The sequence below is a fragment of the Vulpes lagopus genome, chromosome 11 (assembly GCF_018345385.1).
Source record: "Vulpes lagopus strain Blue_001 chromosome 11, ASM1834538v1, whole genome shotgun sequence".
Lineage (NCBI taxonomy): Eukaryota > Metazoa > Chordata > Mammalia > Carnivora > Canidae > Vulpes > Vulpes lagopus.
This window is the reverse complement of record NC_054834.1, coordinates 104,413,886-104,546,296: the sequence shown is the minus strand read 5'-3', so window position 1 is coordinate 104,546,296 and position 132,411 is coordinate 104,413,886. Positions and strand designations below refer to the sequence as shown.

At 37.9% G+C, this 132,411-nt stretch overlaps 1 protein-coding gene and 2 long non-coding RNA genes across 5 annotated transcripts; 1 reads left to right on the top strand and 2 right to left on the bottom strand.

Moving 5' to 3' along the window:
* Positions 1-11,074: 11,074 nt before the first annotated feature.
* Positions 11,075-49,415, bottom strand: ITPRID2 (ITPR interacting domain containing 2). 3 transcript variants are annotated; one of them, XM_041773966.1, is made up of 18 exons: positions 49,041-49,415; positions 48,809-48,854; positions 45,826-45,875; positions 44,937-44,993; positions 42,614-42,653; positions 42,435-42,533; positions 41,046-41,254; positions 39,467-40,158; positions 32,363-32,435; positions 27,493-27,581; positions 24,931-26,103; positions 22,285-22,362; positions 22,075-22,202; positions 21,525-21,675; positions 20,447-20,500; positions 19,264-19,728; positions 12,842-12,959; positions 11,075-12,220 (listed from the first exon to the last, which is right to left on the bottom strand). In XM_041773966.1, exons 1-17 carry the CDS (start codon positions 49,249-49,251, stop codon positions 12,855-12,857), a joined length of 3,720 nt encoding a protein of 1,239 aa, XP_041629900.1. In that variant the 5' UTR covers positions 49,252-49,415; the 3' UTR covers positions 11,075-12,220; positions 12,842-12,854. The 3 variants fall into 3 exon arrangements, with proteins under 3 accessions (XP_041629900.1, XP_041629899.1, XP_041629901.1); XM_041773965.1 differs by having other exon boundaries at positions 20,435-20,500; positions 49,041-49,414; XM_041773967.1 differs by lacking the exon at positions 20,447-20,500.
* Positions 49,416-52,124: 2,709 nt separating this feature from the next.
* Positions 52,125-57,138, top strand: LOC121501666. Its single transcript, XR_005990658.1, has 3 exons — positions 52,125-53,480; positions 54,191-54,282; positions 55,091-57,138. It is a non-coding gene; the product is annotated as an uncharacterized LOC121501666 (long non-coding RNA).
* Positions 54,984-102,198, bottom strand: LOC121501667. The gene is made up of 3 exons (XR_005990659.1): positions 102,093-102,198; positions 57,145-57,241; positions 54,984-55,106 (listed from the first exon to the last, which is right to left on the bottom strand). It is a non-coding gene; the product is annotated as an uncharacterized LOC121501667 (long non-coding RNA).
* Positions 102,199-132,411: the final 30,213 nt, after the last annotated feature.

Below are 132,411 nucleotides of genomic sequence, written 5' to 3'. Positions count from 1 at the left end.
TGAATTAAAAAGGCCTGCTCCCTGCCTCTATGACTTTGGGGATCAAAAGCCCTCTTTATATCGCCTTCAGCGGAAGGTGGTATAATTCTTTTAAAATCCTCGTGGGTTTCTTAAGTATTAATTTATAACCTATTTCATTAGACAAAAGCCAAATTCACAAAGCTCCTTGAGATAAAGTTGTATAGTTAGGCCTCTTTTGAGACTCCTGTGGGAGAACACCATTGAGAGTCATAGAAGCCCTGGGATTTAACTGAAATGATGCAGGCCAGGCAGGCATCAAGATCCTGAAAGGACCTTTCCTCTCTTTGAAAACTTCTGTGAGTAACTGTCTTAAATCCTTCTGAGATATTAACAAAGATCCTGCAGACCTATACTGGCATTGATCTTGTCCAGAAGCCATTTTGTCTTACATTTGTTTTTAAAGAATCTGGATATGAGAAACAATTTTATTTCAAATCCAGCAAGTTCTGGCTCTTTTATATTTATTTTATTTTATTTTTTTTGTTTTTTTTTTGTTTTTTTTTTCTTTTATATTTAATAGTTTATTCTTTAGCTTGCCTCTTGCATTTTGACATAGGTAATGGAAAAAAAAATCAGGTGGCATTTTGAATATTTTTACCTGGGACTCTCCTTAGCCTAGATCTTTGACTTTATTAAAGGTACATTTCCTCTTAGCCACATTATCATGAATGACGATGTTGGCAAACCCTCTGTGATCACCTAACAAGGGTTCCCATTCCTTCAGCTTCCAATAATATTTTTCTCTGTTTCCTTTAAAGTTTTGCTGTCCGTCTCTTCAAAGCCTTTTAGGCTTCCATTAACACTCTACTTGAGACCCTTTGGATTTCACTAACAGTCTCCTTGACTGCATTTCAAAACATTTTTTATGTCCTAGCCTTGAAAGTCACAGGTCATTACTTCTACCATACTTTGTTTAGAGCAGTCTTAAAGATTCAGCCAGTTGCAAAGGGAAGGGATACAGACTCCAGCTCTTGATGGAAGTAGCAAAATTTTAGAAGAGTATATGGAGGACAGGATAATATTATTGGACCCATCTTTAGAAAATATGATCTGCTGCATTAAGTAAAGAATGATTGCATAATGAATTAATATGGGGGGAGGTTATCACTGATACTAGAATTATGGAGAAGAATTAAACATTTTATAACATAGCTCTTGTTTCTGTGAAAGTAAACAATATCTGTTGAGATGGATTATAGATCTAACCCAGCTTGGGAATCATTTTATGTTCATCTAAAATACACATATACCAATAAAATATAATTATTTAAAAAATCAAACAATTTGTATATTTCAATCAAAATAACTTAGTTTAATGGTGACGATAAAAAATGGTCAATATTTTCCACTCAGCTAAGTTACATTTAAGAAGTATGTATTGAACAACTACATGCTAAGCACTGTTCTAGGTGTACTATGGTAAATAAGGCATGTTCCTGTCTTACTATAGTCTGAAAATCACACACTAAATAGTTACACCATAGTAATATAAATGAAAAAACATTAAAAGTATGTACTATACCACCATGAAAATTAATGAAGTTGGATCTCTACCTCACATATATAAAAATTAAAACTCAAAATCCATAAAGATCTAAATGTAAGAGCTTAAAGTATAAAACTCCTGAAACACAACCATAAATCTCCATGACCTTGGGTTAGGTAATGACTTTTTTATTATTTTTTTTTAATTTTTATTTTTTATTTTTTATTTTTTTTTAGGTAATGACTTTATTCAAGTTTAAAACTTGTGCCTCAAGAACATCATCCAGAAAGTGAAAAGACAGGACATAGACTAGGAGGAAAGTTCTCCAAATCATATATATATATATATATTATATATCTGATAAAGGACTCATCTACAATATGAAAAGAACTCTTACAACTCAATAATAAAAAGAAAAATGACTCAGTTTTTAAAATGGCCAAAGAATCTGAATAGACATTTCTCCAAGGAAAATAAGTGGTTAATAAGCACCTGAAAAGATGCTCAACATCATTCAGAAAAATGCTCATAAATCGGGTGGTGAAATCAGTTAAGCATCTGCTTTTGGCTCAAGTTATGATCCTGTGGTCCTGGGATCAAGCCCCATATTGTGCTCCCTACTCAGTGGGGAGCCTGCTTCTCCCTCTCCCTCTGTGGCTCCCCCTGCTTGTGCTCTTTCATTCTCTCTCAAATAAATAAAAATCTTTAAGAAATTAATTAAAGAGAAATGCTCATCAAATCCTCAATGAGATACTACCACCCATCCATTAGGATGGCTAGAATAATGATAATAACAACAATAAAAGACGGTGGAGGATGTGGAGAAATTGGAACCCTCGTACCCTGCTAATAAGGATGTGAAATGGTTCATATAATAACTCTATTTAACTCTACGTTTAGCCAGCTACTTTGGAAAACAGCCTAGCAGCCCCTCAAAAGGTTAAACATACAGTTACCATACACCCCAGACGATCCACTTCTACCCAAGATAAATAAAACTATATGTCCATACAAAAACTTGCACATGAAAGTACTTAGCAGTATTGCTCATAATAGACAAAAAGTGCAGGCAGCCCAACATCCTTCAAATGATGAATGAATAAACAAAACTTGGTGCATTCATACAGGGGAGTATTAGTCAACAGTAAAAAGGAATGAAGTACTGACACCTGCTATAAGATGGATGAACTTAATAACTACATAACCAGGGACTTCTTGTAACTATTGTGAAGTTCTTTTATAGCTATTTTTGTAGGTCAGCCTCATGGTTAATTGGAAATCTCCTAGCCTTTGAGAAATAATTACGGCATTTTGTCCCAACGACCGTAAGAATAGGTAGGTGGGAAAGAAGCTGCTGCTGCATATGCTCTGTTCTTCTAGTAGTGTCCCAGCGTCTTTTGGAGATATCTAAATGTTCCTTGTTTAAAAAAGAAACCAGGAAGTTGGCAGTAGCCATAACTTCTCCAAAGCGCCTCTTCTTTTTCTTGCCTGTAATGAGAGATCAAGGTCATGAAATACCGTTGTGCACACTTCCTGATCTTCGGCCTCTAAGATACACAAGTCATGGTGAAGCAACTGTTCCTCCCTTAGCAATCCTTGGGACCCAGAGCTCTAAATCCTGCCCTCTAGAGAGAAGATGCTGACTCTTCCACCATAGCGACCCTAAAAATTGTTGAAATTGTTTGCAGTTTCTACCGGTTGATTATTTATTAAACTTTAAATTGTGTGTCCTTCAGAATTATATCAACCTGAAAGTCTCTGTCATGTATCCGTTAGAATTATGATATTCTGAAGAGTAGAACCTCTCAAAAGTAAATCATCATAATGCACTCTGGGTGTAGTGCATCTTATTTGGGATATTTCTACATTGATAATAAATTGGCTTGATTTGTTAGTTTTTCTCAGCTTTTTAAAACCCATACCCCACCCATTCAGAAGATTTTAAAAGGTTTTGTTTTCTGTAGCTTGTATTTCAAAGGAGTATTTCTCCAAATACTAAATTATAAAACAATAAAAACGTGTCCATGCATATGTGCATAAATACACACACATACAACATCTATTCTGTAGTTGCTCCTGCCCAGCGGAGAGTTGCTATGCTTAGAGGGTTTTTAAGAGCTTAACTCAGTTGTTCACTGATTCATTTTGAAAAATGAGAAACGGAAAAGAAGCAGGAGGATTATGCTGAGAATGTTGTTGTCAAGGGCGTTGACATAAAAAACAATAAATGGCTACAAATAGACAAAACTGAGGATTCCAATTCTCTGAAGCCCCAAATCCTTTAAATAAATGATACAGGGTCAAGCATCTCGCCATTGGCAATTATCCTAATTGATCATTTATTGTGGTGCCAACTAAGTGTATTGAACATAACAGAAAAGATAAATTTGTGGCAAATGTATCTAACATCGAGCTTTTCCTGAGTTAAAGGAAAAACTTAGGCATGACAGATCACACAATTTTGATAGTGGTTTATTTAACATAAAGTTGGAATAACTTCAGCTGTATTTTCACTAAGCATACGGTGTATCATCTTGATCTTTTAATACACTGCTATATTTTTTGCTTTCTCTTCTATTATTGTTACTACCTCTTGCTAGTAGTTACTATTTATTGAGCTCTTACCATATGCTAGGCAGTATGCTAAATGTCCTAATGTTATTATACCTTATTAATCTCCTCTAATGAACCAAAGAGGTAGATGCCAATGTTATTTTCAGGAGACTGAGGCTAATATAAATAAATGGCAGAGCTAAGCCTGGAACTGAGGCCTGTCTGCCTCGAGATTGGGCCTCTTCATGGTCACTTATGTTCTTCTACTCCCTTCAGTTATGTATCTTTTTAGCAATATTTTCTTGAAAAATAAACATAAATGGCTTTTGATGTTTAGCAAACTCAGTACAGAGTCAGACATGTAGACCAGATCACCTGAAGATCTAACTTGCTTTATACAACCTGGGGTCTCAAACTCAGTGTTCAGACTAGAATGATATTGAAAGGGACATTCATTGGCAAAATGTGATAATTAATCCAGCTCTATTGGAAGCTGTAATGCACAGATGTGAAGAAGAAAACAATGTTCTCAGAGCAGAAAAGGGGAGTCCAAGAAATCTCTTAGTAAGGAAATAATTTCTAGGTCTTGAAGGGAAAGAGGTGAAAAAGAAAAAAAAAAGCAGAAAGGAAATGCTGAAATTGAGAAATACTATAAAAGAAATCTGCATTGCTCAATATGTGTCTGTGGTTAGGATTTTTCCCTCATAGAAGTATTTCCTCACCAAATGACTTAAATCCATGGCTCTTACTAATTCCTCCAACTGGCTCCTCCTCTGTTGCCTTTATTTTTGACATTATTTGGAGAGTATAAAGAAAATTGCTTTGTTGCTGGCTTTGCTGTAATTCAGCTAATTCATAAACCAAGAGATAGTGTAAATAAACTGTTACCAGTTTTGCCAACCTTCCTTACTGACTTTGATGAAGTCAGGCATCCTGTCACTAAGATTCCTTAAAAAAAAAAAAAAAAAAAAGATAATTTGTCTAGGGGCAGACAAAAATCCAAAGCCTTTGGAGAGTTAAACCTATTTTGAAAAAGTCCCCAGAATCATGAGCAATAATTACACGGATGGTCTTTAACTCACATAATTTCTGGTAATGGATGAAGTTTCCTTCACTGCTGTTGTGCCTTTTTGCAAATAATTTGTCAACTGCGTATCTAGAGCCTAAAAAAATAAAACATTTCAAAAGAGATGAACTGTTTCATCCGTTGCTCTTTCCCATTATGGGCATTACAGGCAGAATGGACCAAGTAAAGACTCTTATAGGAAATTATTATCTACTCTAAAAAATGGGCTAGGATCACACCTGACTGATCTGTGGTATTATTTATGTTTGGCTTTTGGCTGCTTATTACAGCAATGAAAGATAACGATAATAAAAAATTGCACCACAATAAAAATTCTCCTTTGTGAATCTTGAGAAACTTGATTCAAATGCTAGCAAAATTAGCAAATAGTAAAAAAACAAACAAAAACAAAAACAAAAACAAAACCATATAAAAATCAACCTTGTCACTCGTGCCTTGTCCTCAACAGTTATTCACTAGATGGGTGTTAAATCAATTTAATTGTGATGAGATTTCAGAATCAAAATATAATAACAATAAGAATGTTCAACATTTGTCATTAAATGTGTGTCTGTGTCCAGGAGTAAAAGGGACCCGGTTTGAGCCTACACACACTAATTTGTGTTCGTGCTAAAGATTCAGCCATGGTCCATTTGGTGTTTTGACAGCAAGAGAGCTTGCCAGCACCAGAGGAGAACAGGCCATGGAAGGAGAGCAAAGTGTCTCTCTTAAGCACTTTTCACCCATGGACGAGTCCCTTGGAGCTGGTAGCGAAGCATGAAGATGCCCTCGCTCGAAGATGCCCTCGCAGGGGACTTGTGGGGGAGGCTGGGCTACAAGTGCTGCTGGGCTGCCAGTGGAGTAAGCAATGGTCTGGCGAGAGAGGCTCTCACCCCAGATCTGTAAGGCATGATATCACCACCACTTTGGCCAGTCGAGGGCCCCAGGAGAAGATCAAGAGAGCGCTGTGGACCCCAATAAAGAGAAGAGATCTCTTAGAACTGATAGATAAGGACTATTGTGAAGATGTATAATAACTCTTGAGGACTTTCCAAGTAAACACTCTTCTAGGATATTCTTCAGCAGTCCTGAGGAGGGGACGGAAGAAGATAAAAGAAAAAAAAGTCTGTCATCATTAATGTAATCTCATTTGTCCTTATAGACTGAGGAGGCCTGGGTAATAATATGATATATGATATGATATGATTGATATGATATAATAATTGCTTTGCAATACCTTAAGGGATTTTTTTTTAACCTCAGGACTGGAGAAATAATAGAAGGAATTACTCGAGATGCACCAAACAAAACCATGAATCGTCTGTGGATGAATATACTAAACAATTCGAAATGTAAGTAACATACTACAATGGGTTTGACACAGGTGTAAATGTTTTTATTCACTACTCCCTTCCCCAAAAGATTGGTAAACTTCTCCACATACCACTGACTGGAACAAATTCCATACTGTAGAGCTGATCTCCTCTTTCTACAGCATCTCCAGAGCCAGTTCATTCCTTTTTGCACCTTTTTGGGTCTCATCCTGGTTCTTGAGTGGTTCCTGACTTCAGAAGGCCTCAGACTGTCTGCGTCTTCTCAACGTCCAGTCAACACAGCATAAAGACTTCTCACCTGCTGTCATTAACGCAAGACAGCGCTTTGCTTGCTCAATTCTTGTTGCCAACAGGTCTGTCCAGACAACTCTACATTTCCACGTGGCCTTAGGTTGTTCCCCTCACAGTTTCTTCCTTTACGTGCAGTACTTGCCTTTGTTCTCAGTTTTGAATTTTGGGCTGTCATTAAAAGTTTCCTGAAGGGAGCCTCTAAGGTGACATCTCCCTAGAGACAAAAAGTTCTTTTTCTGCTTAACAAATTTCTCTGCTTAACAAAGCATCTGGCATATAGGCAGTAAGACCTATTAATCTAAATCCTTGCTACTGAAGTTCAGTTCACGGACTAGCAGCATCAGTCTTACCTGAGAGCTTCCAGAAACACAAAAATTTGGACCCCGGAAATAGGACCAAGGTCTACTTAGGCAGAACCTTCACATCTACAAGATCGGCAATGATTTGATTTCTATGCATATTGAAGCTTGCAAAGCATTGCTCTAAGTGGTATTCCACAAACGAAAATTTTTGTCCCAAAGAACAAAACTTCTTTTGTATTGTTTTGAACACAATAATGTTCACCTTTCACAAAGTAGGAGCATCAGAGGTCTTTTTTCCAGTCCTCGTTCTAGTACTTGAAAGAACATGATGACGATGAAAAATCCAGCCTGAATCTATAAATTCATGTTTTCTCTTCTATATGAAGCTGAATTTGCCAAACCTCATGTACCAGTCACCCTATTTCTACCCATCATGACCACCATTGCCACCGCTGCCACCACCACCACCACCACCACCACCACCGACCAAGCCCTGTGCTGTGTATTTACATTTGTCTAACAACTCTGTAAAAGAGGTACTGGTTATCACCATCCTAATTCTACATGGTAGAGATATGGAGTCAGCTTGGGCCTTAACCACTAGAAATGTGTATATTTTTGTCAAGTCAGTGATGATTTGAATCTCGTTATTATTTATTACTAAGCCCTCTTGCTTAAAACATGTTGTTACCCTTTCTAGTAATCTAGTTTCTTGTTTTCTGAGGAAGTACCTGCAGAAATATGATGTCTAGCCACTTTTATTTAACAGAAACACTCCTTATGACCAGCTGTAAGCTTATTACACTGGAAAAATAGGTGTTTTATTAATACGTGCATGTGTCTAGAACACAGAGAACATTTACATTCCTATATTATATGAAGCTAAATATATGACATGTGACACTATTTCTAAAGGCAGAAAACTATAAAGAGGTTTCCTTTGTAAGGTGTGTTACACTGATAAATTGCTTGCTTAGGAAAACTGTAAGATTTATGCACATTAGTATTAAGAACAGAAAATAATTTAGCATAAAACATTAACTTCTGACTGCTTGAAAACATTCTCATTGTTGTCGTAGTACCTACCATTCAGGTGTCCAAATTGAGTACACGTGTCCATTCGGTACTATTTTTATTGATTCCATAAAAGCATATTTATGACAGCCAGGATGATTCAAGGAACATTTTTATAGATCTAAATCAATATGGGCATCCAGACAACAGAATACTGTAGGTTTTCTAAAACCACAAGAACATACAAATATTTATAAAGTGCATGTTTTCTCTATATTTGTATGGTTCTTGTGTAGGTAGTGTAGCTAAAGTAACTTCCCAAGTTTCCTTTTTTCCTCCTTAGCTTACAGATAAACCAGTTATTTTTCCTTAAAATATTTTATCACTACTTCAAATATTTTTATTTCTAAACTAAAGCAACATTCTTTTCTCAGTTCCAGTTCTGTTATTCTGAACTCTGCTCTTCAAAATGCATTACCTTTCATATCATTCCCACTCACATTACCTACAGCATACTTAATATGCTTTTCTATCCATTTAAAGATCTCATTGGATTTTCAAAAAATGGACAAAAAAGAAAATCTAATTCCTAAATGTATTGATTCCTTCAAAGGTCTAATCAGTGTACTCTGTTGCTTGTCCTTAGAATGTGCTCTTATTCGTTCTTTATACATCAATCTTCATAAGCTGAGAACCTTGTAAAGCGTAGGTATCTAGTGAACTTTTTAAGGTTTTGAGAGAGCGCACCTGAGAGTGTAGGAGTTCGTGAAGGGGTAAAGGGAGAGGGAGTAGGAGCGGCAGACTCCTGAGTGAGGGGCTTGGCCCATGGCAGGGGCAGCCCAGGACCCCCGAGATCACGACCTGAGCCAAAGGCTGACGCTTAACCAACTGAGCCACCCAGGTGCCCCTCCAGCAAACTTTTATTAAATGAGGGAATGCTGTTGAGTAAGTAAGCTAGGTGACCATTATCCCCAAGATTTAGTCTCCTTTGGGGTACTGAAAGGGCTTGCGAGCAAATGGACACTGCTATTTGATGTGAATGTTTGAGTACAATCCTAATTTACTGCTAAGCACACTGACTTCCTGTATGTAAGCACAGTGAGAAAGAGCATCAGTTGTGCAAATGAGAACAAAGTGAACAAGGTAAAGGGCCAGATTTAACAGTCATAAACAGAAATAAAAACCATAGAGGAGAGGAGCTATTAATTAAATAGGACATCTTAAACCTTCTCCATTTAGAATGCAGCCAGGATAAGTGCTAATTAAATGATTTCAACATTTATAAAAGATCCTAATAATCTGTCATATATAACTTACAACTTAGATCCTCAGCTTTAATTACAAGATAGAATGTTTCCTCTTCCCACTTCTTGGAAGTTATCAATTAAGTTATCAATTCTTCCTTTCCAGGAGAGAGAAACAGAAAAAAAGAATTCATACTTTGGTTTTGTATTATTCTTCAACTAGCACCAAACTCCCATGTGGACAAGTGAGGAGCATGGGCAGTGCACCATCTCTTCAGGAATCCTCCAAAGACTTTTTTTTTTTTTTAAGATTTTATTTATTCATGAGAGACACAGAGACAGAGGCAGAGACAGAGGTAGAGGGAGAAGTAGGCTCCATGTGGGGAAGCCTGATGCGGGACTTGATCCCAGGACTCCAGGGTCATGCCCTGAGCTGAAGGCAGATGCTCAACTGCTGAGCCACCAAGGCGCCCCAAAGACTTTTCCTTTACATTATTTCACATGCACTTTACTGTATTCTTACTGTCCTCTAAAAAAGTTGAAGCGTATGGTAAACCTAAAACTTCTCTAAAAACTTTTTTTTTTTTTTTTTTTAGAAAGTTGAAGATGGCCAGCTGAGCAAATAGTCTTAACTGATGTAATGCATATTTTAAATGTTACTGAAATTCAACTGAATGTTTTTGGAGGAACAATATGTACTCAAGTGTGAGTAGCTGCCCAGTTTTGTCCATGGTATATCATTCATGGTGACTCCCAAATTCTAAATCACCATTTCAAGATTCTTTTTCTTCTATGCCTTCTTTCTTCAGGCTCTCAGTACATGTGCAAGCTACAGACAACTTGGGTTCTTAAAAACATTTCTTCATCACACACATAGTAATTCAAGCTCAACTTATACATTCTGAATAACCTTTACAAATATTCTTATTTGAACCCCATCCTTTCCACTTCCCATTTTTTAAGACTTTACACAAACCACATCTTCTTGGTAAAGACTTCTGTGACCACCCACGCTACACTCTCTCAAATTCTTATAATGCTTCATAGTTTTTGGTACCATAAACTCACCCATATATAAAAAAGATGCCTTGTTCTTCCATCTGGTTTGTAGACCTCTCATTCATTTCTACATAGCAGCAGCTGCCTCGGTGGCTTTTAAACACAAAGGTTTAAAATGGAGAGAAGGATGAAACTCTAATAGTAAAGTTCATTTTATTTCATTCACACACTATAGGAATAATTTGCCCATTGGCTCAGTCTGTTACTGCGACTGTTACGTCTCTAATTTTGATTCTCAAACTCTGGGTATCTTAATTGTCAGAAATGAACTTTAAGTGGCTATGAAGCTGAACAGTTCAAATCACTGATGCCTGTATTACTTTCAGTACTGGGTGCCTGGTTTATATATCTCATTACTGATACTAGAATCAACTAAATTGAATAATTTGTCCAGAGAATAAAATAACACTTTAATCTGTTCTTTGGAGCTTAACAGTACATTTTAAAGGGAAGTTTTATTTGGCTTCAGATGGTAATCATTAGGACCACAGAACTAGAGGAGACCAAGAGGCATCAGTAAGCTGTTTCTCCAGGGTGGTCTCGTCTTAAGTGTATTTTGCAAAGCACCATAGGAGCATCTTGAGGAAAAGAGAATATCGACCTATTAGGTTATATCCAATTCCTTTGGACCTTATTTGTTACTCATCAAATCGAATCCAAATTCTTCACGTTGTAGTTAGAGAAAAGAAACTATTAAAAAGATGTTAGGCAAAATAAATACTTTATTGTTTTATTTTTAGAAATCAGCCTTTGTGTGATAATTCAAACATTTATAAACCTTTTAGATGTTCCTTCAAAGAACATCTCAACCACTTTTGATTAAAATTTCACACAAAGAAATATAATAAGAGTTGAAAATCATAAATGCTAAAGGAATAATTCTAATAAATTTGGTTGTTACTTTACACATTTAATACATACAAACCAACAGGAAACCACCTTCCTTTTCTTCCCCCCTACAAACAAACAGTTCTCACTAGTTAAAACTGATTTAAAACCATTTATTATGAGAAGAACAAATCTAGATTACTTCCATTTTGAAAACCAAAACCAGCTTATTCATTTCTATCCATTCAAGTCAGAGGTCCCATTATTTTGGCAATACTCTACTATTCAGTCTAAAAGACAGAAGAAACATCTCCTTATAATATAAGAAGTCTGGACAACGCAAAAAGTATAGTGTTTAATGTAAGGCATGTTTCCAAAAGAAAAATACTATATAAGCTATAATAAAATTACATTTATCTTGGTAAAGTAACAATGCTTACAGTGTAAGAACATTAAGTAGTTGTAGGTAACCTCATACAATTCTATCCTACTGCTATTAGTAAACCTCCTCAAGAATTAAGAGCAATTTTTACAACAGAACAATTTTTCTTCTTGGAAGTGACACTAATTAACAGCAGTGGAGGGAAAATCATTGGTTGCTTCAAGCTCTCAAAAAATGAAATCAGTTATTGCACAGTAAATACCTCATAGAGGTCAGTGTTTTAAGAAGCTAGTCTGAAGAAATATGTTATTTATAAGTTGGTTAAGTCTGGAAGTTTTCAAGTTTTAAAATTAATTCTATGTAGGGAATGAATTGGAAAATATTGACATACAAATAAATATTAGGCTTTTCAAATGGCTACAGTTTTGGTAGTTTAGAAAAGAAATACAGTCAGCAAAGTGCCTAAGTTTCTATGTATGTTTTTAAAAAAGATATGCATAGAAGAAATAAACATTGTACACGGTATACAGTAGCCCAGCTCAGCAGCAAGTATCTTCTGAAGCACAAATAACACCTCCACCAGTGTATGTCATTGGTAACTCCAACACCGCATTAGCCAGTAAGATCCATACATACCAACCTTAAAAAAGAAAGAGAAATGAGCTTTAAACATCTTTCAAATATCAGTATTAAAATATTCTTTAAAAGGATGACAATATTTTCTAAATATATGTATATATATGCGTGTGTGTGTATATATGTATGTGTGTATATATATATATAAATAGCATCCTTCTTTATAAATTATGATATGATTAGATATGGGCCTATGGGATACTTTTCTTTAAAAGACAAAAAATTAAGAAAGATAAGAATTTATGATTAAGTCTCAAAATCTTGGTCCATAAATCACACATTTGAAATACCATTATAGCGAATGGTACCAAAATAATGCTCAAGTTTGAAAGTTCTGATTTCTTCAATTCCAGTATGTTATTTACTATAATGTAACTTCAGTAAAATAACACACTATCGATAGTCCCCTGGAGGTGAATATTATGCAATTTACTTGCTTGCACTTCCAATGTGGCTGAATGAGTATTTCACACTGCAGGACTACCTATAATATACATTTTAAAATTAAAAATTAGCCAGAGAAACAGTCCTGGGAACTAAGAAGGCAAAGCATTCAAAACTAAGTAGTTATTTAGCTAAGCAAAAAAATCAGAAAAATTTTTTTAAAAATTTCAGAAAAATTTACCTAGAAATCCCATTTAATGACTGTCTTGCTTAGAATTAGATGCTTTACTTGAAGATACTGCTGCCAAAAGTCCACTTACAATTTCCCGTCTGATTTCGCCAACAATAGACTCCTTAATCTAGAATAGAAAAAGAGAAAAATAAGAATTTAACAATATGACTATAATCTACTTTTTCTGTTTTTGGAAAAATACAAAGAGCATTTAATTCCTGTAATCAGCCAAGCCAGAGAGAAACCCTCATGTAAACCCTCTTGAAATACAGAGAGGTACTGAGGAATCCTGTCCGTCTGTCCTCAAACCCAGGTCGGTGTGTGGTCCGGCATTAACTCCGATAACTCCATTATAAAATAACATCACAATTCTTAAGTTGAGAACATTAAAAATGTTATTTTATGGACTAAAAACTTCATTTGCTTCATGACACAAAATAATGTAGGAGAACTGATTAAATGTTAGATTCACTTTAATGTTTTTATTAAGGTCTATTTTGGAATGGTAATCAACAGTACACTTTGTGTTCTCATTATTTAAGAAAACTCATGAATGGCAAACTAACGTATCAGTCTATTGCCTGTTTATAACAACTGAAGACCAAGTATGTGAAAGTTATATATCGTTTGAACCTAACTTGCACGCTTTAAGTGGAAAGAAGAAATAATTTAGTACAATTAATTTTAAACCATGAAAAACATCCTCTGAACAACCACAACCACAAAGAAATAAATTCTTCTTTAGTTGTATGGTAGAGGTTTGTTATCTCTCTGAAATTTTTTCTTCAGACAAGGATATACAATCTCATCTCATTGGTGGAAAAGGTCAATGGACATAAGGGCGATGATAATTCCATCCAGATTCTCTCTTCCAGATGCTCAGACATTACCCACGCCTGTCTGTGCCTTTCTCTCTGGAATGATACAGCATCACCTCCAAATAGCACTTTGTGAAGGCTTTAAATGTGGATTTCCTGGAATAAACTGATAATGTCTTCCCAAATTAGAACTTGAGACACTTTCAACTAGCTTTTAAAAATTCTACATTTCCACAGTTTCCTGTCAGCCTGATCTATTTCCTAAAATGTTCCTAAGTACATCCTGAACACATCTCAGTTGAAGTCTTTCCAAAAATGGCTCTGTATTAACCTGTCATGCAAAACTGGTACACAATACATAGATTTATACGGAAGTACTCATGGAAACAAATGCTCCTTAGCTACCAACCATCTGTATTGGAATATATTTAACTAAATATAAACCTCTCCTTTTACCTTCTACCAATATTGCTAAGCTTTAAACATCATGAGAAGTTACTGACTTTCATGGTACTTCGGACTTACTTTTAATTGAATATATGTTGGATACAAATATTATGAAAACCAGAATCTCTGAGCCACAATGTATTATAAGCACAAACACAACGTGTTGAATCAGAACCTCTGCAAATCTGTATTTACAGAAGACAATGAGTAGTACAATCTTCCCAGTGCTGTTATTCCATGCAATATGGCAATTTTATTAACTTTTGTCATCATCATCCAAAAAATAAAACAGAAGCCAGAAAGTATCCTCTACGAACCAAAAATGTGTGCCAGCCTTTTTTGAGGGTACAGATATTACTGGAATAAGGAGTTAAAGAAGCACGACCAAGGAGGATGCTATAATCTAGGCGGGTACAAAATGAATATTCCTTCATAAAACATTATGAGGGAAAAAATAATGTATTAATTCACTAAAACACAAGAACAGAAAATGAGAGGCCAGCATGGGCTACAAGAGGAAAAAGTACAAAGTTCTTGGAGAATGGCAGACTTTAAAGTAGTAGGTCAACGAAAACTCGGGGCAACTTGAGGTCACAGTGAGGACAGAAAACTGGAGCAAGAGCACCTTGGATGAGGGGGGAGAGCAGGAAGGTGTGCTGCTCACAGATGGTCCCCACCAGGGAGGAGAAGGGCCTGGGGCAGCAACGGGGGGTCAGACAGGGGGTGCTGTGCGGCGAGCTACCCAGGGAGAGAACTGGGTCTCATTCATCAACGTCTCCTGGCATAAAGCACGTGCTCCGTAGATGTCCGAATGAATGAGAGACAGAGAGGCCATACGGAGTGAAGGCGTGAGAGTGACAGAGACACCACATCTGACACGGAAAGTAGAAGAACAAAGAACGGTAGACAGACGAACACTGAAAACAACAAAATGCCTTTAGTAATGTATGGAAGGACTAAATGTATGGACAAACGAATTAGCTCCCAAGTCCTGCATGCTGCATAGGGAGGGGGCAAGGATGAGGAGCAAACTCCATTGGGATGGATGGGAAACTGCCCTTACGGCCACAATTTCCAAAAAGTGGTACAGGCCAAACACAGACTTGAGTGACATTAAGGAAAGGATGCTCACTCGACATAAGCAGACCGACTGCAGGCCCGGAGGCCGGGCCACAGGCATCTGCCAAAACACACGTACAATATGAAGCAGGTCAGGTGGACTGCAGTCAAGATACTAAAAGGCATGAACCAAGCCTAGGAGCTTCATTCAACAAAAAAGAAGACCTCCCTCAAGAGAAAAGCAGTCTACGTTTATTCTGAGGCTTAATTCTGTTGATTTGCTCCTATGGCACATGCTCATTTATTCTATTAAGTAATCGTTTAATTTTTTTTTTTTTTTTGAGTAATCCTAAACCGTTTCAGGCCACTGATTACATCTACCACAGACCACCTGGGCAAATTCTAGGAGTGTGATTTTCCCCCACCACAACACAGACGATCTGTACCTTTAATCTGACAAAAGCTTTGTTACTGAATGAATGAGTGTATTAAACATTTGTCTGAAAGGACTTTCAGAGTTCTCCTTCCAAAGAATTCTACTGTATTAACACATTATAATGAGAGCATACTTTTTCACTTCACATATGGTGAAATGATGAGAACAAAGACCCGACAGACATCATTGTTTTCACGCACCCATGAGCGCGGTAAGAAAACTTCCCTGAACGTGTGTCTGCCAAACACGCTTAATCTTCACCTGCAAAACTGCTCAACCCAAGCTTTGAAGAGTGGCTTTGTTAATGGTGTCAGGGGCACAGAATCGACTGGAAAGGCAGCGTCTAATTTAGTTTTCTTGGTAGCTGATATGTTAGCTTTAACAAAAACAGGAATTCAGTACCATATGTATTAAAAGATTATGGATTTGGAAGGAATGGCATCAAGACTAATCTGGAAAAAAAAAAAAAGACTAATCTGGATTTTACATATTCTGTAAACAAAGTTCAACAGAACACCGCTATCACTGAGCTAAGAGAGCATCAACACAAATTACTTTTTAAAATTATAAATGGCATCAGACTAACTTATCTAATAACATATGTTTTTTAAGTGCTTCAAACCGTTTATTTTCTTAAGTACATCAAAATTCCTCTTAACAACACCTTGTTTCACCTATACGTTTTGCTTGGTAAGTCCTCATCTGTAAACAGCAAAAGGGCAAATGTTAAGCCCAACCTCCTCGGTTAAGGAGTTTCTAATGAATGGGTTTAGTAACCAATTTTGAAAACTTCCTCAAACATTTGCCTTGCATATCAGTTTAAATGCCTTTGGAATTTTAAAATCTTTCCCATTTTATGGGAGGGAGGTTCCATATAAATGATCAAATACTTCCCTAGGATCAAAGAACATATACTATGTTCTATCAGCCAAAGAATCAATGTTCGGTCTAGGAATGCTTCATTCCTCGGAAATTACTCACAGCACTCACCAGGCCACCTACTAACAACTTTAGAAATGAGGTCTTAAGTGTGCATTCAGGGAATATTTATGCCAAACAAGCGAAATTAAGTTGACTTTTCAAGGAAAACTTTCAAATTAAAGCAAGCTAAAGGCAACAAAAAAATCCCATTTCTAGGGGAAGAAAAAAAGTACATTAAAACTTACTTCTTCAATAAATAAATATAATGTGGAGAAGAATAATTACTTAATTTCATGGAACAATTAATCTTTGATGTGAAACATATAAATAAGAATGGATTATAATCATTTGCATCTAACTGAGCAAGGTGGATTTACAGCACTTGCTAAACATTAGCTGTCTACACACAATCAACTTACAAAAATTACTTTTGTAGAACAAATCCATTTATAGAATTAAGACCTTTTAAACTTTAAGCTGGTAATTCATGTCATGAAAAATTGTAAGCAGGCGGTCTCTTCTACTACAATGCTGGTTTTGAAAATGTAAATTTGTCTCCATCTGATTGAAATATTAGGAGAACGACTTGAGTATAATATAAATTTCGTGTCTGTGTGCAGCTTCCTCCGTAAGAAACACTGGGTGAAGGCAGATAATTGCGTTCAGCAGAACCCAGGGACGCAGCACAATACACAGACGCTCACTATCTACCAGCCAGCTCCGATCACTGTGTCATGAGCCACACCTACCCACATCTGGTATTAAAACTGTCTGCTGGATTTCATCTCACTCTCTGCTACCTTGCAATACCTCACAAGCTGCAACCCTTCCCAAGCCCAGTTCCACAAGCAAATTTCAGGTATTTTTTTTCAAGGTCAAGTACCATATTTATTGCAGTATTTACGTATTTCTTAAGCATTTAACATGTATAAAGTTGTGCTACGATTTTTGCTAGGTTTCTGTCTTCTTTTCAATAGCTCACTGCTAAAGTTTGGGTTATGCTTCTCATCCTATTTTCTCCAAAGGTCTGTGGTTATTACTGCACCCATGTACACAGCACAAGTGTGTAGGAATGTGTATATATCATACCATAGTAAAACGGCTGTATTTATTTTTTTTATTTTATTTTTTTTTAAAGATTTTATTTATTTATTCATGATAGTCACACACAGAGAGAGAGAGAGAGGCAGAGACAGGCAGAGGGAGAAGCAGGCTCCATGCACCAAGAGCCCGATGTGGGATTCGATCCCGGGTCTCCAGGATCGCGCCCCGGGCCAAAGGCAGGCGCCAAACCGCTGCGCCACCCAGGGATCCCGGCTGTATTTATTTTTAATGTACTTTTCAAGCTACTATTATGCAGCTATGAATGATGGCACATAATTAATACACATAAACTAATCTCTGGACCCAGAGGATCAATGGTCCATTTGAGGGGAAGATTCTGGTCTGTTGCCACCATTCTTGACCTATAACCAAACTTGTTCTATGTTACTCACACATTAATTCCTAAAACACATTAGGTTCACACTGCTGAATTTACTGGAAATATGTAGATTTAAAACAGGGAGCCACTGACCCTAATTTCTCTGGCCCATTTTGACCTTTTCCATTTCTAAATTCTTGACTACATTAGACTACATGTTTCTCTCTGTAATTTTTTTATTGTTTCCTGAATTAGTCCTACTAATTACCTTCCTAGTCTTTAAGCTTCAGGATCTCACATCTGATATGTAGTTTTCCTTTATCCCTTACAGAGCAACATATTTATTAAGACTCTTGTTTTTCTTTTTAAAGATTATATTAATTTATTTTTATTTTTATTTTTTTAAAAGATTTTATTTATTTATTTTATTCTCTAAGGAGCAAAAAGAGAAGCAGACTTGCCGCTAGACAGGGAACCCAATGTGGGGCTTGATCCCAGGACCGCGGGATGATGACCTGAGCTGATGGCAGACACTTAACCAACTGAGCCACCCAGGCACCCTTCATTAAGACTTTTATGAAATGATTATTTTTTAAGATGTATAGGATATCCCCCCGCTTTTAATAATGGAAAGATCCTTTCTCATCATGGGTTTTAGTATCAGTGGGAAGAACTATGGGTAATTATGGTTCTTCCTAGAGTTACTCTTAAAAGAATAGATTGAAAAATATATATTCAACATGTGTAATTTTTATCCTGTGCACTCTATTACATTTTGCACCAGACACAGTGTGATTTGGGGAAAAAAGGAAAAAATTAAAAGCCATCAAATATTTTGATCTGGACTCTCACTTTCTAAATGATATATATATATATATATATATATACTACTCCTTCTTATTGCCTGATCCTAGCATCCAAAACAGCTGTTTTAAAATTTTCTCTATTAACTTTTGACCTTTGGCTACCAGTCTTCTTAATTTTTTGCAGTCCTTTTGGTAACCTTGAACTATGGTTTGCATAATGCTATCACTCAGAGTAAACCTTCTTTTCATTCTGTATTTGTATCTTTCAACAACTTCTGTATCTTCCATATATTATCATCCATTAAGCCAAATAGATATTCTTTATATTTATTATTTCATACTGGAGTATAAAATTTGCAGAGATGCCATTAAAAACATATCTTAATAGACGTGAGCGAGGTCAATGGGAAAGCTCTCTGAAAATTAGCGAATACAGTAAATCAAAGGAATACTTTATAAAGTTCAAATAAAACCTCCTCCAACATATACTGCCAAATAGATTAAGCATAGATTTTACTCACCTCCCGTATGACTTGCTGCAACTCATCTTGCTCCACATTTTTATGCATTTCCTCAGCAGCTGTCATTAATGGGACTTTTCCATTCCCTTCTTCCACTTCAGATTTGGGTCCTACAAATTCCGAGGCTTCTTCAGCTGCTCCAACTTCCTCAGAGCTTTCCACATCTGGAGGTGTCTGCACAGAGCCCGTTCTTGAAGGAGCAGTGGGTGTCAGGGCCACTGATGCTCGGAATACTTTCTTGCTTGGTACCAGATGAGTCTTAGGTTTGCCCACTAAATCACCAGAAGGTACTCCAGTTCTTCTATTAGCATGGGAGGGACCAGAACATACTGAAGAGGACTCTGATGTCGCTTGGGAGAAAACTGATTCTGAGCTTTCTCCAGGAGGAATTTCAAATCCCATTTCTCCAAGTCCCATGCCCAATTCGGACTTCAGATAGGACTGTTCCCGCATCAGTTCAGTGACCTGGAAATCAGAAAAACTGCAATTCTTCTCCCTTGAAATTATGACTGGTAGTAAAAAGATTAAAATTCTAGCAGTGATTACTGCCAAAAATCACTTAAAAATCTTTAGATTGTGAAGACATGATTCTAATTCATTCATTTAGGAACTACTGAGTTTTATTTGCAAAAATGTAGGAAAATGCAAATTCACGGTAAGAGAAGGCCATAAAATACATAACCAGACTATACAGTTGGATGAAATTTTACTTGTTACTGCATGGGTGTCCAAATTACTTGTTAAGGATTAGTAACTAGTGAAAAAAAATAGCCACTTATATGCTTTTGCACTCAAATTAACCAATTTCTTTAAAATATAATAAAAAATCAGACTTTCGTTCTAAAAGTAGTCATCTTACAGATCCAACTACCGAAAGGACCTGGAATCAGACTATGAAGGCACACTTCCTCTGGAGCATAAATTAAATACTTCTTATAACACATTACCTACTTTATACCATAAAGATAAATCACCATTGCAATTAACTGCTTTCTAGTGGCCTAAGATGGCAAAAGACTTTCAGAAGTGCCAAAGTCACTTTCAGTCAATTTAGCTCAGGTCAAATTCTACATTTAATAACCAAAACATTTCATCTACACCAGGAAAATTGTGTGTTTATGAAATGTCATATCATTCCCTTCCCCAGTGATTTGAAAGGAGAGAGGCTTACTGGTTCCATTACATTCAATGGAGAAGGGCATGACAAGTTATCAGCGCTCCTACTGCCACACATTCCCTGAAAAAATAAGAACAATATATATACATATGTATGTATGTATAAAATATTTCTTCAAAATGCAAGTGTTTCATAATAAATGAATTGGCTAATTATCACCCTGCAACATTCTTTTATGTCACAAAGGTTACTCTCTACTGTCATGGGATCCTATAAAATATGTTATTGTGCCTGAAGGTACATGGAAGATGTTCTCATTCTCTGCTGTACCAACACACATTTCTCAGAATAATGGATTGAAACCTTTTATGGAAAAAGACATTCATCAGTCTTATTCCCTACCACACACACACGTATGTGTAATACACATTCCTATTCTACTCATTCTACTCCATATGTGTACACACGTGCACAGATTTATTGTTAACAAAATCAAGGATAGAAAAGTTGACCGTTTCAACATGTCAAAACAATGTATTTTACAACTGCAAAGATAATAGCAAAAATAATCAACTGCTGAAGTTTACATTTCCTGCAAAGAAACAGAAGTTTGAAAAGTGATACAAAACAAAGAAAAAATATTTTATTCTCTTGGCTGTATACCTGTTGTCTGCCTTTAAAAAAGATCTCATTTGATTCCTTAAAAAACATTAAGACTGGCAAAGAGTCCAGAATAAGGAAAAAAAAATTATAAAGGAATAGTTATTTGGAGGCAAAAAAAGGAATAAAAGACTGAGCGAAATACAGATTTATGTTCTTGGCAGTTAGTTACAGGCAGTGATTAAAATGTAAGTTAGTCATATATTAACCCACTATCATTTTTCCTTTAAAACCCCTAAATTTTGTATTTCTCCTTATTCTTTATTAAAAAATGTGATTAACATTTTTCAGCATGTTTCTAACTAGACTAATGAATCTCAACTTGCACATTCAACTGATTTGTGGGAAAGTTTCCTGAAACATTCTGCTTGCCTCAATGCCATTACAGTAAGTGTTTTAAAATTAAGGCATTTGTCCTAAATTATGTGGAACATTGTAAATAAATCCTAAGCGAAAATTGCTGACAACCCCCAAGGTACCGTACCACAAGAGCTGAGGAGCGGAAGGGAGAAGGCATGCGCACGGCACGGAACTGCTCCTCCAGGGCCAGCAGGCGCTCCTCCAGCTGCAGTTCCAGGTCTTGAAGTTCCATTCGCACCGAATTTCTCAAACTCTGAAGCTGATCCACTTCATACCTATTGGTATGATGACAGGCGCAAGGTTGAAAAAAGCAGTTTGGAGATTCATAGTCACCACTCTCTCACAAGCCAGTGGAAGGCACTGAGATCGCAAGTTCTAAAAATTAGCACAACAGCGAAAACCATAGGTGTGACCAGCAGGACAAACAGTCTTTCTTCCTCTACCTTCTCTCCCAAATATTCCGAACTAAAAAACAGATTACAACCACTGGCTTCCTTAATACATTGAAAGCAGCTTAATTAGTAAAACACTAGGCCCTAATTTACAGTGGTTCACAAGATAAACAGTACACAGCAGTAGACATAAAATGAAGCTTTAAAAATAAAAAAAGTTGGCAAGGCTTTTTTTAGCATGAAGAATATTTTGAGTTACATTAAGACAAAATGAACTTTTACCTTTCCTCCTCGGTCATATGATGATAAACCATGGTTTGCTGACGCAGCATTGCCAACTCTAAATCCATCATTTGCGTTCTAAATAAATTCAGGCTCCGCCTCATTACCTGGAGCTCCTGAAAAGTATTCTAAAATACAGTATGACAAAATTATACTTCTAAATCATATAAATTACTCTGTAACACACAAAAGATCTAAATAAGCACTTACTTCATATAGAGGTAGAACAGATGATTTCTGGGTACTATATGGAGCAGCAGCAAGATCAGATCCTCTCGTCATAGGGTACTTCAAAAAAAGCGAAAGTATGATTACAAATCAATGTTAAAGCGGCTACGTCCAAATTATCTAAGGTGTTAAAAAAGGCGGAATTTAGGGCCTACGTAATTTTCTCTTTGAGGCAAAACAAAAACAAAAACAAAACGCTACCAAAAACACCCCACTTCGTTTTGTGAGCAGGAGCCGAGTCAGCCCCCACTGCCACCTCTAGTACTCCTAACGGTTTCGGGGGTAAGTCGGTCTATTTGGAACAAAGGAGGGAAAAAGAAATATGTATCATTCAAATCTATGTCTTGTACGACTTCCCTCCTGCCTCAAGAAAGTCGAAAAGAGAAACAAAACTAAAAAATGTAGAAGTGATAGCAAATTCTCAGATGACTGAGTTATCTGAGAATTACTGAGTTGCCGGAAATTACTGAGTTGCCGGAGAGAGTAGCAAGCCATCCTCACACTTACTTGTAGATAGTTAAGCACCTACCACATGTCACTACTTTAGTCAGTGAAGAAAAAAAGACAAAAGGAAGGCAAAAGGCTTTCCCAGCCTCCACGTGTTCTGATGGTGTTAAGGAAAAAAAAAAAGAGAGAGAGAGAGAAGTGAGAAAAAACTTAACAACGTTGGGGTGTGGAAGGGGAGCACTTGATGGAATCAAACAAAAACCTAGAGGAGGTGAGTAAAGGATCCCAGCTCTGGTGGGTGACACCTGAGCTGAGCCTCAGCAGTAAACAGCACTAGGTTGGGCAAAGAAAGGCCAGGGTGGGGCATTCCAGGTTAAAGACCAAGAAACAGGGGTATCTGTAAAACCAGATGCCGCGGAACGCACACCTGCTTAGGGGCCTGCACGCGGCGCGGCCCCTGGCACACACACAAGGAATGAGAGTGGGGGGACAGGCGGAGACCAGGCCAGAGGGAGTATCTGTCTCTCGGGGGCAGTGAGAAGACTAATTAGCTGTGTTACTGATGGGACATCCAGGAGGAGAAGGCCACATCCAGAGCAGAATGACAAGCTGGTCTAGAGAGAAAGGTGCACCATTAGGGCGTAGGCAACAGAGCTCCGGAAACCCCACGTTTCACGTAATTACGGTTGAAAGGCTGGATGTCCCGCTCACAGAGAAACCAAACTGCGATTTGTAAGGAGGAAGAAGAAATACCCACATCTGGTTAGGGCAAAAATCATCAGGGGACAACTGTCATGAGGATAAAATCTCTATTTAAAAGAAGGTATCCCTGGGGCGCCCAGCGCCCAGGTGGCTCAAGTGTCAGGCTCAGGTCACTATCCAGGGTCCCGCGATCGAGCCCCACCTTGGGCTCTGTGCTCACCACAGTCTGCCTGAGAGTCTTTCCGCCTCCCTCCCTGGCCCTCTCCTTCTCCCTCTCTGCCCCCTCCCACTCTCTTTCTCTCTCTCTGAAAAATAAATAAATAAATACAATCTTTAAAAGAAAATATACTTTACTACATAACTTAAGAAGCTGTGACTTTCGGGGACCCTGGGTGGCTCCGTCGGTTAAGCGTCTGACTCCTGAACTCAGCTCAGGTTGTGATCTTAGAGTCATGAGATCGAGCCCCGTGTCAGGCTGTGCTGCGCGTGGAGCCTGCCTAATATTCTCTCTCCTCCTCCCTCGGCCCTACTCCTCCCCTCCCTCTCTAAAAACAAAACAAAACAAAAAACAGTAATAAATTAAAAAAATATAGATCTCTCTCCCTCTCTTAAGAGAACTTGCAACTTTCATTTTTACTTTCCTAGTGGCTTCCTGTCTATTATATCATCGTAAGGATCTATTACACGCATTCTGAAGCCCGACTCCTAGCTGAATGCTGTGATCATCACCCTACACTACCATTCTTATTTCCTCAACTGCCTAAACACAAATAGCCTGGGGAGAGATTCAGAAAGGAAATGGAAAATGCAAACCTAAAGACAATTTATAGTTATTTTCAAACCCTTTTTTGGGAATTACTTCCAGCCCACGTAAGGTACCTGAGAGCAATTAATTTTAACCGTGACAAGACACATAGACTATTTTTAGGCAAATGCACACTTTACCTGATTTTTTTTTTTTTTCTCTCCTGGGGTAGTTCCAGTCTCTGAGCCCAGTGGAAGCAGACTCATCCTGTGCCAGGAGACCAGCACCAGGAGTCAGGAGATGGAGGGGAAAGCTTAGAGAGCTATGAGCAGAACCAGGAGAGCGCACGGCCCCACAGAAGCCGAGGGGGAGGGAGGCTTAGAGAGGAAAGAGGCGGTAAACACAGTCAAATGGCAGAGAAAAGGAGAGAAAGTACTGACAGGGAAGACTTGTTTAATAACAGGGACGACCTAAGAACAGACCGTGGAGAAGAGGCTAAAGAAGGGAGGCTACCCCATGAGCAGCCTCTCCTCTGGGAGGGAGGGAGGGAGGGAGATCCCAGCGGAGAGGTCAGCCGCACTCAGGACCCGCTACAGCCCCCCCTGGAGACGGGAGGGACGTGGGAGGAGGGCAGGGGCGCGTATGCTTAGACCCCTACGAAAACTGAGGTGGATCGTGCCTGATGGGCCCCGCCTCTGGGGGGGGGGAGTTAAGGGAGCATCTTCTTCCCGTACCTGTGAAAGATTCTGCAGCGAGTGTCTAATATCGTGCAGCACTCTTCGCAACTGCATTTCCACGGCAGAAGGGGGGCTCACGGGGCACGCCCGGTACGGGTAGGCAGCAGGTCTATGCGAGTGGGGGCACCCGAAAGGGGCGGCGAAGGCGCTGCAGGCGGCGCCGGAGACGCTGGGAACACTGTGAGTGCTCAGGGTCCGCATGTGCTCGCACAGGGGCCTCTCCGGCCACTCGGGGCGCACGGAGTGCAGGGAACAGGTGGACGGGGACGCGGGGGCCGGAGTCCTTCGGGGTCGGCGCTCCTCCAGGCGGGTCAGCTCGCTCGGACACGCTGCCTCCTTCCTCGCAGACGACGGGGAGATGAAGATAGTGGATTTAACTAAAGACTGGCCATCAGGCTCGGCCACCTCCTTTCCTAACTCCTGCTCCTCTTCAGGTGTGTACTTGTAGGTGAAGGAGGGGGGACTGCACCTGGTCTCCTTTCCTGGGGACAGCCGGACGTTGACAGAGGATACAACTCTTACTGGGCTCAGCAGAGTGGTCGGTAAAGACTGAGACCTCCTGAGAGGGTAGCCGGCTCTCGCAAACAAGTACCTCTGCTTCAACAGATCCTTGGATTTTACCAGGCTGCGCCCCACTCTTTGATGAGACAGACTGCAGACCTTCATCTGAGCTCGCTGCAAAGCTGTGTTCACTCTGTCTGCGGGCGAGGGGGGCCCGGTGGCATTTTCAGAGCCCTTCTCCCCGTGCCCAGCTTCAATCGAAGCCAGCGACTGCAGAATATGGTGTGTGGTATAGTGGGCGAATTCACACTCACTGCTTTTATCCACATCGCTTTCGGCACTGGCTTCCCGTGGCAGGTCCGCTGGCTGTGCCGGAGGCCAACCCTGTCCCGCTTCAGTGACTTCAGAAGTGCGGTCGCCTGCGCCACAGGTGGACTTGGCCGCAGGCTCGCGCTGCGGGGCATCCTGGCTGTCTGACCTCTTAGCAGCAGCCGGTGCCGCCTTCTCCCTGCCCTTCGGAGGAGGGCTAAGAGACTCCTCCTCGGATTCATTAAAATAAGGCTGATCCTGTGCTGTCGGTGTGACAAGCTCTTCACCAAAAGATGTGACGGTGGTCTCGCTGTCGCAGCTGTCAGCACTACTCCCCATGGCTTGCAAGGACTCAGGAACCTGGGAATGGGAAACAGGTGGGAAGACGGAGACTTCAAATACGAAGTTTCATCAGCAAAAATACCAAAGTGACGTGATGCTTGTATACTTCCGGGGAGTACAGGGCCTCAGTTAGGGCCCTCGTACCGCTCGAAACTGCCCCTGATCGGCAACCCCGTTCCCAGAGAGATTATTTCAGACCTTCACTATTTTCCTCAGTCCCCTTTTCAGCACCCATTTCCTTTCCTTCCAGCACAGGACACTGAATCGCTGAGAAGACGAGAAGACGGACAAACGTTTAACTTTCTCCTCCAGCACCTCTCCCCATAGGTTCAACATTCCCGTACCCCTCCCCACCATTCCTGTCTCTCTGTTCTGAGAGGAAACTCCTTTTTTCACAGCTGACCCTCCAATCTGTACGTCTGATCACATCCTCTCCAGGACTAGGTTTCTCTTCACAAATTCATCCCAGAGTTTCCTGCATCAATCCCACTGTCCTCTTAGAGCCCTCTCCCTCAGCCAGACAACTTCCCTGAGTCATTCCCATATGAGAAAAACACAGAGACCTATTACCCTTATTTGGAAAAGGAGTCAACACTCATATCTTCTCTTCCTTATCATCGATTTACTCTCCACTCCTGCTTCTGCCTCATTTACTTCCTCAGAAGGACTCACTCACTCGCTTTCCAAAAAGCTGAATTCTTATCTTTCCACGCTCATGTCCACAGATTTCCTTTTATAAAAGGCTCTCCACCTCCCAGTTCTGCCCACTGGATTATTTGTTCTGAGTCTCCTTCTCTTGTCTGTATACCCCTCAAGGACTAGATTCCTAAAGGCCGTTTTGGGTTTTTTTCTCTTACACTAACACTTTTCTTTAAAATTTGCTTATAAATATTTTAAACACTTTCAAGACATTTCTGTACCTGTGCATACAAGGGTTCCACGTACTACACACAGACTGTAAACTCCGTAAGGGTAAAGATGTGCCTGCTATTGGCTTACCTGACACACTCTAGCATAAAAGTCATATAATATTCAGCAAGCTATAAACACACTTATTGTTAGTTACTAAATAAATAAGACAATTATGGTAAAATATGCAAACAATGATAAGAAAAAAGAAGAAAAATACCAGAGAGAATAGCGATCAAAATAACCTGTGTTTACTGAAAGCTCAAAAATAAAGACAAGTCTCTTTGTTTTTAAAAGTCCAGTCAGAGAAAGATGTATAATTAGTGAAAACTAAAACTTGTAGTCAAACGCTTAGAGAGTATCCACATCCTGGCATTTTTATCCTGTCATTTGAGAAATAAAGATTAGAAAGATTCAGTCTTGAAATATATAGCTACTGAAAAATCACCTAAATATGAAGAAGTTAATCACAGTACCTACTACAATAAACATTTTTACCTGAAGATGATTAAGGGAGAGGCAATCTGTCGAATCTTCAGCAAAACCACTGCTATCAGAGTGCTGACTTGCAGTACGTAACAGGTGATCTACCGAAAGAAACGTAGTTAGGCAAAACTGCTAAATATGACTTCACTGAAAAGAAAATATTACAGGTACATGATTCCTAACGGATATTTGTGTTGATACCTTCTATTTTTTAAAAGATTTGTTTATTCATGAGAGACACACACACAGAGAGGCAGAGGCAGAGGGAGAAGCAGGCTACTTGCGGGGAGGCTGATGAGGGACTCGATCCCGGGACCCCCAGGATCATGGCCTGAGACAAGGCAGATGCTTAACCACTGAGCCACCCAGGCGGCCCCGTGACTGATTCCGTCTTAGAAAATATGCATCACTTATGCAAAATGTGGTTTCAAAGCACAGGAGGTTACTCAAATTCATCCTAAAATGGAATCAGATCCATCAGAAATTCTCTGCATTCAGTTGCTAATTAAGTTCCAGTGTTAATATATTTTGGTAAATCCAATTAACGTCTTATCTTTGAAAGACAATTGGCTGACATAAAGAATCACACTAATAAAAACAGAAATCCCAAGGTAAGCTACTTCCATTACCTAAATATGTAAAGATATTTAGCAGATAAAATTAGAAGTTTACATGCAGTGTATAAAAAGTTCTATTATTTTCCTACTAAGAAAGTAAGACTATAACAATAAATTAACCAATCTGCATGCCAGAGTACTTAAATGTTTCTGATATTTCAAATGATGCAAACATTTGTAAGTCATGAAACAACGATTTCCTAACAACTGCATGAAATGCAAACATAGTCAATCGGTACATAATACCGTTAATCTTATAAAAACCCTGTTCTGGTTTTTCGCCTGAAAACTCTAATTCCTGGTTAGTATAAACACTTTTTAAAGTAAAAAGGCCACCGAGGCACAAGAATGATCGCATGCCCATCCACACTCTAAGTACAGGAAGACTTTACAGTTCTTACATTTATCAGGGGAGAAGTTTCAGGAGATGGTCAGGTTCTGCAGAACTTCAAAAGCAGTTGGCTAAATAAAGTGTGTTTACCAAATCCACATTCAAGATCTGAATGACAGAACCTGATAATACGTTTGAATAAAATCCCAAATCAATTAAAATTAACTTGATTTTGAAAAAGATCCCACTGCAGCCTCGGGTTCTAAATGTAGAGCATCACAGAATGGCATAATTTCTTCTCATTAAAATTTAGAATAATTCTGTAACATTCTTTTGAAGTTAACAAAACTGCATAATGAGAAAAGAAATTGATCCACATCGTTGATAACTCTAGGTAAACTAGGACAATTGTGAAACTGAACTGGAGTAAGCTGTTAGCCAGGGGTACTAATTATGCATTTTATCAGCTGAGAAGATGATTAACATCTTACATCAGAGCAGTTATCACCATAATTATGTGTTTGCATGTCTTTTTTTTTTTTTTAGACTATCAGTCTCCTGAAAACAGGAACCTAATTTATTCTATTTTGTATCCCAGTACCTAGAACAATAAAAAATGTTTGCTGAATGAATCAATGATAACTTTCTTCTTAAAGCAACAATAAAATTAAACAGTCACTTAAAGGATTTAGAAGTGAAACTGCCTATGTGGTTGGGCAAAGGGCAACTGCTGGAGAGCCTGGGGGAGCCAGAGTGACCAGCTCCGCTCACGTCCTCTCTGCTGAGATCTGTTTTATCTGCGGTGGAGGCCAGTCTCTGCTGAGTTCACCTCCATACGTGGCCTTGAGCTCACACAGTCAGATCGCCGACTACTCAGGCTTCAGGGCAGGTGTGGGGCAGTGGAAAGAACAAGGGGGCCTGGGTTCAAGTTCCTACTTTATCACGATAATCAGTAACTTCTCTTCTCCACAAAACAGAATAATTCTTCTTTCTCACAGGGTTACTTCAGGAACTAAATAGGGTATAAGCAAAACTGTATTCTGTAAAGTGAAGTCACAACCATGTTCTTTAGTCAGGCATTTAGCAAAAAAAATAGTTCTCTGCAGAAAAAGCTGGGATTAAAAACAGTTAGACCTCTGACCTAGCTAAAGTGATATAACATTATTTCTAATTAAAAACGAGGAAGTCGGGGCGCCTTGGGGGCTCAGTCAGTTAAGTGTCTGCCTTTGGCTCAGGTCATGATTCCGGGATCCTGAGATGGAGCCCCAATTCGGCTTCCCTGTTCAGCCTGCTTCTCTCTCCCTCACCCCCTCCCCCTGCCTGTGCTCTCTTATCTCCCTCTCTCAAATAAATAAAATTTTAAAAAAATTTTTTAAGTAAAAAAAAAACAAAAAACAAAAAACCAGGAAGTTAGAGCAAAACATTAAAGTGAGAACAAAACAAAACCTAGAATTTGTATTTGTCCAATATCATGAAGAAACAGAACACCTGTATACGCTATGAGACTAAAGGAAATTTATACATCTTCTATAATAAGGAAAATGTTTGCTCTCAATATAGTTTACTGAATGAATGTTAGTAGACAAAAGCTGAGTCACTAAACCTCTCTAGGCTTCAGTATGTTTTTTAAGAGAGACAGAGAGAGCAGGGGTCAAGGGGTGGGGAGAGGAGCAGAGGGAGAGGGAGAGAGAATCTTAAGCAGACTCCACGCCTAGCACAGAGCCCGATATGAGGCTCAGTCTCACCATCCTGAGAGATCGTGACCTGAGCCAAAATCCAGAGATGGATGCTTTAACCAACTGAGCCACTCAGGTGCCCGCAGGCTTCAGTATTAAATTGTAGGACTGGATATGAGATTAAGATCACTGTAACTTCAAAAGTCCTATTACTAAAGTGCAAAGTATTTCTATAAATGTATTATATGCATTTTTTACTAAACCTGTAAAATGAATATCTTACCAGTGATTCCAATTCTGTAATTATAGTTAACTAAGATACTTTCATATCACATTATCAGAATTTGATAGGCTATGTTCAAAAATGATGAGAATACCCTCTCATGCACATACAAAACCATTTTACTGTTAATTTTTAAAAAGTGTTATTCATAAAAATGTTAACATTTTTACTTATGGGGCACCTGGGTGACTCAGTGATTGAGCGTCTGCCTTTGGTTCGGGGCAAGATCCCGGGATCCTGGATCAAGTTCCACATCAGGCTCCCTGCATGGAGCCTGCTTCTCCCTCTGCCTGTGTCTCTGCCTCTCTCTCTCTGGGTCTCTCATGAATAGATGGGTAAAATCTTTAAAAAAAAAAAATTTTTTTTTTATGCCACCAGAAATAAGAGACATCTATCTTATTGGTAAGAGGAAGAAACTCAGATGTAAATACAAACCACGTTTTGTCTTTTCTACCACAAGGAGCTTCCTCTTGAAAGACCTTAAGATTCTTATGCATTGTTTTAAATCCCCCGCCCCTTTTTTTACACAGGGTAAGATGCTTTTTCCAATGTATCCCATGTCAACCTATCTAAAGGAAAAATTTCTTAATGTCTGGGAACCCTGCCTGATAGCTCAGAAACACACGCAAATATTTATGGACTTAAAAAGGGGAAGAAAATTAAACAGGAAAGTTCTTTTTCTGTCTGACCAGAACTATAGTGACCTAGTGAAAGTGGAGTTGTTTCTTAGCACCACGATGCAATAAAAGAAAAATTATATGCAAATTGTCTCTTATGAAGTCATTTCAGAGATCAAAAGAGAACAAACATGCAATTTCCTATTCTAGGAACATACATATGAATCTTTGTTTAAAAAAAACCAGGGTGGTTCAGCATGTGTAAAGCTTTAAAAATAAACTGTCCTACCTTCAGTGGTCACTTTAACATCTTTATTTCCTCTCTCCTTTTCTCTAAATCTCAAAAGCTTTGGGATTTTAAACATCAGACATGCTTTTCTTGTTGCAAATTAAAAGTGAAAGAAATGGATTCGAAGGTTCTTTGGTCAATAATTAATAACTCAAGAAAAGAACAATTATCTAGAGCCACTCACCTTTGATCCACAGTTTGAATTTAACTTAACTAGCTTTAACCATTACTGAGAGATGGGTATCTTTGCTAGAGGCATATGCATGTATATACTTAGGAGCCATGTTTAATTAATGAAAAGCAAACGTGAATAAGACAAGTGTGTATTTTGAGGCCTCTGGGTGGCTCAGTTGGTTAAGCGCCTGACTCTTGATTTCAGCTCAGATCATGATCTCGGGGTCCTGAGATCGAGCCCTGCCTCAGGTTCTGCCCTAGGAGTGGAGCCTGCTGAATGTTCTCGTTCTCCCCCTCATCCCCTCCTCACCTCACTTGCACATGCACTCCCAATAACTAAATAAAATCTTTTTAAAAAAATTTTATTTATTTGAGAGAGAGACAGCAGAGTAGGGAGGCAGGGGTAGAGGAACAAGCAGACTCCCTGCAGGGCAGGAAGCCAAACGTGGGACTCAATCCCAGGTCCCTGAGATCAAGAGCTGAGCTCAAGGCAAATGCTCTACTGACTGAGCCACCCAGGTGCCCCCTAAATAAAATCTTAAAAAAAAAAACCCACAAGTATGTATCTCAATCATCACCATGTAAAAAGTTGGCCTCAATGTATGGCTCTATCACTTCCCATTTGGCTCTTATGCAGAGTTGAAAAGTAATTAAGAGTACAAAGAACTGCATTTCAGGATAAGCAAACTAAAATTACTTTATGAACACAAAAGTCTTCAAGAGGGTATAAAAAATTCTATAACCAAAACCAAATTCTATACTTTGGTTATATGCATACCTGTGTACTTAACCTTCTTTTACAGTTATAGGTGCTCAAATACTGATAGATAAACCCAAATCCATTAATGACACTTTGGTAAGGTGCTTGGGAACTAGTAGGTATTAGTCTACTCACCTCTTTTTGACTTGGTAAGACCTAGCTGGTACGCCGCTGGAACGTGAGGAGCTTCTCCCTCTGTACTTTGAACCTTAAAAAGTTTTAAGTAGTAAGAACTTGATAAATCTATGGCAAAGAAGAATACCGCTTCATAATTATTTATTAAACCAATCAACATAACTAAAAGGGTACTAAAGCTTTTTATTTAAAAAATGCAAAACATCTTATCTTGAAATCATGAGAGCATCCCACATCTTAATTTTATGACCTATTTTCCAGTTAAAGATAGGACTGCAAGTTTGTAGCAGGCAATGAAAAGTGACTAAGTGTCTAAACCACTTCATTAAAAAAAGGTTGGTATTAAACAAAAAATAAATCCCAAAGAATAAGTTTTGTAAATGTTAAAATTCAAAGTGTAAGGCCAATCTCCAGATAAATGCTGACTTTGCAACAGATCCTGACTGACACACAGTTAAGGTAACTACAAGTCTTGCATCTTTAAAAAATTGTGTATCATGCTCCCAATACAAAATGTTATAAAATCTCACAAATTTTGAGTGTCTCAAAAACCACGCTTGTATGAAGACTGCTTTGTTCTAATATAAGTGGTCTTTTAAGATATAACTTGCAAGTTGTAAACAGAAAATCATATTTCATCACAGAACTAAATGCTGAAAGATCTTTACCATAAATCCTCCCGTAAACTATATTCAGAGAAGTTATTGAACCCAAAAAATTCTTTTTTAACGATATTTCCCCCCACCTACACAACTGCATAACGTAGGAATTTTCAGATTCTTTATTTACCATACCCATCCCATTCCCCAAATACTCTAACATAACTAACTCTATATTGAGATTAAACACTTAAGGAGAGAGAGACATTAATTCCTAACACTACTAGGTCAGTAGTGATTAGTACTTAAAATAACAAACAGCATCCTAGTGAAGTAGGCAAACTAGCCAAACAGGGCTTTCAACCTTGAACAAATGAGAAAGCAATTAACAAAACAGGTTTTAGGTAGAACCCTGGTAGTTTTGAGGTAGGAATCCACCCAAGAATAAGAAATATTCTATAGGAATAAGAGTGGAATGACAAACAAGAAAAAAAAAATCTCAAAGGTTAAAGATACTATTATGAAATTTAAAAACTGCTTTGATTTGTGGGATCTTTGTTCTACACAGTTCCACAAATCCAAGGTTTATGAATCCTCTGAGAACCAAAACACACTGGTCATTTAAAATCATCACCTATAGGGCAGCCCGGGTGGCTCAGCGGTTTAGCACTGCCTTCGGCCCAGGGTGTGATCCTGGAGTCCCGGGTTCAGGATCGGGTCCCACATCAGGCTCCCTGCATGGAGCCTGCTTCTCCTCCTGCCTGTGTCTCTGCCTCTCTCTCTCTCTCTCTCTCTCCGTCTCTCTCATGAATAAATAAAATCTTTAAAAACAAAATCATCACCTATAAATTATTATATAAAATAGTTTCTAACCTCTGTTATTACTAAAAAATTATATATATACATATATTCTTCAAAGAAGCAGACATAAGTTCAACAGGAAAACCATTGTTATGTGTGCAAGGAAACAAAATGCATTTTCTTTTTATATTCAACAAAAGGTCTATTATTAGTCAGGCCTACCGTACTTCAAAGAGTTTTCTGTTAAAGTAAATATCAAACAGACCAAAGAAGTATAACACAAATCCAAATGCCTCTTTAATTATATTCTAGGAATCTCAGCTTAGGCAGGACATTATGATACACCAAACTATACTCTCTCATATTTTTAAATGTAGAATAATCATATATTCTATTCCTTAGATTTATAAAGTTAGACACAAAATAATATGACCTTAATGAATATGTATTTTTAATATATTATCTTTCAGTATGTAACTCTATGGCAAAACAAAACAAAAAACTACAAAAACTACAAACTCTGTAGTTAATTCAAAGAAAAGGGGGCCCTTTAAAAAAAAGCTGAGAGGATCATATTTTACTAATAAAACTACTAACATCAAGATTCTTCTTCCCACTTAGTAAAATCATTAACCACTTGTTGAACACAGAACATAAGCTGGTGATGACAGTTAAATTTCATAGCTTAGAATGTGTTATTGCTGCTCACAGTTGTGCAAAGGAAAGCAGTCAAATTCGAGATGGAGTACAGCACAGAAAGTTATGAAGCAAATAAAACTTGGGACTTCAAGTCCTCAGTGGTGTGCTTGTCATTTGCTACACATTGCCTTTCATTAAATTAACTACAGCTAAATATTGATAACTGAATGGAGTAATGGAAAATGAGTGTTCAGTATACAATTTTCTTTGATCTCTGGGTAAGTCTGAAACTTTTCATAACAAGAATTACAAAACCCCACCCTAAACCAAAATGATAAAATCACTTGGGTCTTAGTGCGTTGAGATTTAAAACTGTATGAAAATAGCTTTAGGGTAACCCTGTATTTATTTCATTAAAAAAAAAATGTTTTAACAAAATACTTATTAAAACTGTATCTTTTTGAATCAATGTCCTGCTACCACAGCAGGCACCTACTTTGGTGGTGTTTTTTTTTTTTAACATGTGCCGCATTTATCCTAAAATATATCTTCTGGGCCCAACACTATTGTGCTGTGTTCCATAGAGCAGCAATACATGAATGTTCTAACAACCCTTCCTTTAAGGTTTAAAGACATATGGACAGTTAAAAAAAAAAGAAAGAAAGAAAATCAAAAGTGGAGCTTCAGAAATTCTAATTTTTAATGAGACCTCAAAAAATTCAAATGAAAGCATTATTTTTCTCACAAAGTTGCATGGGGCTGTGTACCAGACGACTTGAGTTCTCGTCCAAAGTCTGACAGTATCAGCACGGCTGACCTTTACCAAGAGCTACGGTGTAGTCAAAAGTAGCAAGTTTGTGCAAAGACCTGAATTCAAGTCTTATTCATGCCACTTACTGGCCTAAATGGCTTCAGACAGTTATCAGATTTATCTATGACAATCATGTCAGTTTTTCAAACTGAAAAATAAATACTCAAACTCCTGCTTCACAAGTCCTTTGGATGATCAAATATTTTGCAACAGTAAAGTGGTAACAGTTTACAACAGATCTCTCCTTGCTACCATCTAGGGACTCCCTACATTGACATCCCCTTAGCACTCCCCCAAGAAAGGCAAGGGTACCAAAGGGAACATTACATCCCTCGACACATGACAGAGAACCACTGCTGTCAAGTAATAGCAAATGTTGGAGGAGGAAAAATGCTTCGTCCTCTGTAAAAGGAGGAAACTGGAGTAAGAATTCAAAGATCTGTTTCTGTGCTAGTTTATCGTTCTATATTTGTTGCAAATATTTATTTTAAAAAAATCAGGTTTTAGTTACAAGATTTGCTTTCTACTGTCAGATTAATACTTGTAACAAAAGTTAGTTTAAGCCTTTTAGATAAATGTCAAATAAAATTTAGTGGTTAACTGGACTTCAAACTAGCAGTCATGGGTGCACGCATGTATCATGTGTTCAGACCCTACTGCATTCTATTCTAAGACACAGGGCTTGTCTTCAAAACACAGTCAAATTTGAAAGGCCAAAGGAAGAATTTAACTATGTGTCAAGTGTCTGAATGATTTCAGATTATTTTAACTCAGGCAAATAAATAAAACAAAAACAAAATTCTGAAACTCAATGACTAAAAATAAGGAGAAATAGTAGTTAAATAAACAATCAGTGTAGACACAGATTTAGAAACACTAAGACTTCAGTAGCTTAAAAAATTATGTACACTTCCAGTAATGCCTCTATTTGAATATAAACTCCTTTGTAGAGTAAGCCACAGAGCAACCCCTTTACAGCAATAGACAGCTAAGAGGTCTCCTTCCTCTAACATTTAAGTATGAGGAATTTTTCCTTGACGCCTAAAAGATGAACAACTGCTTACTGAGTAGGATCATTTTGGTTTAACCGTATATCCTTCATACTACAAATCTACGGCTCTAGACTGTTACCATCATGTATTTAGCAAAAGCAAGCCATTCTGAGAAGAAGACGAGAAGTATCTAAGACGGTCATTAAGAATCAGAAAAACTCAAGAGTAGAGTTTTACAACTTTTAGACATACTGGAACATTTTAAATAGTCTATAAAACATTTTTTTATAAGGCACACTGACTTTTAGTTGAAAATACTCTCTGGCCTTTTATTCATTTTTCTTAATGTGAAGAATAGTCACTCTCACTCTCCAAGGCCTGAGTCAGTCTTGTCATCTATTAGACTCCCCTTATGTTTAACTATTTCCTCTCCTGGCTCCTGGTGAGGGTCAGAGCTTACCGTTGCCTCAGAGGGATTAGCCAGCTTCCTGCACAGAGTCAGGTCTGCAACATTTTCTCCTACCTAGCTTCCCCAAAGCAGCTGGCATTCAGTTCATCTGTCTGAGAACTGGTTTACTGGGAGAGAAAGGGAGTGTCCTCTAACTTACATTTATGTTCTCTTTTTACAGGAAGAAAGTTCCCATTAGGAATCAAACCTCAAGGGAAAGGAGTCTAAAAGAAAAACAGCAACAACCTACTTTGAATGGGATCTAAAAGTTTGCTTCAGTAAGATTGTTCTCTTCATTTGTCAATATAATTCAAGTCACACTTGGGAGAAGAGGAAATTAAAGAAACACATTATTTCCTTTCTTTATCCATTGTTCTACAAGCTCTCTTTAAAGTTCCCAAAAGGATAAAAAAACACAGTTCTTGAAGGTTTCTATCCATGTTTTAAATACATCTGAAGAATAAGATTCATTATCCTTAAAATTCCCCATATTTACAGTGCAGCTATTGTTGACCATATCCATATATTCTTTTTTTTGAAAACAAAAATGTTCTATTATCCTTCAACCACCAATGCATGTAATTTTGTACTTTAAGAAAAAAAGTTCACTTACATATGGCATTACTTTCTTCATTAATTGCTTTTGCCAGCAGAGGGAGCAAAAAAAAAAAAAAAACAAAAAACCCACACACATTAAATATCAAATGTTAACTTGCCACCAAAGCACATCTATCTAGTACTTTACAAATGTTTTAAAGGTCTTTTGTGCATGATAGCAATAATCTAAAAAATATATAGTTTAAGGGGCGCATGGGTGGCTCCATTGGTTAAGCGTCTGCCTTTGGCTCAGGTCATGATCCCAAGGCCCTGTGTCTGCTCCCTGCACTGTGGGGAGGCTGCTGCTCCCTCTCCCTCTGCCTGCTGCACCCCCTGCTTGTGCACGCTAGCGCGCACTCTCTCTCTCTCTGTTAAATAAATATAATCATATATATATAGTTTAAAATTTAGGAACTCTAGGAATTAAATAGCAACATACAAGAGTGCCTTCTCATTGGAGTCACCAGTATCAGATTGGCAAATATCTAACAGAATTTGTTTGAAATTTTCATACTCTGCTATTAAATTAAAACAAGGAAACCAACTGTCATATCTGAATGTCAAAGAAGAGGGGCTCTAATGAAAGGCAAGAATTTACACGTTGATTATTAATGGTAGGACAAGTTCAGACCAAAACAAAGTAAAAAAGGAATCAAATAGTAAAATAGGACAAATGAGGCTTTAATTTATGAAGTAGTCATCTTATGATATTAGGAATTAAATAAGAAAAATAGAAAGAATACACAAAGAAATAAGAGAAATAGAAGCTTAAAAATAATGTAAACTATTTCAAAGGCCTGTTCCTCTCCCTTTTAATTTCACTTTTTAGCTAGAATTAAAGTGCTAAAAGATAAATTCAAAGACCACAGAAAAAGGTAAATATATCAGCAATAGAAGTTTTGTAATAAATGAAACATCTTCAGTAATGTGAGAGATACATACTCCCCAGAAGGACATTTATGGACAGAATCAATTATCCCATTTTCCAATTCCCTAAAATAGTGGCCTGTGATTCTAAAATCCCTGGAAGTTATTACTATACTACTAACACTATTCTGTAATAATTTTTTTTAAAAAATTGCACATTATGCAACTTAGAGACACAACTCTTCAGCGGTATACGTGTGCCTCAGTTTCCTCATGCGTAAAAGAAGACCAGCACTGCCTGCCTCACAGACTTAAAGAGAAAAGTACTTCAAGGGCCTGGTACAGTGCCTGCCACAAGGTAGGTGCTTGACAAACTTCAGTTTCCTGTCTCAAACTATACAGTGCCAATCCTAGTATCAGCTCTGGCCATTCAAAAGTAGTTTTAGTTGACCTCATCGAAAAGAATCTCTTTATGTCGCCCAATTTGACATTTATGTAAATGCAGTAATATCTCTCTTAGAAGTAGAAATAAAAAGTAACCAAACGTTGGTTTTCTGGGCTTGCAGAAATCATATTTGGGGGTGTTTCAAACCTTCTTCCTTGAGGTTCCGTAGCCTCCCTTTCAGATACATAGTATCTTCAGGTTCCTTCCAGTCTCTTGTCAAACCCTATCCTTCCCAAAACCTTATTCATATTTAGCTTATCCTTTCCACTAAGATACTTTGAGAAAAGTTTGCACAAAAGCACATAGCATTTAGTGGCAAAAGAAAGAACTCAAATTGGGTGTCTGGGTAGCTCAGTTGGTTAAGGGTCTGCCTTTGGCTCAGGTCCTGACCCCAGGGTCCTGGTCCCCATCAGGCTTCCTGCTCAGCGGGGAGTCTGCTGCTCCCTCTGCCCCTCCCCCCATCTGTGCTCACTGGCTCTCACATGCTCTCTAATAACTAAAATCTTTAAAAAAGGAAGAAAGAAAGAAAGAACTCAAACTCCTGTTTGATTTCAGAGCCTATGTTTTTAACTATTATGCAACATTGATTTTAATTTAAATATACTCTTCTCAGGGCATTCTCAGGGCATCAAAATCTTAAACTGCGAAAGGAAGGGGTTAAAGTTCAAGTATCAGCAGTGAACAACAGAGGATCTAGAGAAGAACTAATTGTCACGTTACCCTGGCAATGCATAGTCCTGTGACCAATTCTCGGTTTGTGAAACACAGAACTAAAACTTGAAAAGTCAAAATTGGGATTTTCTTCTAGTATAAATCTACTAGCCCTCTTTCACTTTATAAATATTTTTTGGCATTTTTTTTCCTGAATCCTTATTTGAAACAGGTCTCAGTAATATTTTACCTACCTCTTCCATTTCGAAGGAGTCCTTCTGCTGTGCCATTATGTTTCTTATGGATGGGATCGTCAGCGGTGCACAAGGCTCTTTTTCAGGTGTGGACACATGGATAGTTTTCATCGCATTGCCGTTTTCTGGCTCACTGTGACTGGGAGTGTTAAAATCGTTACCTAAATCAGATTCTAGAATACCAGATTCCTCACCCAGTTTAATCTCATGATTTTGAGTTTCTTTACTTTGCTCACTTTCAGTTTTTTGGTTAACATCACTATTTGCTTCATCACAAAGTCCAGCACTCTCCATAACAGTTGCTGAACTCCCTGATACTTCTTCTTTAACTGTAGCCAACATAGAAGAGGAGTCTTTCTTCTTCACAATTTTTTGAGACTTTTGATCATTTTTACCGCCGCTTTCTTCCATTACCGAAACATTCGGAATCTTTCCTTTTTCAATTGCTGAGGAAGGAGAACTACCTTCTCCTCTCTCTGTTTTATCAACGCATAAATTTAGTTTTGATAGTGTTTTCATTAAACGGTTTGCAGTGTTACTTCGGGTTAAAGGCGGAGGTGAGTCTGTCTCCTTGTTGGAAGTCACTGAGGACATACTTCCGATTCTCTGGAGGGGAGTCCCAGAGACTTGAGAATATAAAGAAGAAAATGCGTTGGCCACAGTAGTAAGCACTTCAATTTGACGAAAACGGCCTACAGGAGGAAATTACATTAATTTTATATCGATCTAACTATATATGTATACACATTAAACAAATCACTATTTTTCAGAATTCCAGTAAACTGAACTTAGATCACAAAGATCACAAAACCAGAACCTTTTTCTTTATCCAACGTTTAAAAAAGTTCCCTGTATTTACCAGGGAGAGGGAGATAGATTTTTCATTCTAAGCACTAGAATTTAGGTTTTAAGAATTTATTTAAGAATTTGTTTTATGATATAAAACCAGAAAGAAGCACAAAGCAGGACAACACTGAATAAAACAGAAAGGACTAGCTATTGATCTACAGTTCTGATTCTATTTTTATGCCTTTGACTCCATTAAAACTCTTGCAGATGTTCTCCCAAGAAAATGCACTGAAGTCTCTATTTTATACCTAATTGTGGGGGGGGGGGGGGGTCAGGAGGGAGAAGAAGGGTTGTTGGATTTATAGATTCTTAAAGCTGTTCAAAGGACCACCTAAAGACCCCATTTTTGGAACTTCTGTTCAATAGAGAAAAATAAGATATAAATAAAAATTATCAAGTTAGCCATGCTATTATAAATTTACAGAAAAGCACCTAAAACTGACTGACTTAAATAGTAACAAGCCACCCCCCTACTTTCCTTTTTGAACATCAGCAATCTGGAGATAAACTTAAGATAAGTACAAGGTTCTGCATGTCGGTTATAGTAACACTAAAGTCAAGGATGAGGAGGGGAAAGTTAGCTTCTATAAATAAATAAAAATTCAGAATCAGTAAAATGGCTACTGTGTTAACCTCAATAATTAAGTTGCTAGTACTATTCCTAAAAATTAGTAAGGCTTCAAAAAAATAAGAACATCTCACTGTGGATGCGAATATTTAAAAACCTTACTTGTTAAAGCATAATTTGGGTTTTCTACTTCCATCCGTTGCATCTGAGCACTCAAAAATACTTTAATATCTATCCCTCTAGCAAATGATGATGAATTAAAAAATCTGGAGGGAATTTTAGAAGCAATATCTGGTTCATCTCGTCCAAATCCAAGATTATAAAGAATTTCTTCAGGATCTTCCTCATAAAGTTCCAACAATTCTGAAACACTACAAAAAAAAAAAAAAAAGAAAGAAAGAAAGAAAAAACATCAAGATATAAGTTTAGAGTCCACATCACATTATAAAAAAAGAGCTTCTGCTCTTTACATCACTATTTACTTCAGCATCTTTATACACTGTGTACTAAATGTGATATGTGACCCTTAAAGAGTCCATTCTTTCAATCTGATAATATTGGTAAAAAGAGCTAGTCCCTCAGCAGATACTCAGCAAGACTCCCTAAATGATTCCTCACCTTATTTTCTTTGTCATTTTAAAGGAGTCCCAGTAAAGCAGCTAAAACAGAGGACAGCTGAGGGAGAATAAGAAATAAATGGATTAGGAAAGAAATGAAAAGGGAAAACACACTAGGAAGTTGGTAGCACAGGGCATCCTGTAGAACGTGAGCTTTTCTGCTACCTTTGGCCGGCACTGAAGATGCTATACAGGTAACAAGGTGAACTCAGAAAGGGAGGGAGGAGCTTACATTCAAATTTTCTCTAACTACTTTCACTCAGGAAGTAGGAGGAGTAAGGTATGGAGAGAATGGGTTACTCAAAGATAAGTTCTTGCTGTGATTCTACTGGGAATTAAAGCTTTCTCATCTCTTCTTCCTCACACCAGGAATAATCCACCTTCAGTGATTCACTGAGGAAAATGCTAGAGATAAAACTTGAGCTGAAGAAAATTTCAATTTGCTTCACAGAAGATGCTCAGATTCCAATACAATAATTTGGATAACAATTTAAACTGTTCTACAGGCAGACATACTTGCCTATTTTAATATATATTTTGAATAACTTTAATATGTTGAAGATAAAGCTATGTTTAAATATCAAGCTTTATGTTGAAAAGTTTATTCTGATTTTTATGTCAGAGTAACTCAAGACCCTACAAAAAATGGAGAATTTTGGAAGAAGTCATTCCACTATGGAGTTCCTCTTTTAAGTCGATGAAAGGCCTCACTCAAAATACTCATTCTGACAGGAATTCCAGCAGCATTATAAACACATTCGCCACTTTTTATTTAGTCTTAATTAAAAAAAAAAAAAAAAAAAAAGGCAACGAAGGAAAGCTTTTGGATTCTTTTTGATTTCATATTATTAAGCCAAATCCAAGACTGAAAAAGTGGGAAGAGTAGGTCATCTATAACACAATGTAACAGTAGTATAATTTCAGAATAAGTTACCTTGAAACTGTCCCACTACTTTTCCCTGATCCAGTGGAATTCATACTTCTCCCTTTCTGATGAAACTGCAGTCTTCTCTCTTTAGCCAAGATATTATTGCTATAAACAAAATTATATAAAACCTTAGTTTCATAAATGTTCTCATTTTTGAAAAGAGAACAAACAGCACAGCTACATACCAGTTTTCAATTTGAGTATCCGTTTCATGGAGGTGGTTGGCTAAAAGAATAAATGCAGAGCAGATCTGTTAGGACAGTAAGAACAGTAATATATATAGTCATCAAAAAAACAGATTAGCTAAATATTACAGCTAAATGTCTAATATCCCAAATCGTTCTCTTGGTTCATTAAATCCGCATCATTAAAAGTAATATACAGATCAATAGGTGCAAACCAGTAGCTTCAGAAAGGTGGTTTTGTTTGTTAGCAGCGTAAAACTACTCCCTTTCCCTAATGTTTAAAAGACATGTAAATAACCAATTAATTTTCTTTAACAATTAGAAATAAATAGTAAGAAGATATACAGCACCTGTAGTAAATGTGGTCCTAATTAATAAGTTTAAAAGCTGTTACTAAAGAAGACCTTAAGAGCAAAAACATGATTTAACATTTTTTAAGTGTACACATAAATTTGTAGTATGGTTTTTTAAAGGCTGAAAATTCATCCCAGTTACAACCAATTTTTCATGCACCTACTTTGAAAATTTCTACTCATTTCAAAATAAGTTTTCTTAAAAAAATTGCTTTTTAACTTTATCCTAGAATCACAAGTTTTAAACAGGTAAATTTAGAGTGAGTTAAATTGACTCCATTTAACTTTTATAGACAAATACAAAGAATGAAAATAATTATAAATGTATTTACTTCAGTGTACCAAATTTATTTTTCCACTTCTGATCTGGAAAGTCATGGCAATTTGTTATGTTTCTTTGTAAATCCACTCAGAAAGGTGCCTAACACATAGCATTCAATAAACTATTTGCTGAATGGATGAAAAAAAGTCTTGAAATAATTTTTAGTAAGTAAAACAACATAGAATCTCCATTCTTCTGTGGAACTTCCTTTTAGGTTCTGGTTTCCAACAAATCCATTCAATATGGATGAACAGGCAAAACAGAAATGATTTTTAGAGCAGTAGAAAATATACTTAGGATATCATAATGATAGATACATGTCATTATACATTCCTGTAAACCACGAATGTACATGACCACGAGTGAGCTATAATGTAAACGTTGGGTAGTTATGATGCCTCATTACAGTTTCCTCAATTGTAACAAATGTACCACTCCGGTGGGGGACATTGATGATGGAAGAGGCCACGTAAGTACAGAGGCAGGAAATACAGGGAAAATCTCTATACCTTCCCCTCAATTTTCCTGCAAACCTAAACCTGCTCCAAAAAAGAAGTCTTAAAAAAAAATCCATATTGTGAAATTAAGGCAGATATCAAAAGTGCTATTTACAGTTACACTGAAATGCACTTTAGTAAGGAGTTGACAACATGCTCAACTGTACTGATTGGGAAGCAGTAAGTTTAACTTCTTTACAGAGCTTATTCCTTGAAAACACATTAACTGAAATAATAAAACCTAATATAATCACATATTCTAGAGTTAAAAGGTTAGGAGGTTCTAAATAAGGAACCTAGCATACAAACATTTAAAACAGCAAAAGATCAAGGATACTCCCTTCAACAGATAAATTCACCATTCATCAACTTATAATTTTAAATGATTTAACAAAATTCTTAATTCTTTTTGACAAAAAAGTATACAATAACCCAGCTACCATTCTTCCAATACCAGTAAAATAATAAAAATTCAATTCAATTCGATTCAATTCTATATTTACTGTAAATCCACTGGAAAAGATAATAACATCTATGAAAATTTAAACATGGCACAACACACTTTTAAAATAATGCAGTCTGGAATAGACATCAGCATAATGATTTCTAATTAAATTCTAATAACTCTTTGTGTGTGTGTGTGTGTGTGTGTGTGTGTGTGTGTGTGTGTGTGTATCCTTTAGTGTTCTAAAGATCTGGAAAAAGAGGAAGGGGGAAAGACAGGACACACTTGAATGAAAGAGAAAGACAAGCCGCAGCTGTAAATCTGACATAAGGCTACCTCACACTAAAAATAAGCTTCAATTTAGTCTTCTCATGTATAAATATTTAAGTTTCCTTCCTTCTGGCGGGCAAATCTTCCCTCAGTTCTATGACCATTGTTTGCCCCCAAACAGTTCCTTTAAGCAATTAAGTCCAAGGAAGAGACATGGACATTTCACAATGGTTTTCAGAGTCATTTCTACATGTATCCTACAAGCTCTGACTAGATTATTAACATATAAAACGTTCTGTAAAATGTGTCTGAGCCATTTTCAAGACCTTTAACTTTGGCTCTGAGGAATGAATACCTGAAAGCACTCAACTCCTTTTTTTTTTTTTTTTTAAATGTTAAACCTGTATGAAATTAGAGTTCTTCCAAACAGATATACCTTCAGCTCCCAATGACAAATCATCTTCAAAACTGCCTCCATTTCTCACAAGTACACCTGAAAGAAACATTAGAAGACTCATCCTGGTGTTCTGTTCTTTTGCACCTCTATATAAAACCATAGTTTTAACCTAAAGCAAATTGACTAAGCAAAAAATAAGACACAATAAAGTCTTTCAGACCTGAATGTACTCAGAAATTATTCCCATTATATAATTTCAAAAAAGTAAGTATAAGCTTTACTTTGTCACAAACAAACCATGATCCGCAGCCAGGTAAAGTTGTTAAAAGCCCCGATAAGGACTACTTTATACTTACTTTGTCTTTGAAGAGAGTCATTTAGCTCACATCTTATCCAGGAGTTTCATGGAAAGTCAGATCCCGGAGCAATCATTGCTTTTACCTCCCTTAATAGTCAGCAGCTCAAGCTAGATTTTTCTAATACTATAAATGCTTTTTATATGCCTTGCCACTACCTGCACATTCTTGTTGTACTTTGAACTTAGGATTCTGTTTTCCACAGGTGGTAAAATTTCAGGTGTGGCAATTTCAGTTAATGTAAGCAAAGAAATGCTATATTAAAGCTGATCCAGTTCACTTAGTATTTTCCTTATGTTTACATATATTTCTACGTTTAATTAATCTTCAAAATATCTAGCTGGACAATAAAAATAAGAGTTTCACATTGTGGAAAGGTTCAGTAATTTGCTTGCGCTATTCACTCACCGTTCTATGATTTATGACAAGGTTTCTTTCTTTTGGCTTTTCTCTCAGAATGGCGTATTTTATAAAATGAACATCACTTTTATGATTTATATATGTGATACTTTCACTCAGAGGACTTTAGGGCCCTCCTAAAGAACAAATTTAGAAAGGCGACTTTTGCTTACCCTTGAGTGTATTACTGCTTTGCTCATCCAGTGAGGCTCCCAAAGGGGTACTGAAACCACATAAACATATAAACCTTAGTATTAAAAAGCTGCTGGAGAGTTGTCACTGCACAACTTTACACTTAAAGGATCATAGCCAAGCAAGCTTCTAATCACAGTTTAACTCTCCTCCCCAAACACAAAAGGAATGCAAGTGTGTTACATAAGTAATATCCTACTAAGCAAACACCTATCTTCAAGTCAGTTCACCAGGAATGGTTTAATCACACGTCTGATCTGCCAGCAATTAAGAGCAAGAATTGTAATTACAAGTGATATGGATTAGCATTTTCTTTACAAAAACAGAAAAAGAGAATGTCAGCAGACATTAAGAAAATGTCTGCTTCCCTCAATCCCTTCCCTAGAAACAGGAAACAGAGTTAAAAGAAAACAAATCTTTACCTTAATAAAATTTGACAGTCAGAATCTAGTTAGAAATAAGACTCAAGAGTTTTTTTGTTAACCTACCACCAGCATTTTAAAGCATCACTCAGTGCCTCCCTTACCCCAACTACTATCTTTTTCGGTCTAAATGGAGAAGCTTGAGGGTTTTTTTTCTGTTTTTAAACTATGAAATACGTGTATCTTCATTTAACTCTGAAAACTAAAAAGTCGGCTTGAGAATCAACCTTAAGAACCAGCCATTGCTACAGTTTTTTCACATTCTTCCTGTTCAAACACAGATAACTTAGAAATCTTTTAACGTGAAAATGTTTTTCATTTCTTTCTCAAAAGTAAATGATAAGAAGAAACACTTGTTTTCTTTTGAAAGTTCTGTTTTGTGATTTGAACCATCCATCAGTAACAGTTTATACCTGTCACAAATTCACATCAGATATGGGATCGGATCATAAAAAAAGTCTCAGAAAAATATTACTGAAATGGCAACTGAATGTGAAAACTTTCTGCAAGTATACAAGCAGTGGCAGTTCTTAGAAAATTAGTGCTTTTGAAATGTAAAAGAATCACAACTACTATAAAGACAATATAAACTGTGAACTGAGTTTTTGCATATATTTTAATAAAACTGAAATTTATGCCTTCATAAAGTCCTTTTTCTTCCCGGATGGCTACTTTCTAAGGACAAAACACTGTATTACTCCTTCTGCCCATGTCTCTACTGATCTGTGCACTAAAAGAAAATGGCAAAGAGAATATGACTGCCATTCTCCTTCAGAAACCAGTTTCTCATTCTTCTAACTGCTGTCTTCCAAATTCTCTCAAAAACTATCCTTTCTTAGATGCTAATTCAAGCAACTTATTTCCACTTAGTCAAAAAAAAAAAAAAAAAAAGATCAAAATAAAGACCCCCTCCCCTTAAAGGAATGACAAATGGTATCTTTATTCAGGATATGGACAGCAGTCAGAAAAAAAAAAAAATGAGAATATATCAAGGGAAAAAGGCCAGCTTTAGAACATTGATAAATAATGTTACAAAGTAGGTAGGTGCCCAACTCTGAGAAGGATCCTAAACTGTTACAGGAAAAAAATAAAATAAAATAAACGACAGTTGCATATATCCTAGCAGTCAAATCTGCATTAATACAGCTAGCATTACAAGACTGTTTGCTCTAGCATTCCCAGGTACAAATGAATACCCCTTTTGTACAAAATAGGTGCAACTGTAAGGGACAAGAAGGAAACCTATGAGGGAAGGAGCAGCAGACTATGTAATCTGCCTACACAAGATTAGCAACAAAACTTTTGGAATTTTCAGAGATGGTATGTCTGATGAATAACATTTGCCTACTGCATTTATCTCTCAAGATCTACTCTCGATATGATCTCTTATATAATCTTCATTCCTATACATCCTAAAGTAAACACCATGTGGTTTTTCTCTGGCCGTTAAACACTATTTTTGGTGCATCTTTAGAGAGAAGATCTGTATACCTCATCATATTTCAAGAAATCTATGACACCCCCAATATAGGTTAAGGAGTTCTGTAGTGAAGAGTGCTTGGTAATTCATGAAAATTACTCAAAAATCCTGGTAATTCATCAATACAGGACATTAATGGAGTAGCGGCCAATATTTTATCTGTGTCTAAGGAAGAAAAATAAGCTGGCATATAGGAAAAATCACCCCCCCCCAACACACACACACAACACTTCCCTACCCCTGGTACTTTAACAAAAAGATTAAGAAAAGCCCAAAAGGAGATGGCAAATATGTGCAGAAGCAAGCACCTTAACTGATTAAAAAAAAAAAAAAAAGTAACATTCTTCATATGAGATTTTACAAGTAGGAAATAAATTGGGGGAAAAAATTAAAATATAAAACGAGCTCTTTTTTACTGCAGAATGATTTACTTGCGATATGATTCACATCCTCTCGTACTTCATCTAAGATTTGTACCAGTTGCCAGAGCATGCAATTAAACAGATTTACGCCGTCTGAATGCCTCCAAAGCCCCACTTCCCTTCGTGCATTCCAGTGCCATCTGACAAACGCATGTCCAAGGACTGGACTCCAAGAACAAAGTCAGCTGGCTTCATAGCTGTCCAAATAGAATTAAGGCACAAAAATAAAACTGAAGCCCCGGCAGTGGGTGTCCATTAAATCCATGTAGGACGCATTTGAAAGGGAAATCATTCCACGCCGGATATACAGATGTCAGAAATAAAACAGCCGCGTGAAATGTGAAAATCCTCTCGGATAGAAAGGAGGCAGGAGAATAGTAAGGACACGGCCTGGTGACCCCTAGGTCTCCGACCCCCTGATGCACCGGGGCTGAAGTCCTAACAACTGGGAAGTCGACACGGCCGCCAAACAATCAGCGGCCGCAGTACTTGCATTTCTAATCTTTTGGAGGAGGAAACCGTCGTCCGGTTCGCCTTCCGGCTGCGCGCTCGCAAAGGCCCTGGGGCCACCGGGCTGCGGCCGCACACCCCCGGGGACGGGGCGCGGGGCGCGGGGCGCGGGGCGCGGGCCGGGACTCACCGGCAGTCCTTGAGCCATATCGCGATCTTCTCGTTGGGCACGTTCCCTGCGGGGCAGAGCGGGGGACACCCGGTTACCGACGCGGGGGCTCCCCCGGGGGGTCCACCTGCCCGCCCCCCGCGAGGCTGCGAGCGCGTCCCCGGGGGGCTCCGGGCCCCGCAGGACCTTCCGGGGCGCCCCGCCGTGCCCGCCCCGCCCCGCCCCCGCCCCGCGCCCCGCGCCCCGCGCCCACCTCTCCCGGCGGCCGCCCGCAGCTGCGCGCCCGGGAGGTCCTCGTCGTCGTCCTCGTCCTCCTCCTGCGTCGTCGCCTCCGCCGACAGGTCCTCGGTCTCCGACGCCTGCCAGGAGCCGCGGCACTTGGCCCAGGCCTTCCTCCGCCGGCTCGCCACTTGCCACTCCAGCTCCTCCTCCGCCTCCGCCGACGCCGCCAGAGGCCGGTCCATGGCCGCGCCGCGCGCTCCGCCGCCCCAGCCCGAGCCTGCGAGACACGCGGCGGCCGCGGGGACCCCCGCCCCTGCTGTCAGCGCCCGGCCGGGCTGGGGGCCCCGGGGAGCGGCCGCGGGCGCGGGAGGGGGCGGCGGGGGCGGGGGCGGGGGCGGAGGCGCGGGCGGAGGCGGAGGCGGAGGGGGCGGGAGGGAGGGAGGGAGGGAGGAAGGGGAGGGAGGGGGCAGGCGGCCGGCGCTTCACATCAAGCCGGCGCGGCGCGGCGCGGGAGCGCGAGTGGCCCGAGCGGGCGCCGCGGAGGACGGGCGCCGGCCAGCCCCGGGCCCCGCCCCAGCCCCGCCCCCGGGTCCCGGCCCCGCCCCCGGGTCCCGGCCCCGCCCCCGGGTCCCGGCCCCGCCCCCGGGTCCCGGCCCCGCCCCCGGGTCCCGGCCCCGCCCCCGGCCCCGCCCCTGCCCGACGCGCCGCGGGCCCGGCCGGCCTCGGAGCGTCTACGCGCCCTTCCTTGGCCCCGCCCCAGCCCCGCCCCCGGGTCCCGGCCCCGCCCCCGGCCCCGCCCCTGCCCGACGCGCCGCGGGCCCGGCCGGCCTCGGAGCGTCTACGCGCCCTTCCTTGGCCCCGCCCCGGCCCCGCCCCCGGGGCCCGGCCCTGCCCCCAGCCCCGCCCCCGCCCGACGCGCCGCGGGCCTGGCCGGCCTCTGAGCGTCTACGCGCCCCTCCCTCCAGCCCCGCCTCCTTCCCCGGCCCCGCCCCCTCCAGACGCGCCCCGGGCCCGGCCGGCCTCTGCGAGCCTGCGCGCCCCTCCCTGGCCCCGCCCCCGGACCTGGCCCCGCCCCCGCCCGACGCGCCCCGGGCCCCGCCGGCCTCCGCGCGCCTGCGCACCCCTCCCCCGGCGGCGTGCCCCGCCCCCTTCCGGCCGGGGGCGCGCGGGGCGGGGCGGGGCGGGGCGAGGAGTGGGGCGCTGCGGGCCGCCGCCGCCGCCCGCGGAGGGGCCGACGTTTGCGGGCCTGTTCGTCTCCAGGCTTTGCTGCCCGACAAGTGCGCTCGCGGGAGAGCCGCGCCCGGCCACGCGCCTCGCTCGCCCGCGGCCAGCCCGGTGTGGCCGCGGTCCTGTTCCCCGGGTCCCAGGGGTCGAGGATGAAGATGCAGAGAGGCGCGTAGCTGGTATTTGCCAAAATGTCAGAACTGGGAAAGGCCGAACTTGGTGAAGCGCCGCTTTCTTCCTTAAGAAAGTCACGGGTCGTGGCTTTGCTGTGTGTGAGCAGGGACCGAGGGAGAAGGCTTCGTCCGGAAATCCCACATGGGACGCGGAGAGAGGAAGGAAAGGAGAGCAGGGGACGGCTAGGAAAATGCAGAAATACTTGGACTGTGGTGTCTGCAAGATGCGACGAGAAACAGATGGCGTCGGGGTTCAGAACTAATTTTAAAGAGGCGTCTGGGCATCGCGCCCTTCCCCCCCCCTTAAGGCTCATCTGGTTTAAAGACTATAAAACCCTGTAGAGAATCACACACCCGCTTCTGATGGTCTGCAAGGTAGTGCCGAGAATGCGCGCGGACCGCCCAGGGCCACCTGAGCTGGAGCAGTGGACAGACTCAGGGCTTGAAGGTTCACTCTAGCCTTTTTTTTTTTTTTTTTTTGAGTCTGAACAGACTTTTCAGCCCTGCGGAGCCCTGTAGCAAGACCCTGCTAAGGACTGACTGACCTTCAGAGTAGGTTAGAGCTTGACTTACCCTCAGACTAGGTTAGAGCCTGGACTTACTGACCCTCAGAGTAGGTTAGAGCCTGACTTACTGACCCTCAGAGTAGGTTAGAGCCTGACTTACTGACCCTTCAGAGTAGGTTAGAGCCTGACTTACTGACCCTTCAGATTAGGCTGGAGCTTGGACTTACTGACCCTTCAGAGTAGGTTAGAGCCTGACTTACTGACCCTTCTTCACAGTAGGTTAGAGCTTGGACTTTCTGACCCTTCTTCACAGTAGCCTGGAGCCTGACTTACTGACCCTTCAGAGTAGGTTAGAGCCTGACTTACTGACCCTTCAGAGGAGGCTGGAGCCTGGACTTACTGACCCTCAGAGTAGGTTAGAGCCTGACTTACTGACCCTCAGAGTAGGTTAGAGCCTGACTTACTGACCCTTCTTCACAGTAGGTTAGAGCCTGGACTTACTTGACCCTTCAGAGTAGGTTAGAGCCTGACTTACCCTCAGACTAGGTTAGAGCCTGGACTTACTGACCTTTCAGAGTAGGCTAGAGCCTGATTTACCCTCAGAGTAGGTTAGAGCCTGGACTTACTGACCCTTCACAGTAGGTTAGAGCCTGACTTACTCTTCAGAGTAGGCTAGAGCCTGACTTACCCTCAGAGTAGGTTAGAGCCTGACTTACCCTCAGAGTAGGTTAGAGCCTGGACTTACTGAGCCTTCAGAGTCAGTTAGAGCCTGACTTACTGACCCTTCAGAGTAGGTTAGAGCCTGACTTACTGACCCTCAGAGTAGGTTAGAGCCTGACTTACCCTCAGACTAGGTTAGAGCCTGGACTTACTGACCCTTCACAGTAGGTTAGAGCCTGACGTACCCTCAGAGTAGGTTAGAGCCTGGACTTACCCTTCAGAGTAGGTTAGAGCCTGACTTACTGACCCTTCAGAGTAGGTTAGAGCCTGACGTACCCTCAGAGTAGGTTAGAGCCTGGACTTACCCTTCAGAGTAGGTTAGAGCCTGACTTACCCTTCAGAGTAGGTTAGAGCCTGATTTACTGACCCTCAGAGTAGGTTAGAGCCTGACTTACCCTCAGACTAGGTTAGAGCCTGGACTTACTGACCTTTCAGAGTAGGCTAGAGCCTGATTTACCCTCAGAGTAGGTTAGAGCCTGGACTTACTGACCCTTCAGAGTAGGTTAGAGCCTGACTTACTCTTCAGAGTAGGCTAGAGCCTGACTTACCCTCAGAGTAGGTTAGAGCCTGGACTTACTGACCCTTCAGAGTCGGTTAGAGCCTGACTTACCCTTCAGAGTAGGTTAGAGCCTGACTTAACCCTCAGAGTAGGTTAGAGCCTGACTCACTGACCCTTCAGAGTAGGTTAGAGCCTGACTTACCCTTCAGAGTAGGCTAGAGCCTGATTTACCCTCAGAGTAGGTTAGAGCCTGGACTTACTGACCCTTCAGAGTAGGTTAGAGCCTGACTTACCCTTCAGAGTAGGCTAGAGCCTGACTTACCCTCAGAGTAGGTTAGAGCCTGGACTTACTGACCCTTCAGAGTCGGTTAGAGCCTGACTTACTGACCCTTCAGAGTAGGTTAGAGCCTGACTTACTGACCCTCAGAGTAGGTTAGAGCCTGACGTACCCTCAGAGTAGGTTAGAGCCTGGACTTACCCTTCAGAGTAGGTTAGAGCCTGACTTACCCTTCAGAGTAGGTTAGAGCCTGACTTACTGACCCTCAGAGTAGGTTAGAGCCTGACTCACTGACCCTTCAGAGTAGGTTAGAGCCTGACTTACTGACCCTTCAGAGTAGGTTAGAGCCTGACTTACTGACCTTTCACAGTAGGCTGGAGCCTGAGTTACTGACCCTTCAGAGTAGGCTGGAGTCTGGACTTAGCCTTATAGTAGGTTAGAGCCTGACTTACTGACCCTTCACAGTAGGCTGGAGCCTGACTTACTGACCCTCAGAGTAGGTTAGAGCCTGGACTTACTGACCCTTCAGAGTAGGGTCAGTATATATTCAGAGTAGGGTCAGGCTATAGAGCCTGACTAAGGACCCTTCAGAGTAGGGTCAGGCTATAGAGCCTGACTAAGGACCCTTCACAGTAGGCTGGAGCCTTGCTTACCCTTCAGAATAGGCTAGAGCCTGGACTTACCCTTCAGAGTAGGCTAGAGCCTGGCATTCTTTGGAAAAGTGAGCAAGTCAGAGAGTGGGAGGTGGTAGGAGAGGAGGCCCTGAAAGGGTTGGTCAGAAACCAGGCAGAGAAAAACTATGCTGTCTTCTCAGTTTCATCCTGGGTCCTGTCCGACCCCACCCTCCTTCTCTGGGGCTCCCAGCTTCAGCGTTATCTCCACATGCTGCTGCTGACTCCATGACTCCATGTCCTTGCATCTCAAAGGGCTGCTGTTCTTTCCATCCTATGCCTTCATGAATTGCAGAACCTTTCCTGGACCACATCTTTCCATCACTCTGATCACCTCTCTCCCACGATTCCTGATACACAACTGAATGTCTAGGTCACTCATTTTGAGCCAGAAAAGTGCGGTAAGTGATATGACTGGCTTTTGAGGGTACGTTTGGCTTCCCAGCTACACTGTGACGTTATTCTGGATTCTTCTTGTACCCCTTACACTTTCAGTACAGTTTTTTTGTTTAAATACTTTGAGACAACAGAGAATTTTTGAGAAAGGCGACGGTGTACCATATTTTATATTTAAAAGCCAAATGCCAGGATCAATCTATAAAGAAAGGTTAGGGGGACCCCAGCAGGTAATATTAGCATAGAATATAGAAATTGTTGAGTCTCCAATAGCACAATTGTGTGTTTTCCTCTACATGATACTTCTTAATGCAAGATGTTGAGGATACAGAAATAGTAGGGGAAGGAAATCCTTGAAACAGCAAGCTGTTTTGAAGAAGGGTTTTCATTGCATTCTCAGCCTTGAAATTTCAAAAAAAAAAAAAAATGCCCAAGGTGTTTCACTTATTGAATAATGAATGCCGTATCACACATGAGGAGAGTCTAGCTATTTGCTTCAAGGAATTTTTACCCAGAGAGACCAACTGCGAGTCCACATTGCAGAAGCGCTGCATAAGGAATAATGTCTGATTCACCCACGCTTATATGCTGACGAGCTAGCGGAATAAACACATTCATGTTAGATGTGAATAATTCCATCCAGCAAGCTGTAGTGGAAACAGTAGGGTCTTTGGTGTTAGAGTGAAGTTTGAAATCTGTTTCTCTGTCTTTCTAGTTTTATGGCCTAAGGCAAGACAGTTCTTATCTCAAGCCATCCATTCCTCAACTGTGAAATAGCAATCCTGACAACAACCTTCCCAAACTGATGTGAGTATCACATGGAATCACAGGGAAGTAGGAGCTCAGGATAGCTGCTGGAATTGTTATCTTGCAGAAGGCAAAAATCAATTTTATACTAGGGGGATTGTTCTTATACTGGTAAGCGACATCTACATGCTTACGCAGATGAATTTTTTAAATGGCATAAATTTAGGCTAAAGCATAAACATGCTCTGATTAGATAGTTTTAAATGGAAAAGCTTGTATCAGAAATGAAACATTATGCTGTTTAATTATTTTAGTTACTTTTTGCTTTTCCAGACCTTAACAAATGCCTCAAAATTACTAAACAAGATTTACTTTTGGGTAAGCTAAGACATTTTGTTCTAGTTATTGCACTGTTGTTCAATAATATTTATGCAGTCAAAATTTTATTTTGTGTATCAAAATCTTAATAATACAGACTCTGATCAGAAAGTGGTGGCATTGCAGTTTACCAAAGTTTCATCCCTTATTAAGCCAAATAAATAGATAGATAGATAGATAGATAGATAGATAGATAGATAGATACTGGAAGGTATAAGCTAATTGCAAATTAAATAGAGCAGCATTTTCTATTTCAATAGGATTGCCTGGGAAAAGAGCTCTATATGAAATAAGTTTGGAAAACACTATGTATTATATCCCCACTTCTCCAACCCAGGCCAGTCACGATGAACATAAAAGAGAAATAAATTCTAAAGATTTATTTGGGGGAAAAAAAACACTGGTTGACTTCATTTTACCCAGTATTTCTAAAATTCATTTCAACCTGAAATCTTTTGGGCCTACTCAATACGGCTATTACCATTTCCAGGGATACTGGTGGAAAACTGCAACAGGAAACAAGAGGATGAAAGGAAAATGTTATCAGTGAAAAATTCTTCAAAAACTTTCAAGGTTTATTTACAAACCATATAAATGAGCAATGGGGAAAGGTGGTTAGTCTGACTTAAGATTTTTTTCTGATATATTTCTTTAAGTCATTATTAATATTTAAAATATTTCTAGTTGTGTATATTTTAAAGTAATAAAACTCATTTTGTAGTCTATATTTGAACCTATTACTTTTTCTTAGGGTTTTTCCACATTAGCAAAAATTCAGAGAGTGTGATACTAGTTCATTGTCCTCCTGAGTAACCATTAATATAGCGTAACAACCTGCTATTTTGATTTCCCTTATTTTCTCAGGTACACACCCGTAGGAGAAGCAGGTGTTAGTTAATACCAGTGGAACATTCCTTGCAGATTAATCACATAATCTGGGTTAATTTACATACTTTCTAATTTTTGGATGTTGAAGATTCATCATTTTATCACCCATTTCCCTGTCCTCAGATCACAATTTCTTGACATGGCCACATAGGGCTAAATTTACCCTTTCCATGGCAAAACCTTGTAGATACCTTGTTTTCTTTTCAGGGGCTCAATTCTTTGGTGTTTCTGAGCAACAGGTAAGAATAGCTCATCTATTCTTCATCAACAATTGACTGAAGCAAGATTATGTAACAGAATAGGCTTTATTTGGTCTGTTTCATGAATTCATGAAAGTTTAGATCAGTCCTTTTTTTTTTTTCTATTGAGTTCTGCCCTAAAATATTTTTTAAACACTCTGACATTTTGAATCATAAAAGCCTTAGAAGAGGTACATCTATCGACATTAAATACTCAATCTATGCCATTTGATATCAAACATTTTTATGCAGCACACAGCAAAACAAGAGGATGCCATGATTGCATTGCCCAGTGTTAACACTGTCCTATTATATGATCAATGTACTGATATGCATTTTCTTCCTATTTTAAGATTAATTTCTAGCTCATGTCACAGGTATGATTATTTCCTATTTTAAGCCATTTAGCACTTAAATAAGTTTCACAATGCATATATATATTTAAAATTACATTTACGTGTAAATCTTCCTATCATCTTTCATGAAAATCAGAAGAGGTTGGTGACTAGATGAACCATATCTAATACTGATGTATCTTTAAAAGCTTTAAATGGAACTGACCTTATAGACAGTTCTTTAGCACACACACACACACACACACACACACACACACACACAATGTCTTTTTAAAAACGAATTCTGATGTGTGCCTGAACCTGAATAAATATAAACTGTACTGCCTCTCCCCCCACATTTCCCTTCTGTAATCTCCTTTCTGCAGCTCCTTCATGCCCATCTCAGAACAAACACAATCTGCATTCAGAACAGGACCGTTTACAAGTTCAATGGAGTTATTTTGGGTGAGTCATTGAAAACACAGTACAAAACCTTTCCTCACTCACCAGAAATGCATTTTTAAAATAAAGCCAAAATGAACAAGGCTTGGCAAGTTTGAGGGTGGACAAAATGGGGAGAGAGTAGGGTTTCTGCCAGACTCAGACAGGATTTTGCTAAACCATTTTTGTCTATTCCTTACATTCAACTCTACCAATTTTTCTTACTATCACTGACCAAAAAGTATAAGATTGAGCAGGTGGGATATCAAAACAAGGGTACTTCATATCAACCACCTCGTGATACTGAGTAGAACCAGCAAATCCCTTATACCGTAGTATCAGTTTTAAGTCCCGTTTTTGCCATTCTTTAATTCAGAAGCTGTAAGATGTATCCACTGAATAATCCCTTTATTATAAGTAAATCAATTTTAACAAATTAATTAGATAATAAAATATTAAAGGAAATAGAGCAATAGAGACAGAAAATAATAAGCTAGTTCCTTAAAACCTTTTGAAGTTTAATTAATATAATGAAAGTCTGTACAATGGCTTGATCCATTTTAGATATTTAACATTCAGGTATTCAATGATTCTATGAATCAGTGTAGATTCTTTATCTATCAATCTAACATACTACTCACCCTTTATCCTGCAAAAACTTTCTAGCAGAAATACAAGCAATCACTCTTCCACAACTTGGTGCAAATCAGTCGAGGTTCACATCTCATGAGCAGAAACCTAGATTCAATAAAGAGAGATTCTTAAACATATAATGATAATTCAGAATTCCTTTGTCATAAAATTTGATGGTCCATGAAAGCCACCTTTAACACAGGTTGACCCAGCAAGTTACTTTGTAATTACCACACCTTGCAGGCAGCCCTACAGTTAGAATTGTTCATAAAGGGTCTATCTCCAAGCTTCAGGGACAAGCCAGGTTCTCCTAAATGGAACTATGCAAATGTTCTCCTTGAACTCCCTGCAAATTATCAGTTTCCACAAGTCAGGGTGACAATTGTTGGTTAAACGGAATGAAAACTCTGTGTTTGAAAGTTAATCTGGCTATGAAAGCACTAGGGTCATAATAAACAAACACATATTTCCTGCTGTAGTTTAAGAGCATAGCCAAGAACTCTGGTTTCCCACATTTGGGGAATTTTTTCCTCTTCTTTTATGGTTAGGCAATTGTTTTTGAATTATAAAATAAGTACTTATACAGGCTTCAAAGCTTATCTCAACCATCTAAGAATGATTTTATCATTGTATTTAAATATAATCTACAAATGATCAAAAATTAAAGGGACTAAATATCTATTGATGAGAACCCAAACCAAGGACTTCCCCACAATCTTGTTTCAAATTAAATAGAAAAATGAAGCAAACCTCCATTAAAATTTTTTTGGAGGGCGGCCCTGGTGGTGCAGCGGCTTAGCGCTGCCTGCAGCCTGAGGTGTGATCCTGGAGACCTGGGATCGAGTCCCATGTTGAGCTCCCTGCATGGAGCCTGCTTCTCCCTCTGCCTGTGCCTCTGCTTCTCTTTCTTTCTGTGTCTCTCATGAATAAACAAATAAAACCTTTAAAAAAATAAATAAAATAAATTTTTTTTGGAGTAGGCAAGAAAGGTAGCATATTTGGCCTGGATTACATTAGCACTAAGTCAAAACGCTGAAAGTCAGGCTTATTAATAGACTGTTATTAAATAAAAGAACTACAGGATAAAGGTCAACACAGGTTGTTTGGGTTAATTTTTTAAAAATCCCCCAAGCCTGTGTCTTTCCAATTTTTTACTAGTCAGCCAAATTGGCACCTTAAAACCTTTAAATACTGTAATTATAATAGTGCTGATATTCGATTTGGAGAAATGCTATTAGAAGAGCAATTATTTCAGTGAACCCAAGGAAATAACAGTAATAAAAATGGATACTTTATATTGAGCATTTGTGCCAGACACAGTACTTAGGGCTGGATTTACAGTGCCTCATTTAATACCACAATTCTATAACAGCTTGTATTATCTTCACTTTATAGTTAGGGAAACTAAGCTTCAGAGAGGTTAACACTTGCCCCAGGCCATGTACTAATAAGTGGCAGAGGGGAACCTGGAGTTTCCCCCTGCAAAGCCTATGTCCTCACTTAAGATGTATAACTGTCTCCTAGTACTCCAGGCCCCCTTTTTTGTTGTTGTTGTTTTGGGTTTTTTGTTCTTGTTTTTGTTTTATTTGAGAGAGAGTGAGAGAGCATGGGGCAAGGGGTGCAGATGGAGAGGGAAAAGCAGATTCCTGCTAAGCAGGGAGCTTGATCGGAGGACCCTAGGATCATGACCTGAGCCAGAACGCTCTACCACTCAACCCACTGAGCCACCCAGGCATCTCTCCAGGCCCACTGTTAGAGAAACATTAGTAATCACTCTCTTAGCACTGAAGAGATTCTTCTTGTATAGCTGATGAGCAGTTCTGTGACTCAGCACTGGAAGGAATCCTAGGGAGCCAATTACCTACTGCAACTCTCATTTTACAAAGGGAGGGAAACTGAGCTCAGAAACTTTAAGTAGCCTGCTCAAGGTCAGCCATCTAGTTAGTGACAGAAGTAATTAGGGACAAGAATCCATATCTCAAAGCCCTACAAACACTGATAAAAGCAAAGGTAAAAAAAAAATTTTATCTTATCAAATGTTCTGAAAAACTTTGGAGAATATGAAAACAAAGATTTTGAGTATGTAGGCTCCTTAAGGGCATGTAATATTATAATTTATCAGTAAAGGTGATACCTCTATTCCAAAATTTGTAGCTGCACCTAGCCATCTTTCTGGAGAGGACTCAAGGTTGGGGACAGAGAAAATCTCTGCAAACTTGAGTATATTATTCAACTAATTTTTGAGTCCTTCTAGGATAACATCCTATATTCTCTTAGATACAAAAACCCAAGACTGTAGCATCCCTGGCCCAGCCAAAGAACTTTCTCAGGGGAATCACACTCATAATCAAGAAGAGAGAATTTTTGCTTCTTTTTTTTTAAAGTTTTATTTATTTATGATAGTCACAGAGAGAGAGAGAGAGAGAGAGAGAGAGGCAGAGACATAGGCAGAGGGAGAAGCAGGCTCCATGCACCGGGAGCCCGACGTGGGACTCGATCCAGGGTCTCCAGGATCGCGCCCTGGGCCAAAGGCAGGCGCCAAACCACTGCGCCACCCAGGGATCCCGAATTTTTGCTTCTTAACCTAAAATCTGGTCTTCCAAGTAAGCCTTAACTGCCCAATAGGAGACCTGAAGTTTTAAGATTTCACCTTTTACCTAAGAAATATTGAAAATTCTATTTTGAAGAGAAACAATAGTCAGAAAGTTTTTCTGAAGGTTAAAAATTCAGCCACTACTATGACTAATATATACTATATGTGAATATTCCAATATGTTAGTATTTAGCCATAATTTAAAGCAGACCAGCAAAGAGCTTGACAGTATCAAATGATTTCCAAAAAGATGGTTTTTGGAAAAAATAGATGGTTTTTACACTCTGATTTGTAAAATGGCTCTGCCTGTATTGATTCTCAATATGAGCAATGATGTATAATGAGATGCATTATTTCTAATAAGGAGTCTTCCCAGAAATTGTTAAGTACATCAGCCTGTGCTCTCTTTAGGAGAACCTCAGAAGAAATATCTTTTTACAATATTTGTTCCAAGAGGAGTTGAAATTACTGGGACATTTTATTGTAATCTCATGGGCACTGGGTCTTGGATAAGTAACAAAGTTTCTGTTTTTAACATTGGTTTCTAGAAAATTGAAAGCCAAATGTGTGGCTCACTCATGGTAGATGAGTAGGTCATCATGGTATGCATCCTAAATCTTATTCATAGCTGTATTTTGTCCCCACCCTTTTTTTCCTTCTATTTTTTTCCTTTCTCAAAATAATATTTTTATAATTTTGATACTCCTCTTCTTCACAATAAGGAATAGCTAAATCTCTAAGAATATTATGCAAAATTATGTTTACGATACAATATATATATCCATAGAGGAATATTAGCAAGGAAACAAAAATGTGCCATTACAATGACAATATTATGGCTTTTTTACTTTTTTTTCCAAACTTTTTCAAAGTATATTTATAATTTAGGGAGAAAAAGTTATTTGAACTTTGAAAACTCTATTTTTCCAGAGATAGAAGTATGGGAAATATTTGCACGACCCCTCACAATGTATTTCAGTTTGATTATGTCGAGGATAGTGGGGAACTATCATAAAGTGAGGTTGGAATGGTAGGTGAGAGCCAAACTTCAAAGGCCTTAGTGTGCTATTTTAAGATTGTGTCATTGTAAGTGGGAAGTTAGAAGCACCTTTCAGTTTTTAACTGAAGGGCTTTATTGAAAGACAACTAGTAACTTTATAGCTGAAAGAGTGGGACATTGTTAGGCAAAGGAGCCTATTAGGAGGCTTACTAGTATGGGGCCTGGAGATAGGGAGGTTAATAAAGACTCAAATTAGTCTGGTGGAAATAGAGGCCGCGATCAGATTTGACAAATTGGAAATGGATGGGAGGAAAGAAACAAAATGATCTTCAAGTTTTGTCTTCTACTGTAGGTACATGGATAGGTATTGGTGTCATTCAATGTGATAGAGAATTTAGAAGAATTTGGTATTTGGCATTAATTTGTTTAGGAGTAAGGAAAACAAGAGAGAGGAAAGGAAATGGGTTCATTATAGGATATATTAGATATGAGGTGCTTATAAATCATACTGATAGGGATGTAGCCCCAAGCATTCGAAAGTACAGTACAGAGCTGAAACTCTGGATGAAAGTTTGGCTTAAATATTGTAAGGTATGTGTGTGCTTGGACTCACTAGCACTAGAGAGCCATGTTATATTTCCCAAGTAAACTATTCCAAATCCAGCAAAGCAGTAGTCATCAATGACTCCTAAAATGCTAAATCTTCTGGTTCCTTTTCAGCCCTTATTTTATAGTTATCCTTATAGCTTTTGTAGGACTGACTCTTCCTCTCAGTTCTTTCTTGATCTTACATTTTCCTTATCTCCTTCACTGGCTTGCTTTCTTTTACCAGCTTTATTGTTGTGTTCTTGAGAGTTCCCCTCTATTAAGTCTACATACTCTCCCTGACTGAGATGGAGAAGACTAAAGGTGGAGAAGTTTGGAGAGAAACAAGAGTTTGTTGAATGTATTAAGTTTGAAACATCCAAAGGGATATGTTGAGTAGGCATTTAGATACGTGAATATAGAGCTCAAGGGAAAAATGTGGACTGGAATATTTTTTTAAATTTTTTTATTTATTTATGATAGTCACACAGAGAGAGAGAGAGAGAGAGAGAGAGGCAGAGACATAGGCAGAGGGAGAAGCAGGCTCCATGCACCGGGAGCCCGACGTGGGATTCGATCCTGGGTCTCCAGGATCGCGCCCTGGGCCAAAGGCTGGCGCCAAACCGCTGCACCACCCAGGGATCCCTGGACTGAAATATTAATTTAAGAGTCGTCAGCATATAAATAGTATGTACAGTTTGACTATTGTGGACATTGCTGCTATAGATAGATGAATGGATAAACAAGATATAGCATATATATATAATGGAATACTACTCAACCATCAAAAATGAAATCTTGCCATTTGCAAAGACCTGGATGGAACTAGAAGTTATTATGCTATATGAAATAAGTCAGTCAGAGAAAGACAGTTATATAATCTCACTCATATGTGGAATTTAAGACAAAACAGAGAATCATAGGGGAAGAGAGGAAAAAATAAAACAAGATGAAATTAGAGAGGAAGACAAACCACAAGAGACTCTTTATCATAGGAAACAAACAGGATTGCTGGAGGGGAGGTGAGTGGGGGCAATGGGTAACTGGGTGATGGGCATTATGGAGGGCACATGATACAATGAGCACTGGGTATTTTTTTTAAAGATTTTATTTATTTATTTATTCATGAGAGACACACAGAGAGAGGCAGAGACATAGGCAGGAGAAGCAGGCTCCCTGTAGGGAGCCCGATGTGGGACTCAATCCCAGGACCCCAGGATCATACCCCGAGCCGAAGGCAGATGCACAACCGCTGAGCCACCCAGGTGTCCCAAGCACTGGGTATTATATAAGACTGATGAATCACTGACCTCTACCTATGAAACCAATAATATATGTTAATTAATTGGATTTAAATTAAATACAATAATGAAAAAATAAATAGACTCTATAGCTTAAAAACTAGTTGGGGGTAGCAGGGGGAATTGGTAAAAAATGGTAAGAATTCTGAGCATAGTGCTTGGAGTACTCCACATTTTAAAGGCAGATAAATGAGAAGAATCTAGCAAAAGAGGCTAAGAAAGATCGACTAGTGCAACTAGCAAAATGGGAAGATAACACAAAGAAGTGGTATCTTGAAGGCCACTGGAAAAAATGTTTTAAGGAGGAGGAAATGATGAACTCTACCAAGTTCCTGAGAAGTTGATTAAGATGAAGACAGAGAATTGACCTCTGGGTTTGGCAGTGCAGATGTTATTGCTGCCCTTGATAATAACCGCGGTGGAATGGCCAAAAGTTAAGTGGAAGTCTGTGGGGCTGGTTTCTTTTTAGAAGAGGGAAACGGGAAACAGCAGGGGCAGTCAAACTAAAACAATTGGTTGTTTAACAACCAATTCTTGATAGAACAAGAGAGCAAGAAAGCCATTATATAAATATATGGCCATTCAAGATCATGATTATCTATGTCTGGATAAGGTTGGAGAAAAAGCAAGTTCTAAAGTTTGTCCCTCTGGGTTTATTTCCACTTAATTTTAATATTAGACCTTCTTATAGCTAAGAAGGTCATTTGTCAAGAATAGTCATGATAAAGGTAAAGATAGAAACAGTAAAGGTAGAGGCATCTGATGAAGAGAAGGATGAAGATAGAAAATAGATAAAAGGAAATGCAGAGTTGAAAGATTTCAAGTTATTTTCTGAGGACTAAAACATGTTTATTGCTTAAAGACAAGAGCAAGTAGAGAGAAAAAGGTTAAATATACACAGAAAAGGTTATGTATTTGAAGGGATAAGATCTTGAGAAAGGGAGGAAAATTTATTTCATTTAGGTCATTTCTTTATTTTAGATGGAAAGAGATGCAATGTACCAATGTAGTTAAATTTTCAAAGGAAGATAATTTAAAGGAGTTCACACCTACGGTCCTATGATATACTCTGAGAATTAGGCCAGATTGCCGAAGTAATGGATCATGAGCTGTTTGGAGAATTTAAAAGAGCAAATGTTCAGAATAGTTGTTATTAAAAATGGAAACAAAACCACAGAGGAGAAGTAAAATATTTATTTAACTATTACATACTCTTCTAAGCACCTTATAAATATCAGCTCATTCACTCATAATATGTCTAGGAGATATGCTTGACGATTATTCCCTCTTCACGGATGAAGAAAATGAGGCACAAAGTGGTTATTCTATTTTTCTAAGGGTGCCCAGGTAGTAAGTAGAGGATCCTAGAACTGAACTTCTGTGGTCTAGCTCCAGAGTCCATGCTCTTAACGCCTTTAACAATGCCAGTTGATGGCAATGGCCTAGCTTTACTTAGCAGGTTTAGGTACGTAGGTGGTGAACTTCAAAAGACAAAATTTCACACCCATCCAGGATAGGAGCACAGAGGTTGAGCATGATGGAAGCTGAAATTATTGATGAGATAAGCCATAGCATGCAAGGTTAGATGGGAGACATAGGGCAGGAGGGAAAGAATCTGGGTCATGTAGAGGCTCAGATTTGAATCTTTGCTATATTCTTAAGGTTTAAGGTTCCTTTGAAATCCAATAGTTTGATAGAACCAAGGAAGAGGAATCACTGAAAAGAGCAGGAACTCAGATTAAGAGGGTAAAATGGTGAAGTGTAATTAAGAGGGGTAAAGAGTTGCTGGGGATGGCTTGGTAGCATTGGAGAATGGCACTGGTAGTAGATCACTGAAGTCCAAAGAAGCTAAAGGCCTGTGCAGCAGCAGAAGAGGTCAAGAAATGGTGAGTCTAGGGTGTTGGGTGGGGCCCATCTATAAATATTGAAGTCACTTATGAATCACTCACGATGAGACAGGAAATGGGGTGGAGAAAACGGCTGCAGAAACCAGTGGATTGCAATGTGAATGTGATGAGGGAATGAAAGACAGCATGAGAGCGACCAGACAGGCATAATGAACATACTCCAAGCAGTGGAGTCATATAGGCCAACCCTTCCTGTAGCCACCTGCCTCTGGGAGCTGGATGAGGAAGCCAAAAGTGCCATGCACCAAGATGCCTAAACTGGCAGCGTTCCTGAAGAGCTTTTTAAAGAGGTTGAACTGTTGAAATGATTAAAGCTTTCAGTTACTGCAGTGGTCCAACACATTAGTAAAGTAAATGTTAACACAGATTAGTTTATCTAGCCCATATAAAACCATTATCATTTAAGTACAAATATGGCCCTACAGATATTGTAAGTCTTCAAAGGTGGGAGGCTGGAAGGAGGAAGAGAACGTAGAAAATTGAGGTATAATTTGGCCATGCATAATGTGAACAACTGACACAAAGGAGGAGGAAAGAACCAGCAACCATGAAGATGGAGAACCTCTTATATGTGCCCCAAGAATAATGTGGAAAAGGGGAAATGTGCAAATGAGCCATAATCTTCCCTTAGTTCAGAACACTCAGTAAAAATTGTTATTTTAGATGCAGTGATAGGGGCTTTCCCTGTTCCAACAAAAGGACTCAAAAACCAAAAAATACATTTTTACAGAAAAGAAATCCTATCCCTGAATCAGAAGGCATATAATTAACTACTTAATAACAGAGGAAATTATGTTTTGATCAACACAAATTCAGATTTGTCTTGGTGCTCTATATTGTTGGTTACCTAACAAACCACCACTCCTCCACCTTCTTCCTTACCAATAGAATTCCTTATTATGCCACTGGATATTGGCATCTACATATGATAGCAAGAGATAAGGCAGCTATCTTGTGACCATAAGTGAAGCCAGCCTAGAAAGAAAAACCAAGATGCTAATAAATTTCCCAGATTTAGGAAACAGTAATGCAGGTTACCCAGTTAAATATGAAATTTCAGATAATGAATGATATCACAAGGGAGATATATATATATATATACACATATGATTTAACTAAAATTCAAATTTAACTTGAGATCCTGTATTTAATCTGACAACCCTAGATATTCAGGATGACAAGATGGAAAGTTAGATAGATCCTGTCCATTGATGAAGTAACTGAGTTGCTAAATTGGCCAACTCTGGGACCACTTTAACTGAAAACATTTTAGCATCAGGCAAATGTTCCTTAGTGTTAAGCCAGTTCCTATTACATTTTCTGTTATTTAGAGCCAAAGGCATCCTAATGCAATTTTGTCAGCCCTCTCATTGAGCAAGTCAATACACATATTAGTTCAACCCTAAAGATCAATTTACATATCCTAATTAGTATTTTCAAAAGGTTTCTTTATGAAAGTTCTTGAGTATGAAATACATCTGTTTTCAGAATTCATAGTTTCCCATCTTTGTGTAATACTCCATAAAAGTTATTTTCGTAAAATACATAATGTGAAATGTCTTTCTCTGCACAGGTCAGTGGATTAGATGGTCTTTAAGATCTATTCTAGTTCAGAAAATATTAGTTATTATAGAACAAATGCAGATGTGAAATAATGATAGGTCCCTAACAAGAAAACCATACAAAAGAAAATATCCAGTGTTAAAATTAATTATATCACAAAAGGCTTCCTCTAGCAGTAGTTGCTTGTTTTAAGAATTAGCAGAATTACATTCCTAATACCACCACCATGAAAACCGGTAATACAACAAATTTGATGTGATGTTTCCTGAGTTATGAATAGCAATTAGAATGAATTCTTTTATCTGTATAAATATATAGCTCTTATTCTTAATATTCCAGAGGTACAAAGTAATCTTGGGCAGCAGAAAACAAGATAAACGATGAGAAATTTCTAAATGATTATATTCACAGGCAGTGTGGCTCTGGAAGCACCAAAAGTTGGCATTTGCCATCCATTTCCAGTGGCTTATCAGAGGCCTGAATCAGTTTGTACGTGGTCATAAAATTCTGTTTTTTTTACCCCAAGTATGACCACAGTGATCAGAGAACAGAGTGATCTTTACATGAACTGACCTCCCCTGGTCGATGGGGAAGTGGCTTACACTAACAGACAGCTATCTTTTTACATGGTGGTAGACATTTGTGCATTTGTGTGCATAGGACTGCAAGTATGTGCGCACTTTTACACTTGATCATTAGATCAAGAAGCCCCTGCCTTCCCCCCCAAGCCCATGCACAAGGCAGATCTAGCTGCACAGAACAGGGGCAGCGGAAGTCAGTTTTCAGGGCTGGGAAACTGAGTGAGGTTACCAAGATGTTTATAATCGACATTATCTGGCCTATCAGTACCCTTCAAAACTATGTTCTGATCTGAAACCAGCCATCTCACTACTCTCCTCTCCTCCCTCTTCTAACAGTCTTATTTAAATGCAATTTAGCTCTCCTTCCAAGCTTGTTTTCTGAGAAAAACAAAAACACGGCAGTTACAGAGGCCATTCATTTTAGAATACTGTCTAATTACCACTATTCTTACTCAAGCATACCTCTTGACAGACTTCTCATGCACACCTCTCAACAAACATATCACAGTATTTATCCAGAAAAACCAGGTAACTCCCAAGAAGGAAAAAATTTCCTCCTTAAAAAAAATAATTTTCTCTGTACCAAATTTTAGGAGAACCATGGCATGGGCATGTGTGCATAGCCACAGACCCCCACAGTAAACTTGGGAAAAGAAAAAGGAGAAAAAAAAAAAAAGAAAAAGGGGGGGAGGAAACATGTAACATTTTCCACTGGGTGGTCTGAAGATACTGGAGATTGAAAAAATATATTTACAAGTTTAAAAATCTTTTTTGTGAGATAATTTTCATCTGAGATCTATTTTATGTATATACAGGACGTATTACTTTTACAAAATGATGGTTTATGTTTTCCCCTAAAAATGAACAATCATACAATAAACTCTTTTCTAAAGACCATTCATTGATTTGACCTTGGAAGAATATTCCCAGGCCATTGATTACTTTTTTGTATTATTTTTTTATACTAGGTAAAATTTTGTCTCCACATCCTGTATAGTGAAGAAAGACTATTTTATTTCAAATATTTCTCAATGGAGAACTTGCTATGAAGCAAAATTTCTCATTTTCTAAATGTTTTAAAAAGAGATGATGGGGAGCACCTGGGTGGCTCAGTTGGTTAAGCTAAGGCTTAGTTTAGCCTAAAGTTAAGCCTTAGGCTCAGGTCACAATCCCAGGGTCCTGGGATTGAGCCCCACATTGGGCTTCCTGCTCAGTGAGGAGTCTACTTCTCCCTCTCCTTCTGCCTCTCCCTGACCCTGGCTTGTGCTCACTCTTTCACTCTTTTTCTCAAATAAATAAAATCTTTTTAAAAAGTGAGGGCAGAGGGATGATAGAGGCACCTGGGTAGTTCTGTCAGTTAAGCATCTGACTCTTGAGTTCAGCTCAGGTCATGATCTCAGAGTCATGGGATCCAGCCCCGCATAGGGCTCCACACTGGGCATAGAGCCTGCTTGGGTTTCTCCTTCCTTTCTCTGCTCCTCCTCTCCCTCCCCCACCTGCACTTGCACACACTCTCTCTCTCTCTCTCTTAAAAAAAAAAAAAAGGATGATAAAAACTAAAAATTATATGTAATGCATAAATCTGACATGAAAGAGGTAGATTAGGCTATGATGTATGCCTCCTAAATTGTTATTTTTTATTTTTTCCCAGCACCACTGCGAAAGTATAAAATGTGTGTGTGTCCATTATTGCATGTGTTTATAAATCTATGAAAAGAGGGGTACCTGGGTCCTCAGTTGGTTAAACCTTGAATCTTGGTTGGCTTGGGTCATAATCTCATAGGTCATGAGATTTGAGTCCAGCATGGAGCTCCATGCTCAGTGGTGAGTCTGCTTGAAGATTCTTTCCCCCTCCCCCTACTTGCATGTGCACTCTCTCTCCCAAATAAATTAATCTTTATTTTTTATTTTTTTAAAGATTTTATTTATTTATTAATGAGACACACACACACACACACACAGAGAGAGAGAGAGGCAGAGACACAGGCAGAGGGAGAAGCAGGCTCCATGCAGGGAGCCTGATATGGGACTTGATCCCAGGACTCCAGAATCATGCCCTGGGCCAAAGGCAGGCGCTTAACCACTGAGCCACCCAGGGATCCCCTAAATGAATCTTAAAAAAATTAAAACTGTGAAAACAATCTAGCATCTTTGGAAGTCTCTCCTAAATTTTTTCCACCACTAGTAATTTAAGACAGTAAAAGAAAATTGCCCTGAATATTCAGAATACGGTGCCAGTTTAATAGCACTAATGCACTTGTTGAGTGTCAAAGGTAGTACCATATTGCCCGTTTTGCATACTTTAAATTCAGTGTTCTCCTCTATTGCCTTCAAAGCACTTCTTCAAAATAACCTCATTTTACCAATTCAAGCTTACAGATCACTGACACAAGCACTCCTCTCCATTTGGACATATCTTTATCTTCAATAAACGTGTTTTCTCCTTCCCTCCTCATCTCTGTTGTTCCCTCCACTAGGAATATCATTTTCCTTTACCTCTGCTCTTGAGTACCTCTTTTCCAGAAAGTTTTTTTTTAAGATTTTGTTTATTTATTCATGAGACACACACACACACACACACACACACACACACACACACACAGAGGCGAGACAGAGACAGAGAGAGAAGGACGCCCCATGCAGAATCCGATGTGGGACTCTAGGATTATGCCCTGGGCTAAAGGTAGACACTCAACCATTGAGCCACCCAGGCATCTCCAGAAAGCTTTTTCTGAGTGTTTTGCCCATCTGGTGTTCTTACTGTCAATATGTCCATATAGCATTCCATTGTTCTGATTTCTCTTAGTTTATTCTTATGCTCGTCTGTAGGCTCCACCTGTCTTTGTATTCTGAAACACATTGGAAGTTCCTCTACCAAACTGTTTATTCATTGTTCATTTCTGTGTGATTCAAATTTCTAGAACCACCAAGTTGATAACCAAAGTATTAAAAAAAAAAAAAAGAAAAAGAATAAAGGCTTTATTTGTACAGAAACTACATTAAAAACCCCTTCCCCCCGCCCCTTTTTTTAAAGATCTTATTTGTTTACTCATGAGAGACAGAGAGGAGGCAAAGACACAGGCAGAGGGAGAAGCAGGCTCCCCGCAGGGAGCCAGGTCGGGGACTGGATCCCAGAACTCAGAGATCATGCCCTGAACCCAAAGGCAGACGCTCAACCACTGAGCCACCCAGGCGTCCCCTTTTCCCTTATTTTGAAATGCAATTTCTAGGTGATCTTTGTGGTAGCTACTAACAGTGACATCATTTCATTTTGGGCCCCCATAATACTCCACCTCTTTTCTTTCCATGGTTTCAATTTTTTTTTTTTTTTTTTTTTTTTAGGAACAGAATTCTTTTTTCTTTTCAAACTCATTCTTACCAGAATTTCAAATATGTCAAAGAGATGCAAGCTGAGCAACCCTTGTTAAAGAGAATGTGGTGTGTATGGGGAATGTGAGGAGAGTCCTTCCAGCCTAGCCTTTCCAAAGCCCTAGGAGGGGCTCCTCTGGCTCCTTGGAGAAATTCTGGAGGCCCTTTGTAGAAACTGCAGGAACTCTGGCCTTGGCTCTACTGTCTTACTGTTCAGGCTTGAGCAAGTCTGTTTCCTCAACCTTAAAAACAATGCGCTTGATCTTCAGAGACCATTCATAGAAATTACAAAGCAGCACACTCAAAACAAAAAAATTCATACCTATTTTGGCCTTCTATTGTTGTGTTGGGTCATTACTTTTAGATATTTTCTTAGGACAAAAACTGATGTCTGATAAAAATTAGTACCAAGGGTTGATTATAGATTTAAACTTTTTGCAGGGGGAGGGGAGATTTATCTAGGTTCTGCGTGTGGGTGCCTTTTATTATCAGTACATTTCAGTTGTGAAAATTCTAGTTTGAGGTAACATTTCAAAAAACGAACCCAAAGTTTGTATTCCACATTCACAATTTCTAATCTTTTGCATTCCTTCAAGAAAGCAAGCAGTGTGACACAGTGTTCCTACATGGAAACAATCTGGCATAAATATCATAGATATTTGTTTTGGCAGATGTTCATTTATAGAATGTGTGAAGAAATAAACAAACTCAATATCAGGCAAATACCATTAAAGAGTAATATCATTCTAGTTAATAAAATATATTGGAAAACTTGGTTTTCCAATGAAACAACTTAGGATGTTTCATTTTAACTGTATTTTAAAACTATTTCTATGGGGGCATTGATTTCATTTGTAAATGGAAAAAGGCAAAATACCAAAACAGTAAGTACTACTTGATTACAAGCAACCTGTTAAATAAACTGTTGCTGCTTTTAACTGCAGAGTATTTAAATCTAACTGCTGTCTATATATTTTTTTAGATTTCTTGACTTCCTGGCAGATAAACTTGACTCAGCTGTCAATATAAAAGTCCCTTACCTGTCAATTTGGCTTAATCAAAACAATTTTTGATGCTACTAATCTTTCTACCCAAAATTTTCATTTTACAAAATAGATTTATAACATGAAAATCTCAACTAAAAAACCCCACTTAACCTATGTGTATATGTGTAGGTATATATGTATGTATATAGACATATAATTTTAGAAACATTTATTAAATAAAGTCACTTCTAGTGAATTATACTTTGCAAATAAAAGTAGTATATTTAGGCAAGTTGTTGAAAATTTAATTTGTTTTTACCATAGTACCCTCATTACTAAAAAGTTACATAAAATTTTATTAAAGACACTTAAATTAAGAATCATTCAGTCCATGCACATTTTTATTCATTGAATAGTTATGTTTAACCCAGATAGGAATGGAGTACTAAGATTTTGTTTCTGGTACCCAGGAAATTGCACACTAATGAGGATCACAATGTGGAACTACAGTATAATTATCATTTTAGTGATACAGGCAAGTGCCTTAACATACCACTTAAATGTCAAAAAGCAAATGAAGTCTTAAATGAATCAAAGGAGAACTTTTTTTTCTGGAGAAGCAGCGAGAGATTCCTAGTCAGACTCATGACACTTTCTTTTCCTCCTCCTGAAGAATCAACATCAACCAGTTTTAAAAGCACTATTTTGGGTGGCGGGGGTGGAGGGGTGGGGAATAGTCTGGCTAGGGTGAGAATAGTGATTTAGCTTTGAGAAAAGCCTGAAGTAGGAGGCAAGGATAAAGAAGTCAGATAAGAACAACAACAACAAAAGAACATTTATGGAATACTTTAGCAATTGAGCTTTTTATGTTTATTATGACATTGTGTTTCTTCTTAAAAGGAACTTGCTAGAAAGCTATTGAAACCACGGAGGTAGAAGAAGAAACAAACAGACTAGGATCTATTCAAACTTGTCCCTATTGACCAGTCTTTGAGTGAAAAATATCTAGCACCAAACTAATAAAGAATATCAGGTAAGATTTTCTTTCAAATTCTATTCATGCCTTGAATTTAATAGATCATCAGTGTCTTTATTTGGTTTAATTAAGCTGTAAAGTTACAAGGAAAAATGAGTAAAGCTAATGCAAAAAAAAAAAAGGAAAAAGAAAAAAGAAAAAAGGTAATGCTCAGAAGACGGAGAATGAGTTTTTGGGCTAGAAGCCACCCATTAGGCTCTTACTATTGATAAGGACTGCAAGAATTACAGTAGGCCATAAACAGACACTTGGGTTCATTGCATATTCCTTTTTAGAAAAATGTTGAGTTTGGGGCCTTTAAGGAAAATATCTTACTATTTTTCAGTAGTTAAATACATCAAAATAAAAACCAAAAGCAAAGCATTCTGACAGTTAAATAAAAAAGATTTCTAACTTTACTGTACATTTGTGTCTTATTTATCTATATCAGTTCTTTATTTTATTCTCCAAATTAAATTTCCCTGAAATTTCTAGCAATAATAAAATGGGAGTCTGGGTTTTATAGCTTCTCTGAAGTTAAATATCTTAAGAGTAGAAAATCAAGGGGCAGACAATAGTATGAAGTTATATATCTTCTAGAAAATCTATATTTAATTCATCTGTATGTTCAACTGGTAAGAACCTATTATCATTGTTACAATTTTATATTACATATAATAGAATTATAGCATATCTTGTCTGAAGCGGTATTTCTAAAGAGAGGAGCAAGATATTTGTACTCAAGTGTAAACTTCCTGAATAGGAAATAATGTTCAAAAGTAAAGCTCAATAAGCCCAAGTGCATATTTTAAGGCTGTAAGAATTATTTAGTATTTGCTTCTATTAAGAGTTAGCTAACTAGGGGCACCTGGGTGAGTCAGTGGTTGAGCCTTTGGCTCAGGTCCTGGGATCAAGTCTCACATCAAGCTCCCTGGACCTCTGCCTATCTCTGCCTCTCTCTCTCTGTGTGTGTGTCTCTCATGAATAAATATATAAAATATTTTTTTTAAAAAAAGAGCTAACTAAATACAAGCTAATCTTGCATGCTATACTAAATTACTAGTATATTGATAATTAGTATTAGTCCCACTTTAAAGAGGAGACTTTTTGTACCTCTCTGAATTCATGCTAGTAACATTATTATCAATAAATCAAGACTTCCCTATTTTTATTATAAACAGAAATATTTTGATATGCTTCTTCCTATATTGTAAAATAAAATATTAATACTAAATCCTGGGAAATTCTATATTTTATCTCTCATGGTATTCAGATTTCTCATGGAAAATGTATATAGAGTGTATTACATACTATTAAATTTTATGTCATAAAGTGAGAAAAGCAGTTTTAAATTAGTTATTTAAAAAATATATGGTCTTAAAAAAATAAAAAAAATATATGGTTTTTTTTTGTTTGTTTTTTTTTTTTTTTTAAATATATGGTTTTTAAGGGCAAATTGCTGCACATCAGAGTCAGATTTTTTGTTGTAGTTGTTCTTAAAAGGCCAGATTAGTAAATATTTTAGGCTTTTTGAGCCTTTTAAATGGTCTCTGTCTCTACTAAATTCTGCCATAGATCACAAAAGCAGCCATAGCAATACGTAAATGAATGAGTAGTGCTATCTTTCAATGAAACTTTATTTTCAAAGACAGGTGGTAGATCAGGTTGGCCTCTGGGCCATAGTTTACTGATTAGTTGTAGAACATATGAACTTTTTACATTTCCTCTATTTAAGAAAGATGATTTTGACCCACATTTCCCACCCTCTCTAGATATTATAGATTTGTATATATGTATATATAATTGTATTATAATTGAGTATATAATTATTAATGTTATATATTATATGTAATATAATATATAACAAAATATAATATATAATTATACATAATTATATAATATGTTATATATGTAATATAATATATAACAAAATATAACATGTTTGTACATTGAGATTTTTGAGGATCAAATACATGAGAAAGTACTTTAAAAATGAAGTATTGGTCAGAGGGTACAAACTTCCAGTTAAATATGGATAAGTTCTGGAAATCATTGATAGCAAGGTGATTACAGCTTATAATTCTGTATTATACTTGCAAGCTGCTAAGTAAGTAGATCTCAAATGTTCTCACCACAAAAAATAAATGGTAATTGTGTGATGTGATAGAGGTGGTAGAGACACTACTGGTGGTAATCATTTTGCAATATATAAATGTTTCAACTCAACATGTCTTACACCTTAAACTTATACTGTGTTATATGCCAACCCTATCTCAATAAAGCTGGGGAAAAACTAGAAGTATTTCTATTTATAAATAAAAGGCAGTAGGACTGTAAAATGAGATATTCAGCTATTCATGGCTAAAATGTATATCAGGATGTCTTTCTAACATTATAGTGGGTTAAAATTATTTCATTCTTCTAATGTGTAGAGACATGGAGATATCTTAATATCATAATATTATACATAATAAATGTAATAAATATATAATAATATAAAATATATAATGTAAAGTCTTACTTATGATCCTCTGTATAGTTAATTCCATCATAAATAGGAAATTTGTTTGAAACTAATTTGGTGTGTTTTAACATTATATTTCAAATACATGGAACCAGTATCATTTCAACACATGAAAAATAGGAAGGTGTTAATTTTATAAATATCCAACAATCTCACTGATTTACTATAAAATCAGTGTCACTACCATGTGATACTTGGGGTCAAGGATGTTAAGAAAGAAAGAAATGAGCTAAAGAAACAACATGGCTGACAATGGAAGCTTTTGTTACCTTCACATGGAAAAGTTGAGAAAATACTAAACCTGAAATTCTCCACGTAAATTAGGAAATGTGAATTCTCTCTCTTTTTTTAAGATTTTATTTATTTATTCATGAGAGACACAGAGAGAGGCAGAGACACAGGCAGAGGGAGAAGCAGGCTCCTGTGGGGAGCTTGATGTAGGACTCGATCCAGGACCAGGGGTCATGACCTGAGCCAAAGGCATAAACTCAACCACTGAGCCACCCAGGCACCCTGGGAAATGTGAGTTCTAACATTAGGTAGGCAAAGGACATTCCTTTAAATTATTTTAATGTGAAGGCTATTCAGATTAAGAATTGATTTATTGATAATTATCCATAATAGATTATCGATTTATCGGTAATAAATTATCCATAATTAAATTCAAAGTACAGTAACAAATAGCTCAGATTGGCGTTAACTTTTCTGCTTCAAAGATAACAAAAAATTGCTTCATTTTTTTTGTATCTTTCAGGGTCTCAAAAGTGTCTTAATTGATATAGATTGTGATAGCCACATTAAATGTTCTTAGAAACACTATCACCTTTAGGTAGTGACTTGACTTTAAAAATATTTTATGATGTATTACATAACATAGGGAAATAATTCTAGTTAAGCAGGTACATGCTACATAATTTACATTTTTAGAACACTTACAAGGGAGACCGGGGGTTTTAAAAGATAAAGGATTCCAGTAACATTACCACTCATTTGAATGATGAACACTAGACAAGTTAGTGCTAATCAGATGTTTTTCTGACCTATTTAAAATGATTCAACCCTCCCACATCCAGGTTCCAGAGAAAAAAATATATTACAAATTGGTTCATTTTTTTCTCTCCACATCTGGGGATATTCCCTCTTGATTCTCAAGTCTGATATGGATATGATACATACTTCTAAATTAGTACTTACTGTATTACATCATGGAAACTCTATATTTTTATACACATAAAATGAGTTTTTTAAGGACAGAGCTGTATCTTACAGTATTCCTAGTGCTTCACACAGTACTTGGCATTTCCTCATATTTATTGGTTAAATTGAATTAAAGACTACACTACAAGGAGTTCCACTGTCACTGACATTAACTTTGTTAAGATATATGGTTTCTCAACATAATGGCACCATACAAAAAAACTTTTCTGGAAACTATCTAGGGAGACATGAGAAGGACAAAGCTGTGTTTCAGAGGAAGGAAGGTACTCTGCTAACATTTCCTGGGGTGGTCAACAAGCTTATATTTTATTTGCCTCTTAATAAATGGTTTTAAATAATAAGTTTGCACTATTGAAACCCACTACTACCTTGAGAAGGTCTAGTTAGGAATAGAGTATAAGGAGGCCCTTAAACCAACACTTTTCTCTATAGCTTACTCATAGGGCATTGAGTGTAACCTATTCTACAGATGATCTACTGTCATGAAAATGGTTAGATTAGAACACTAAAAATATTATATTTTAAGCAGGATGTTGGAGAGATGGTTTCCCATTAGAAACAAAGGAATTTGAACATATAATTCATATATATATATAAGTTTTATATATATAAATATATATATAAATATAATATAAATATATAAACATATATATAAGTTATATATATAAGTTATAAGTCATATATATATAACATATATATATATATAAGTTTTCTTAAGAAAGAATAACTGGAAGGAAGTAGGGGTGATTTCTCTCAATAGTTAATGAGGTTATTTTCCTTAAAAATATACACTACCTATAGGCATACCTGACCTTCCCCAGGCCTACGGCATACATTATATTGAAAAGGATTTGGACCTATGCCTCACAGTTTGTACATCGAAGGGTACTGATGGTTTGGGGCCAGTGTGTACATCACTGTGTACAAGTATTTGTGCAGCCAATTCTTGACTTGTATTTTCACGGCTGGTAGAAGAGAACTGCTTCAACTTTATTCCCTCAAAATGCGGCCCCTGCCCTACCCCAAGTTCTACATTCTGGTCTAGCTAACCAGTTGTAAATACCGAACATTCTGTGTCCTCTCACACAGCCTTGTACTCCTTTGCATGCAGAACATCCTCTCCAAATGTTTCTTTTGCTTAGGACGCTCTCCACCACACCCAAGCTCTGATCTAATTCCCGCCCACACTTCCAGGCCTGGCTTAGCTGTAAAGGTTTACGGAAGGCATCCTCAGCCCTTTTACTCCTACTTCCAGATCACCTTTGCAGAACTGTCCATTCACTTCTTGTTTTTCTATTTGAAGTATTGTCTTGAAGACAAGGCCAGTACCCATTATCATATCTCCAGCAATACAAAAACAAGGAGGCAGTCTGCAGATAGAGTGAAGACTTCCAGCTTGCTAACGCTGTAGGGCTTGATAGCAGCATTACTTTGGGCAGATATCAATCTCTCTATGGTTCAATTTCATCATCTATAAAATACATGTAATACTTTGGAGGGTTGTAAATAAGTACTCAAATACGTAATTGTGCTTTTGTAAGCACTTTACATGTATTATCATTTATTCCTCTGTACAACTCTGAGGCAAGTAATGTTATCATTTATATTTTATAGTTACACTGAAACATAGAAATATTAAGTAACTGGCCCAACAAGTATTCAGAATAAGAGCATAATCAGAATTTGAACCTGGGCTGTCTGACTCCAGAGTACACATTCATTCTATAATGCATTTCATTTTGTTTCCAGTTCCACTACTTATAAGGATATTGTATTTTGATGATCTTCATGTTCATGTATTTTCTTCACCTTTCAGCGAGTCTCATGAGGCAGTTACTTTTCCTTTCTTTCTCTTTAAAGAAAATTGTGTAAATTCAGAAAGATTGTAATTAGAAGAATTTCTTCTTAAGATGTATATTTTATTCCAATTTGAAGAGCAATACCAAATACATGGAATAATTGCAGTTTTCTTATCTTAACCCCTTAGTCCTTATCTAGGCTTTAATATGTAAATGCATTAAATTCTTGCTTCACTTCTAGTCAGACCTTGATACCAAATATTCTCATTTAAATTATTACCTCCCTAGGCTCCTAAATTATCCTAGTGTGTCTAGGGGGCCCCAGGCTCATTCAGGCAGGGAGCCAAATCCCTCCACTTTCTGCCCCTATTATTCTTTTTGTCAATGTATTTGTTCTAAAAATCTATTTCCATAGTTGCTGATTCTTATTTCTGTTTTGCAGAGAAAGATTATCTCCCAACAGACCTGCAGATAGGAGATTATACAGCTTTGCTAAGAATAAAAACTTTGCTTGACTTAAAATTCTCAGTTCTAAACAACCCCTCTTCCTTTCAAAACAGCAGTTTAACTTTTCTTAAAGAGATAAGATAGTGCTGGTGGTCTTGGATGCAAAGTGTTTAGACTTGATGCTATAGTCATTGGAGAGCTACTGATGATATGAACGTATCTTGTAAAACACGTCACAAAGATTTGGTTGGCAGGGGTCAGCAGGGACTTAGGAGGGACTTAGGAAGAGAGACTGAATCAAGACTGTTGCAGCATTGCAGATGTGGGTGTTCTCGCTTGGGGAGGGGGCAGAGAGAATACAGAGGGGTGCTTTTGAAAGATAGGGTGAAGCAAGAGTCTATATACTGCTTGACAAGATACAGGAGGCCAGGGAAGAGGGGAAGGGAAAAACCACGTTTTCTCTGCTTTAAGGCTGAGTGACCAAAAGATGATATAAACAGAGATGCAGAGAGCTGATTTGGGCAGCAGGCATGGAAAGTGGTGCAGGGTGCTGGACAAGAAAAGAAGAGTAAAGTGAGTAATCTGACTACAGACACGTTTCATATAACAGCACTGCATCTATATCTTCTATTTTCCAGACAAAAGCAAGATTGAGTTGAAAATTAATAGTCTATAAACGTATTATTAAAATTCTTTTTCTCCTAAGTAATTCCTAAATCATCAAAAACATGAGCCATTAACTCTTTAAAAATAGGACATCTAATTTAGTCCTGTAAAAAACTGAGAATGCTTTTAAAAATATCCAGCAAGTATTGAGACATATCACATAACACTTCTTTCTAGAAACAACATATTTAGAAAATGATTTCTCAGATACTTCAGTGGCCCTAAAATAGTCCTCTCATTGTATGTACTCTGTTTCGGGAATGAATGACTGAGAATATAGTCAGTGGGCAGTTAGTTTTAAACTGTACAAGAATGATTTAAAAAAATAAAGACGTTAATTTCAGAGCTGTCCACACATTAGTGACAATTAGTCAAGAAAACTAAGGGAGCAAGATCCAATACAGAAGGGCCCAGAGGGTCTGGGACTATATCTTGTATTACACCTAAAATTAATTGTGTACCCAGGATACAAGGCTGAATAATGCCACGGGAATAAAAGAGTATAAAGAATAAAGGGTGGACCGTGGTGGTAAATGCAATAGAAGACTGGGAGGGGGAGGGCTAGAAAACGTTGCTAAGTGTGTGCGTTCTAGCGGAAAAGCCAATGAGTAGGAGAATGGAAGCTGCTAAAATAAAAAACTGAATATATGCATAAGAAAACCATGTTATGTGGGGCTTTTGGCATATGTCCCACACCCACAATTTACGACATCGGTTTGGTTCACAAATGAAGGTAATTACATATCAGCCCTTACCTGCAATCGGCACCCTGACAATACCTATAGTTTGCTTAAATCCTCTGTGCAGCTAGCCATGTAGCATTGTGCCAATCACAATTCAAGAACCTTTCTTTATTTGCCAGGTATTGTTTGAACGTTAAAAAATAAAATCAAGTGACGCAAGTAGCTTTTCTGTGGCTGTATTGTTTGCCAAAGCTGTGACTGGATAAGGTCCAGTAGTACCTTTAGGATGGGCCCACAAATAAGTAAGAAAGCAATGCGTATTTTGATAGAAACTTCTAGAAAAATGACACAATCTCAGGGCTTTAATTAACCTTCAGAATCATAATGCAGCTCCTCGTTTACAGTGAAAAATATTTAAGTCCAAAGGAGGTCAAGTGACCTGTGACCTGCCCAAGCTCACCAAACTAATTACTAGCAAAGCTAGCACCAGAAGTCAGGTGTAATTCTTGTTCTCTGCCCTGCTCACATCAGAAGTCATGCTGCCTTCACCTGAATTCACAAAACTCCCAAATGCCATTTTAGCTAAATGACATATTCTAAAACTATTTTTTTCTATGTAAATCAATCTAGTTACAGCATGCTAGTATCTGAGACGTTCTTTTTTAAAAAAATTTTTTTTAAGATTTTATTTATTTATTCATGAGAGATACAGAGAGAGAGGCAGAGACACTGGCAGAGGGAGAAGCAGGCTCCATGCAGGGAGCCCGATGTGGGACTCCATTCCGGGTCTCCAGGATCACGTCCTGGGCTGAAGGCAGCGCTAAACCACTGAGCCACCTGGGCTGCCCCCCCCCCCCCGCAAAAAATGTTTTTAAGACCTTATTTACCTATTTGAGAGCAAGTGAGTACATAAGTTGAGGGGGGAGAGGAGCAGAGAGGGAGGGAGAAGCAGACTCTCCACAATGAGCCTGACCTGGGGCTCAATCCCAGGACCCCAAGATCAAGACCTGTGCCAAAGGCAGACACTTAACTGACCTGGATGGCTCATATAGAAGATATTCTGAAATTAGCATTTTCTACCATGCCAAACTAAGTCTTGCTAAGCAAAATTTTATACAAGTATTTACTATCAGGTTTTTAAAACAAATTAAAACAACTGGTGAACAACTTCTGGTGAACAACTTCTCTGATTTTATCTGCCTGATGTTTGGTTTCACAGGTTAAAAACTAGAAAATATTTTATCTTTCCCATAAGGACCCTGACATGATTTTGATGATTAATACAATTCACATTTAAGAATGAATTTTTTTTTTTTTTTTTTTTTTTTTTTTAGTATACAGCCTTTTACAGTGAGACAGTCTAGATAACATATTAGCTCAAGTTTTTGTTAGGGAGAAAAAATTTAAAAGGCTTTCCCTCTCTGTCTCTGTCCTTGACAAGTAAAACAGGTCCTTAAAGACTTTAAAAATGTGGCTTAAAAGACAAAACAGGTGTGTGCTCTTTAATCTGTGAGCATCACTACCTCATCCCATGTAAACATGCTTGTTGCTAATAGTAGAAATAGTATCTGACATAGGTTTGTTTGGTTTTCATCAGTATTTACAGTTCAGATTTCATTTTGTTTTTCACAAGACCATTTGGTATCAGTTCAAACTAACATTTAACAACACCTTAGCAAAACAACCCAAAGTTGATCCGATATACATTACACACGTATACACACACACACACACATTTTGCAAATGTCAGATACCTGTAGATAAAAGAAAATGGTCACCTGATACTCTTCTTGAAGGTTCATCTCTCAGGCCTATCTAAATGAGGGAAAGACCCACCTAAGTATTATAATACAATAGCAGAGAAGACCATTTAAAATAAGAACTAATTTACTTTCTAATTATTGTTTAGAACTCCTAAGTTTTCTGCAGTTCAGTGCTTAGGTGGTTATGAGGTTATGCAGAAGAGTCTAACAGGTAGATTTTGGCAGATACCATGGTTTGAGAGCTTCAGGAAGGCCATGGGAGGTAGACACCAGGCTGGGAGCGGCACAGAGTTGTTATATTTTAGGCTGGAGTCCAGGGAAGTCAAGTAAGGCCAAGCACAGCCGGCAAAGGCCATCGTTCTAGGTAATGAAGGCCCAGAGTCCAGGAAGTCAGAGCAAATTGGAAAGACAGATTCTGGAGAACAGGTAACACTTTGTTCTTTCTGCTCTCTGTGACCATGACAGGCCCCGTTGTTGATTGTTACCAGAAAGAGGTCAGAAGTCAGCCAGGGTATTCTGCTTCTCACTGAAGCAGAGGCACCAGGATCACTTGGTATGGATTTTTGCCATTTTAGATCATAGATGACTGACTTCTCTATTTCAGACTATGCTGGTAACCTTTGAGGGGGGCTACTGAGTATATATATATCCATCATATTCTTGATATGCATTAAGGCCAACAAGATTTAAATTTATGACACATACAAATATTATGAGGGAATAGAAATAATAAAATGTCAGTTGTTGGTAGAGGAGTCCATCATTTCACAAGCTGTGTTATCTTGTGTCGGTCATATAACCTTGTTGATTTGCATTTTATTCACCTGGAGCAGATTTAATGCCTTACGATATACAAAACACTAATCCTTGGGCTTGATATAAATTACTTCCATTAATTCACTTACTCTTTTGTCAGCCAACAAAAACTTACTGAGAGCACTACCATGGACGATTCTGGATTCTAGGTTCTGGAAACGGGGTGGTGAGCCAGCTGAGATGTTCTTGTCCCCAAGGAGCTGGCACTCCTGCTTGCTTCCTTTGTTTGTTTACATATGCCAATTACCTACTTTCTACTTCACAGAGTAATAAAATGTTGGAGAACATGGTTGGGTAATAAGGAAACCCACAAATAGTTACAGTGATCACGATCCAGGGTGGATCACTTAAAATATCAGTAAAATATCTTGACTCATCCCAGATTGTGGCAAATCAGATCACAACAAATTAAATTTACCACTTCAAGTTATCCAAGACTATTAAATGTAGTGTAAAACCTGAGTAGTTCACATACATGAATTTGAAATATCTGCTCAAATACCTGATTCATTTTACTAATCCTTAACTGCATCTTGTATTCCTTGATGTCTTCTATTACCTACACTCAAGTCTTTGACTTCTCTACTTCCCAAATACAGACACTAGCTGGAACATAACCTTTTTTTAAAAAAAATTAAAAGTCACAATCACACATAAAGAGTAATTTTTTTCTTATTTGTAGGCTACATTTTCTTGATTATCTCCTTTCAAATATCACTGTATAGCACAAAAGTAAATATAGTTAGGGCTTCAATACTTTATGTTCAAAAGACTAAAGATTGAGCTTCAACTCATTACTGCCAAAGATAATTGGTAGTCCACAGGTTAAAGGGTTATAAACTTTTAAGAAAAACCCTCCTAAGATGCATACAAGAGGAGGAAGGGCACTCAAGGGAAGAGCTGTGAAACCAACAATGAGGGTAGGAAACACTTAAGTGAAGGAGGCACCCCCTCGTCAGCCCCCTGCTAGGCCTACTCAGCAGGAAATAACATTCTTCATTATTCCACAGTGTAGAACATCATAATGAGGAGCAAAATGAAGTCGATCCTTCAATATATAGATGAAGGAAACTTGACAGCTTCCCAGGACTTTCTGAGATGTACTGCAATCTCATTAATTTATAATTGGAATTATTTATTTGAGGTATGTAGATATCCACAGTCTACTAATCATTGAAGTGCACCCAGTGGCAAATGTGATATATTGCTCACCCTTTTATTTATTTATTTTTATTATTTTTTTTAAGATTTTATTTATTTATTCATGAGAGACACAGAGGGAGAGAGAGAGAGAGATAGAGAGAGAGAGGCATAGACACAGGCAGAGGGAGAATCAGGCTCCATGCAGGGAGCCTGATGTGGGACTCTATCCCAGGTCTCCAGGATCAGGCCCTGGGCTGAAGGCAGCACTAAACTGCTGAGCTACCCGGGCTGCCCTGCTCACCCTTTTAGATCACCCAAAAGTGATCTATAAGGTTATACCTCTCTCTTAGATAATGGATATATGATTATATGTTAAATTTTCTGTATCTTCAAAAAACATATAGACAACAGTGCTTGGCACACACACACACCAAGGCAAGAGGGGTTTCTGTCCTCTGGGCCTGGGCTTCAGAGAATCTCTCTGCACATCTCTAACTATAGATCTTTGCACAAGATAAAGAATTGAGGAACTGAAGGACTGTGCCCATCCAGAGCCTGAGCCGTGCCTCCTTCTATGCCTTCTCTGGTTACTTGGTATCCCAGAATTCCCCACCCAAATGGCCATGAGCCTGCTTCAGCTTCTACCCTAAGACTGTTTTCAAGCCTGGATTATTCCATCTATATGAAACACTCCAAGGCTTGAGGGATGCCCAAGCAGCAGCTGTTTGCAGCAGATCAGATATGGATATGTGGGTTGGTTTGGCCATGTGCATAACCCTGACATCTCTCACCTTGCCTTTGGACCTCTCACCTTGTGGGTTGGAGCTAAGAATGGAAAAGAAGGGAGGCTGGGCCATGGACTTTCAAGCAGACCCTCCATGGATTTGTACTTTTTAAACATGAAACTCCAAGGTTTCAAACAATTTTAATTTTGAACTTCACCTGAAGATATATTTTTCAAGGTGATGATAGAATATGCTTCATTTACAGATACCACAATTTATAATTTGATGTTTTATGTGGGCCTCTATTTGTACTCTTTTACAAATCCTACAAATGTTAGGGAAGGGACTATATGTATATATTAAATACAATTAATTTTCCCTAGCATTTCTGGTATATGAATTTCCAAGAGGATGGCAAAAGATCTCTAAATTTTTAAGGTGTGCTTCAGACTGTGATTTCATATTAAGTCCACATCACCTTGGATTGCTTTTCCCAACATGTCTCAGCAAAACATTATACAACCTGATTAAACAAAGCCTCTTTCCCACACAGCTCCACCTTCCTTACTTGGCAGATTTAATCTGGTAACACCCTTTAAAGGCCATCATTCCAGCCACATTTAAAAGAAATAGCCCTTAGATCAATATATTAACTTTTTTTTAAAGATTGTATTCTATTTCTGACCACAAGGCAGGTAAAACCAAAGAAAAACTATCCTCAAGGAATAATACACTTTATACTTTTCTTCCCACTCTTCCTCTCCTAATTTTTTAAACCGAAGTCACACAAATTAAACAAACAAGACTAAAAAACCAAAATAGAAACAAAGTTGAACACCATGGGATCATTCTGAATATTTATCTCCCTAATACCTCTAAGCCATAAATAATGTAATAATACCCTAGTAAATACTAAGAATCCTCTACAACCCAAGGATATGCTCCTAGGTGATGGCAGTCTAGGGATGTATGTATAATTCAGTGCAAAATAAGACCTAAGAAATGCTAGGCAAGAGAGAAAAGGTTTTAATGTGAGTTCAGGGGCAAAAAAGATTATTTTACCTTAGGCAATGAGTATGAATTGAATATATTTTGTGAAAAGACAAAAGGGCATTTCCTGGTTGCTTTTTAAATTTAATTTAGAGCCTTCTAGAATATCCCAAGTTTAAATATTGAAGGTATTAAAGCATCTTGCTTTCATATTTTCAGGCCACTTAAGATTTGCCAAATGCCTAAGGTAATCTGAAACAGAGATCACAAAAATGGGCAAGGAGGAATAGAGTAAAGTTGGGGCATTGATTTTCAGAACTTTACTCTGAAAAGTGATGACTTATTAAGTAATGGCTGTCAAGTACACTGAAATTTTTGTAGCAAATATATCTTCTTTGGATACCGATATTTAGTGGGAACTTAATATATAGGCAACAACAACTGATTTTTTAACATTAACTCCAATGAGTCATTGAATTACCCTAGTTATATGTAAGTGATGAACCGACCCACAGTACACACCCGGGGTGTCATAGCCGATGATGCTCAAGGTGGGCTGTTCATAAGCCACACAGATTCCTCAACATACAGATCCTTGGACTTGAGTCATCCCAGTGGCATTCATTACATTCTGAATTGTCAGAATGCAAACATGTCACCATAAATTACTAAGGCCTGACTAACTATCTTTAACTGCTCAAACCATTGTCAAGTCCCTAGTGAAAGCTCTGAACCACAAATATGGCCCAACAAATTATGATTTGGGAAACATCACCACAGGCATTCAGTTAAGTTTGTTGAATTGAAACGAAATTGCAACACCAGAAATAGTGCTTCAGCATGATTCAAAATGTAACGTAGGAAAATGTTTTGTTTCCTTTGTTGTTTTTTTCTTGTCAAATTTATCTAATTTTGAAACATTATCCAAACTGAATCTCATCAAATTTAGCTAATTTTGAAACATCCAAACATTATATCTACAATATGATATAATGTGCAATCCTTGGTGGCAGATTATTTTTAGAAAAGAAAATATGGTAAAAGTGGATTTTATACAGAAATAATGCTGCTGTTTGCACTAGAAATACAAGGGAGAGGGAGAACATGAGCTCAGCCAAGCATGTTCCCCCTCAGGTCACTTGCACTTGCTATTCCTACTGCATGGAACCCTCTTGCTTAGTAATCTGCATAGATAGTTCCTTGGAACCTTCCAGTTTTTGACTACATATTGCTTTAATCAGAGAGACCTCTGACCACTCTTTATAAACCAGCAACCCCTTTATACATAGTGCTCTCCCTCTTATTCTGCTTATATTTTTAATTTTTAATATGCTTTTAGTTTAATGTTCTCCTAAACATGTATCAATAGCTCACATGTTATATATCTACCTGTGTCCTTTTTTTCTTCTTCTCCTTAAAATATGTTCCTTGAGGATAAGGACTATATTTTGTTCATTACTATATTCCCAGCATTATGTCTATGGCACATAGTATAGTAGGTACTCAATAAATTTTTCTTGAGGAAATGAATGGATAATTGCTAGCTCTTTGTAGGTCACAATTCTCACTCACTTTAACCTTAAATATAGTAAATGATATAATTATTTTGAGGAAGAGAAATACATCCAGACACCTGAAATATTCAACAGAACAAAACTCACAAATTATTCAGAAGCAAGAAGAGACATACAGTGTATACAAATCTCTAGAACCAAATACCGGTACCTGAAGCCTCTCAGAGTTGAATTTGCTTACCTGATGCTTAGTGACAGATAGCTAATGTAACTGCTAACTTAAAAACTTCCTAGGTATCGTTTAAATAAGTATATGCAATTTCAACAAATAGTTGAGATAACTGGATATCTACATGAAAAAGAATGAAGTTAGATACCTACCTCATACCATGTACAGAAATTAATTCAAAATGGATCCCAGACCTACAGCTAAAAGGGAAAATTATAAGGGATCCCTGGGTGGCTCAGCGGTTCAACACTGCCTCTGCCCTGGGGCATGATCCTGGAGTCCCGGGATCGAGTCCCATATCAGGCTCCCTGTATGGAGCCTGCTTCTCCCTCTGCCTGTGTCTCTGCCTCTCTCCCTCTCTCTTTCTCTCTCTCTTTCTGTGCCTCTCATGAATAATAAAATATTTTTTTAAAAAAAGGGAAAATTATAAAACCCTTTGAAGAAAACATAAAAGTAAAACCTTTGTCACTTGGGTTAGGCAATATTATCTTGGATACAACTTTAAAGCAATAAGCAAATTGGATTTCCTCAAACTTAAAAAAAATTGTGCTTCAAAAAAAACAACAACAAAAAAGTAAACAGACAACCACTAGAATGGGAGAAAATATGTGTAAGTCATATATCTGACAAACAACTTATATCCTGAATATATAAAGAACTCTTACAACTGAATAATAAAAAGACAAGTAACACAATTAAAAATGGGCAAAAGATGTGAATAGACATATCTCCGAAGAAGATATACAATAACCACGTGAAAAGGTGATCAATAGCATTAGTGATTAGGGAAAGGGAAACCAAACCCATAGTGAGAGACTACTTCACACATCCACTAGGATGGCAATACCAAGTGTTAGTGAAGAATGTCAAGAAATTGGAATCCTAATACACTACTGATGGAAACATAAACTGGTATAGCCACTTTTGAAACAGTTTGGCAATTACTCAAAATGTTATGCATAGAACTGCCATATAACCCAGCAATGCCACAACCAGATATAGGCCCAAGAAAACTGAAAACATATATCCACACAAAAACGTGTACGCCAATATTCCTAGCAGCATTATTCATGATAGACAGAAAGTGGAAATAACCCAAATATTCATCAACTGATGAGTAAACAGTGGTGGTAAATACATATAACAGAAAACTATTCAGAAGTAAAAAGGAATGAAGTAGTACAAGATTCATACTACAACATGCATGAATCTTGAAAACATAGCACTAGATGAAAGAAGCCAGTCACAACTCATTTAGTGTATGAAAAATCCAAAATACACAAATGCACAGAGCCAGAAAATAGATTATATATTATCTGATGCTGGGTTGGAGTAGTGGGAATGGGAGTGGAGAATGACCACTAATGTGGATAGGGTTTGTTTTGGGATGATGAGAATGCTTGGAAATGAGATAGAGCTTATAGTTGCACAACTGAGAATAGCTAAAAATTACTCAACCGTACACTTTAAATGGGTGAATTTAATGCTATGCAAATTATATTTAAATAAAACTATTAAAAAAACCAACAACATAAGTATGAAGCACAGCTGTGGAGCAAAATATCGCCTTCCATTGTGCTGCACAACAGGGATACTCAGAGTAGCAGGAATCCCACTCCTGCCAGGTGCAGGTCATACAAAGCAATGGAATTCTTCCCTTCAGGGCCACTTCTATTCAGAGGGAGAGTAAGAGCCTGGAGTTAAGAGGTGTTCAAAAGCCCATTTGCTCAAGCTTTCTGCTCAGCTTGTTGCTTCAGGATCTGAAATGCCTTTTATAGGTCATCTTGTGGAATAAGTCATGAAGGACCTTATTAAAATAGAAACACTGTATGTGGAAATGCATAGTACATTAACTTATTAACACTCCTAAGAATTAGCTTATGAACTTACTTAGCCAAGCATTTCAGTCGGGCCCTAAAGGAATGAAATGTTAATTAAAATTGAAGGAAGGAGAAAAAGATTTGGTACCTGGCACACTGCCTGAAGCACTGATCTTAGAAATAAAATCTGAGAAACATAGATCTGAAATGTGGGATGGCACTAAAGATTAATATTTTTGTCTATCACCATTTACCCACCTGGCTTTACCTTTCCTACCATGTAAATAAATTCTGGCCATATAGGCTAGACTTACACCATTTTCTTCTTTTGTTCTTTAAGCTTTTAGTAAGCAAGTGCTAAATCTAGGATTATAAATCATAATCCTTGGCAGTGAAAAGCCACTCAAGTGTTTTTGAAGAAAGGGAGTGTCATGATTAGGTGTTTTAGAAATATTCTAGCTGCAGTGTGGAGAACAGATTTGTGGGAACAAGACTGAATGTAGCGAGATGGTGTAGGGACCAACAACCCACCAAGATGGCATGAAGATTACTTCAAAGGGAAAACATCTGCAGAAAGAAATCTTATCTGTACTCCCTTTACGTGACTAAAGCAGACTTTATTGAGTCACTTACTACAAACCTCATCTCCAGGGAAGTCTTGCGTCAGGAAAACAACTGGCCTAGGGCACTGGGACATTCCAAAAAATCATGTAAACAAGTCTCATCAGAACCTTCCATCTTTTGAAGCCCTCAACTCACCCTCCTTTATTAAGCTGATAGATAAACCCTTACTCTTACCTGTTCAGGGAACCACTTCTTATGGGATGTCCCCACATGCACATGAAAATAAATTTTTCTCCTGTTACTCTATTACCAATTATTTCATGGGCCCTCAATCACATGGACCTAAACTGGTAGAGGATAGTGTTTCCTGCCAACAATAGGTTAGGAGGCTATTACACTAATCTGGTTTAAAAAAAAAAAAAAGACAATGCTGGTTTGAATTAGGGTGGCTGCTGAGGGACGAGAAGTGTTTTAAATAAAATCAGCAGATTTGGGGATTTGGATATGGTCAGGAGGGAATAGGGAAAATATGGGAATGAATTCCAGGTCCCTTCCCAAAGCCCTTCAAAACTTCATACTCTGCTGGCTGAATAGCTTTCAAAATGTAGAATGTGCTATAGAACCGGTATGCGGGTGGGTGGGCAGATAATTCAAAAGCAGGTGGTACAATTCCTCATAGAAAAACTGCTTTGTTAAGCAAAAACATCTTGGTAAGTCATCATTGGCTCTGCATTTGGAGCTTGTCTAAAATGAGCTTAAAATTGGACAAAGGAAATACTGCCTGCACAGAAAAAGCGAGAGGAATGCTTTCTTCAGCAAGAGATGGATGAATCAAATGTTTGAAGACCAGGAAAAGCCGTGCGGGATAATAAGAAGTAGGGAAGATGGCCCAGGAAGCCATCAGGAGCTAGGTCCTGAGCAAAAGTCTTGACTAGTTGGCTAGCGGTGTGTGGCCGATGAACAGGGATGTCTGTTGTTCAATGCAACATTATCTGCTGTGCTATAATGTCCTGGCATCTTAGGATATAACCCAAATCTTTAATCCGACTGCCTGGTATAAAAACACATGTACTTCACATTTGGGTCCATGCAGAATGGATAGAAGAGGATAGCTAGGGGGCGCCTGAATGACTCAGTTGGTTAAGCATCTTACTCTAGGTTTGGGCTCAGGTCATGATCTTAGGGTCATGGGATCCAGCCCCATATTGGGCTCTGTGGTCAGTGGGGAGTCTGCTTGAGATTCTCTCTCTCCTCCTCCCTCTGCTTCTCCCCCAATCTGTGCACTCGTGCACTCTTTCTCTCAAATAAATAAATGTTGAAGAAGAAGGAGGAGGAGGAGCAAGAGAAGAAGAAAAAGAAGAAAGCTAGGAGAGGAAGGATGTAAAAGGCATACTTATAGTAGGAACTGAAAACAAGGAGTAAAGTAGGGAGGACGTACCCCCTGACATTCACCACATCTACTGCGATGTCGGATGGGAGGGGAGGTTGGCAACAGGGGAAGCAAGAAAATTATATGTGAGACCCAGAGTAGGGGCAAAAGCAGGGCCATTTCCAGTCAACTATTGTAGGACAAGACAGCTCTGAGCAAACTGAATGAGTGGGGCTACCAGGCCCCTAATACATGGGTAAATACCTAACTGAGAATCTTTTAAATTGTCTTTCCAGAAATCTAACTTCTGAATATCCTCATCCTTCATTTCTGTGCAAAACTGAAAGTACCCCTCTAGTTGTGAATGTAGGTTACGTTGGACATACCTCTAGTGGTTCAAAGTATTAAAAGACTTATTATCTGTATTGTATACCAATCAGATGGAAGAGCTGGGTGTCGAAACACACAAAATAATATTGTCTGGAGTAGAAAATAATACTGGACAATTTTTAATCTTACAATTTTTCTTAGTACTTCAGAAGGTATAAGTTTTTCTTCACTAGGACTCCTGAACTAATGAAAATGTCTAAATTACAAGTATAAAACGAATGCTTTTTTTTTTTTTAATTTATCTACGATAGTCACACAGAGAGAGGCAGAGACACAGGCAGAGGGAGAAGCAGGCTCCACGCAACGGGAGCCCGACGTGGGATTCGATCCCGAGTCTCCAGGATCACGCTCCGGGCCAAAGGCAGGCGCCAAACCGCTGCACCACCCAGGGATCCCATGGATGCCTTCTTACTTGGAATATATACTGTCAGTGAAACGTATTTTGAAGAAAATATAGTGAATGTTTTATCTAATGCTTTAAAGTCTGTTTTAGTATTGCCTGAAGTATTCTCCAGAGAGGCCTCCTTGAAGCAGGACAATTTAGAAAATAAATGATGTACCTGGAAATTATCATCAGGGTTAATCTTGTAAAAAAATAGGTTCTTAATTCATGATTTCCACAGAGACATTATTGTACTTACCAAGTTGCAGCTCTTACTGTGGTTACCACTGGGAATTCTAATGAAAAATAGATTGTTTTCTCTTCCTATTGAGATCAGTGCAATCCTAAGTATATTCAGATAAGAGCTAATAGAATATATCATGAAAACAAACTGGAAGATTGAGGGGTTTTTAAAAGTTAAAAGCCACAAATATGGTTTTGGAATGTCCTCTGAATTTGTATATTCTACCCATAAAAGGTGTAAAACTGTATTATTTTGTTTCTATAACATGGATAAATTTGTTTAACTTTGCATAATCAGGTTTTACAGATTATGTGGAAAATTATAAATTTATCTATCTTCAGCAGTGATTTAAAAAATACAAACATGAGCATAGTAACTGGTTACTAGCTATTCTTGGAGCTATTATCTGTCCATGTATAATTTTTTAAAGATTTTATTTATTAATTCATGAGAGACACACAGAGAGAGAGAGGCAGAGACACAGGCAGAGGGAGAAGCAGGCTCCACGCAGGGAGCCTGATGTGGGACTCGATCCCAGGACCCCGGGGTCACAACTTGAGTCGAAGGTAGATGCTCAACCACTGAGCCCCCCAGGCATCCCTGTCCATGTACAGTTATTTGCAATAGTTAATAATGCTCAGTGGTGTCACTGGGCTAACCTAAACGTCATCAGCCTGACATACTAAGTAGATGACAGTTTAAGTATTATCTGTGCAAGATTTATTGTGTCACCAAGGCTGATTCCTAGCATCATATAGTAGAAAAGATGTGTTCCCAGATCATTCACATGAAATCAAGTCTACATTAGCATGAATTTACTATGCTTTCCACAGACAACTTTTAAGTAAACTCGCTATCTCTAAGATTTGTGATGACAGGAAATTTCTGCAATAGCTTCACAAAATGGGAAGTGGACAAAAATGTTTCTGTTTTTAGACATAAAAATTCAGGAAATGAAACATAACTAGTTCTTTTATATTAGCTTCTTTCCCCCGTCTGTTAATTACACAATCTAACCAAAATTGGGTATTTTATTATTATTAGAACTTTCCACTAGTTTTCTCATAGCCATAGTTCCATCTACCATTTGAGGAAATGGCAGGAAATCTCAAAAATAAACAGGAGGTTTATCAATAAAATATTCTCTTCCCTAAATTCAAAGCCATTGATAAAGGATTGCACTCTAAAAGAAAAAATTCTATTTGTATATATGGAAGGAAATCTTCTTTTTTTTTTTTTTTTTTTGGAAGGAAATCTTTAAAAGTAAATTTTTAGCAATATTTTCTTCCTGGAGTATATTTTGAACTTTTTTTTTTTTTTTTGGAGGATTTTATCAAAGCAGTGTTAGAAAACACTATTGGTCATTTGCAGGAATAAACACAATTTACCACAAAAATATGAGGAAAAGTAAAAAGTTATATTTTATTAATTAGAAGGAAGAAGTCAATACTAATGTTAACTATTAACTTAGCGGTTATTTCCTAAGAAACTAACACATGATATGTTATTCAGTATTGTATTTTCGAATAGAACAGGTTTCAAGTCTTGACACTGGTCAAAAGTAGGAAAAATAAAAGACCATAGCTTAGAATTTCTCTCCCCTTCATCTTTAATAATAAACTTTGGGTGAAACTTTACCCAAATTAATGTACCTACTAAAGTTTTGAGTCACCGACTTCAGCCATTTGCAGCATTTGTGGAGTGGGAGAAATGAGAAAGAATTCCTGACATGTTTCCCTCCCACTGTCCTTTCTTCATGCTAAAGGTCACAATTTTGCTTTAGGATAGATTGCATTATAGAGTGTTGGAGCTAAAAGAGACTCTTCCAATAATCTCGACTCACATTCTTATTTAATACAGAAAAAGAAACTGAGGCCCAGAGAATTTAAATGACTTACCCAATGATGTAAAGGTAAAAGTTAGTGGGACAGGAGCTGGAAAATATAGAGCAGGAAAGAGTTTTCTCTGTTAATTATTTTTTGTGGTCGTTAGTTCAAATAGGTTAGCCCAATAAGAGATTAATTCAGGTAAGCCAGCTAAAAATACTCGTACTTGTTTCTCAATATAACAAGGATGGTGGGGGAAGGGGGAATCACAGGAATGAAAGCATAGGAGTGAAAAGAGAAATGGCCCACAGAACAAGTGAGACACAGCATATGTGCTTTGGTTTTTAAGCCTCTGGGCCAAAATTACACTTACGATCTTGGTAACCAAAAAGAATCTTGTTCCTGGAATGCTTGTGGAGACCTGAATTAGTCATAAGCTTCTTAGAAAAGAATTTAGCCTTTGTTTGATATTGCAATGATTCTTGATCAGAAAGGCAAGCAAGCCTCTTTTATTGTTACAGGCCTAGTCATACTCTAGTTGCTGGTGTAACAAATCCCTGGAAACCTTTCACTAAGGAACCATGTATTTGAATGATTTTAGTATGGATTAGATGATCTCATGAGGTTGCTCCCTGCTCTATCATTCTTTCCCTATTGGTGCCAGCACAACAAACCTCATATGCTTGTTTCAAGAAATTTGACTAGCCAGGAATGATAGGATTTCTGATTACAGACTTATTCAACTGGAGAAATAACTACAGAATGTTTATTTCAGAGCATTGGTAGAATCATTATTTGGAAACACTTAAATGAGGACTCAAATGCCCATATCCAGGATAAAACAACTCAATGAAGTCATTGGCTCTGGACCACTTGATAATTTATGTGATAAATCTAGCTTCTGGTTTTCCTTCTACTCAATTCCTTCCCCCACTCCGGACAGGTAAATCTGTTACTGCCTGTGGCCAAAGGATAAAAATTCCTTTCTAATCTACTTTCACAGGTAGGGGACTGATCAAAAGTTCTATTTGGTCATTGATTAAACTTTACACTTTGCTAAAAGATAAGAAAGAAGCACCCTACCTTTATTTCTGAAGTCTCTAGGAACAACTTTAGCTTCATATTATATTAAAATACAACATTCAAAATAACATCTGGCAGCTTCTTGACATTCCAGAGGCATACTTGAAATAAATGATGCCAACAGTAGCTAAAAATGGTGAAGGAAATTACAGAAGTATTTGACTATCATCCAAAAGATTCTAACAGAGGAAAATTTCCCTCCACCCCACAAGCATCTTAAGGCTGTGTACCAAAGAATGCTAAAGATTTTAACTGGCTGGCAAAATACATAGCAGGTGGCAAAATATTTTTGACTTGGTAGCTAAACAGTTTCTTTCTTTTTCTCATACTTGACTGTATTGTAAGCAAAAGGAGTAATTAGAAAACAAAAAAAGGAATAATTTATATATGATAGAATCTATTCTATTTGAAAATAGCAAGTTTCTTCAATCTTTCATATTGAAATACGTGAACAACCCTTCATGCATATTCTTATGAAACAACATGAAATTTGACAACACTTTCCCTTCCTCATTTCAGATATGACTCATTACTCTTGGTGTAATCCCCAAGGACCAGAGAAGCTCTGCTTTAAAGTAAGGAAACAAAAGAAGCACCTTTAATTCAAGCTGGTTTATCCAGAGAACTCCAATAGTTATTATTCACTGACTTCTTAAGTACAACATTATAAAGCTGAGAGTTTGAAGTGTCCTCTCTTCATCTTTCCCTGGGGAAACCACTGTAGAAAAGCAGGAGAGGTAACCTGACTGATAAGTCTTAGACTTGAAGTTTATCAGCAGTTCTACTTAAACCATCCATTATCTTTAGGATGCTATTGGATTTTAGCTTTGGGAGCATTTTATTTTACTTCCAAGATTCTGGATCGTCTTCCCACCAGATCCTTCTGACTTTGTATACAAAAAATAATAGATCTGAGCTATTTCTTAAAAGTCTTTCTAATTTAAAACTTAACCCTTCCTCTGCTGAGGGATAACCATTACCCCACCTCCCAGTCTCTCTCAGAAAGCTGCAGAGCTCAATTCACTTCAGAAATTTTAGATCATCTAGAAAACCTGTGGTCTTTCAATGTTTAAACAAGAAGAAAAAAAGAATGTCACTCTAAGTAAAGGTCTACTTACCCTTACTTGAAAATAGGAAAAAGTAAATAAAAAGCTGAGGTCTCTTCACTTTTCCAAATCTTAGAAACATCTAGTCCCAAGAGAAACCGTTTCTTGGTTTAGAAGATGAGAAGAGTCGAAGTTAAACAATGATTTTTTTTCCCATTTCTTAAAAAAAAAAAAAAAAAAAAAAAAGGCCAGCGAAGGCAAATGCTCTGTTGGACAAATTGTTTCAGCAGATGTTCACTGTCCCAGGGAGAAAACAGCCTCTACTTTGCAGCTTAGCACTTGCAAATTTAGAAACTTAAATATTTTTAACTTGAAATGGTCCATGTGGTATGAGTGAGGTGTAAATATTAAAATCATTTATATGAGTAAGTGGTTCCATTCTAACATGAACATCTACTGAATGCTGAGGTCTGTTTTGTCTCGATATGGTGATGCAATGGTTATCGCCCATCTGCGCTTCCCAAGCTTCTCTAAGTTGTTATTCCTCTTCCCATTTACAATGGTGCCCTGGGAGAGTATTAATACTCTAACATTTATAGAGGACTTGTGATGTACCAGGCACTCGTAATTATCCTATGAGGTAAATACTATTAGTGTGCCTATTTTAAAATGTGTAAGCTGAGGCTGACAAAAGTTAAGTAACTTACTTAAATCCTAAGAAGTGGTGGCGCTGGCATGCCAATGTAGGCAGTCTGACTCTGGGACAAGGTCGTCAAACCTTTTCTGTAAAGGGCCAGGTAATAAATAAAGGTTTCAGGTTTTAAGAGCCCTAAAGGCCATTGCAACAACTCAACTTTATCTTTGCAGAACAAAAGCAGTCTGAGACAATATGTAAACAAGTGCGCATGGTTTGTTCCAAAAAACCTTTATTTATGGTCCTTGAAATTTGAGCTTCATATAATTTTTATGTGTCACAAAATATTATCCTTCTTTTGATTTTTATCAACTATTTAAAAATGTTACAACAGTTCTTATCCCATGAGCTGTACCAAAAAAACACATAGCGGCCTGAATTTGGACCACAGATTAGTTTGTCAACCCCCGCTCAAGGCTTTTACTGATTATAAAAATGCACTATTAGAAAAACAGTATAATTTTTTTTTAACAGCTAATGGAACTGCATTTACATTCTAACACTATCAAATTATGGAAGACTTTTATCATATAAAATTTTGGGGGGGAAATAAGATTTTTTGTATTATTTATTTTTTATACATAAAGTTGAATCATATGAAATTTGCCAATATTTAACTGTTTGACCTATAAAAGTGGCAATTTCATGTTTCAATATATTTATAATTGTCTATTGCTGTCGGAGGTTAACACTTATTAGCATTATGAAAGCACAGGCTAGTGATTAGGGGAATATTATATAAATAAGATGTGTAGCACACTAGATGACTTAAAGTTCCTTTAGAATCTTTTCTATGAAATGAATTAGGATAGCCTAGGACTGACTGAAGTAATAAAGAAAGGGGAACACTTACTGTTACATAATTGCTCTGTGACAAGTACTAAACTATGTTATCTCATTTGGTGTCCATACTGACACTGTGAACTTGGTATTTTTACTCAATTCACAGTTGAGTTTTAGAAACTCAGTAACTTGCCTGCATCAGAACACTGATAGATGGCAAAGCCGGTCCTTGAACAAAGAAGAAAGGATTCCTCTTTGTTTTGCTCACAAAGGCAATTTCATTGCCATCTGTCAGTACCACTAAGAATCTTAAGATAAAATTCAATTTTTTCCTTAAATTCATTGCTAGAAAACTAGTTATGAGCCATAGTATTGTAATTTCTCTCATTTTTCAGTAAACTCCAGAAAATACGTAATTTAAAAACACTTTTTTGTAGCCACATCTATATTGTTTCTTCAGGATTTCTTATGCAAATAACCCCCTTGTTGGGTAAGATTTCAATTTATATTTAAATTAAAGAGAAGAAGATGGAGAAATCAGAGCTTTTGGTAAACATAATTTTTTAAAAGATTTTTTATTTGAAAGAGAGAGTGTGAGCAGAGGAGGGGCAGAGGCAGAGGCAGAGGGAGAGAGAGAGAGTCCTCCAGCAGACTTCTCCCTGAACCCTGGTGGGGACCTGAGGACCTTAGAATCATGAACTGAGCCATAATCCAGAGTTAGATGCTTAAAGGACTGAGCTACCCAGGCTCCAGAGTAAACATCTTAATAAGTTAAATGATTACTTAAAAACTGATAGGTTTACAAAGTCTGAGAATTTTAGAGCCATTAAATCCTTTTTTTAATATTTTCACATATTAGTATAACATTTTAACTCCTGCATACCCTAAGAAAATAATTTTGCATATACTAAGAGAACAAGCATTCGGGAGGAAAGGAAGCTATAAAGTAAAATGAAAAGAAATATTGAGATCAGAATATTAACACTGTCTTACATTGCTTCATGTAGGCTTCTCATTTCCTATCTAACGTAGAAACCAATAGTCTTATCAATGACCGCTGAGGAATCAACTATGTAACAGGTAAGGAATTCTAAAGGATTCACCAGAAGGAAGTAATTACTCCAAGTCACACTTATGCTGAAAAGGTGTATCACTGCTCTTTTCCTTTTCTCCTGTTTTTCTTTTTTTATTCTTTTCTTTCCTTTATCCATTTTTCTTGGCATAGCAAATAAAATAAACTTCAGGCATGACTAGCCTCTTTCCTCTCACAATTTTCCATCTTTATTTTTATGTCATTTTCCCCCCTAAGTGCCAGATTGACTATTCTCATTAACATTATTTCAACTCATCAAATATTCTATTTTCTTTCATTCAAAATTTACTTCAAAGTCAGTGTTCTCTGGAATGCACACCAAGCAAGTTAAAAATAGAGATATTTGCCAGAAAGTGAAGTTCAGAAATTAACAAAAAGGTTCTTGGCAGTTTCCAAGAAACAGAAGTTTTACATGCTAAAAAAAAAAAAAAGTATGAGCAAACTTTTGCAAACATTATTATGCACCAGATTCTGCTGTTTTGTTTTTTAATATACAATAGGCCAAGATAAAAGATGGTTGAAGGAAAAGGTTGAAGAATTTGAGATCCTCTGATCCTCTGTAACAAAATCGCTACAAAAGTAGGGTTGGTGTCTTATTCACTGCTGAATTTCTAACATAATATGGTTTCTGGAACATGATAGGTGCTCAATAAATATCTGTGGAATGAATGGATATTTGTTGAAGAGTGACTTTGGATGTTAAATCAGAAACACAGCAATTAAGTTTGGATATTAAATAACACAGAAGGTATTATTGTCTTGCCTTAATGAATCCTTACTTATCCATGAGTAGAAGCAATGAGGGAAATACTCTACAAGTCATTAAAACACAGCCCTGTTTAGTAATGTGGATATAATATGTATGGGCTTAAAGATAACGTGACCATTGTCATTTTGGTACTCGTAATAAGAGAAAAGTGGACACTCTAGTCAGATCATGATTCCTAGGCTTTACACAGGCAGAGATCAGAAAGTTAAAAACTAGGTGTCATCCTCTAGGTCAATATTATAAGGAAAAGGAATGGAGAAGGCACAGGGAATTTTAGGATGTTATGAAAACAAAAATTCTAACCTGTAATCATGCATTTAGCCACAATAAGGTATGTGAGACCTGTAGAGCAGGGTTTCTCAATCTCAGTATTATTGACATTTGGATTCCCAGACTTATTTGTTGTAGGGAGTGCCCTGTGCATTGTAGGATCCTTAGCAGCATCCTTGTCTTCTATCCACCAGATGCTGAGTACCCCACCCCCTTTGTTGCAGTGACCAAAAAATATCTTCAGACAAGGCCAAATTGAGAACTGCTCAAAAGAAAGGAAAAGAGAGGCAGCATTCTTAGGTTTTAGAAATACTTCCAAGCAAAAAAAAGGAACTTGTAAGAGTGGTTCCAAAATCATATTATTACAGTCGAAGAGTTAAAAATCTCAGTTTAAGAAAAACTTTAAGGACAAAAGCCAGGAATATTCCTAGTGCCTTATGAGAGCAAGGTAATAATGGCTCATTATGTATAAATCACAGGACAATTAAAATCACCAAAATATTTTGCATGTGTCTTCTCCATTTCGAAAACAATTTTCTAATAAAGAGCCCATTTTTAGATAAGAAGAGAATAAAAAAGCACTTTACTACTTTATATATTATTCTGAATTCCTGAAGTTAGGCAAATTTCATACCAAAAATGTATGGGAAAATTAGTAATCAAAAGCACAATGTATATTTAGAAATTCTTGAAGTGATGTTTAACAGTAATACCATGAAACAAATACTCCCAGTTAAAAAAATAAAAGCAATTAAGTGATATTAAAAATTGATATGCTGATTAATAAAGATCCCTGAAATACTTCTAGAACATGAAAGAAATGCTAAGTGCCTACGATAGAAGAAATGACTGTCAAAAGCCTTCTTGAGTTCACTATAAATGAGATATGTTAAATTAATCTCACACTTGACTGGGTTTCTTGAATTGTACATCAGCATTATGCTATAAATACAGTGTTTCTTGATTACCATGAAGGGTTTATTGAATAGTCTTAGGCTGTATATATTCTTGTGGATAAACAGGAAGAACATGGCTGGTTGCTAATATGATTTATTTTCCCCTACCATTCTCCCCACCTTCACACCTTCACCCAATGCTTTTGGGAATCTCTAGGAGTCCGTAAAATAAAGTTTCAAAGCCATTAGATTCACTAATCAATAAGTGCCCTTAAATGCCTATCATTTTGTGGTATTTCAGTCACTGTGATCTATAAACGACCAATGAATTCAGTGTCTTCTCAACTTAAGGTTGAACAAAATTTTATAGACCTATTTCCATCCCAACCTGAATAAATCTCTCTCTCTCTCTTTTTTTTTTTTTTTTTGGCAAAACCCTGAATCCACAGAGAGGTCCATATCAGTTAATATTGGCTTAATTTTAAAATACCATTCATAAATAAAGTCAAGATTGTTATGCTGTTAAGTATTTTCTTTACAGTTACTTTATTCCTATCACAGTTGTTCTGTTATACTGACAAAGATACGGTGTGCTAGATGTGAGAAGAAATCTGCCCGTAAGCTACTGTATCAGTCTCACTTTCGCTCCACTCCACCCGTCTCACATAGTCACCTGTCACCTGCCTGCAGTAATTACAAAAAAGACTGAGCAAAAACTTTACCAGTACAGATATTTTAAGCACTGTGTACCAATAATATCAAAAGTATATTTTCAGGGCACAGAGCACTATTTGACAAGGCGAAGAAAGGAATGTAAACTAGAACAGAACTGTTTAATTACATCTCACCTGAAAACAAATGCGGTTCCAACAAAAAATGGTAATAAATCACACCAAGTATATGTAACTGCAAACCATGCATTTATTTAAAGGGCTGATTCAATTCCACTTACTACGTAAGTTAAAAAATAGAGCAAAATGAAAATTTGTGATAGTTGATGATACTGTGACTCTCTATTTTAGTTAATTAAAAAATGCATAGGAATTCAAGGAAGGAGACTCCATTTTGGCAAGTTAAAAATAAATGCATGGATTGCATGTTATACTTAATGATCACTTCACAGACCTTATTCCACATCATGGTTTCATTGCCAGAGTATTGGTTCACCTTTGGAAAACCCAAATAATATTACCAGGTAAAGGCATGCTGCAAGGATTTCTTTCCAGCATCAACTAGGTTTCAAATTACACGGGTCATATTTATACTCAGGTGTCTTCAAACTCTGAACAAATGGAAACTTTCTTAATGAGACAACAAATATTTGACCTGACTTGTATCCATGTTGATGAGCTTCCTTGTAAAGGAACTATATCCCGGGAAACACAGAACCTTGGGAGAGAGAAGGTAAAATATGACTCTGAAAGAAAGGATTAATAACAACACTTTGCAGATTTGCCAATCAACTTGTTTTCAATGTGGAGTCCACATGAACTCTATGAAGTTTTAAGTGTAAGTTCACAGGATTACAGAGTTCAACCTGAATCTATGAAAGTATGAATTCGTCAAGAATGGGAGAATGATTTGACCCAAGAAACTCGACTCCCAGAGTCCTTTTCCAGCGCTTATCCCAAATTATTACCCACTGTGAGCACTGCATTGGTGAGCCTGGGAGCAAGTGACTTTGAATCAAAAAATGCCATTTTCCTTCCTGAGAAAGAAAGGTGAATTTTGTGTTTGTATCAAGCCTATTAGCAGTAGTATTAAGTACAAGAACTCTGATTTTATCTTCATCTTTAGGACAAAATTATGAGGAAAACAGCCAAAAGGGATAATTAAAATATATTTGGTTTTAAGATATAAGTAATCAATTTATAAATAAAATCAAGCATTTCTTTTTAAAGTTAACAAATATGAAGACCATTTCTCAGTTGGAACAAGTCAAACACAGTTTGAGATCTTTTCTTCAAGCAGAAATAAAGATATTTGCTTCCATAGCAATGATTTTATATTTCAACCCAAACACACTCACAACTTCTTGCTTTACATGGATTTACTACTCTGAAATCAAGAAGAAACCAACTTGAAAGCCAGTCTTACAACTGTCTATTATTATCTCTACCTCTTGTTTTTTTTTTCTCAGAAGCTTCAGCTGGAAGAAAATCAACTTCGCATGATTTTACATGAAACTATCCCACGTATCAAAAACCATCGTTTTTAGATCCACTCATTCACTCAACATAAAAGCATTTAAATGATTTAGGAAAACTGAAGCATTAGGAAGAAGGTAGCACTTTCAAATCCAAATCTTACCTGGTCAGTTGAAACGGAACAACACCCCTGAAAGCCTTCTTGATTTGTGCTCCTCTCCTCAAGGGACAACTAAATCACAGCAGCCTATATTCTTAAGCCCTCAAAGAAAAATCAGGAAGCTTGATCTGTGCACATAATGGCCTGCATAATGTAAGAAAGCACCGTTTCTTGGCAACTAGAAAACAATCCTTTTCAATTAACTCAGCAATTGGCCCACATTTGTTGTTAAACACAGAGTAAAGAAAATGCTTTAAGAACTTGAAAGAACTTGGTAATAGCTCACCAAGAAAGTCAGGTCAGTTTGTTCATTTTTGAAAAACGTTTTTAGTTGATTGACTGCCCATTCCAATTGTCTAACCCTCTCCTAGGACCTTCCGTTGACATACCTGTCTCACTTACTTGTTGCATAGTATTTACTTTAAACCTCAATCCTGAATAGTTGCATCTGTTGCAGAAACACAGGGAAAACCTGAAAGGTGGTTCCAACAAAGCAGTGGCATGTAATGTTTTCCTGCTCTTTTTCATTTTGCATACCATATTTCCCTTTCTAAAATGCCAGCTTCAGTGTAGGTCCGGATGCTTATTAGGGTACATAATTCAGAGCAGTTGAATGTTATAGTCTCTTGGCTGTTAAAGACCACCTCCAGCAGGCACAAATTTTAGGTGATATAGAAGAAGTACAGCTGGGCTAGATTGATTTGGTGCTACAGTAACTGTTTTGAAGGGGTTTGTGTATACTTATGAGAATTTGGACAATCTCCTTAGGGCACTGTGCATTCTTACACGCATAATGGAAATCTCACATATCAGAAGGACTCCATCTATGGGGCCCCTATTTAAAAATGTCTGTTTGAAAAGGCAAGTGGTTAGGGTGCCTTGGTGGCTTGGTTAAGCATCTGACTCTTGATTCCCACTCAGCTCATGATCTCAGGGTCATGAGGTTGAGTCCCCTGTTGGGTTCCACACTGGGTGTGGAGTCTGTTTAAGATTCTCTCTCTCCCTCACCCTCTGCCCCTCCTTCCCTAAAAAAAAAAAGAAAAGGACTGTGGTGAGAAAAATACAAGTTATACACAGGTAATTCTTGCTGTTAAACTTTACCATTTCCAATAGCAAAGGTTTAACTATCTGTATGGTTATACTTCCCAAATGGGAATATAGCTTAAGGTGGATAATTTCCATAATCAATCAAAGCTAAATTGCTTGAATTTTGTCTTTATAACCCCTTCACTTTGCCAGGATTGACCAAGAGTGTACATTATAGTGTTTAACTTCAACATCCCTTTTATTCTTTCTCCTTTTATCATCCAAATCTCTCTAAAATGTGTGTACCTTATCTTGCTATCATTATCATTTGAAACCATATCCTTCTGGAGGCATTATCTTTGCATGAAGCACTTTCTCTGTTAGTGGGAATTTGAGACAGTGTTGTACAACGTTGAAGGCGATGTATTTAGGCAGACCTTCTGGCATCTTCAAATCATACTCTTGACAGCTGTGTATACTTCCCAGGGATAGAATGGGCTGGGATAATTTTACTAGTGTTTCTTCAGCTTTAGTACTAATGATTCCCCTTGTTAGCTCCATGACCTTAGGCAGATTGGTTAAACATTTTGTGACTCAGCTCCCTTTTCTGTCAAATGAATTTAATAATATTTACATTGCAGGATTGTTGTGAGGATTGACCGAGATTACATATGTAAAGCTTCTTAAAACAGTGGCCAGGGAGATGGTAGGTGCTCAAAGGTTATGTTATTAACATCCTTGTTGTTGTTATTAGTGTTCCTGAACTAAATAATTTCCAGGTCCTTTCCAGAGTTCGGATTTCAAAGATCCTATATTATTCTTATGTGAAAATCTGAAGTAATATAAAAAAAGGTTCTTGAGGCATTTAATATAAAATTATTTTTTCCTTTTCAATAGATTAATCCTCATTTACCATTTAACATGTCTAATATCTAGAACTTTTGTATGCCTTTTTACTAATAAAAAATGCACATTTATTTAAAAAGTGGGATGTTTCTTTATCTTCATGAAAAATGCACTCATATTAAATACCTTGACTTGAACCAAAGGCATTGAGAAACAGAATTTCTGCAAGAGATTTTCAAGACATTTTATTACATGCAATACAATTATTAAAAGATTCACAAGCCTTTCTTATACTCCTAAAATGTATGGACCGTTTGCTTTAGCATTTGGCATTCCTTTGGACGTCAGCAGTTGTAAATACTAATATTTGAGAGGAAACGTATGCTTTTGAGTATTTGCTATAAACAGAGTCCTGCCAGAGTGGGCTATCAAGACTCCACATGATCCTCTCCAGTTTGAAAGGCAAGTTTAACCTGAGGTAAATCCATTATGCAGCTCCCTCAATCAAAATATCATGCCCTCTTTCTGCTAGGAAAACAAAAATCAAATTTAGTAAGGGGCCAACTGAACCAACCTACCTAAGAGGGAGTAGATTCAGCTATTCAAGTAGGTAATTACTATTATCTGCTCAGTACATGACAGTGCATCCTTGTTCTTTATTCCTGACAGTCTTGTTTGCCTCAGTGTCTTGAAATAGCAAATTTTGGCACAGGGGAAATGAAATCTGCAAAAAAAAAAAAAAAGGAAAGAAAGAAAGAACAAGAAACCTGAAAGGATAATATTTGTTTAAAAGGCTGAACTCCGGAGATTATAACAGAAATACTCTGTTAAATATCAATCTGGTATCTCTCTTCACAGAAGATTACATATAATACGAAAGCAGTGCTGCATACGGTACTGGGAAATGTGAATTCCTCATAACAAATTCGATGACAGAACAGTCTAAATCACAGAGTAAGTTTCCTTCCATAACTCTGAAAAAGTCTGCAAAGTTTAGTGATACCAGTTTGAACAGCATAAAAACCTAACAAGATATATGGCATTTATTAGTAACTTTTGGGTACCCCTACTTCTAATTCAAGTATAATGTTGAAAAATGATCCACGTGGGAAATACCAGCATTTAAATAAAAATAAGGTCAGTGCTGATCCACAGAAATATGTAGAAGTCATAGATAATCCTTCTACAAATTATCAATTTTCAAACAAGACATCAAGTCTCATACAACAGAAATTGAGGAGGACTGTGCAAAACAGTTCTTATAGATGGTATTTAATGATAAAATATTTTACAAAATAATATTTTATAAACAGTGACTAAAAATAGGAATAAAATTTCAGCAGGTTACAGTCAGTCATAGTATAATAGAGCAAAACCAAATTTTTCCAAGGCCTCATCATTGGAGTAAGGAAGAAAATCAGGTATAAGGAATTGCTTGGGGGGCACCTGGGTGGCTCAGTTGATTAAGCCTCTGTCTTTGGCTCAGGTCAGGATCTCAGGGTCCTAGGACTGAGCAGGTGTTGAGCCCTGCTCAGTGGGGAGTCTGCTCCTCTCCCTCTGCCCCTCCCTGAGTCCTGTGTGTGCTCACTCTCTCTCTCCCTCTCTCAAATAAATAAATAAATAAAATCTTAATAAAAAGAAATTGCTTGGGTGCCCATTGGAAGGGTGCTGTTTCTTATAATCTAGAATTTTAATATGCAGGCCTCACAGTAAGAAACAGCTGACCTTGGGAAACTTATTAAACATGCAGATTCTTTGACCCCAAAGCCAGAGATACTGATTGAATGTCTTCAGTAAGACCAAGGAATCTGTGTTTCAGTAGGTTACCACCCCCACCCCCACCCGGCACTGAAGCAGGTGAGTTTGAAGGCCACTGCTGGGAACTACCCATCCAGAGAAACACAGGTTGGTTAGGTCTCTGCTTCTCTGATACAGGGAACATTTGGATAACGGAAAGATAAGGAAGGTGGCCCAAAGGAAGAAATGTGATTAGTCATGAAGACGACTAGGGAAATACAGCTCAGCTTCCCGGGAGCCAGAGAAAAGGATGGAGAAGGGTGGGGAATGAATCTTGAGAGACAAAGATGTGGAGATGTCTGTAATGGTGTCCTACTTCAGACTTGTAATACCATTTAATGTAATGGCATAAAAGTCAGAATCCTTAAAATAGACTATCAGACTGACCCCCCTTAGTTCTCATGTCTTACTATTCCCTCAGCTGACTTCACTCGGCCTGTTATTTCTTTAAACATGGTGCCTTCCTTCACATCTTTCCTTAAATGTCATCTCAAGAGTCCATCTCTATCCACGCTACCTAAAACCACACCCACTGCCAACCTCACTGATGCTTTTTTTTCCCTTGCTGCCTTAATTTTCCCTTTATCATTTATGACTGAGTTTCCATTGTTCATTTTCTGTCTCCACCTCCCACTAGGCTGTATGCTCTACAATGGTAGGGATTTTGACCTCTTTTGTTTACTGGTATATCTCCAGCATCTAGAATGGTCCCTGGCAGATTATAAGTACTACTCCACAGGATTAAAGAGGTTCCCCAGTAAAAGGAAAAGGATTTTATTAAGCGCTAGTAGAGAAAAAGTTTATGTAAAATATTTGATTTTTTAAAAAATTCCTCTGTGTTCTTCTAGGAAGAAGAAAAGATAAGAACTGAAGTATGGGAATCTTTTCAACTGTTTCACTGGTTGAAGGTATATTTGTTTTCCATTCTTTCACAAAAATAACCATGAGTAGTTACTGTTTAACCCTATTGAAAGCTAATAATTGTGTCACTTTGGCCTTGGGGAAATGAAAAACAGGAAACACTGTATTGAGGTACATAGATTCATAAGTAATATTTTAAAAGGTTATTTGAAGGTTGTTAACAGAATTTTTTTTAACAGAATTGTGTTAAGGTAAAATAAAAATATATTTTTTTGAAAAAGCATTAAAAAACTAGAAAATAGTCATTGGTACTCTGTTTCTTAACATAATTGGCTAAACCTGAATATTATTTTTTTTAGCAAAAGCATTAAAGACATAAGCTTAAGCAATTAAAATTATTATTCTAATTAGTAATGGCAAGATTACTGCACTTTATTTCAGAATGTTTCTTCTGAATTGTCTGACCTATAGAGATTAAGGATAGAAATGACTTCAGCAGTTCATCTGAAAAGGGAGAAAAGGCCTTTTGTCCACCTAACATCTTTCCTTCACTCCTTTCCCAACTCTCATTCCTTAGAAAAGACCACTTTTATTTGTTTTGTTTTGTTTTGTTTTGTTTTGTTTTGTTTTTTTGTCCACTTTTATTTGTATATCACACTGGACTTTCTTCCCATAATAACATGAAAATACCTCTAAGTTGTTTGCAGGGCCACCGTAATGGCCTGGTGGCTTTTCAACTGTCTTATCTACTGGACAGCTGAGTCCTGTTCATAGGACAGGCTTCTGACATTGGGTACACAGAAGTGCAAGGGCAGGTGCAAAAGTATGATTGAAATGGAAATAGAAGGGGGAACAGGAGGTGGGAAATGTTTGTGACTTTCTGCTTTATCATATGTACAGAAGACTAGTGACTCTCAAAGCAACATAAATCTCTGTATGTTTCCTGACATTTCATTCCTGTCCCATTTCCATATCTTCAATATTCAAAATCTCTTCCTCAGATAAGTTAACATTAACAAATAAGCATCACATCCATACTGTGTCCCCAATAGTGTTCTCTATATGCCTCTTTCAAAATAGTCTCTCCATCTGTCTCTCTTCCTCATTCTTCCTTCCCCCATGTCTCCTCACCTCCTTCCCTGCTCTCCTATACACACACACGATACCTACGGAAGTGCGTGTTTACTCTTCTCTGACTTGTTAACAGTGCACCTACTCTGTGCCAAGCACTGGTGAGCAAATTACATATGTTATCTCATTTAACCATTAAGCCAACCCTAGAAGGGGAATACTTCTATCTCCAATGTTCCAGATATGGAAAATGAGCCACAGGGAGGGTGAGTCAATTTCTAAGTCCCATTTATCAGTCAGAGAAGCTAAAACCAGAGCTGACTGATACCCAAATCTACGCATTTAACCATTACACTCCATGGCCTCTCCTCAGCCTCCTCCCATGACCAAAGTGAGTGTACTTGAAAAGCCTCTGACCTTTGTGTGTTGAATAAATAATAACATAAAATGGAATGCCTGGCAGATCTACTGCTTGTGGACCTCAGAATGGATTTCTTTAGTGTAATTAATTTTTTTTTTTTTTTTTTTTTGCTATTTATAAAACACCATGAAGTACTTTTAAGGACAAAAGAAGCAAACATTTTCATGCAGTCTTATGTAATAATGTGCAATTTAGACCTAATCCTTTTAGCCCAGAGATGGAAGACTGACACTCTAAACAAAACTCATTGTGTTCTTTTGTGCTGCCATAACAAGGTATTTAAAGGATGAAATTCTGGCTGGCAGATGGATTTCTTGGCATCACTATACATGCATCACAGAAATTGTTTTGTTTCAGAGGATTCAAACAAGATGCCTGACATTTCTCAGAAGATATTTCTACTTATAAATATGGTTACTTGTTAGGTGGTGGTGTTAATGGACAATAACAAAGGTTTTTAAGGTTTGTGTCCTGTTTATAATTTTGTGTGATGCGTCAAAAGTGCACTTACTGAAACTCATCCTAACTCAGAGTCCAAGTATTTGGTCTTGGTATATAATGTTCGTATAGATTCCCCTCATCCACACATGGGATTTCTCTGTATCCTGTGGCACAATACATGGAAACACTCTACTATATACCTTAACTAACATGGAATAGAGAAGACCATTCAGCTGTATATCTGTGTGGCCAGAGTTGCTGTCTAGGATAGAGTACTTGAAGACCATCCACAGTTCCTTCAGATCACTTCTTGCCATATGTTACTTGAGGATGCTACAAGATTGTCATAATGTCACATATTCTTGGAGTATGGGAACTTGACTGTCATTCAAAAATGCAAATAAAAGCTCTGGTCACGTAGGAATCTCCTTTGGGCCTAGAATCATCAAAAAATGAAAAGGGCCAAAAGAAGAACATAAGGGCCAGCCTTTTGCTTTTAGACAAATGACTGCTTATATCATCCAAGGAAGCCAATAGTGGTGTCTCTTCTTGAAGATCAAAGGGTAGAGCCTTTCTATGGTGCCTCACTCGTTTTGGCATAAACCATAGAATTTCTTTTCTTTTCCTACCAAAATACATTATTTCAACAAAAACTCAAGGAGTATCTCCTATGTATCTGGCATTATCATAAGGACTGGTGATGCAAGAGAAAGCAAGACAGCAAGGCCCCTTTGGTGGATTTTTTAAAAATGGCTGTAAAATTCTTAGACACCCCTCATACTGAGAGATGAGTATACATTCCCTCACTGTGAATATGGGTAGATTCATAACTACTTTGACTGTAGAGTAAGGAGAAATGATGCTATGTGATTTCTGAGACCAGGTCATAAAAGGTGAGACAGTTTTTACCCTGCTCACGAGAACCCTTATACTTGGGGTCCTGAATTACCACTTAAGAAATCCAAATACCCAAAGCTGCCAAAGTGTGAGGAAGCTAAGCCATATGTATTTACATGCCCCAGGTGACAATCTAGCTCAGATCCCAGCTGACAGCTGGCTTCACCTGCCAGACATGACAATGAGCTCTCTTGGACATGCAGCCCAATTGAGCTCTACGTGATTAATGTAGTTCTGGACCACATTTGACAATGACTACATGAAGGACCCCAGGTAGGATCTGCCTAGCTGAGCTCTTCCCAAAATTACTGTCAGACAAAATCATGAGCAAAAACAAAATGATGTAGGTTTTATATGGATTTGCTATCTAGCAAGAGCAATAGATTTTGATACCTGGACATGGGTGTTACCGGGACCAGTGAGCCTTAAAGTGGCTGACAGTGAAGGTCTGAAGGAGCATGAGTGGAATGGCATTAGGGACTAGAAAATAGAAGATCTTTGATATATAGTGATAGAAAGTTTGGGAAAATGGTCACTTGCAGATAAAGAGAAGTGTATCTAGTGAACTAATTGATCTGGCCAGGGATATTTCTAAGCTGAATTTTGAAAGTGACAACTAATTTCTTTTAGCTGCATATCATAAGATAAAGAGATGTGAGCCAAAAAAGAAATTATCCCATTTTTAAGCAGAATGTAGGGCAAATAAAAATGACCCCTGATTTGCTAGTTTCAAAAATAAAAATATTTCTCATCTCTAGTTTCTCTCCAAAGAGGACTCTCAAAAGTAAGAAAGAGCCTCCAGGGAAAGATCAAATCCAGGGTGCTTTCAGGAATGTGCTCTTAGGGCAAGCATGAAGCAAAATGTGTGGCTGTAAAAACCTTTCTTAAGAATTGAAGTATTTAAGGTGATTTCTCATAGATCTTTTCAAAAAGTCTTTTACTGATTTTCAGGACATGCTTTCCAATCCCTCTATTTTCAATTAACAAGAGCTGTTCTGAGAATCTTAAAGGAATAGGTCCCAAATATCCTCATTAGGAATCCAAAGTAGACATCTACTCTGAGGCCAACTTTCCAGTTTTTATATAGGGATGCACTGTTCGAGATTGAATATTTTAAGCAAAAATCAAGAATTTATATCATTATATAAGCTAAAATCATTCCAAGTTACAGGTGAGAGGCTTTTTTTTTTTGAGATTTACCTCAACAGACTCTAAAATATAACCCTTTTTTTCCCAATGGCAAGTGTATATGTGGCCACTGTGCTTTTGCTTTTACCAAGCTCTATCTGTCAAGTCCATCAAATGTAGGACATCTACTGTTGAAGCAGGTATCAAGCATACATTGGAATCCCCACTAGAGGTTGCTAACCTGTTAACCATATACTAGATACATTCTCAGGCAGCTCAATTTCAGGGAACGGACAGAAGGATTTTAAGTTTGAAGAGAGCATGCTGTGTTGCAGTAGTGGCAGGTTTCAGAGGCAGAGATGTGAAGATTAAAAGGAAGTTTACAGACTTGGCATTAGGAGGTACACATGATCTCAGCCCTGCCAGAGCTTCACATCGGTGACGAAATACTTGACAGCATCAAATAGTACACTTGATAATGGGGAGAGTTGCTGGGACTCGTACATCCATTTCCCCACCATGCACTAACAGGAAGGAGAAGAGTTCTCTGGAATTGTGTTAATAATAGAGTCTTTTGCAATGAGCCATATGACAAGGTGTTATTGAACAGTTTGGAAAATCGGATTCAGTTAAAGCATGTTATTACAAGAGCAACATACAACAAGGCATTATTAGAGAAGCTTCAGAATTCATGGGAGATCTAAATTCTTCTTGTTAGCAAAGCTTTTTTTCAAGGAGAGAAAAAAGAAGGATAAGAGATGTGTGTTTATGGAACCCAACCAAATGGCAGAGATGAACTGGAAGCCTTAGTTGAGACTTGGGGAGTTGCAGTTGATGGTGCTGGTTTAATAGCCCGCTTAGTAAATCGACTTTCCTGAAAGTAAGGCCCCACAGAGAGGTTTCCAATTTCCAGCTCTGGTCTGAAATTTCAGAAAAAAAAAAAAAAAACAAACAAACAAACCAGGAACCCCGGTGAGAGACTGTGTACATTAATTTAGTTTTAGTGTATGACGTCTAAGTTCAGAGAGAACGGCTGGGACCATCCAAGTACAAATCACCTTTAACTTAGAAGCTACCCATTTATATGGTGCTTTTTCAACATAGGGTTGCTGGGTGAAAGGAAAGTATCTTCCTGCCCGTTTTGGAAAAATTGGTTATAGAAAATATGGGTAGTTTTTAGCAAACAAGCATTGCCACGGAAGACTTTCTTTAGCCATATAGAAATTAAGATCAGAAAACAAGGAAGAACCAAGGAGACGAGTCATCCTTGCAAGCAAAATTGCCCAATAGATATTCTGGCTCCTTGTAGGAGGCAGGGATCATGCTTGTAGGGACTGTAAAGAACAGAAGCCGATGCTTTTCCCTGCATATAGGAGTCATTAACCTATAAGTAAGCCTTGATCCTGAGTGGGACAGATGATAGAAGACACTGGTGAGAATTTCATTTTTTTTAGGCCCATATTTTATAATGCTATGATCTGCTAGCTAGGAACAACTGTATAGCTCCCCAGAAAGCCACATACCACAGAGATGTCTGCTGACGCAGGGAGACTCTGTTTTATTAGGCTGGGCCAGTGGCAGTACTGTCTTGGATGACTAGCATTGTGGAGGTGAGTGTGAGAAACTTTCCTATTACCCCAGTGACAGAGAAGATCAAAAAATAAATACCCTGAGTGCCAGTGCAAATCCTCAAAGAGAAAAGGAAGTTGTTTGGGTTCAAAGGAGGAGTTGGAGACTCAGACACTAAAAGTAAATTCAGTCTTATTTTCTTTCCCATACCGTAAGAAGATTTTTTTATGGAAGGTGAACAGGAGGCTACCTTTTCCCTCTCAGGGACGTCCTATACGATGCTGCCGTCTGTGCACTACTGAGATGCCCCTGTTGTCTGGGATCTGGATGCTGGATCTCACAGCTGTGTCCTCCTCCAGGCATTGTCCTTGGCTCAAGGAAGCTGCGTCACCCAAGGTTATGCCCTCTTCCTATGACACAACACACATCTAATGCCTGGGCAATGCAGGATACAAAGGTTTCTTCCCCCTTGTCTTGATTCATGATACATCTAAAGGGCCACTCCACCTTCAGAGATCCTCATGGGATTCACTGAGGCTGTGAGGTTGTTCTTATAATTACATCACAGGTCAGCTTCTCTTCTCATGTATCTAGCTAGGATTAGCACTAATTCCCTTAAGAAATTAATTTAAATATTCTGGTCCTAGCTTGATGTTAAAACACTTCACTAGATTCTGTTGGAAATCAAAATTATGATCTGGTCTCTGCCTTCAAGGAGATTTTTAACTTAACAGAAAAGATAAATGGCTACAAAACAGAATGCAAGGCTGGGTGGCCTGAGTATAAGGTGCTAAGGCCTTCATTCATCAAAGCGTCAGCACCTACTGCGTGCTTTGTGCAGCAGTATGAAGACAGGCAAAAGAGGCCCTGCTGTTAAGGAATTCAGTGTGTTCTGGGAAGGGAAAATCTATTCCTGACAGGAGTTTCTTCACAGAGGCTCAATTTGTTTGTTTATTTAAGTCCCCACTGACGTCCAGAAAGAATTTGAGTTGGATCATAAAAAGTAATTAAGTATTTCATGGAAGGTTGGGGTGTGATGGAGTGGGAGGAAATTCCAGGTTGAAGTAATAACATGAAGGCAGTAAATGGAAGACCATTTTCTCACAGCTGTTTCTGGTAGGGTCTTTCAAAGTATAGCGGTTAAGAGAATGTTTACCGGGCAAATGGAGTCCGAAGTTGGAAAAGGCCTAAAGACAAAAGTGAGGAATTTTGGCTTTGTTTAGTATAAAGCATAAAGATTTTTTCTATCTTATCTCCTATATTTATTTATAACTTCATTGTTATCTCATAGGCTCTCTGACATCCTTTCATTATTTGTTGATAATGATACCACAATCCCTATTCTTCAGGTCCTCATTTTATGACTTTCACTTTCACTCACTTCCCTTTGTCTTTATCCTTGGCCATTGTCTTTAAGAAACAATACGCTGTTGTTTTAAACCACTTAGCTTTGGGATGGTGTGATGCACAGCAGTAGACAACTGATAGAGCCTTGGGACTCTTACAACAGCCTCACTCAGGTGTGGCCTGGAAAGACAGCAGTGGGGGCAGTCTTCCCCATTGGCAGAGTTTTGGTGGTGTGCATTGTCATCTATTTGGGGTCAAGACGACTATGTTGATGTAAGGTTGTATAGAGACTCCATAGCAGTGAAAAATGTTCAAACTTGTTGGTCAGGGGATTGAAAAGAGAAAAGTTAGAAAGATGAGACAGAGAAGTCTGGGGAAGAAACATGTGAAATGGCATGTCAGCATGGGCATGACATGTAAATAACTTTGATTCACATAATCATGTGGTCCAGAGAGAATCTACTATTGAAGGGGCCCCAAACTATCTTACAGAGTAACTTAGTTGACAATAGCCAGTCTTTGTCAAAAGCCACCCCAGTGTTGTACAAAGGGCCTATAAGGAGAAGCCATGGAGGCAGGCATGTAGGGTATGTATGGGCCCAACAACATGCACTACCATTCACCAAAGTGGAGTTAGTACTGCTGCTGCCAACTATCTAAAGTGACAGCAGTAACACTAATGCTGACCCTCTATAGAACCCCATCCCTTGAGGGGACCAGCTAGCCACCGTTGATTGTGTCCATTCTTCCATGTTGGAAGGCAGAAATTTATTTTGAATAGAGTTCTCTATGTGGTTGCCTTTCCTGACCATGAGGCTCATAGGCAACACCATTACTCAAGGTCAAATGACCTTTTTTTTAAAAAAAAAAATTTTTTTTTTAATGTTTATTTATTTATGATAGTCACACACACAGAGAGAAAGAGAGAGAGAGAGAGAGAGAGGCAGAGACACAAGCAGAGGGAGAAGCAGGCTCCATGCACCGGGAACCCGACGTGGGATTCGATCCCGGGTGTCCAGGATCACGCCCTGGGCCAAAGGGAGGCGCCAAACCGCTGCGCCACCCAGGGATCCCTTTTTTTTTTTTTTTTTTTTTTTTTAGATGAACCGTGTTTGTTATATACAGGAACATACGTATATATAAATTGTGTATATAAAATACACAGAACCAACATGTGATCCTACCAACATGTGATCCTACATAAATTGCATTGGACCAACCAAGGCACTTTATAGCAATTGAGATGTCAAGTAGGCCCTGACAGTGAGATTCACTGGTCTTATCACATATCCTATCACTTGATTCTGCTAGCCTGGAGGAATAATGGAATGGCTTTTTAGAGGTATACCTAAGGTGGCAACTTGGAAATTATACTCTACAAGGATATGGTGCACATCTTTTTTCTCCAGGATGAAGAGCATTCCTTAAATCATCAACTCTTGTATAATGCTGTGTTCTGTAAAAGGAAGAATACATGCATCTGGGAACTAAGGGTTGCAAAGAGAAGGGACTCTACTTATCACATCCAGTGACCCACTTAGGAAATCTATACTTCCTATCTCCACAGCTCTAGGTCCTATAGGTCTAATAGTTGTGATTATCAGAGGGAGGATGCTTCTACAGGAGCACCATTAAATTTTAGCTATGACTGCTACATGATTACTTTAGGTTCTTTGTGTCAGGAGTTCAGTAGGCCAAGAAAAACAATCTACATCCTGGTAGGAATAATTGTCTCTGATCATCAGGAGAAGGTAGGGCTGCTGTCAATAATAGGAGCAGACAAAAATACATTTGTCACCTAAGTGATCTGCTGGAGAAAGGGTAAAGTGGAAGAGGGCTCTTGGTATCCCCCACACCAATTTTTATGGTTAACAGACATGAAAATGTACAGAAGCCATATCTTGGGAAGGTCACAGCAACTAGGGGCTCAGACCTCTCCTCTGAGGGGAGCCTGGATCAACCCATCAAGTAAGTGAGGGAGACCAGCTGAATGACAGTCAAAGGTGAGCAGAATCTAATAGTTAATAGATGAGGGAGACTATAAATGTCAGACTCATCCTAGAGAAGAGCTGCAGGGGACACTGTAATTTGTCCCACTAAACTCCTCATAAAGCTTTCTTAGGAAAAGGTACCAATTATAACCCTCAAGTTGTTAAGTGAAACAACAGTGAAGCAAGTGGAACGAAGTGGTACAGGGATGGATTATAGTGGATGCATTTGAACACTTCCCAGATTTGCCTTTATGAATCAAGGCTTCATGATCTCAGATTCTGGTAGTGTTTGCTGATGATTTACAGTTGCATGCAACTCTGGGAATTGACCTCATCTGAAGGAAGCTGCCTTGCCCAACCTATCCCTGGCTATAGCAATATCCAGTGATTGATCGATTGTTGTGGGCTATCTCCCCCAATGTGGGACATCTTTGTAGGATCATGTCAGCCTGGAAGATCTCTGTGGCATTGACTGAGGCTACTGTTTTGACTATATCTCATTTTAACTTCTCCCTCTGCCTGGTCTTGTCTCCTTTGCTCCTTCACAGATATTGACTGTTAAGAGCACTCCCAGAAAATCTCCTGTATGCAAATTCTGGGGGAACTTTACCCACAACAGTAGGGTAAATTCATAAACCTAAATGGCTAGGAAGGGGAGATCCTGAGCCCTTCTTTACTCTGATAACCTCCTTAAGTGGTTTTGTTTATATAATGCTGAGTGTAGGAGATAGTTAAACTCTAAAATAATAAGAGTTCAGAATTCACAGGGAGCAATTTCATAAGGAGGGAACAAAAATGAAGGAGTAAAAAAAAAAAAAAGAAGAAGGAAAAAAAGAGGAAACCTGATGAACATGAGAGGGAAAGAGAGAAAAGACTTCTTTTTGAAACCAGTGAAGGGACTGAGTTTTGCATCCAGGTTAATGAGAGGAGGTAGGTACATGTAGATATAGGAGTCACATAGGATCTATGTCCCCAACCCCAACCTAGAGATTTCTATGGGTCTTTGAAATCAGGACTTTGAGGGGCAGAAAAATCTATGGCAGATAGGTAAATTACAAAATACAATTAGTGTATCAAGTCAAATTTTTCTTTTAAGGTTGATTTTTTTTTCAACACTAGTATCTCTTCCTTCCTAAATGTATTATTTTCTATTTAATTATTTGCTGCTGTCATTGTGATTTATTGGCAGTTCTATTATAAACTTAGTGGTCATCTTTGATTTTACTTTCTCTCAAAGGCTACATAAAATACAACTGGAAACTTCATTGGCTCTACCTTCAAAATATATACAGAATTTAGGAAATTCTTCAGGCAAAAAGCATAGGAGACCAACCATAAACCTGATCTACATCAAGGAATGAAGAGCATTGGAAGTGGAAGCAAGGTAACATAAAATTAATGTTTCCTATTTTAATTGCTTTAAAAAGTAACTGTCTAAAGCAAAATTAGTAATGTATTATATATTTATCACAAATGTAAATATAAAATATGTGACAAAAATAGCAGATGGAAGGGAGGCATGAATTGTATAATATTTTAAGGTCTTTATACTGCATATGAAGGGATACATTATTTTAAGTTAGATCCTGACTAAATTGCATACTTAAAAACCTACAGTAATCATTACAAGTTGTATAGAAAGTTGTATAAAAAGTTTACTCTATAGTAGAAGTAAGCTAAAATAAAAAAATACTCATAAACTCAAAAGTAGGGGGAAAAAGAGGACAAAAGGAACAAGGAACAGAACATTAGAGAAAAATAGCAAGATGATAGTTTCCCCTAACCAGAGACTATTTTCATTAAATATAAATAGTATAAATACACTAAAAGGCTCAGACTTTCAAACTGGATAAGAAAACAAGATGAAACTATATGCTTCTATAAGAAAACTATTTTATTTTATTTTTTTTTAAAACGGAGATAATAATACTCATTTTTTTAAATTTTTTTTAATTTATTTATGATAGTCACAGAGAGAGAGAGAGAGGCAGAGACACAGGCGGAGGGAGAAGCAGGCTCCATGCACCGGGAGCCTGATGTGAGATTCGATCCCGGGTCTCCAGGATCGTGCCCTGGGCCAAAGGCAGGCGCCAAACCGCTGCGCCACCCAGGGATCCCAAGAAAACTATTTTAAATGTAGGACATAGATAAGTTTAAAGTAGAGATGGAAAAAGATATACTATGAAAATACTTATTCAAAAAAAAAAAAAAGGGCTAGAGTAGCTCTATTATACTGGATAAAGTAGACTTAAGGGTAAGTAATATTACCAGGGACAAAGAGGGACATTACATAATGATAAAGAGGTTAGCTCTACAAGAAAACAGTATTATCCTACATGTGCATGCATCAAACAACAGAGTTTCAAAGTACAAAGAGCAAAAACTGATAGAAGTAAAAGACAAATTCACAATTATGATTGGAGATGTCAATACTCCTCTCAGTCATTGACAGGACTAATAGAAAATTAGTAAGGATATAAAAGTCTTGAACATTATTTTTTTTAAGACTTGAACATTATTGACAAGTTGAGCTAATTAATATTTATGGAACACTCCACCCAACAACTGTAAAATACACATTCTTTCCAGTTCAAATGGACCATTTACTAAAATAGACCCTCTTCTAGGTCATACAAGCAATCCTTAATATGTTAATACATTTAAACGAATTATAATATAAAGTGTGTTTCAGACTTTAACAGAATTAGACTAGGAATCAATACCAGAAAGATACATACCGTCCCCAAATATCAGAGGATAAAACTAGTTATTTCTAAATAACGCATGGGTCAAAAGAGGAAATCACAAGAGAAGTTAGAAAATATTTTGAATTGAATGCAAATAAAACAGAGCACAATCAACTTGTGGGATAGCAGTAAAGCAGCGCTTAGAGGCAAACATATGTATCATTAGATGCTTATAGTACAAAATGCAATCAGAATTCAGATCCTCCTCAGTTCTGCTTATGATCTATCACTCTTATTCACTCAGGTTGTTGCAAAGCCCAGACTCATTTCCTTGCGTCTTTCTACTATTGTCCATTACAGTTTATTCTCCACGCAGCAGCCAAAGCAATTAATTTGAATCCTGTGTCAGATCATGTCACTCTCCAAATCCTACATTAGCTATTCATTTTCCTCAGTGTAAACATGAAAGGCTTTATGAAGCTAACTTGACCTTCAATGTTTTGGCCCCATTACCTCTCTGACCTCATTCTTGGTTCTCCCCCCTCACTTAACTCCATTCATCCACACCACTTCCTTGCTTGCCCCAAGCCTATCAGGCACACGTCTGCCTTGGGCCTACATACTGGCTGTGCTGTCTAGAAACAATCTTCCCTCCAAAAACCACATGGTTAACTCCTTCACTTCCTTCAGTTCTTTGTTTAAGTATGTTCCTCTCAATGAGGACTCTCTCGAGTCCTATTTTAAACTGTAGCCTGCCTCTCTCATTCCTATGGCACCAATCCTGCCCTATTTTTTTTTCCATGGTATGTATCCCTTTCTAGAATACTATGTATTGTCCTTTGTTGGCTTATTTTTTTCATCTGTGCCCCCCACTAGAATATAAACTCCCTGAGGACAACAATTTTTGTATATTATAAACATCCAAAATAGTGCCTCGCATATAATATGCACTAAATTAATGATCTGAGGGATTAAGGGAAGGAAGAAGACAAGGGAGGGAAGGTAAGGGGGGAAGAGGAAAAAAATCAAGAGGAAAATAAATCTTCTATAATTTCATTTTGCTAATATTTAAGGATAGATTTATGTTTAAAGTTTTGGTAAACTCCAAACTACTTGTTATAGAACATATAACTACTCCAAAATATTCAATTTTTCTCTTTCTTTTTTTTCTTTAACCAAGTAAATTTTATTCACAGGTGAGCCATAAGGTACAAACCTTTTTTTTTCTCTTAATATTTGTTTATTTCTGTGGTAAGCCCTTTAGAAATCTACTTATTGCAACTTTCATATTTCTTCCCATTTCTCTACATGATTTTGTAGATTTTTCTGGTTTTTAAGTATGATGTTTGAGTAAATATGGGATTCCTAATGGGGGCTGAAACTGGCTGCGCACATGTCCACATGCCCTGGAAATTACATTTCAATATAGATATGTGTATTTAGTCCCAGGGGGAATCTACATTCATTTTTCTATCTTAAAAAAATTTGAAATATTCATTGATTGTGCTTATAAGGCAATTTAGAGGTTAAGAGTGTGCCTTGCAATCAGACTCCCTGAGTGTGATTCCTGGCTCTGTTCCTTACTAGTTGTGCAATGTGAGCATATGACTTACCATTCTGAGTGTCTGTTTCCTGTATAAAATGAGGATACTAATATTGACCTCCTTGGTTCTTTGTGTGTACAAAAAGAAATAATACGTATACAAGGCTTAGCAGCATATATAAAACTTACTATTTAAATGACAATTATCATAATCATTAATATTTGTAAAATCCTATTTTTAAGTAAGTTACTTAAAACTTGAAAGTTTCCCTTTATAATGTTATCTATACTGGATGAATCCCCAGACCATATGAGATAGCATGCAGAAATTCAAGAAAAACATATAAAGTGTATTGTATACCTGGATTAGCCATATAAAACTGCCCTATAGAAAGAACTGAACAGGAGAAAGGAGAAAGAAAGGTCTGCATTCATTCACTTACTCATTCAGTGAACTAACAATTATCAGCACCTTTGTTTTGCTAGATGTGTATCAGTGGTAATTTTCTTCAGAAAAATAGACTCTGAGTTATGAGATCCTCTTGCACAGAAACTCTCTGAGTGAGACCAAGACATCCTCCTGCACAGGGCTCGCCCTCTAACCTGGGCTCACCCTCTAACCTGTCAGGACCTCCTCGCTTTCTACCACTGAAAGTAGTTCAGTGACTTTAGCAGAGCCTATTCTCAGGGTTATTTTTCAGATTCAGACTGGTTAACCCTATTTGTTTCCTATCAACAATATTTTTACCACTACGAGCTTTCTCCCTACCTCCATCTCGATCCACATAAGATAATTCAGTTTCATTTCTCTCCAAAGTTAAAAGTCCCCAAAGAAAATACTACATCTTTTTTTATTAGCAGCAATGGGGTGTGAGGCCAGGGCCAATAACAAGAGAGATTATGGCTCAAAATATTCCCTCTCCTCCAAAAAACCTCAAAAATAAATTATACTCCTAGTATAAAGTAAATCTAGGTCCTGAAGCTTACAGTTTTCCTTGATTTTTAACTAAAACTGCATTTGTGTTCTGGAAACTCCTCTGCTGTGTAAATGACAGATTCCATTTCTTAAAGTTTGCCCACAAATTGGTTTTAGTTGTTAAAATTAGTTGTCAAACTTACCAAAAATTATTGACTTTGAGACAAGATTAGGTTTTGATTTCTTTAAAAGGGCCAAATTGGCAGTTTTTCATTGGCATCACTTTCCAGACAATAATAAACTCACATACTATTTAAGTCTGCTTCAAAAATGGAATGCTATATACAAGTATGTGTTTATCAGTGTGGGAAGGGATTTTGCTTATTCTGAGAGTCTAGAGCCAGTTGAAACTACACTAGAATGTTGTTGGGATGCCCATCAGCATTTCATAATCTCTCAATCACCCTGTGTTTTTCTGTCTAAAGCATAGTATAATTTCAGCTTTCACATCTTGAAATTTTAACTCCGAATCACTTCACTGGCTCTGTGAAGAAGGGAAACAAAGGTGTATTCAGCCTTTCATTAGGTTTCAATTAATTATGATTCCCCCAGAACAATTCGGGCACGAGAATTTAAACTGTCAAATTTGCCTTCTGGGATGCTTTTCTTCCACAAATTAGTGTTTCTCCAAAGCATCCCATAAAAATAATGACCCTGACATTCTAGACAAACAAAGCGTCTGCTTTTCTTTCAACAGTTCTTTTTGGGCTAGGAGATACAGTTTTACATCTATAATTACATAGCAAACTGTATTTCAAAAACACTTTTAAAAACTGGCATTCTGTGTCCTTCAGATGATGAAATCCAGGCTCTGTGGTTGAGGCACATATACTTTGTGAATGATTAAAAAACGAATTCGCAGAAACTTGGTCGATGGCCAGATATAAGTGATGAATTTTTAGGCAGTTATAAAAATGTTTGCCTTTCAAAGCACTTCTTTGGAAAGGGAAGCCATGCCCTTTGGAACCCCTTATCAAATGTCTTATATTATCTGCTGCCACAGCTATCATGAATAACATGTGAACAGAGCTTCTTCTCTATATAACAGCTGGAAAAACAACAGATCATATTCATTCACGTTTTTTTGAATATCCGTGTGTGCAAAGCTCTGTCCTGTGTCTTATATAGGTAGGAAAATATGAGACACTCCTTCCTCAAGGAGTTTGTAAGTAAATAAAGGAGAAGAGACATTGATATAAGTCATTATGTCATAAGGATGAAAGATTGCTTTAAAGATCCATTTTGTTTTAATATAGAAAACAGAAGTATAATCCGAAGTAATGTTTAAGAGACTCACATAAGAAGAATCCTTGGTCCTCTTCATTGTCATTTCACTGGTTCCCTTTCCCATATCCCGCACTTCTCCGTAACTCCCCTGCACCTCCTGCAAATGAATCCAGGCACAGGCCCTTAAAATGTACTTTTCTCATGGTATATGCTTCAGAATTTACACACAGCTACCTTGGCTGAGGCTTTTTCCATACTAAGCATAAAATAAATTCTACAGCTCAAACACAAATCTTGTGCCTCATTCCTCTCGAAGTGCCGCATCTATTTGGTGTCATTTAATCTCAACAGCAGGGCATCCGTAGAGATTGATTTATTAAAGGAGTCTCCTCAGATGTACTCCGGCTGTTATCCAGTATTTCACATATCCTGTGAGTTATGAGGCTGGCGTTAGAAGGTGGTTTTCCAAAAGCTCTGCCCAAAGAAATTCTTTATTAGGCTTTATTGATAATTTATAACAATAATTATCCATCCCCAGTTATCCTAGAACACCTAACCTTACGACAGAAGTGGCCCCTCCACTCCTCCAGGGATCATAAAAAACAAAGTGAGCAAAGAGTTCAGAGCTACATTGTACCAGGAGACAGTCACCGCTTCACGTCCTCAGACTTCTAGCTACCCCACAGTGAGTAATGATTGGATGCCCTCAGGACCCTCTTCCTATCCATAAACTGGGAGCACAGAGCTGATATTGGAGATGCCAGTAGTGTGTATAATTTGAATGCATAGTCCTATATTTCAGTTCTACTTTTCTGGTTGTTTGTTTGTTTGTTTGTTTTCCCATGGATTGTACCACTTTCCCCAAGTAGTTAACTGACAAAGCACACTTTTGCTTCCAACTCTGAGCCCCACCCTCTTTTCAGATCTCATCTTTCTTTTCTCTTTTCTTATGTTCAGATGTCCATTATTTCCTTCTCCTGATGCTTCACCATACTATAGGCATTTATAAAACAGGCTGGGGTGGGGAGTGGTTTTGACAGAGAAAGAATATTAAATGCTCTAGCACAAGTGCTCTTTCAGACTTTATTTACTTTTCACATCCTATGTTCATTTCTGACTGTGAAGGGCAACCATGTCCTTGATACATCCATCAACCAAAAACAATACATCAAAGCTCTAGTCGTGTTCCAGGAACTGTCTAGCACATCATCTCTTTATGTCTAGAGAAAACATTTACTGAATCTCTTCCCACACTTTAACATTTAGACATCCTTCTCCTTTGATATGTTGTTCTGATTTTCGTAGTCTTACACTTTTCAATACAGAAATATCTACTTAAAAAATGGAAAAAATTAATTTTAAGCAGGCTTGCCTTTTCACAAGATGTAAGTATTCATAAAATGCCCAAGATATTAGCTATGACAGTACCTTTCATGGATTCACACAACAATGTTTTCTTCAACATATACTGAAGAACAGTAGTGAACAAGATCTCAAATTCTCAAGTAAGCATTAAATAATACATTTTCAAAGGAAGAACTGCTACAAGGATATTTGTTTTCAAAAAAGTTCAAGTCCCAGCAAATTATGTTAATAATACCAAAGCATTCATAATAAAAAAAAATTCTTATTCAACATGTTTTCACTAAGGAAAAAACCTAGATAACAAATAATAGCATCATGCCTCATTTACCTCCAAAGATAAAATTGTAGATGACTCCTTATGAGGCAGTAATTTATTTCCAAGGCAAGTCTGTTCCTGTTGTAGACTTCATTACCCCAGGTGATTCTTCACTGCACTGAATCCAGATGTTTTCCAAAATTCTACATTAAACAGAAAAATAAAAGCCAAAAATTGAGAGGAGCTGGATTTGATTCTTGATATTTTCACTCCATTTTTTCAGGCTAATTTTGTTTTTAATTAAGTAAGAGTAGATTTCCTCTAATGACAATGTTGGTAATGACTTCTCCAAGAGAAAAAATAAGACTGTTTGAGGTATTGGGAACAGGTCTAAGTTCTCTAAATCCTTTAGTTCTTATTCTTTTGAAATATTGCTTCTAACAGATTGAGTTATTTCACATTGAAAACTCAAGTCCTGTTGTAACATAATTGCCACCGGCAGTTATCTGTGAAATGTTTTGAAGACTAGAGTTGGCCTTCACTCCTTAAAGCAATGTCTCTTCAGGATTCAAAAAAGCCAAACTCAAGATTTCCCACATCTTTAGATGGTACTTTTACCACCTCATAGATTTGGCTCACTAAACTTTCTGCTAGGACTCGTTCAGGAAGTTTGAGGAAAGAAGGGTGAAGAACAAAGAAAAAGTCACTGAAAACACAGGTGTTTTGGCACAGGCCAGTCTTTTTCTGTCATCTTACAAAGAGTGTGCTAATGGTATTTCTACTATCAATATTTCCTTAGGTTACAATATTATAATAATCTGTAGGGCAAGAACGAGGTGTATGGGGTTCTATTAATTCAATCCTTAGTACCATGCCAACACTGGCACTTAATAGATGCTTTTAAGTAATGTGAAAGTATAGTATAGTAATACTATGAGTGTAGTAATATCTGCTATAACTCAATGGAGCCAAACATGATGGATTAGGAGAATAACAAGCAAATTCCATTTGTTTTTGTTGTTGTCTTTTTTTTTTTTTACAGAAACAGAAATTGAACTCCAGTGTATTGTATGACACATGGCCTCACATGCATTCCATGTCCCCCATGCTAAGATGCCCCTATCTTAAAACCAAATGTGCTAAAAAATATTTTTTTCTAAGCTTTTGGTAATGGCTTTCAAACAACCCCTCTGTCCGTGGAATGTGCCACCAACTCATTGCTATCTCCTTCTTTAACCATTCTTCCTCTTCTCTTTAATTCATTATTTTGTAGAGAATGCTCTTAATAATCCTAATGTATTCAATGTTTTTGACCTCTTTAATAGTCTTGCCCATGCGACATAATAATTACATACAGCCTTCTACTCAGGTTGTGTGGGCTTGATCTCCATTGCTAGATGGGAAGTGCTTTAAAGGCAGAACCTAGGTCTCATCATTTTATCATCCCCTCAGTGTTTGCCCCATTGTTGAACACACAGGGAGGCAAATAATGTCTCCTGAGTTTCCTATATCCTGCAGAACTCCAGGCCTCTCTCACATGATGCCCTTCTATATCCTGCCACTGTAGAGATTTCACCCCTGAGATGTTCTTTACTTACTCAGTTCCCTTGCTGCACGGTGATATGCCCTGTCCTCAGTCCCCAGGCTGATAAGCAGTTTTTCTAACCGTAATTATTTATGATTGTGGTTTTTTTACCAGCAGACAACTGAAGATAAGGCCCCACCTCTTTAAACTGATGATGAACAGGGATCATGCCAAATCAGTATTCAAAAATCTGGAGGCATGTGGGGTTTTGAAATCCCTAAAATTATATAAAGTAGGTGGCCAACTACTCCAGCTGGGCATCAGGCTAGGTTCAGACCCCACATCCTGATCATTCAGCATGTTGCTTATTCTAGTTATTTCCTTTCGGCTTCAGGGGAAGAAGCTGTTATAGCAAATGTTGATCACAAATGAAAAAGGTCATGCTGATTTTCAAAAGTATAAAGTACGCTGTACAAAAGAAAAAGAACAGGTGAAATGTTGTTTTTGAAAAATGGAGCTACTATGTTTGACAGATTTAAAGATAGAAAACAGAAGTCTGGAAATAGCATAGGAGACATAGGGGGAAAAGGCCCCGGTGTTTTTAAAGAGCTGATGACCTAAGCAAATAAGAAAGAGAAATAACTAGAAATGAGTTGACAGTAATGGCGAAAACTTGAGTTTTTTAGAAACATTGTAACTCAAACATTAGTCCCACTACAAATTGATCTTAACCTCGTGATCGAAAACATGATGTCAAGTGTGTGAGTAGCAAAGGAGGGAGAGCTAGAGTGAGGGAAATAAATTGTAAAAGCTGATTATCCTCTTGTAATGTTTGTACTTACAGTAAAAGTACAATCTTTAAGGGTCTCTGGAGGAAGACTGATTGAGTTTTACAAATTTATTTCCTTTACTATTGAATTAAATAAGTGTATTTCTTGAAAACTTTTACATTCCATCTGAGAGAATAGAGTTAGAATCCAGGCTGTTTGTGAACAGCTATGGAAAGGTTAGGACTGATTTGTGATTTGCAATTAGTGGCCTATTGAATTGTCTTTATGGTTTTGTGAAAACCATCTAGTTTCTTGATTTTAACATTTAATCTCACCATATGCATAAATTCCTTCATAAATTCCTTCAAAAATTCAACTAAAGATTTATGGCAGTATAATTAGAATATTATGAAACAGGATCACTAGTCATCAGACTTTAGTTCACTATGGTCCATTAGATCTTCCAAGCTGCATAAACTGGGGTAAATTACTTTTCTATGAATAATTTTCTCATCAGTAAATTAAGTTACTAATAATTTATATCCCATATGATTGTCATTAGGATTTAATAAAAGAAAACATGTAAAACACCAGGCATGGATCAGCTATAAAGCAAGTATTTGATTAATATTATTTTTCAATGGTAATTCAGGTACCAAATCTTAAGCCATGACTCGTAGAAAATGTCTTAGGGAATATTTCAAAATCTAGAAATTAGTACTAGGGAGCCATTACTTTCAGAGATTGTGTCTATGGCATATACATTTTAGAAATTTATTTTGAGCCCTTAACAAAAAGCAGTAGTGTGTTTTCATAAATAAAAATATACATATTAAAATGTTGATTGTCGTTAGGGAATTTTCAAACTTTATAATATTTTGCTTATCATGTATTTCTGGACAAGTTAGTTTTTTATGTGTATCAGAGCTTATCATGGTTTTGGCCTCTTTTCTTTTAACATAATACTTTAATGTTCTGATGTCTTTGATCACCAGATTTGTTGTTTCTTTCATACTAATTTTAACATGTTCACCAAATAATTTGGTTTAAATTCTTAATTCTTCCTCTTAAACTGCATTATTTTCAACATTAATCGTAAGTGAAGTATGCAGAAAATATAATGTTGGTGTGGAAGGGATTGGTAGAAAGAGGTAAAAAATAATGTTAGACCGAGTTTTGTTTTGTTTTAAGTAGGCTCCACACCCAGTGAGGAGCCCAACATGGGGCTTGAAATCACAACTGAGAGATCAAAACCTGAGCTGAGATCAAGAATCAGACACTTAACCAACTGAGCCATCCAGGTGCCCCTAGACTGAGTACTTACAGATCTGGATTCTAGTCTTGGCTTTGCCCATGAAGAAACCATGTGCATTTGGCAAGTAAAACTGTATAATGACATTAACAACCAGCATCCATTCAGTCTTTTGTCTTTATGTGCCAGATACTCTTCTGGCTCTTTATGTTTATTTGCTTTACTCAGTTCTTACAGACATCTATTGTCAAGAACTGTGAAGGGTCTAAGATGTCGCTCCAATCGGAAGCTACTATGTTAGCCTGTCACAATCACATGGATGTTGGCAGAAGGTGTGAGACCCTTGAGTCACAGATGAAGGTCTTTATTACCTACATAGATATTAACAGCCAGAATATCAGCATTTACATCAGTTCTCTGAGGTCCAGGTGATGTCTACACACAGAGAGAGTCATACTGCAGGAGAAGAATGCTGAAATAAGGGAACCCAAATCTTTTAAAATGGAAAGAAAGCATATCTGCAGAGGGAGACATCTTTATTTTGCTGGATAGTAAGCAAACCTGCTCTCTTCCCTGAGGCAGACACTATAACCTTCAAGGCTGTCATCTATACAAACATCTTTGAAAAGGTAGTCCCTGTGACTGCTCAAAAGACAGGCAAAGAAACCTATGGAGAATTGTCTACCAACGCCTGTGAAAAGATACTGTAAAACTTGATATCACAGATGGAGGAACAAAAGATCTGAGAGGCTAAGTAATTTGCCCAAGGCTTGTGTGATTGTCTGACCCAGATAACTGATTCCAATAGCCAGGAATCTTCAACAGTGTAATCACTAATATTACTTTGAATGTAAAAAATGTAATTATTATTTAAATATATATTTGCAAATATCTTCTCCCGTTCTGTAGGTTGTCTTTTAGTTTTGTTGACTGTTTCTTTTGCTGTGCAGAAGCTATTTATCTTGATTAAGTCCCAATAATTAATTTTTGCTTTTGTTTCCCCTGCCTTCATAGATGTATCTTGCAAGAAGTTGCTGTGGCCAAGTTCAAAAAGGGTGTTGTCTGTGTTCTCACCTAGGATTTTGATGGGTTCTTTTCTCACATTTAGATCTGTCGTCCATTTTGAGTTTATCTTTGTGTATGGTGTAAGAGAGTGGTCCAGTTTCATTCTTCTGCATGTGGCTGTCCAGTTTTCCCAGCACCATTTATTGAAGAGTCCTTTTTCCAGTGGATATTCTTTCTTGCTTTTTCGAATATATAGCAACATGTAAATGTAGGTTCTAGGTGTCATTACCCCTGCACCTCAATTTCCTCATCTATAAGTGGGCACAGGGCCAGGGCAGAGAGGGCTGAGCGAGAGGCTCTCTTGGAATTCCTTTCAAATTTAATATGCTATGATTCTAAGATTTGTCTCTTAGAATGAAGAGACAGCATGTGTAAGTGGATGTGATGCAGACTAGAAACACAGGGAAGAAAATAAGAGCATCTATTTCATTGTCAGTGTACATTTTAAAATTTTTATCTGAACCTTTGCATTCCTTAATTAAGTTTTATGAGATTCTTGAGAAAAATGAGTGTTGAATGACTACTACTTATGGTATTTTGGGCCTTTCTAATTATAGTTCATGGCTAGAGTAAGCAGATACTTTGTTTTCCAACTACCCCTATCATAAAACTTCCTTTTTCTATAATATGAGTGAGAATATTATCTAAGGGTAAAATGAGGGTAGTCTTCAAGCTGCTTATGCCTGGCATGTTACCAGGGAAGCATGTCCTGGATAGAGCATTACCAAAGAAGGGAAGGAAAAGCAAAGAAACTGTAATAACATTAGTGAGATAGGCTATGACTCTTCCTCACATCCAGAGGAGCTCAAGAGATATTTTCTTGAGTTGGAATCTGGCTTTAAAACTATATTTAGATATGGACTGACACTCTAACCCAGAACATAATATCAGACACTTTATCTTATCATCACTTGTGGGTCATATGCTGCCTGTTTCCTGGAGCCTTTTGAAACCTCATTTTCTTGCCAGAGAAATGCAAAAGCAGTCCTCTTCCTCTTTTACAAGTTGATATAATGAAAGGAGTCTCTTTTTGAGCCTCCTCTTCTTTCATTCTACCCACTTTCTCCATGATGTCTCATCTACTCCCAGAGCTTCAAAGGCCATTTGTATGCTAATGAACCCCAAATCTCGAAATATGGTTCAACATGCTCTCTGAGCTCCTAACTTACGAGATCAACTTTGTGTTTGACATCTCTACTTGAATATGTCAAGGATATTTCAAACTCAACTTGTCCAAAATGGAATGTACTATCACCACCCTGCAAACCTGCTTCTCCTTGAATATTCTTTGTACATACATTTAAGGGCATCACTATCCAGTCAGGTTTCTAAGCCAAAACCTGGGCATTTTTTACTTCACTGTCCATGTCCAGTAAATCACCAAATCTTGTTAATATTCCTTCCTAAATGTCTCCATTTCCACTGACACCATCTTTGTAGAAATTGCTGTTAATTTTGATCTCGACCATTGTATAATTCTCTAAATGGTCTCTTGCAGTCAGAATCATTTATATAAAATCCATATCTGATCATGTTAGCCTTCTGCATAAAGCCTCTCAATGGCTTCCCATTTACCTACTGGATAAAGTTTGAACTCCTAATATAATATACAAAGCCTCTATAATTTGGACTCTCCTCACCTCTCCAGGATATTGATCGAGTATCTTTATTCTAGACCTAATAGCCTATTATTAGATCCTTACACCAAGCTCTCTCTTCCCATCTCTCACACATTATCCCTTCTGCCTTGGACATCATTTCCATTATAAAATGGTTAATCATACTCATCCTACTCAGCTTAACAAATCACATACTCAGAGACACTTCTCTGTTCCCTGGAGCACTATAGTTTCCCACAGTGCCTTGAGCTTCCCTTTATCATTAGTACTGGGTTTCATTTTATAGTAATTATTGATAGCAATACTGTCTGCCTCGCTGGACTTCAAGGCTGGGATGACACCATGCTTGAATCTCCAGCATCTGGCTTTAAGCAAGGTACTTACAAAGAACATGATAAATTCTTATGAATAAATAAGTGAACAAACAAAAGATCTTCCCAGGTGCACTTTTGTGAACAGGAAATTTGCCAGTCTGGAGTTAACCTCTTCCACACCTCCTGCCCAATATATAGTTGGTAGAGTCTAGAAAATTTTTTGAATCAGGGCTTGAAGTACCTGCCTTAGTTGATTAGTCAAGATTTAACAACCAAGTTGAGATAGTTCAGGATTAGTCTTCAAAATAAAAAAAAAAAAAGGCAATGTCAGATTTTTCATACATGTACTTTACACACTCTATGCCTTCTATGTTTAAGAATTGAAATTTTATAAAATGTACAAGTATTTAAAATTTTCATTTCTCCTTTTTATCCTCAGTTTAAAAAGTCTTTCCTTAGGTGAATAGTAAGGTTATTTGTTCCCTATCAAATAGGAATTTAAAGCAGGATGTATAACCACATTCCCTTGCCATCAAATTTAGTCAGTGTCTTGAATGCCATCAAATAGATCATCAAAATGTATTTTAGATTAAATAGAGACAGAAAGGAGGAGGAGGAGATGCTTTCCAGATTATGACAAATTTAAATTGTAGGATTCCAAGACAAAATTTTGAAAGGTCTCCTTTCTACTTTTCACTCACCAATTCCAGGGATATTTCTGTGTTGGGGTGGGTGAGTCCTATTCTTGTGGGTTCTAAGCATTTCAGTGGCTACTTGGGCAAGCAGATCTAGGTTTTCTTCAGTCGAGGGGGAAAAGTGGATAAAACAGGGGAAGAAAACTGGGTCATACACTTTCTTTTCTCTTCTGTATCACTTACTACAAACTAGGTTGTTTTTGTGAACCAATGATAAATAACTATGAAGTATCCATGAGGAACCTTGGGCCTTTCGTGCCAACAACAATAAAATACATAAATGATTGCAAAGTTATATCAAGAGATAAGGAGATCTGACTCCTCCCTTTAGCTCTATCAATAAAGTAACATGATTATAATTAAAGTGACTATACCTTCAGATTTGCTCAGGACAGTCTTTGTTTGCCCTGATATCGTGGGCTAATTATTAATAATGACCCCTTCACTCTGAAAAAAGGTCCTTAGAGTATAAAGTATATGATTATCTTGAATATGGACAGTTAGTATAATACCAACTCAATAGGGTTTCTTTGTCTTTTTTTTGAGAGACTACTACTCTCAAAATGACTCTCTTTTTCATTTGCAATCTAATTTATTCTTTTTTGTAATAAATCCACTAGGTAGACAATATTACTCTTTTAAAAGACAGGAAATTTATGATGGAGAAATATTAAGGCATTGCTCTAGGCCACACCACAAATACATGACAGCCACAACTTAAATCCTTTCTGGGCAATTGGAAGACCCTCTTCTTTCATTTACATTATTGCAGGATGAAAGTTGAGCCTTAAAAATACACTACCTCCTTACCCCCATAAATAAATAAAACACACAGACAGAAGCAGCAAGCACTCCAAGGTGACTAGATGCTGGACAGTCGAGTTTACATCTGGGCAATGAGGTGTGATTGATTTAATCACAGACTTGATTACAAATTCTAGCAGTTCCATTGTTCTGAGTATGTTTTTAGACCACTGTCTACACATCCTGGGGGTCAAATAAGAAAAAAAGCTACAGCAGGAGAACTTTCACTATGTGCTTCTCACTGGCTTTGTGGCACTGGAAACAGAACGGAACTCCTCCCCTGCGTGCTGCCCACTGCTACCAGTCTTTCCCACACCCCAGATATGAAGAGAGATAACAAGTCCCTCAAATAGAAGTTTCCTGATTGTGAGTCATGGCTTACTCAGCCTTTGTTACAGAGAACCTGGAAGCCTTTGAAATACACTGTTGATTTTGGCAGTCTTAACTCCCTGTGCTGTTATCAAGAAACAAGCTACATGACTAATTTGCTTGAGAAATTGCCTCTGTAATGAGTATATTAAGAACAGCCTATGCTAAAGGGGCTAGTGTTTAATATACGGTGTTTAATGTTTGTATTTATGAATATGTACTCATTTCCTTGAACAGTGCTTCACACGTATAGTTCCTAATAAATATGTTATATTGAATTAAATAAAAATACCAATAACAGCTAACATTATTATGGGGGCATTTAAGATAAGCAGGAGCCAGGCATTATATTAAAAGCTTTATGGATATTATCTCTTTTCCCTTCTTCCCTCTCTCTTTTATGGATATACTATGTGTATTTTTTTATACATAATGTCTTATGCATAACAAATACTTAAAT

Excerpts from the sequence above, each read along its gene's own strand:
- ITPRID2 (XM_041773965.1), bottom strand. The coding sequence starts at position 49,251 with ATGGACCGGCCTCTGGCGGCGTCGGCGGAGGCGGAGGAGGAGCTGGAG. Across the intron at positions 48,855-49,040 it reads GCGGGCGGCCGCCGGGAGAG|GGAACGTGCCCAACGAGAAG; the intron begins GTGGGCGCGGGG and ends TCTGCCCCGCAG. Across the intron at positions 22,203-22,284 it reads CTGTTCTACCTCTATATGAA|AATACTTTTCAGGAGCTCCA; the intron begins GTAAGTGCTTAT and ends ACTGTATTTTAG.